This window comes from Lagenorhynchus albirostris, chromosome 5, assembly GCF_949774975.1.
Source record: "Lagenorhynchus albirostris chromosome 5, mLagAlb1.1, whole genome shotgun sequence".
NCBI lineage: Eukaryota > Metazoa > Chordata > Mammalia > Artiodactyla > Delphinidae > Lagenorhynchus > Lagenorhynchus albirostris.
In genome coordinates, this window is record NC_083099.1 from 25,233,269 (window position 1) to 25,377,447 (window position 144,179).

The 144,179-nt window shown below is 49.9% G+C and overlaps 1 protein-coding gene and 1 pseudogene across 1 annotated transcript; one reads left to right on the forward strand and one right to left on the reverse strand.

The window, feature by feature from the left end:
• Positions 1-28,779: 28,779 nt before the first annotated feature.
• SPSB4 (splA/ryanodine receptor domain and SOCS box containing 4) lies at positions 28,780-118,121 on the reverse strand. Its single transcript, XM_060149730.1, has 3 exons — positions 118,029-118,121; positions 97,241-98,087; positions 28,780-30,262 (listed from the first exon to the last, which is right to left on the reverse strand). Exons 2-3 carry the CDS (start codon positions 97,932-97,934, stop codon positions 30,135-30,137), a joined length of 822 nt encoding a protein of 273 aa, XP_060005713.1. The 5' UTR covers positions 97,935-98,087; positions 118,029-118,121; the 3' UTR covers positions 28,780-30,134.
• On the forward strand, positions 108,175-109,143 carry LOC132520897 (PDZ and LIM domain protein 1-like; annotated as a pseudogene).
• Positions 118,122-144,179: the final 26,058 nt, after the last annotated feature.

Consider the following 144,179-nt stretch of genomic DNA (forward strand, 5'->3'; position numbering starts at 1 on the left):
TGGAGCCAAACCCCAGAGATTCGGCTTCAGCTGTTTTAGGCTGGAGCTGGGGAGTCTGTGTTTCCTCAAGGGCACCATGTCTCCCAGGTGATCCTGACACTCAGCAGGCCCAGGACTGGCCCTGCATCAGGTCCCGCTGCCTCTAGGTGATAGAAGCTGCCGCTTCCCCAGTGCAGCAGGGAGGGAAAGCCACTTGGTTGGCCTTGACGAGGCAGCTGCTGCCCTGCACAGGGGTCCGGCCAAGTAGGAAAGAAGTGTACTCAGCAGTAGGCCCAAAAGAGCCTGCTGAAAAGGGCAGGTGCCAGGAGACAGCTGTGTCCCTTTGTTATTCCTCCCCAGTACCGGGCTCAGGGATTGTTGCTTTGAATTCTTTGTGCACTTGACCAAATCTGTCTCTCTTCTTTCTAGCCCCCCTACACGGAGGTGCCAAGTTAAGCTGCTGGGCACAGCACTGCCCGTGTCAGCCCATGTGAACATTTTCATGGGCTCCTCTGCAACCAGAGGGTCCAGGTGAAGCTCCTGGCCCCCGGGTGGTCTGACCTGACCTCCTGCTCCTGCCTTCTCTCTGGCTGGTCTCCTTCAGGAAGATGCTGGACCCTTTGCTCTGCTTCCCCCTTCTCCCCCTCCCTGGCCTGGAATACCCCCCTAGAGCCCTTCTTCACTCCCCAGATCCCCCTCCAGCTTGAATAACCCCTCCTCCAGGGAGCCCTTCATGACTGCCCTGGCCCATATTCCTTCCTGGAAGACTTGCTGTCATTTATGCCTCGGATTCTGCTGTGTCCTGTGATCTCTACATGTTTGTGTCCTAACAACACAAGCAGAGGTCACTTATCCAGGTCACTGGCTGGGTCTTGAATGTCTTCTTGACTCTGCACCTGCACTCCCCAGCTGTGCCCCAAGCCTTGGATTTTCCTAACAATCTCCTTTTCCCTCCTTCCCCTGTCCTCAGAACTGACCTTCCCGGTGGCCCTTTACTCTGTCATAAAATCAATAAGCCAGTTTGTGATAACTCAATCATATATTTAATTTTTTCATTTTATTAGAAGAGCTAAATTTTACAGCACATCTGCCTTTTTCTAGGTTTTTGGCCTCAGTTATTTATTCATCACAAAAACCCTCTGAAGTAGGTGTAGTACCCATTTTATTGATGCCGAAACTAACGTTCGGGAAAGCTAAGCGATGTGCCCAAGGTCTCACAGCGAGTGAGAGATGGAGCCCGGGAGTGAGGTCCAGGCAAGGCCTGTTCAATCATTTCCGTAACAGCACAAACTCCTTTACCGCTCTGCAGCGTTAACAAAAGCCGCTAGGTGGCGTCAGAAGGCAGTCTCGAGTTTGGCTGGCCGGCATGGCACGTTGGTGGCATGCCGAACCTGTGGTGCCCACATTTACCACTAGGGGGAAGGAGGGGGAAAGAAATGGCACATAGGGCCACACAAGGGGCTGCTCAGCCCCTAGACTATAGAACCCCCTTATCAAATGACTAGTGAACCCCATTACCTTAGGACTGGGGAAGGCCACGGAAGCTCATTGATTATTTTAGCTTTTACAAACATTATAAGTTTAAAAATGTGTTAACTGAAATCTTCCTTACATATAATTGAAGCACCATAGCCTAAGCAGAACTGTAATCTTTTTTGTTGACTTAAAGGCATCAGCATGGTTGGTAGAAAGAACAGAATTCCATCTCTGCAACTTCCTGGCTTGGCCAACAAAGAGAACCACCATTAATTGTCTCCTGTGTGCCGGGCGCTTTACATGCTTTATCTCATTTCATCTTTACATCTTTGAGGGGTTCTGAGAGGTGAGGTAACTCGCCCAAGTTTACACAGCAGAGCCAGTGGATCCAAATTCAGAGTTTCTTAACCTCTCTGAGCCTCAGTCACCTCATCTGCTAAAGGGGCATAATTATAATACCTAGCCCAGTGTTGAATAAGGTAAGGTACGTGAAGTGCTTCGGACAGGACAAAGATGTGGAGTGCTAACATGGGTGAAGTAAAAGATGCTGATACCTGAGTGAGGTCTGTCACATAGTGAATTCTAAAACAGGTACCCAAGCACAGTCTCCCTTCTCTAGCACCAATAGCATTAGAAATTCCAGTGGCAGGTGTTTTCATATCTGATTTACATAAGAAACTGAGGCCAAAAGGGGGATGAGATCTGGCTGAACCCTGTGAACTGGCTGGTGTTCATTCATTCTCATTGATTCACGTACTTGACAAACATTTATTGAATATTTAACACGTATCAGGCCTGTGCTAGGCATTAAGATATTGCCCCAAACTTCAGGTATTCACATTCTAGGGAAATCGGGACTGTGCTTTCATCCCCACTGCATTCTGTGAAGTCACCTCACCCATACATTCACTCATAGACCCACCCACCAATTCACCCATTCATTCACTCACCCATCCACCAAACTAGCCATCCATCCATCCACCTATCTGCCCACATATTCATCCACCGATCTATCCACCCACTTATCTATCAATTCATCCACTCACCCATCCACCCATCCACCCATCCAAACATCCAACCATGAATGTACCCATTTATCTGTACATCCATCTAAACAACTGTTTAGATGTTCCTTCCTCTGGGTGAAGGAACACCCACTTTAGTGCTCCTACAGTCATTTGTGTTCCCTTTATCACATCACTGATCACTCTGTTGTAATGGTCTATTCTCTAGCCTGTATTCCCTTCTAAACAGCGAGTTCCCTGAGAACAGGAAACTGGAGAAGGGAAACTGTAAGACATTCAGTAAATGCTTGTTAATAAAACAGTGATGCCCAAAGCGGGAGCTGGGCACTTGAGATTTGTCTAAGATGATCCACTGGAATGCAGAAAGACCATTTTAAAACTTCTGTTTGCATTTTAATTTTTAATTAAATAGCAAGAACATAATTAATCCTCTCCTGATATTTGATATCCAGATTGACAGTGGTGTCACTGATGTACTGGGTAGTCCTGCCTCACTCCTAGTAGGTGAAGCATCCTGAGAGGAGGATGGGAGTTTCCACCTGTGGGTGGACTACTGGGAAGCCCTCTCTCTTGTTCGCTAGTTTTCAGGCAATTGCAAATACAGCCATTCTTCAACTGTGGTGTCACTGATGTTCATCTATATAAGCGAGATCTTCAAGTATCAAAATCTTTGTGTGACTTTGTACAAGATATTGAGTGACTAAAAGTTTTGAATTAGTTGGTGGTTAAATATGTTTAATATCATCCCCTGAATTGGATATCAAATGGCAAAACTGGACTTTATGGTTAGCAAAACAAGGGGGTCAACCAAGAAAGGAGACATGGGATTTGGGACACGGGGGATCCCCCATAGCACAGCAGGGCAGGAGATGTCAGAATAGCTGCTGGGCATCAGGCCCAGAAATCAGCCAGCTCAGATGGAGCTGATGGCTGGAGGACTCTGGGGAAAACGACTTGCTGGCAGGCCTCGTGTTTAGCCAGGATGTGCTCGTTTAAGTACTTCTGAACTGGTTGTTAAATAGTAGCTAACATGAGCCACCCTTCTTCCACCGCCCAGCCTCTTTCCAGCAGCTGGACCTCACCACGATCCAGACCCAGACCCCAGGAGTATGCCTGGCACAACAGGGGACTTCTAGCATCTGCCCCAGGCTTTGGTGGCTAGCGCTTTGTCCACTCTGGTTGCTACCTGCTGTGAACGATCCCCATATACTGAATTAAATTGGCTTCGCTGGTGACTGAATCTTTTCAGCATAATTCTCTGCTCGTTAGAATATCTGATATGAAGGAAAGTTTGGAAACAAAAGTGAGGAGATGATATAGACAAACAGTACAAAGAAAAGAAAGGCAAGTAGAAACTCCAGGACAAACAAAAGGCTTACCAGGAAGATAGTTTGCTCATAGTATATTACAGTAGCTGGCTGAGCCACCGTCAATATTTGCCTTCTCATAATCACGTAAACATTGCTTCCCGATTTTCAGTTTTTAGACTCGGCCTGTAAACAAAGAACAGAAACCTTATTTGTAGTTGTGGAACAGAACAGTAATCGTGAAGAAATAAAGTAAAGCTTACCAGCGCAGGGAGGAAGGAATAGAGAGGGAAATTGATATTTTCATCTCACCAAGGGAAAGTCAAAAGACACTGGGGAAGGATGGTGGTGGGCTTAGCAGTAGAAATACAAAGGTAGTATTTATACTGACAAAGTCATCCAAACAAGGAATGCATATGAGTATCTGAACTCAGATTAATCAGGAAGCTAATAGATAACACCTAAAATTAATAATTCTAGAAAGCATGTTAAAATCACCTTGTCTTGAGACACAGAGTGAACCACCAGCAAAGCAGCTGGAAGAATTCAGGGTGGCCCCACTGGGAGCCCGGGAGGGTGACTGGGGCCTTTCCTTACAAGCTCCTCTATGCTCGTTGACTTTTTAACCAACCACGTGCATGTGCTAAAAACTCCAAAGCAGTAAATGGAGGTTTTTTGTGATTAAAATGTACGAGGTGAGGACTGTTTGACAATACTCCATTCCATGGCAGGTCATGAGATCTAAAATTTATTGACAGACAGCTTTGATGAGACATCTGTTGCCATTCAGCCTCTCCCCAAAGAAACTGGGCTTCTCTCCTCTGTTGGACCTGATTGAAGGAGGCCCGAGAGAGGTAACCAGGTGGGGTCCCAGGGCTGGAAGGCTGCCGATGGGGTCAGAAGGGGACTGAGGGTTCTTCAGGTGGGGCTCCCAGGTGGGGTGTGGCGGGGAAAGAACCAGACCAGATCCCAGACAGCAGGAGATTAGCCATCCAGGGCCCCCATGCCTCCTGCACATCCCTGACTGGGATGGAGGACAAAGGGATGGTGGGGGAGGGGTCATTCCTGCCCGATGAACTGGGTCTCAGGGCCACTCGCCTGCTGGGCCAGCTGCCCCCAGCCCCTGGGCCATTCTGCATTCCTCCCCGAGGACAGATGGAGGCAGTGTTGGCCGCCAGACACGTGCACAGGTGGGAGGGCGGGTCCCAGGAAGGGTGGCCTGTCCTTCTCATTCTCCTCCTCCCCCTCTGCCCCAATCTGAAGAGCTGAGAATACCGGTCGTCAGGGTACCCTCCTGTCCCTCCTACCACTCCGCTTTCTGCCCACCCCAGACCCCGCCTGGACCCCCAGATTCCTCCCACCTTGCACGGGGCCCTTGATTCCATAACAATGCACCACTCCTCTCCATCAGCCCCCGACTCTCAAGGTCCTGCTCCTCACTGACCCGGATCCTTGCTACTCAAAGCGGGGTTCTTGGACCAGCAGCACGGGCATCACCCGGAAGCTTATTGGAAATGCAGAGTCTTGGGGCTCCACTTCAGACCTCCTGCTTCGGGAGGCGCATTTTAAGAAAACTCCCAAGGAATTCACGTGTGCTTTAAAGTCTGAGAGGCAGTGAGTAGATTACACCATCTGACAAATCAATTTATCCAACACTACTAGTTGACAATAAAAAAAAAATCCTTCCTATGATCCAGGCTGTGTGCTAAGACTTTGCATGTCTTGTCTTTCTTTTTTTTTTTGCGGTACGCGGGCCTCTCACTGCTGTGGCCTCTCCCGTTGTGGAGCACAGGCTCCGGACCGGACGCGCAGGCTCAGCGGCCACGCCTCACGGGCCCATTTGAAGCCAGGCAATCTGACTCCAAAAAACTCTGAGGTCTCAAGACAGAGGTCAGCAACTCTGTTATCCATCTTGGGAGGCTTTGTGTTTATTTTAAAAAAGAAAAGCAGGGGAGGGTGTCCAGGAGCGGGGAGGAGCTAGGGACAAAGTGGGAGGGGACTTGGGTTCAAGAACCACTTTTGAAGAGGGTGACTTTGGGCCAGTCACTTAGCCTCCTCTTTGGAGTGAGAATGATAATGACAGTTTCTGCTGCAAGGCGGCTGGCTGGAGGGTGGGGGGGTGAGGGGGCGGTATTTGATTATTCAGTGAGAAGGTATGCAAATCCCTTTATAAACAATCTTCCGGGCCAGTGCCAGATGCGGGGGATGTAGAGATGGGCGATGACACCCTGCCCTCTGAGAGTTCAGAGCCCGGGGATGGGAGGGGTCGGGGGACTGATGGATCCGCCCATATTCAATTTCCAACAACGCGGGGAGTGTTTGTTACTACATAGACGCGCGGGGGACTGTAGGGACCAAGGGAGAGATGTGGGATCTGCTATGAGCAAGAGGAAATGCTGCCCTCCTTGAGGTGCCCCCAGGATTGAGTTCGGAAGCAGTCAGGCTGGTGGAGGGAGGGGCACAGGGCCAGGGCTGGGATTCGCGCAGGGCACTGCCCAGCAGCTAGAGGGCAGGAGGGTCTGGGGAAGGCAGTGCCCGCAGCACAGAGCAGGGCGTGAGAGGGCCGGGGATGGGTCTGAGAGCCAATGGGCAGTTTCCCTGCCCGACCCGGACAGATTGCCCCAAGCCCCTCCCCCACTGCCAGCCTCATCTGACTTCATGTCTCTTGGCTTCCAGGCTCTTTCTGGCTTCTGACGAAGGCTTCTGATCTTTTCACTGGCAGGAAATTGCTCTCCCCTCTCCCTGCTGCTGGGTTTGGAGACTGTGTTTTGGGCTAGCACCTCAGACCCCCACTGTTCTGCTGCCCAGCTTCCTCCTCAGCTCTCACTCAAGTCTTGGGAAAACAGTCCCGTGAGTGTTGCCACTAGCCCACAGTGTGGTTTTGTGCCTCTTCCTCCAGGCAGACACAGCCCTGAGCCAGGGTTCACAGTAAAGCAAAAGGAGTGCTGACTGGACTTCAGTCCCACTCGCCTTTCATTTGGGCCCTTTGTGCAGTGCTCAACCTGCACAACCGTACATGGTGATCCTGATGCTTAAGAAACTGCCCAGCTTTCTGCTCAGACTCGTTTTGGCAGGGGCGGCGGTGGCGCACTGTGGGAACAAAGATACTGTTGTACTCATCTCTGACAGCCCAGTGTCCAGGTACAGGGCCTGGTGGGATGAGTGAGGCCTCACACCCATGTCCTCCAGCTCAACTGTCAAAGTAAGGGCAAGGGAAGCCAGGAGCCGCACTGCACAGCTGCATTGCACAGCCTGCCTGATGGGGCCAGGGCTGCACCTTCTGTCTCTACTTCTCCTCAGCTTGGACTCAGGGCACCCTATTTCTGCCCTCCAGTGGAACTCAGTCTAGGCAAAGTATCTGAGGCTAGAGGTGGGAGTAGTCTCTGAAATTCTCTTACCCAAAGGAAGATCTGCTCCCCAAGGAGGGATAAGGGACAGGCCCTGCCATGAGGGAGTTATAACCAGGGTGGGGAGATATCACATTTATCACGAGAACAAATAATGAATAATTCAAAGCCACGTTTCAGGGCCACACTCTGTGGTTCAGGCTTCCCAGACTCCACTAGTGAGCGGATCCACTGAGCTCCTGCTGGGGCCCCTGGGAGTCTGGGGTGAGGCTGTACTGCCTGCTACAAGCTCGAGGGCTCTTTGAAAATTACCTGTTTCATCTTAAAAATTCATGAGGATTTTGCACTCAACTTCTGGGCTTGTTTTAACGTAACGTTGTGTGCTAAACTGCTTTCCAGGAGTAAAACAGAAACTGCAGAAAGATGCCCGCGTTTCCCTGTGACTTCACATCCTGCCAGCACAGTCTCGGAGTGGAGACAGCTGTTGTTTATCCTGCCCTGTCTCCGTCCCTTTCTGGTACTGATGGCTCAGTTTCCCTTAGGGAGAACCATCCCTCTGCACTCTCTGTCCACAGTCAGACTCTGCCCTCTGTCCCTGGGGTTGGACCCCTAAATCAGGTTACATTCCTCTGAGCCCAGTGTTTGCTCGGGGGTGAACACGTGGCCCAAGTTGAACCAATAAGCATTAGCCTTAGGACTTCAGCTGCTACGCCTGGGATGAGAAGGCTTATTCCTGCTAGGATGGCTAAACTGCTGCGAGATAGCCTGGAAGTTTTGGGGCTGCCTAGTAGAAAAAGCTGCCTGGAAATGAATCAATCCAAAGGATAGCAGAGCTGAAACATGGAAAGAGGCAAAGTCCCAATGGGTCATGTAAATCTCTGGATCTAGCTATACCTGAAGCCACTTAATTTGGGGGTTAAACTGGTTTGCATTAGGTTTCTTTCACTTGTAACCAACAGAGTTCTGACTAATTCAACCAGTGGACACATGGCCCAGTTTAGCGGCCCAGTCTTACTGGAAAGAATTTCAGAGCTTTGGCATGGGAACCAGAAGACTGGATTTGGGTCCCAGCTTTCCCACAAACTTGCTGTGATTTTAAGGGTTGGATTAGGTCATCTCCAGGGTTGCTTCCAACTCTAAGATCTTCTGCCTAAAACTCTTGTACAAATTTAATGAAAGGCAAATTTACCCTGGACTTGGGGTGGGATTCCTGGACTGCAAATCTGGAGATCCTCACTGTGTCTGGGTGGGGCTTAGAAATCTGTATTTGTAACGCAATGTCCAGGTGGTTTTGATATGTAACCAGGTTTGGAAACCACTCAGATTCTTAAATTCTTCTTCCTAAAGCAGCAGTTTAAAGGCGCATCGGATAGGAATTTACTGAGCACCTACTATATGTCAGGGGCACCTTTTTCTGACAATGGCCTTCTTGCTGGGCGGGGAGGGTACCCTCCATCCTCATGCTGGACTTGGTATAAAATCCTAAAGCTGGCTCTGAGAATGAACAATACATCACTGGTGACACACTTCCTCAGTCATTCAATTGCTTCATAAATGGCATTTAAAACTTTTATTGATGAATAAGCTATTCACTCTCCACTTGGTTCATTTATAAACAGCAAGAGGTGAACGCATGTATTTATGTCGCTGTTGCTGTTGACGTCTTGTGTAAAACCTTAACAAGACCCGGCCATGACAACCGTTAACTCCCACACTACTTGAATTCAAATGGCTTATTATCAAGATAAACATTTATTCTATGAAGGTATGCAATATGAATGTCATATTTTATACATGGTTACTTGTAACATAGTTCAGCTTGGGGCCAACACCATATTGAATTATTTAAAACCATTTCTCCATGGGTTATTAAAAAGTTCAGTAAAATATATATTAGTGTATAAAATTTTAATGCATAGTTCTCATTGCAGTATTTGCAAGCTCTTGGTCTTTAGAAGAGGAAAGCCAGGGAAGGCGCACTCCACACAGACTGTGTCTTTGAGAAGTTGCTTGACCAAACACAGCCTGTGCTTTGTCTCAGCAGAGACTTTCAGCCCCGTCAGGCTCTTATACAAGTTACAGGTGAGGAGTCCACAATAAGTGGACAGCCATCAATAGTGGCCCCGACAGGACTTTGGGTCCCCAATTTCAGTGACTTTGACCCTTGCTGACTTGGCTACAGAGAAGTGTCCAGCAATTCTGTTACGTGTGACCCCTATAGCCCCTGGGTCGCTTAGGTGGGCAATGAATCGGGTGTTCCCCGCACTATTGTTGACCTGTTTCGTGAGTGGTCATTTTATCATTTACCTAGAAGGGTTACGTGGGCCTGGAGGACATGATTTTAAAACGTTCTGCCAAGTCAGAGAAGCTGGCCTCAGTCATGTCAAATGTGGGACCTGCTATGGCCAACGTCCCTTCCTTGTGGCCCAGAGCCCCCATATCAGGGCAGTAGACTCTGCTGGCCAATGTCTGGTCACATCAAGGTGGGACAGGGTGACCTTCAGCTTGAGAAAGTCACTGCATTCCTTCACCCCCAATTTCTCTAATAAATACCAGGGGCGGTGAGTGTAACACACAAGGCGCTCCCCAAGTGTTCATTCCCACCCACAAATGTTAATATTCTTCTCCTGATGTCTGCGTCATCCATGCCTTCTCATTTTTCTTCTTTTTTTAAAATTAAAAAAAATTATTAGAGTATAATTGCTTTACAATATTGTGTTAGCTTCTGCTAGACAACAAAATGAATCAACTATATGTACACATATATACCCCTTCCCTCTCATTCTTTTTCTTTATCCCCCCCATGGATGGCCATGGATCAGGCTGGACGTGAACTAGATGTTCAGTAAGTAATTGTTCTATGGCAAGAAAATGTGTTGGTTGTTCATTTCTTATATCCTTTTTGCAGCAGGTGACTCTCCAAAGGTGGAGAAGGTAATTTTCCTCTCTTCTCTTGCCTCTCTGAACAGATAAGGGCAGATTGGGTCTGGACTTGTTTACCTCTGGAGATGTTGATGCTTTGGGGTTTCAGAGCCCAGAACAGAAACTGTCAGGAGTCTTAGGTCAGGGTCCCCAGAAGCAGATCCCAAAACAAGGATTTGGGACAATATGGGAAGCGATCCCTGGAGTCACAGGTAAGGGAGTGAAACGGGAGCAGGAAGGAAACCACTTGCCACCCCTGTTCGTCACTGGCCGCCTGGGGGATCGTGGGAAACACAGCTCTGCTTTGTCCGCCCCAGGGGCCAGGGGCTGGCGGACTTATCCCCCAAGTGCTATTCGTCATTGGTTGAAGTTGCTCCCAGGGCATTGGCATCTGGGCACTTCTGGCCTGCACCCTGGGCCCTGCACACTTCTGCAGCTGGAGAAATCCTCAGGCAGAGTGTCAGGGGCTTTGTAGGAAGATGCCGTCGGCTTCCCCAGAAAGGTGAGTTCTAGGGTGATGAGTAGAGCACCTCCAGTGACCCGGCACCCAGAAGACAGTGCCACGTGGAGGGGGTTAAGCTCGGCTCTCTCTGAGGGGGACAAGTAGAGGCTGGAGCCTGGGGTGTGATGTTAGGGGGTGAAGGGGAAGCTGGTGGCGGTGAGTGCATGCTTCACTTTCATGGCAGGTCCTCTGAGGGAAGGCACAGATGCTGGGGACGGGACCCTAGGGTGTGTGACATTGGGGACCAGCAGTGAACAAATGCTGCCCAAGCTAGGCAGGAGGAGGTGACATCACCCATTTTAAATGGACCACATGCACGATGAGAATCTCAGTGGTGGTTGTAATGACCTGAAGACCAGAGATATTTCCTCAAGTTTTCAGGACTGTGCAAATCCCACTGGCTTCTTGGATGACCCTGGGGAAGAGAGGGTATCCCCAATCATGAGTTATGTTGGGCATCTCACTGTCCTGCTAAGTCGGGGCTGAGAGCCAGATTGAACTTGAATTAAGAGAAAAGAAATCACAGTTGTCCCTCAGTATCTGAGGTGAGTGGAGGGATTATTTCCATGGCCTTCTGCAGATACCAAGATCTGGGGATTCTCAAGTCCCTTATATAAAATGGTGTAGCATTTGCATATACCCTACTGCACATCCTCCTGTGTACTTGAAATCACCTCTAGATTACTTATACTACCTAATACAATGTAAATGCTATGTAAATAGTTGCTAGCATGTGGCAAATTCAAGTGTTGCTTTTTGGAACTTTCTGGATTTTTTTTTTTATCTGAATGTTTGCTATCCGTGGTTGGTTGAATCTTCGGATCCGTGGATACCAAGGGCCGACTGTCACGTGGGCTTTGTTGCCCTTGAGTGTTGTGGACCAATGCAAACCTATTTCAGTGGTTGGAGTGAATAAATTTTTGAAATCAGACAGGAGAGACGCCTGAAAGGTGAGCCCTTGTACTGAAATCCTGTGTGTCCAGCACAAACACAGGGAGAAGCGTCTTTCCTACAGCAAGTGAAAATAGCGTCAAGAATCTGGAACACAGAGCAGAGAATGATTTTTAAGAGACTGAGACCCCCCAAAATGCCTCTTCATCTTTAAAGACTCACAGAGTGTGTTGAGTCACTGAGAAGATGAAGAATAGGACTTGGGTCTTATGACAAAGTCTAGACATTCAGGACTTTAAAACAGACAGGGGACTTCCCTGGTGGCGCAGTGGTTAAGAATCCTCCTGCCAACGCAGGGGACACAGGTTCGAGCCCTGGTCCGGGAAGATCCCACATGCCGCGGAGCAACGAAGCCCATGCGCCACAACTACAGAGCCTGAGCTCTAGAGCCCGCGAGCCACAACTACTGAAGCCCGCGCACCTAGAGCCCATGCTCCGCAACAAGAGAAGCCACCGCAGTGAGAAGCCTGTGCACCGCAACGAAGAGCAGCCCCTGCTCACTGCAACTAGAGAAAGTCTGCGCGCAACAACGAAGACCCAACACAGCCAAAAATAAATAAATAAAATAAATTTATAAAAATAAAAAAAAAGAGCAGGACATCGTGTTCCCCAAAGGCAGCCTGTCACTTTGAGAGATGGCACAGGTGGCAAATGGAGACGGGTTCAAGAAAGGCTTGGAGGGAGTCACACCTGACTCAGGCAGGTGTGTTACTTGGGGAATTCAAAGACTGGGGCAACTGTGCCTGATGAAAGGACTCTTCTGACCTTCCCAAAACCACCATAGCCAGCGAAGCCATAGGGATGGGCAGGCCAGAGTGTGTGGGGTAGCAAACCATTGAGCTATCATTCTACATCCACGACGAAGATCTCAGTGAATACATTGAAAACAAGGTACCAGTAACTCAGACATCCGCACCTGACAGAATGTACTGTTGTCCCACTTCTGTGGAAGCACACGGCACACTGGAGGGGAAATTAAAAACACCCAGAGTGCATCCACCTAATACACATGGAACAAACATTGTTAAACTATCGAAGGGACGCCACATTTATTTATAGCCTGTGTGAGACACTCACATGCCTCAAGCCAGCCCCAAGGTAATAATTCTAGCCTTTGAGTGATGGAGGAAGTGTCTTTATGAAATCAGGGTCTGAAAGGCATCCATGATTCCACCAGAAGCACAGGGGTCTCAGCTGCAGGGTGAGGTGAGAAGCAGTAGAGTCGGCAGGGGAGGCCAGGGAACACAGGCAGTTCTGTGTGGCAGGAGGTGCAAGTCGGAAGTTTCAGGACAGGAGTTGGAGACATAAACAAATATCAGATCATGGTGGTTCCCTATAATTATAATGACCATATATTATTCTTTAAATTGGGACACTTTAAAAAAATTAAACATTTTGTTTTGAGATAATTATAGATTCCCATGCAGTTGTAAGAAATAATACAGAGAGGTCCTGAGTACCCTTTACCCAGTTTCCCCCAATGGTCATGTTTTGCAAAACTATAGTACAATGTCACAGACAGGAGATTGACATTGATACAGTGAAGATACAGAACCTCACCACCAGGATCTCTGCAGCTGCGCCTTTTAGCAACACCCAATTCTCTCCCACCTACTGCCTCTTTAACCCCTGGTAACCATTTTTCTATTTCTATAATTTTGTCATTTCAAGAGTGCTACATAAATGAAATCATACAGTACGTAACCTTTGGAATAGTTTTTTTCACTCAGCATCATCCTCTGGGATTCATCCAGGTTGTCACACCTATCAATAGTTCATCCCTTTTTATTGCTGAGTAGTATTCCATGGTGTGGATGTGACACAGATTGTTTAACCACTCACCTGTTGAAGGACATTTGGATTGTTTCCAGGTTTTAATTTTTTGAGGACCCTCCATACTGTTCTCCACAGTGGCTGTACCAATTTATATTCCACTAATGGTGCACAAGCGTTCCCTTTTCTCCACATCCTTGCCAGGGGCGTTGTCCCTAATTTGTACTATATCCATTCTGATAGGTGTGCAGTGATATTTTATTTTGGTTTCAATTTGTACCTCCCTAATGGCTAATGATGCTGAACACCTTTTCATGTGCTTGTTTGCCATTTGTATATCAGTAAAGCGTCTGTTCATGTCTTATGCCCATTTTCTAACTGCATTGTGGTTTTTTCTTTTAACTTTTGAGTTTGAGTGTTCTTTATATATTCTAAATACTACCAGTCTTGCTGAATATGTGGTTTGCACATATCTCTCTCACCCTGTAGCTTGTCCTTCTATCTTCCTTACCGAGTCTTTCATGGAGCAAAAGTTTTCAATTTTACTTAAATCCAATTTATCATTTTTCCCTTTTATGGATCGTGCTTTTGGTGTCAGGTCTAAGAACGTTTTGCCCAGCCTTAGATCCGAATGAGACACATTGGGAGCAGATAGAAATAACAGGAATAAACCACAACTGCACAGGGCAAATCAGGGTGTCTGGTTACACTGCGTACATGTCGTGATAACTAGCTGTACTTAATCTTGTAGGTAAAGGAAAGTAACAAGATGAGATTTAGGTAGAAATGGATTGGCAGGGCTGAAACTGGAGGAGTGAACCCCTTAAGGAGGGGCTTTTAAAATTCAAAGAACCCAGAAGGTCAGGATGGGAAGAAGCCTCAGAAATCAATCCAGTCTTCTCAATACATGGATGAAGACACTGGGCCACCAGTGACGTGTACCCTCATCAGCAGATTCTTAATCACAAATCATGGAAACCTTCAGTGGAGGAGTTGAGAATTCAGGCCGCTGGGGATCTTGTTAGAATGCACATTTCGATTCAGTAGGTCTGGGGTGGGGCCTGAGAGTCTGCACTTCTAATGCTTTCTCAGGTGATGCCTGTCCTGCTGGTCCACGTAGCAAAGTTTAGAGAACATTAAATAGCTCTCGGAATTACCGGGTGAGCCAGAAAACCAGGGCAAGTGGCTTCAGGTCAGGAATACTGCTCGGATCACACGGGGAAGTAGGAACGGGCGCTGCGGGGCCCTGCTGGCACTGAGACCCACACTACTACCACCCTTGCTGAGCGGATCCCATGGGGACCTGTTTCTTCACATCATGAGCTTCAGAATCACAGGCTGGCATGGGGCATCCGACTGGCAGAGTGGGGTTCAGGCTGGTCTCTTCCTGCAAGGGAAGCTGGGAAAGGGAGCTCCCCTAGTCCAGCTGGCCTAACCCATACAGTGGGGTGTCCTCAAGCTCAGTTCAAAGGGGAGAGACAGCCAGAAAGAATGACAGTTGTCCACTACATCCCTCTCTTGGGGACAAAGTCTACAGTCTCCTAACAACCAATAAGGTTTAAAGTGATGAAATCTGGGAGGGAGAACACATTCACTCAAGTGTGTGAGGGCCAATAATAACTTTTTATTCCTCTACCTATTAAAGAAATGAGTGGGTATTTGTTGTCTGCTATGAGCAAAGCACTGAGGGGAAAACATCCTGTGTTCATATTTCCATCTCGTCAGGAGCTAGGTTCCAGATATCTCTGCAAATTTCTTCAGGCTTATGACTTTACTCTGACCTGCAGAAATCACGGAACGGCCTCTCCTCAGGAAAGAGAAGTTTCCCTGGCATCCATGATGCCTTCGAACCTCCGTTCAGATTTCAATTCATTTGCACTAAATTGTTAAACTCCATTTACTTATTTTACCAGCAGGCTCACGGCACATTCTTCTTCATACAGAGGGGAGAATGGGCTGTCTTTCTGGAACATTCCAAGGCATAGTCGAATGATGACGATCTTATAACAATCAGAGCGAGATATGACACACCACAGATGGCAAAAGCGTCAAGATGTTCAAAGCTCGCAAACTAACAAACAACGGAAAGGAAGGAAGATAGAAGTTGTATTTGCTAACAGATGGTCAGTATGAAAATCTGCAACCCTAATTCAAATATGCAGATATGTACATTTATGAAGAAAACTGGAAATGGTAACTGAAAGGGTAAGCCTGTAAGATTTTTTTTTCTTATTTAAATCTCATTGAAAAGATAATTGTCTAAACAACAAAAACAAACCACAATGGCTTTGGGGGGTTATAATATACATATATATAAATAAAATATATGACAACAAAATCAAGAAGGCTAGGATGGGTGAAATGGAAGCATAGATTGTAAGGTTCTTATACAATATGAATAGTGAATAAAACATCTCTTGAAAGTGTAACATGATAAGTTAAAGAGGTATAAACCTTAAAGCAAACTACTAACATAACAAAACAAAGAGCTATAGCTTATAAGTCAACAAAGGCAATAAAATGAAGCATAAACAATACTCAGTTCATCCAAAAGAAGGCAGAAAAGGAATCAAAAGGGAACACAGAACAGATGGGACATGAACTCCCGTTTTTTAAAAAATGTATTTCTTTTAGGCAGTATAAAGTTAGGTCTTGCTTTTTTATCCATGTAGAAAAATCCAGGCACAGATGACTTCACTGATGAATTCTACGAAAAATTTAAGGAAGAAATAACAGCATTTCTACACAAACTTTTCTAGAAAATTGAAACGGAGGGAATCCTTTCCAACTCATTCTATGAGGTCAGTATTACTCTGACACCAAAACCAGACAAAAGACATTACAAGAAAAGAAAACCACAGACTATATCCACCACTAGATTGATGCAAAAATTCAAAACAAAATGTTAGCTAATCAAATCCAACAATGTGTTAAAAGGGATTATACATCACTGGTGAGTTTATTCCAGGAGCAGGGTTGGTTTAACATGTGTCAGCTGATCAATACAATTTATCATATTAATGAACTAAAAAAGAAAAACCCTACAATCATCTCAAATATGGAGAAAAACACTTGACAAAATCCAACATCCACTCCAGATAAAAACTCACAGCAAATAGCAGCTCTTCTAAGGGAAACTTCTTCAAATTGTTGAACCACATTTATGAAAAACCTAGAGGTAACATCTTAGTTAAAGGAGAAAGACTGACTACTTAAGGTCAGGAGCAAAACAAGAATGTCTGCTCTCACTACTTCTCTTCAACATTGTACTGGTGGGTCTAGCCAATGAAAATAAGGCAAGGAAAAGAAGTAAAAGACATTCAGGGCTTCCCTGGTGGCGCAGTGGTTGAGAGTCCGCCTGCCGATGCAGGGGACGCGGGTTCGTGCCCCGGTCCGGGAAGATCCCACATGCCACGGAGCGGCTGGGCCCGTGAGCCATGGCCACTGAGCCTGCGCGTCCGGAGCCTGTGCTCTGCAACGTGAGAGGCCACAACAGTGAGAGGCCCGTGTACCGCAAAAAAAAAAAAAAAAGAAAGACATTCAGATTGCTAATAAAGAAGAAGAGCCATCCTTATTTGCAGGCAGCATGATCTCTTATGTAAAAAATCTGATGAAATCTACAAAACAGACACTGGAACTAATAAATGAGTGTAGCAATATTGCAGGATACAAGAACACACACACACACAAATCAACTGTATTTCTATATACTAGCAAACAATGGTCCAAAGTAGGAAATATTGTTTAAAATGTACAACTGCAACAACAAATACTACTTAGAGGTGAATCTCACAAAATTTGTGCAAGACTTATCCACCAAAACTGCTAATCACTTTTGAGAGAATTTAAAGAAGACCTAAGTAAATAGAGAAATATATGTTTTTCACGAATTGGAAGACTCAATATTGTTGATATCAATTCTTCCCAAATTGATCTATAGATTCAATGCAATCCCTATTGAAATCCAAGCAGATTTCCTTTTGGAGAGAAATTGACAAGCTGATTCTAAAAGGTATGTGGAAGTACAGAAGACTGAGAATAGCCAAAATGAATTTCACGAAGGACAAAGTTGGATGACTAATGCTAACTGATTTCATGACTTATTATAAAGCTGCAGTAGTCAAGAGTATGTATTATTGGCATCAAGACCGACAAATAGATCAATAGAACAGAGTAAAGAGTCCAGAAAAAGTCCACACATATATAGACAACTGAGTTTTTACAAACATGCAAAAGCAATTAGGTGGAGAAATGCTAGCCTTTTCAATAAACGGTGCTGGGACATTTGGGTATCTCTATGCAATAGCATGACTTTCATCAATGTCTTACAGAAAACACAAAAATTAACTCAAAGTGGATCAAAATCTCAAAGTAAAACCTAAAACTATAAAACTTCTAGAAGAAAACATAGGAGAAAATCTTTGTGAGCTTGGGTAAAGCAAAGATTTCTTGAATAAGACCCCAAAACACGGTCTATAACAGAACAAATGAATGATTTGGACTTCACTGAAATTAAAGATACCTGCTCTTAAAGGACCCTGCTAAGAGAATGAAAAGACAAGCTACACACTGGGAGAAAATAAAGCCTACATCCGAAAAAGGATATCAGATGCAGAATATGTAAAGAAGTCTCAAAATAAAATAAAACAAACATGCCACTTAAAAATGGACAAAAGATTTAACAGATATTTTAGCAAAGAAGATATATCGGTGGTAAATAAGCATATGAAAATATACTTAACAGCATTAGTCATTAGGATCTGGAAATTAAAACCTCAGTGAAATACCACTTCACACCTAAACTTATAAAAAAGCTGATCCTATCAAATGTTGGCAAGGATGTGAAAGAACTAGAACTCTTACATACTGGGAAAGTAAAATGACACAACTTTGGAAACAATATGGAAATTTCTTAAAAAGTTAAACATACACCTACCATATGATCCAGCATTCTACTCCTAGGTATTTACCCAAGAGAAAAGAAAGCACATGGCCACACATGAATATTCATAGCAGCTCTATTTGTAGTAACCCCAATCTAGAAGCGACTCAAATGTCCATCAGTGGTGAATGGATAAACAAATTGTGGTGTATCTATCCCATGGAATGCTACTCAGCAGTCAAAAGGAATGAACTATGGCAGCACATAAAGATATGGATGTTTCGTAAAATAATTATCCTAAATGAAAGAATCTAGATGAAAAAAAAGAGCACATAAAAATCAAATATGTTCATTAGTGATCAAAAAATGAAAATAACAAGCTATTAAACTCCAAGTTTGGACTCCAGTCAGTGAAGAAAACACTGATGATAGGAAATGATTAGTGACCTGGAGATCAAATGAGGGGATTTTATTTTCATTTTCAAATGTTGATGAGAAATGGCAGGTTGATTTCAACAATCAGAATCCTCTGATTATTAACTCATGTGATCAGATGTAAATGTCCATCCTTCCAAATCAGTTCACCTGCAGAGAATCCATTCTTTTTATTATTATGGGCAATTTTAAACAATGAATAGAATGAACAGTATAATAAAGTCTCATGTTCCCATTACTCGGCTTCAAAAATTTTCAACTCATCACCTATCTTGTTTCATCTGTATGTCCCCACCCACTCCCTGTGCCTGCAGCCCCCAACATCATGCTCTTTCATCTGGAAATATTTGTTTGTGTTCCTACAAGAAGAGGATTATTTTCAGTCTCTGTTTCAGATTTCTAGTAATTCAGAACAAGTGCTGGCAACTTCATCTGAAAATCTTGGAGGGGTTGGGGAGGAATAGTAATCACATTGATTAACCTGCCAAGAGATTTTTCTTTTCTTTTTTTAAAAAATAAATTTATTTATGTATTTATTTATTTATGGCTGCGTTGGGTCTTCGTTGTTGCGTGCAGGCTTTCTTTAGTTGCGTCGAGCAGGGGTTACTCTTCGTTGCGGTGTGCGGGCTTCTCATTGCGGTGCACCTCTTGTTGCAGAGCATGGGCTCTAGGCATGTGGGCCCTGAAGTTGTGGCTCGCGGGCTCTAGAGCGCAGGCTCTGTAGTTGTGGCGCACGGGCTTAGTTGCTCCGCGGCATGTGGGATCTTCTCCAACCAGGGCTTGAACCCGTGTCCCCTGCATTGGCAGGCGGATTCTTAACCACTGCGCTTCCAGGGGAGCCCAAGATTTTTCTTACGAAAATTAAAAAATAAAAGATTTATCTTCTCTGTTTACAAAAAAAAGTTGCCTTTTCTGTAGCTAGCAGGCAGTGATGTCCTATTAGACTCTATGTGAAAATCCTAGGAGCTGTTGTGTAATGTGACCATTATCCAGGAAAGGAGTGTGCATTTTTAGATGGAAATGTGAAATTCTAGAATATATTCCCTGTGGTCAATGAGGCTTCTAAGGGCATCCACACTTGCTTTACAGGAGGCTACTTGATATGGGAAATCACCGAACAGATGTTGTGCTCCTGTGAGTTCTTCTGAGACATCAGCTCCCTGGAGATGATTTCAAAAGATAGTGAGATTCTTTGTTCTTCAAAACCTTCAAATCTCTCAGCCCCCTTTTCTTTTTTCTTTTTCTTTTTTTTTTTCTGCTGTGGAACCATCTCCCTTCTCAGATGCAATAGTTCTACAGTTGCTGCCAAGGGAAATACTGCATTGAATCCAAAGTATTTCTAGTGGAAAGGAAATAACTTTGAAAACAGAAATATTAGGGATACAGCTTCTTCCCTTTTTTTTTTTTTTTTTGCATTTAGGTATGTTATTCATAAAAGAAGTGCACGAATCCTTAGCACATAGCTTGACGGGTTTTTACATATGTATGTATTCATGTAACTGTCACCTGGATACAAATGTGGAACTTTTCTAGGACCCCAGCAAGCTTCCTCATGTATATTACCAAGATCAATAACACACCCCCTGCCCCCTCCAAAGTAACACTCTTCTGACTTTTACAATCAGAGCTCGGTTTTGTCTGTTCTTGAACTCACCTAAATGGAGTTATGTATTCTCTTATGTCTAGCTTGTTATGGTCAACATTGTCATGAGATTCATCCATACTGTGTGTAGCAGTAGTTCATTCCTCTTCAAAAAAAATTATTATGTACTATTCCATCGTACGACTATTGCCCCAATGTACTTATCTATTCTCCTGTTGATGGGTATTTGGGTTGTTTCCAGTTTGGGCCTGTTAGGAATAGTAATGCACACCCTGGTCAGTTATGTGTATGGTAACCATCTTCCCCCAGACTATGCCCTTGCCTCTTCACTTTCTAATATGTCTTTTGATGAAGAAGTTATTAATTTTAATGAAGTTCAATATATTTAGCTTTTTCTTTATGGTTACTGCATTGTGTGTGCTGCTAAAGAAGCCTTGCTTACCCCAAGGACATGAAGATTTTTTCCTATGTTTTATTCTAGAAGATTTTTGTTGTTGTTGTTGTTTTACATTTCGTGTTTAGGTCTATAATCACTTTCAATTTAATTTTTGCCTGTAACATGAGATGGGGGAAGATTTGTATTTTTCCACCTGGATATACAATTGACACAGCAATACTCGTTGAAAAGACCATCTTTCTCCCACTGAATTCCAGTAACACAATTCATCGACAATGCAAGGGTGGTCTATTCTATTCTATTAGTCTAGTCTAGTCTAGTCTGTTCATTCATCTATTTGTTTATCCATACGCAAATCAAACTATCTTAATTATTATATCTTTATAGTAAGTCTCAGTATCTGGTAATAATAATTTCTCCTACTTTACTTTTCTTTTTTTAGATTGTTTATAATTATTTTAAGTCCTTTATGTTTCTAAATGAATTTAGAATCAACTTGTCAATTTCCACAACACAGCTCAGAAAAATTTTATTGTTATTGTATTGACTCTATAGATATTTGGGGGAGAAGTGACATCTTAACAATATTGAACCTTTCAATGGACATGGTATATCTCTCCATTTATTTAGACCTTCTTCAGTGTCTCTTGACAATGTTTTGTAGTTTTCAGTGTAGAGGTCCTGCACATCCTTCATTAGATTTTCTTATTTTTGTTACTATACATGGCACTGTTTTATACTTCATTTTCTAATTGTTGCTAGCACGTAGGCATACAATTTTTAAAAATTGACCTTGCAACCAGTGACCTTTCTAAATTCTTTTATTAATTCTCAAATCTTCTGTAGATTCATTTCTATGTATACAATGATGTCATCTGCAAATAATGTTGGTTTCATTTCTTCTCTTCCACTTTCTAATACCTTGTAATTTCTTGTTCTTGTCTTATTGAACTGCCTAGATTTCCAATATAATGTTGCATAGAAATAGTGAGAGTGGGCAATCTTTCTTGTTTGTCAGCTAAGAGGAAAGCATTCAATAATTTATCATTAAATGTGATATTAGCTACAGGTGTTTTGTAGATTTCCTTTACTAGATTAAGAATGTTCCCCTCTTCCTAGTTTTCTGAAAGATTTTTAAAAATCATAAACAAGTGTTGCATTTTAGCAAATGCTTTTACCACATCTGAGATGATAATGTTTTTTCTCTTTTACTTGGTCACTATGATGAATTGCATCACTTTTTGATTTTTAAATCAACTCGTGAAACAAACTGACTTTGATCATGATAAACCTCTTTACATACCCCCTGGATTTGCTTTGCATTTTCTTTAAGATCTTGCGTTTCCACTTTGAGTAGTACCTGGAAACGTTACGTGCATCATGGGTGCTCAGGAGTGGCATAAACTTCTGATTGTGCCTGGGTCAGACCCTGGGTCATTGCTAGGAGGGCTTCATCCAGGAGTGGTTTCCTCACTCCTGTCTACTCTAAACCTCACTCCTGTATACTCAAACCTCATCACTCTGCAAGGGGCACTTCAGGAAAAAGACCATTTTAATCTTAGGCCAGTCAAAATGTGCTCACTTTTGGTGGGTCAGAATGGCACTGGGATAATGCCAATCCCAGCAGTCTGGTGACGTCCTGGAGCTGGCTCACAACAGCTGATGGTTAAAATTTCAGGAATTTTGAAAGCTTGCTATTGATGACAACAATGATTAAAAATAAATTATATAAACTTGCAATTAAGTAAGTCATATTTTGAAAAGGTAAGAAATACCCTAAACTCATCACTTTTAATTATATTGCTATCATCTTTGTCTTATGGGTAATTTACATTTATTGTATACATATGGTGGAAATACTACAAAGGATTGGCCACTGATCATCTTTCCCCAGCTCTGTATTTAGTGCCATCACGTGGGAGCTTGAAATCAGCCGTGGTGCGAGTATCTACACTATGGAGAACAGCAAACACTACAAATCAGGGTTTTTACTTTTTCCCCAGAGAGCTGGTTGTTAAACTTTTGCAAGCCCACCACTGTAGCAACTTCCCCATCTGCTCCCTACGTCTTTTCCCTGTTTGGCAACGTCCAGCGTACTCTATATTTACCAACTTACTTGGTTGTGTACTTTTCCTACTAGAAGATAAATTCCATGAGGGTGGAGAGTTTTGTTTGTTTTCTTCACTATAGTATCCTTAGCACCACCCACAGTGCCCGGCACGTGGCAGGCCTCGATACACAGCTGTTGAATGAATGAACGAATGGATGAGTGAATGAATGGATGGCGAGTGTCCTCCCATCTACCCCCGCCTAACTCCTGCAGGCGCCCAGTCATCAAGCCCCAAGGATGTGGGCCTTCTGTACTGGCTCTCTCTTCCCCAGCCCCTACTCCCAAGGGCCCCTGGGACCCACAGCCTTGCCCTGGATTTCCCCACCTCTACTTTCACCTGCGTGCTAAGTCCCCTTCCACAGACCCTCCAGGAAGGCTGTACAAAGACACAAACTAACCCTCATCATTCCTGCCTCAAGGCTGCTGTGATGCCTGCAACAGCATTTAAGAAGTCTAGTCCAGGCCCTGCACCTGCTGCTTCTTGTTACTCAGAAGGATCTCATTTTGACGGTAGCCTAAGGCTCCTTGGGGATGCTTCAGCTGTTTGTCCTCTGAAGTTCAAGTGGGAGAGGCAGAGGGGTGGGCTTCAAAAGCACCCCCAACGCACACATCTGGAACACATTGGCTTTAATCTATTTCACTAAAGTTTTGGATCTTTGCAACTGTATTTCAAAAAAGAATTTCGCAGATCTCTAGGATAAAGTCTATGGGCTGTTCTCTTGACACCCATAGATCCACATTCTTCCTTCTCTGCCCTGCTCCGTAGGACTTCTAAGGACAACGCCAATCAGGTTCCCTTGCCTGCTGTGCTCCCTGGGGTTTCAACCAATGGGGAGGCATGGATGGAGATGGGAGGAGGGACAAGAGATGGGTCAGAGTATTTATGCCCCGGCTCCCTCCTTGCCAGACTGTGGTTGGCACAGGCTGTGTCCCTCCATCTAAGGCCATAGCTCTCTTACAGCCGCAGGTCCCCTTTTTGCAGTTACTGTTCCCCTCTTTTAGCCCTCTGAACCTAGTGACGTAACAACTTTCCCCTCCCACTGATGCAGGGTGCTGATTCACAATGGTTGGATTCCCCGAGCCCTGCCCACACCTGTGTATGCAGCCCTTTTATTAACTCCCCTCAGCCTCCCTTTTGAGTGTGCTGGCTGTGTCCTGGAACCCCGACCCCTTCCAAGCCCTTATCCCTGAGTGTGCCTTACAAGCCCTCATTCTGCATCACTGCGCCCTGCCTCCACACAGCTCGTCTTCCATCACCTGGGCGTTCCCTACCACACTCTGAGCCCTTTCCCACCTCCACGCATTGCTTCTGCTGGGCCTTCTCTCCTCTGGGCCCCTTGTTCACACCGTCAGCAGGCACTGGGCTTTGCGCCCACCAGTTTGCGTGTCAGTCCCTCTGCTGGGGTGTGGGGTACCCCTGGCGGCAGGAGCAAGACACCCCTTGGGGCCGGCACAAAGCCTGGCACACAGCCAGTTGTTGACTCAAAGTGATGACTGAATGGCAACTTTTTCCTTCAAAGGCCAACCCTGTGCAGCAGATCATTAGCATATTATCTCTGCTGGATGGAAAAATCTCCAGGCACGGGGCCAGTATAACAGGCCTCTGTACCAGTTGGAAGAAACGGCACTCACCCTGATTCTCCCACACAGGCTGGTGGGCTGGGCGCTCAACCAACGCCAGGGCTCCTCAGGAAAAGAGTCTTATTTGTTGCACAGACAAAGCAGGTAAGGACACGGTCGCCACGCCGGAGTTGGCTTGTCACTGGCTTATTTACACCCAAAACCCATCAAGAAAGTGGAGGGGGCATCATTATTATTGGCCAAATGTATCATCTTCAGTCTGTCCCATACCTTTTACTCTACAGTTATTCTGATGGATCATGGCAATGCTCTCTGAGAAATTCTCCACACACCTCCAGCCCCACAGGTCAGGAGCGGGTGGGGCTAGAATCAATCTATCATGAATTGTGCAGCATCAGGGCAGAAGTGGCCGGTCCTTCCTCCCTGGTTCTGGAGAGCAAACAGGTCAACGTCACTAAAGGAAGGAAGAGGATTGGTAAGGACTCCCTGCCTTTGGACTTAATCACGTTGGTGACAAGCACCATTCAAAATCTTCTCCTCTTGGAGAATTCTGGGTGGGCTGGGGCAGCTTCCTCTAGTCTATGATATACAGTTGGCCCTTCGTATTCACTACCTCCGCATCCTCCGATTCAACCAACCAGATCGATCTGCGGTTGGTTGAATCAGCGGATGTGGAACCTGTGGATACCGAGGGAACTTGAGCATCTGAGGATTTTGGTATTCCTGGGGCATCCTGGAACCAATCCCTCGTGAATACCGAGGGGCGGCTGTACATTCTAACATCAAACATGTCTTCACTGAGATGACATAATTCAGCACCTTATCTAGGGGAGCTCAACCCTGGCTGCACATTGGACTGACCTGGAGAGCTTTAAAAACTATCAAAGCAGGGACCCCAACCCCCAGAGGTCTTGATTTAATTGGTCTGGGGAAGGACCTGGGCCCTGGGACGTTTTACGAAGTTCCTCAAAGGGATTCTAATGTGCAGCCGGGCTTGCCTAATCATATCATCCAGCTCATTAATGGGAGGACCCAAGAATTCTTGTCTTCGTGCTCGAGTTCACCGTCTAACCACAGGTCATCTTTGGTGTCTGGGCAGAGATCCTGGGTGTCCGTGAGCTCCTTGGACATCAGTGGCTGAGCATGTGAGATATTTCAAAGTCAAGTCCGGAATTAGCAGACTCCCCTCCTGAAGCCTCCCTTGGTGGGGGTATGCATGTGTGTGTGTGTGTGTGTGTGTGTGTGTGTGTGTGTGTTTACCAGTTGATGTATGTCCTGGTAATAGTCCAGAGAGGCGAATGCAGAAGTCATGATCCAGACCCAGACAGTTAACGCCAGGAGGGAGACAGTTAACGCCCAGAGAGTTAACGCCTGATGTGACTTGAGAGGGGTGGACCCAAGGGTGGGTTACAGAACAGAGGCCCCTTCTCAAGGGGCTGACACTGCTCAGCCTCTGCCGGCATCACCATCAAGGAATGTGTGCTTGGTCTTACTACACCTCCCTAATTTTCAAGAGGAGTCAGAGATCTGGATTTTCTGTTCAGTTACTTGACTTTTCTGAGTTGAGCTCAATTTTATTAAACCACACACACACACACACACACACACACACACACACACATTCTAAGTAGGACAACACAACACATCTGCAGACTGGGATGGGACCCAGGCCCCCAGAACTAGAGGGAACAGCAGACCAACTCCTCGTGTTTTGGATTGAAAGTGGAGCTTTCCACTCCTTGTCGAGGACCTGAAGAGCAATGCCGCGGAGTCTCCTGTCCGTTTGCCGAGGCACACATGTGCCTTCTGTTGCAGCCAGGTCCCGGGGAGCGGGCACAGCGGTCCTGGCACAGACCAGTCGCCACGTAACTGTGCTACTTGCCACCTGCTGCCCTCTTGGCTGCAACATCGTGAGGTGATGCAATCTGTTTCTTGGTGAAAGACAGCCCCCTAAAGTAGCCAGCGGCACGGCGTGAGTGATGGGGAGAAAGCCAGGGAAAGAGGGGCGGCTTTGATCCGGAAAGTGGGAATGTGACATTGGGGTAAAGTGTGAACGGGGGGACTCAGCAGGGCTCAGATCTGTGGGGAACCGAGCTCACCATATGCTCTTCTGCAGACCATTAAAAAGCGATTAGCAGGACTGTTTCAGCTGGTGCCAGTGTCAGCAACCTCAGAGAACATGCCGGGGATGGGAGGGGCTGGGGCTGGGTGACGATGGGCACTGGCCCTGGAGGGTCATGAGGTGTCCAGGATGTCCACCAGGGAAAGGCCATCAGTGTGTGTGTGTGTGTGTGTGTGTGTGTGTGTGTGTGTGTGTGTGTGTGTGTGTGTGTGTGTGTGTGTGTGTGTGTGTGTGTGTCTGTGTCTGTGTACTGATACACAAGGAACCCTGGACATACGTTGCACAGACACAGGCAAACTGAACAGGAGCCTGGGCAGAGTGCAGCGCAGGGCTTCTGACCTCAGCTCAGCTCATCGGGGCACAGAGCTCCCCGATTTGAGCAGGATGGGGCAGCCGGAAGTTCCCCCTACTGAGAGAGCCCCCCCCCCACCACTGCCTCTCACGTGTTTCGCTCCCTCTTGTTTTTTCAGAACTCGGCATCTCCCCAGAGGCCTTCCTTGATCACCCTCAGTAATGGGGTCCCTCTGCTCCCTGCTCTTAGCCCCTGGCCCAGCTCATCTCTTCCCTCTGACGTCATCTCACAGTTGCATTTTTTTTTTTTTTTTTGCGGTACGCGGGCCTCTCACTGTTGTGGCCTCTCCTGTTGCAGAGCACAGGCTCCGGACGCGCAGGCTCAGTGGCCATGGCTCACGGGCCCAGCCGCTCCGCGGCATGTGGGATCTTCCCGGACCGGGGCACGAACCCGCGTCCCCTGCATCGGCAGGCGGACTCTCAACCACTGCGCCACCAGGGAAGCCCCTCACAGTTGCTTTTCTTCTGCGTCATTGTCTCCCCCTCAGAACGTGAGCTCCAGAAGGGCAGGGCCACATCTCCCCTCATCCCCAGGCAGCGCTGGGTGCATGTAAATGCCCAACAATACCCGTGGAATGGCCAGGGAGTCAGAGGCGTGGTGTCCCGGAGGATCCAGCAGGAATTCCTCTCTGCCCCCAGGATTTTCCTTGCAGGTTTCATGGGCACCCCAGCTATAAAGGGGGTATCTTCTCATTCCCCGCCGCCACCAGGCCTTCTCTGAGTCCATGTGTGCGGCCCCAGGGCTGTGCGGGAATAATGGGCACAGGTCCTACTGTCCCAAGGCTCACAGCCTACTGAGCAGACGAGGCCACAGGGCAGAGAGGGGCTCCATTCCAAGTGTTTGGGTGAGGGTCCTGGGTGCCAGGAGAGGTGTCATCAGCCCAGGAGGCAGGGAGCTGGCTCTGAGAGCGGGCAGAGTTTGGTGGGTGGTGAGGGAGGGCTTCCTGGAGGAGGGTGGAGTGAGGACCAGGAGGGCACTGTTGGGGGCAGGCAATGGCATAAGTGAGGCGGATGCAGCCAAGCTGGAAAGCTGGTGCTGAAACTGGGACCCTATGAGTTGGGAGAGGGAGGGTCCCCATCCACTGGCCACCTGGTCCAGCCCCTACACCGTGTGGAGGAGGAGGTGACTTACCCAAGGTCACAGCATATAGAAAGCTGGGACTCAGACCCAGGCCTCCTGACCCCGAAGCCTGAGCCCGTGCCTATGCAGGAAGCTGCCCTTCTACATCCCAAACCCGCCTGAGGCTGAGCCCAGTCAGAGGTCAGAGTGGGGGTGGAGGACACAGCTCCTGGGGGCAGTGCAGCATGTCTGGTTCTTTTGGTCTGTTCTCACCAAGGTTGTCTTCCCTTAAAAAGCGGGTGTGAAGAGTGCTTCTTCCTCCAGGAAACCCTCCCTTCAGGCCCTGTCTTGCCCAACCCCTTCGTGAGCTCCCTCTCACTTTATTAGGCTGTGCTGTAAACGTCTCCGCTGGGGGTGGGATAGATCTGCTTGAGCTCTGGGTCCTCAGAGGTTGGCACAGTGTGTGTCGGTGGCCTGTACTACTGAGTGAGTACTGCACTAGTCCTGACCTAGACCCCAGCCTGAACTGGCTCCTGACCTCACACGCTCACCCTTCAGCAACTTGCACGGCTTCTTGGTGATGCCATGCACTTCCAAAGTCGCATCCAGCCCCACCTCTGGGTCACTTTGTTGGCCCTTAGGGTTTACCCTGCTTGACCCTCTGCCCCTACAGAGCCACCCTGTGGACATTGCGGCCCTGGCATCAATAATTTGGCCTGTTTTTCCACCATGGAAGCTAGCATTATATGGCCCCAGGCCCCAGGCCCCAGGCCCATTCTCTCCGCCGGGGGAAGGCCTTTGAAAAATGACTAGAGTCTGGGATTACATGGGGACAACCGGACAGAAGAGACGGGAAGTGCCTGGGGAAGGATGCACAGTCCTGCCTTCTGAAGGTTTGGCAGCCAGGTTGATAGAAGACACCCTCCCAGTCCCTTCCCAAAGAGCACTGAACAAACTGAAGGACTGAATGACAAACTTTATTAGAAACGCTCTTCATTCGTCGAATTCACATTAAAGTGGCAGGGGGCAGTGCCGTCTGGGGCTCTGGTGTCCCGCTGCTGTGACAATTTCCAGTTAAAAATCAGTCTGGGCAGAGAGTGTTGGAAACGCGAGAGATGCCTGGTGGTGTCAGCGGCGGCAGCAGCATTGTTCCCGGGGGGAGGACAGGCTGGGGCGGGTGGAGAAGATGCCTCACATCCACCCTTCCAGTTACAAAGCTGCCCCCATGGCCCCAAGCTGATAAATAAACAGCACGTCTCACACACACACACAGACACACACACACACACACACACACACACACGTGAAACAGAAACAAACTCGTACAAGTCTCAAGTGAAAAAATAATTCGCTCAAATAAAGCTTTGTGGCAGTCAGGCTGTATCCTGAATGGACGGTTGCCTGGAGACCCTCAGCCCCCCAGGAAGGCTCCCCAGCCCGTGGACATCACCCCCCCCCCGTGGGTGTCACAAGGCCTCCAATTCCCCCATTAGCACCTTTGGACTAAGTACTGCCCTCACCACACTCTTTTAAAAGGCATCGCTACTTAAAACAATAATAATAAAGGATACACTCATTCCCTGGGGTGAATCTGTCAGACGCAGCTTCCCTGAATAGAGGTGCCCTGGGCATCCAGAGACTGGGGGTCCGGGTGGGGAAGGACGGCGAGTGAGAGGGGAAGTGAACAACGTTCAGAGAGGTAAGCTGGGAGATGTCTCAACACTGCTTCGTCCACTTGCCAATTCCGCAGCTGGGCATCCCTAGGTAACAGTCTCTCAAAGGGGCACAAAGTCCTAAAGTGTCATGACAATCCTGCTGCCCTGGGAAGGCTGGGGACCCAGAGGGGCACGGGCATCAAGCTGCTTTCACCATGCATTATTTAGAGGCAATGTTCTCCCGGAGCTGGCCAATTTTCCCCTGGCCCTGTCTGCAGCGGGGCACACAGCAGAAAGTGTCCTGCCCAAATGTTTTATTCATTCTCTTGAATAAGGAAACGGGCTCTCGGATCAATGCCGGTGGCTGCTTGGCTGCTGTGTCCCGCTCAGCGGGCAGGATCTCCACCCAGCGCAGGCCTCGGGCGCTTTCCGGCTTCCAAGGAGGTGTCTGACTTGGGAGGGCTGCTTCAAGGCAGCAGATACTGTTGGCAACAGACATTTCATTTTCAAAGTTGGGAAGATGTCCTGGCCTTTCAAAGAAGTGAATGTCCTGGGGAACCAGGGTGAAGAGGGAGACTTCTTCCTGATGTACAGTGTGACCGTGAAGCGACAGGCCTGGGTCTGTGGGTGCCCTCCGCTGCCCCTCCATCCCCGGCTCACTGGTACTGCAGATAGTTTTTGAGAGATTGAGGCAGGGGCAGGGAGCCGATGTCCTGTAGGCGCTGGCGGCCCAGGGCCAGGCGGATGCATCTCCGGCACAGGTCCATCAACGGCAGGGGCTCGGCTACAACGAGAGGGAAGAGAGTTAAGTCTCACCAGAGCTGTCCCTACACCTCTCACCCTACCCCACCCCCTGCTCACCCCCTGCCCACCTGCTCCTGAGCTGCCCTTCAGGGCCCCAGTTCCTCAGAGAAGCCTTCTCTGGTTATAGTAGCTGAAGGCTTAGAGCAGTGTCTTTCACATTGTGGGATGCAACCAACCCGACTAAAGACACATGGAATCAATTCATTAGGTGGTGACCAGCGATTAAAGAAAAAAAAAGAAAGAAAAGGAAAGAAAAGAAAAGAAAGAAGAAACAGAGAGCAATGCCACAGCAAGGGGTGAATACTGCTCCACGAAAGCTCTGTCTCTGATGTAAGTGTTCAGTGTGTCTCCATGTAAAAAATACTTTTCACTGCAGGTCGTGATAAAATGAGAGACGCTGACCTAGGGTGGGTCTGCAGGGGGCTTCCTCTTAGAAACAGGTGAGGTGGCGGGGGCTGTTTGAAATGCCCTTGAACCCTCAGACTTCTCCTCTAGCCTCTTTTGATGGTGAGTGGAGGAATGCATTTTCTTCAAATGTCCAGTTCTAGAAAAAATTCATGAATTAGAATTCATAAGCCATGGAACCTCTGGACATAGGACCGGGGTTTAGTTAGGTTTATTGCAGACATACTTATGAAGCTCTTATTCTCTTCCAGACTCTCTAATTGGACCCCGGGGATACAGAGAGAACTAAGCCAAGGCCAATGGCAGCCCTGGGTGTGAAGGAAGGCTCGAGGTCTGGAAGTTTAAATATGTGAATAATTGTAGCAGAGTGTAACATAGGCAATAATTCTTAAATGCACAAGGACAGAAACTGAGCAGTTTCTATATGGAAGAGTCGTTTGAAAGCTTCCAAGAGAGGATACTGGAAAGGGGTTTTGAAGGGTGAATAGGAGTTTTATGTGATGTGAGGTTGGGGAGGGTGTTCTAGGCAGAAAGAACAGGTAAAAGCATGGAGGCATAAGACAGGACAGGCTGGGAGGTCTGGAGGGAGAGGAATGGTGCTGATCAGCTGGGTCTGGAATGAAGAGGGTGGTGGTCACATGCTGTTTCATGTGGCTTCTGCAGCCCTAGTTTCCCCCAACCCATAGGAACATGCTAGAGGCCTGATGCTGCATCTTAGCACTTGTTTTTTTGTCAACAGAACAAGTGATGTTTTAAAAGCATTCTATAATGTGCTAAGGTACAATAAAACTGTAAGTGGTAAACACTAACACAAGAGTTGTGAGAGGAATAATATCACAAGGGAATGGAAGGAATGGGAAGGTTGTTGAGAGTGTGTTTTATAGGAATTTTCATTTACTGGAGATGCAGAGTTAATGAGGAGAGTCATTAAAATCAAACCCAGACTTGGCTGGTGCATGGGAAGCCATGCACAAGAGCGTACCCAGCCCTCCTTCACGTGGGGCGAGGCTGCATATCCTCGTGGAGTGTTGGTGGTTTTAAACACTCCCACCTCCGTATCCTCTTTTGATCCTCATACAAACCCTTGAAGTTAGCTAGGGAGGCCTGGGCACCCCCTCTTTCCCAGGCCTAGAAAGCAGATTACTCACCCCGAGTCTTGCGATCACATGGTCACCATGCCTAGGCCAACACCTGACACCCCCCTCGAGGTGTCCCCATCTCTCTGCTAGCAATGCCCCTGCACCCAGCTCTTCTCTCACTGTCTCCCACCGGGTTCTCATCCAAGCTTTGCACAGTCCCCCAGATTATGCCTCTGTGAACCCCTTTCCCTGCCTCCCCACCCGAATCTTCCCATCCTTAACATCTTGACCTGCCCACCGCAAGTTCCCATGATCTCCTTTTAGCTCCTATAGCACCAATGCTTGCCGCCTGTGCCACTGGACGTTGGGGAGAAAAAAACCTTTAAAAGCCTTATTTAATGACCAATTGTTACTTATTTACCAGGCAACATGAGAGATGAAATATAATTGTAGCTACTGTTTATTGAAGGCATATTATGTGGCCAGGTGCTGTGCTAAGCTCTTTATCTGTACCAACTCACGTGAATGTATGTATCAAACTCATATCACAGTTACCTCTTAGGGGCGGATGGACCTAGAGTCTGTCATACAGCGTGAAGTAAGTCAGAAAGAGAAAAACAAGTACCGTATGCTAATGCATATATATGGAATCTAAAAGAATGGTACTGATGAACCTAGTGGCAGGGCAGGAATAAAGATGCAGATGTAGAGAACGGGCTTGAGGACACGGTTGGGGAGGGCAAGGGAAGCTGGGACAAAGTGAGAGATTAATGTTGACATATATATACTACCAAATGTAAAACAGATAGCTAGTGGGAAGCTGCTGCATAGCACAGGGAGATCAGCTCGATGCCTTGTGACCACCTAGAGGGGTGGGATAGGGAGGGTAGGAGGGAGGCTCAAGAGGGAGGGGATATGGGGATATATGTATATATATAGCTGATTCACTTTGTTGTATAGCAGAAACTAACACAACATTGTAAAGCAATTATACTCCAATAAAGATGTAAAAAATATAAAAATAAAAAGGTAATACAGTAAAAAAAAAATTACCTCTTAGGGTAGGAACTATTATTATTATCCCCATTTTAAGGAGGAAGAAACAGAAACACAGAGTGGGTAAGTCACTTGCCCAAGGACACACAGCTGGTAAATGGCAAAGCTGGGAGTTAGACCCAGGCAGCTGGAAACTGGAAACTGTCTTATATTTAACCACATTTATTGAGCATCTGTTCTGTCCCTTTGCTACGTTAGGTTTACAGTTAAGTCCCCTACATATGAACAAGTTCTGTTCTGAGAGTGTGTTCATAAGTCCAATTTGATTGTGAGTCCAACAAAATTAGCCTAGGTACCCAACTAGCACAATCAGCTATATAGTACTGTACTGTGATAGGTTTATAATACTTTTCACACATTTGAAAGTTTGCAACTTGAAGGTTCGTATGTAGGGGACATACTGTATCTCATTTAGAGATGCCTACTTCAGAGAAAAGGAAACTGAGGCTCAGAGGTGAAGGGGCTTGTCCAGAGTCACACAGCCCGAAAGCCTACAGGTGGAGCATCACGGTGCCTCCCTTAAACACCATGCAATAATGGAAGATCGCTTTAAGGTATGAAGCGAAGGAGAGGGTCACCTGTCTCCCAGGCTCACACAGTCCATAGGCTCTACTCTGGCTCCGACCGCTTTCCAGTTCACCGGTGCCCACCTCTCCTGCCGTGAGCTCTGCACGGCCGCCCTGCCACCAAGATGCCTTTTCTGCTCTCCTGCCCACCCATTTCAACGTGGACCCGGTCAGCCACTTTCCCTTTCTTCACGGCCATCAGACCCCTCTCCTCTGGCACATCCCAGGGATCTGCAGAAATCTGGAGCCCCTGACTTCCAGCTCTGCCAACTGCAAGTCTGTGCCTCTGTGAAGGTACTCTGAGCGCTTGTTTCTTCACTCGTAAAATGGACCAACGATCTCCAGCCTGGGCCTGTCACAGGGGGATGGCCCAGAAACCATTTGTTAAATGAACGAATTGACTCGCTTCTTTGGGGGCGTGTCTTCTACAGCTGTTTCAAGCTATTGAAATAAATTGCTCTTACCTGACAAGGTTGCTGTCTTGAGTTCCCACTCTCCTGTAAACCCTCTGAGAACAGGGCAGGTCTTAATTGACAGGAGGCTTGTGGTGAGGGTTAAACGAGTTAGAGAGTAGAAAGCACTTGGCACAGTGACCAGCACGCAGCAGGTGTCCGACATTCAGCACTTCTAGCTATCTTGTCCCCATCCAGGCATTTGTGAGGACGAGCTTGGGTAGGGATGTTAATGAGGTGGGGTCTGCTAGGAGGCCAGCAGTTCCTTCTCTGAATGTCGGGAGATGGGCTCGCATTCTGCATCGGGAAAATTTTGAGCTGTTAACGTTTGAGAATCATTGCCAGGGCTTAAGAACTTCTGTAATCACTTTAAAGCTCTAGGCACATACTAGGTCCTCAATGTCCAAAATGCTAAGCCTGGTCAGCAAACTCAATTCCCTGTGTGTTCCCTGCCCAGTTAGGTGCTGAAGAGAAGGAAAGAGCTCTGTTTCTATTCATTCCTTTGCAGTCACTGAAATCACTCCAGAGCCCAAACTCCAAAGGAAGTGAGGGAGCGGGGAGGGGCCGGAGTTCAGAGCACACCTTTAGCTCTAAATGTGAAATATAAACCATCTATCCTGGGGCTTCCCTGGTGGCACAGTGGTTAAGAATCCGCCTGCCAATGCAGGGGACACGGGTATGATCCCTGGTCTGGGAAGATCCCACATGCCGCGGAGCAACTAAGCCCATGTGCCACAACTACTGAGCCTGTGCTCTAGAGCCCGCGAGACACAACTACTGAGCCCACGTGCCACAACTACTGAAGCCCGCACGCCTAGAGCCAGTGCAACAAGAGAAGCCGCCGCCACGAGAAGCCCACACACTGCAAGGAAGACCCAACGCAGCCAAAAATAAACAAATTAATTAATTAATTAAAAAAAAAAAGATCTTGCAATTGTTTAAAAAAAAAACTCTCCTAATTTCTGAGGGAACTTTAACTGACGACTTCACAGTAACCCCAAAGTGCACAGAGAAAGTAACTTCCAGAGTTCCAAGGATGCCCCATGTGGCCTGGGCCATCCCCCAACTCCTCTTTCTAACTCCCTTTGGCTTTAGAACTGCCAAGTGTCAAGGTTTAGAAATGATCACCCAGGTGGGAAGAGAAACACAGCATCTTTCAGCCTGGAAGCCATTCTTAGAAATATTTTCCGACAAAGATAAACTTAAAAAGGAATCATTGTTGCAAAAGTGAATATCCAAATAACCAATAAATATATGAAAAAGTGCTCAATTTCAAGAACCATCAGAAAAATGCAAATTAACACCATAATGTGACTCTGCTATATGCCAACAAGAATGGCTAAAATAAAAATAAGACAGTAGCAAGTGCTGGTGAGGATGTGGAGCAACTGGAACTCTCATATGGCTTCGGGTGGGCGTGGAAACTGGCACAACCATTTTGGAAAACTGGGAGCATCTACTAAGACTGAACCTAGGGCGCACAGTCTCCCCCTGGTGTACACATGCTCACCAAAATGCACGTACACGGATGCTTAGAGAAGTGCTAAACTGGAAACAAGAATTCTACTCTCCGCCATCAGTGGAATGCACACACAAACTGGGTCTCTTCTGATAGTGGAACACTAATCAGCCGTGAGAATGAAGGAACCACAATTACATGCAAAAAAAAAAAAAAAACATGGATGAATCACTCAAACATAATTTTGAGTGAAAGAAGTACATTTTGTGTAACCTCATCTGTATAGAGTTCAAGAGCAGGGTGGTGAAGTTAGGGTAGTGGTGACATTAGTGGGGAGCAGTGATTGGGGGGTGGGTATCGTTCTGCTCCTTGATTTGAGCTCTGGCAATACCAGTGTGGTCAGTTTGTAAAAATCATCAGGCTTAATCACCTGAGATTTGTACACTTTCAGCATATATGTTATACTTCAAAAACAAGTTTACATTAAAAAACATCAGTCACTGACTGAGTTAGGAGGGCCCTGGCTCCCTGGTGGGTGGGTGTGGATATGACACAAGCCAGGCACCTTCCCACCTGTCCCAACAGGCAAAGTGGGGGGAAGGGACTAGTTTGGAATTCCAGCTTCTGCTCCCAGGGAATTCCCTGGTCGTCCAGTGGTTAAGACTCCAGGCTTCCACTGCAGGGGGGCCGGGTTTGATTCCTGGTTGGGGAACTAAGATCCCACATGCCACGTGGCAAGGCCAAAAGAAAAAGGAATGCAGTAAACATTTATTAAAAGAAAACTATCCAGCTTCTGCTCCCACCACCAGTGGGCCAGACAGCTGGCTCACCTTCACAGAGCCATATTTTTCTCATCTGTAAAATGGGGGCATCAACACCTCCATCCATGCCTTGTGACAACGGTACGACACAACACGCTCCTTGTTCCAAAGGCGTTCTCTCTACAGTATGTCTTATTCCAGGCCATCAGCCCCAGAGGTACCTTTAAAAAATAGTAATACTTTACTTATTGTGGTCCTAAAAATGTCCCAGTACATCATCCTAATTGACAACAGTGCTCTGCTCTTGATGAAGACTTACTGGAGCTAGGGCTGGATGTCTTGTTCTGTGCTAAAAATATCACAAGGCAATCATTTCCAAAGTTCTCCAGATAGCTGAATTTTCCGTAGTTCTCCACCACTCACCCCCTACATGACCCTCAGTAAGCCACAGAACTGCCCAGGGACTCTGTTTTGCTGTCAATAAAATGGGGGTGTTAGCTCATCTGGTTTTGATGGTCTATATCTATGATGAAACAGTGGAGAGCTATGCACTTTGTGCCTTAAGCTTCTTCTCTGGGCCCCTTTAAGTCTCCTCTGCTGATGGTGAGGAGATGCCAAGACACGAGTCATCACCCTACCCCCATTCCTGCATTTATATTTTGAAAAAAAAAAGATCGACATTTTTAAGGTCAAGAGGTGAAATTCTTTTGGAACAGTTTAGACAATGGTCAGCAGATAGGGGAAGCTTTCAGTGACAGCCCTGAAATCTGAACTTAAGTAGACATGGTTTTGGGGGGAAAAAAAGGAGAAGACATGCATGTGGGCAAGCACACACACTCTACGTGTCAGACACTGTGCTAATCACTTTCTGCAGACCATGGTTTTGGTGTCCAAAGACTCAGAGTATTGTCTGCACGCCTCTGGGCCTCCCCTCATGCTATTGCTTCAGCTAGAACATCCTCCCCTGTACTGCCTGTCAGAAGCCTGTCTCCTCTTTCAGGACCCAAATCAAGTGTCACCTCCTCCCCAATGACATGGCTCCCCCACCTTCTGGGTCTGCACCTGTCAAGTGTCAACCCACTTAGCTAACTACACAAATGGGCAAATGTGTCATTACCTGCTCACTTCTAAAATACGCCATACCTCTACCAATTGGCCCTATCATGGCCAACAGAGACCTCAGCTCACATCTAGAAAGCCCCTGGAATCTGGAGGTTTCTCTTAGCAAGCTTTACTGTTTCCACAACAAAAAGGGTATGACTACAGCCGGGACAAAAGCAGCATCTTCAGATGAACTTGGTTCCAGCAAGCATCATGGGCACAGACGGAAGTGCTCAAGGGGCTGGCCTGTCCACCAGCTCCCCGACACAGTACTAGACAGCAAGGTATTCTCACCTAAAGACTCTGCGCTGCTCCCAGGCAAAGGGGAGCTACGTGGCTGTGGAGTGAACAGCAGCTGCATTTTTAGATGTGTTCAGTGGCTCTAAAAGAAGAGCCTCTACCCACCCAGCCTGAAAGTTACTTAAGGAGTTATTCCAGCAAAATGAAAAAGGAATCCAAGAAACAGGATGGCACAAGCTTCCAGGAAAAGGGGGGAGTAAATGGAACACAGAAGCAAAGGAAGGTAGAGTGAGTGATACGAAGGTCCATTAGATGGTGATGCTTGGAAGAGCCTCCTTCCAGTGGCCGTCGTGTCTCTAAAGTGCCACACCCACAAAGCTCTGTGCCTCCTGACCTCTGACCCCAGCCCTTGGCTTCCCCACCCTCAGCGCTCCCACTGTGCCCTCTGGCAGTGCCACTCCACACAGAAAACTGCAACCCAACTTCTTTTCTGAGAGCTCCCTCCACCTCCCGCCTTAACTGAACCCAGCTTCCTCTCCCAGGACACCACTGCCCTTCAGCCTTCCCTGGGCGTTGCTGGTGTCTCAGGGCCAGGAGGTGGGCAGGACCCCTCGCTCCTTTGCCACATACAAAGCTCTGCAGCCTCCATCTGCTATGAGAAGTCCCAGCTCCTCCGTGGCTCACACCACTTGGCCGGGTCCTCTTCTGGTCCTTGTCAGGGCTCTGGCTTGGCCTCCCCGGTCCCTTCTCAACCCACGCCTGCCACCTCCCCGGTGACAGAATCCTCCACAGGCACGACCCTCTCATCACGCAGCCTCCTGGGGCTGGAGGCCACGCCCATTCACCCAGCTACCCACATCCTGGGCCACAGCACGGACTGCAGCATCACTCCTAAATGCCCCTTCTAGGACCCCAGGGATGCTGAATCAGCCACCACCACTCTGACCATTACTTCCTGCTCTCTTTTGCTCAGCCCATCAGCATTGCCTTTCTTCACCTCCCTCCTCACCCAGCTGACCAGTTCGCTGTTCTCAGGGACAAAGCATACGGGGGCAAGGCAGGCAGGACGGTGGGGGGGGGGCTGGTGAGTAGCTGTGGGGATACCAGGTTGGGGGCTGGACAATGAATTGGGGACAAGAAGCCTCTGGCATTCAGATCATCTGTGTTCAGTGCCACTTCAGAGCTTCTTCTCCCCAACCCGGCCTCACCCTAGTACAAGGTCAAGGCCAGTCTGTTTCAGCAGCAGCTGGCAGCCCTGGGCTCTGGCCGGCCTCGGCCACCGTCTGGCAGAGCGGCCTCCCCAACCTCCTTGGGGCCTCAGCCTCTACCAGTGCGGCAAGTGGCTTGGCAAGGAGGCTGGGGGTCCTTTCTACCAGCTGACACTTGACAGAAGTCACGTTTAATCCTGGCAGTGGAAGGACTCTGACTGCACCCAATCAAATCAGGTTTCAACACACAAGAAAAAGTGAATGGCAAGGCCAGGGATGCCTGTGAAATACATGTTAGATCATGAGCCTTGGTAATGCAGGGCCATGGCTCCCAAGGTGCTGGTACAAGCCCGGCAGGCTTCCTGGGGGAGGTGGTGCTGAGCCAGGTCCACGGGGTTAGCTGGTTACAATCTGCTATTATATCAGAAGCAAGGCTGGCTGCTCAAAGGCTGCCCTCAGCTTTACCAGGTGAGGCTCATTTTAGCCACAGCATTGTCAAAAGAACGAGGGATCCGGTGACCTGAATGCCCTGTCCGAGGGCCTTCCATCCACCAGTGCTCTCTGCCCCGCTGGCCGAGATCTCGGCAGGGCTGGAGCTGCCTGTCCGCCCACCTTGCAGCCATGCCTGGCCCTGCTGAAGCCAGGGGGGTGTTACCTGTTGCCCTCTCCCAGCTCTGAGGCTGAATGAATGGCTCCAGGTGGGCACTGGGGACTCCCCTCCTGGGGTGGTTTGTGGCCTTGGCCCCTGTGGGGCCTTCTCAACCTCCAAGCAGATGCAGCCTGGAGGAACCTCTGTGTGCTTGGGTTGGGAAGGAGTGGGGAGAGGGAAGAGGGTCCCATCACCTGCCCAGCCTCTGAGAGCCTGGCTGGGGTGTAGGGAGCTGTGCTGGATAGGACTCCGAGCTCTGCCTCCACCCTAGTACAAGGCCAAGGCCAGTCTGTTTCAGCAGCAAACTTGAACCATGTAAGATGATTGGTGCATTCTGCGGATGGAAAAATCAAGGCACGAAGAACATCACTGTTTTGATTAAAGGCTTCTCAAGAAGGGTTTGGAGGGGTATCAGAGTTCTAATGTCATTCTGGGGACTCTGAGGATAAAGTCTTGTCTAACTTGTGACGCTCATCACATATGCGTGTATTCATCAGACTTCTACTTACAAACGTGCTTTGCAGGTCCTGAGCAGACAGCCTGGCCCACAGAGGCTCACGGGGCTACAGACAGGACAGGGAGACTGAAAAAAGCACAGAGGGGTCTGTGCTTAAGAGAAGGAATTGTAGGGGGAGCTGAGGGAGCCAGGAAGAGGGGCACCTAACCCAGCCAGAGGGTGTCCAGGACGGCTTCCTGGAGGAGACTACAGCTAAGAGAAGTTTTAAAGGATGAATAAGAGTTATCTCTGCTGAGGGCTGAGAAGGATGTCTGTTGGCTCTGAAGGCGTATCTCTAAGATGCATTCAAAGAAATCTCTTTTGTGTAACATTGGGATGAGTTCACAGTTTTCCCAGAAGACACTTTGAGGAAACAATAATCAATTGTTGGAGAAAATCTAGTCTGTCAAAAAAAAAAAAAAGTCAGTGCAGACTGTGGGCTCCCACAGGCATGGACTGGCTCTTGTCCTCGCTGCCCAGCCCCGGGGCTCTGCTTTGGACATCGTGGGTGCTGGGCCAGTGGGAGGGTATCTGGGGGAGGGGAGACAGCTGCAGTGAGCCTTCACCTCTACAAAGCAAACTATGGCCCAGCTCTTCTGGTGCAGGGAATGAATGTTAAAAGTAGTCCTTTCCTACTGCCCTAAGTCAGCTAAAGAACCCTCCAGAAGGCTCCTGCAGGCTGACAGAATTAGCAACACACTATGCCAGCTCCGCGGGTCTGCTGGAGGGATGCTCCTAACTCAGCTGAAAAACTTCCCAGAAAATCTGACTGTTTTCAATTTGGAGCCCGCTCCAGGGAGCTCCACAATGGCTGGACACCCTGGCCCTGGCCGAGGACAGCCTCAGTGGGGGAGGGCCTGGCTGGCGTGTACCCTGCACCACGGACCATCCCAACACCCCTAGAAGTTATCTCTGCTGCTGCAGCCATGGGAACAACCTTGTTGCCCCTACAGACACTGAAAGAAGCATGTCCAAGATAGGGAGACCAGGGAGGGGAGTAGCATCCTTCAGAGACAGTTGGTACTCATCCCATCCAGGGTAAGGTTGGGGCCCTCAGGGATGGGACCCCCATTCCTCATGGTGTGTCCCCTTCTAAAGAAGAAAAATGAGCGTGGGGATAGCCAGCTGGAGAGCAGGACTTACTTAAAGCCATGGGAATGAACACAGTGTGGTATTGGGAAAGGAAGAGGCAAACTCGAAAGTTCGAGAACTAAACTAAGCAAGGCGTTATTTAGACACATACTATAGGTGTCTAAAAAGTCTGCAAGGAACAGGAAACACTGAATTCAGAGGAGTGGTTGCCTTGAGGAAGAGGGGATGGGGGCTGGCAAGGCTAGACCATGGAGGCACAGAAGCGCCCGGTTGTCAATTTTCGAGTCCTTGGGCTAGACGACGGATTCATGGTGGCATTAAATTAGTAAGAAATAAATATAGGAATCAGCAAAGCAGAATAAAAGAGGGCTATGCACGGGACCAATGATGACAGTGTATTACAACCAACGATTCTGTTTAATCCAATTCTGTGTATCAGTTAAAAACAAAAAAAGAGAAAGGGCAAAAGCGAATGAGAAGAGTCATGAATTGGCCTTAATCTGGCTCAAATGAGAGCTTGGCTAGAAGATGAATTACAGTTAAATTCTAGTTAATGGGTAGTAACGCTCTTGTCTGTTGAGAACTTAGCATAGCCGCGGGGAAGGCGTCACTGGGAAGCAGAAGCACAGGCCTGGGGTGAGAAGGCATAGAGCCAGTTCTGGTCTCACAGGGCAGCTGCTTCCTCTGTAGCAGGGGGCCAAGCCCCGTCTCACCGGGAGCTGGGGCAGGACGAGACGGGGGCAGAGGACAGGTACCTGGCGTGGGCCCTGGCACACGTGGGCCATCGTCAAATGACAGCTATTTTGTTTTCAGAGCAGCTAGTCCTTTAGGACAAAGTGCAAAAAAAAAGAGGCAGCTGGTGTGGTGAGCTGAGGACCTGACGCCCTGTGTGGGATGCTGCATGTCGACAACCACAGATAATTCCCACCAGAGGTCTGAGCAGGCCAGGAACTGGGGTCCAACCCCAGCCCTGTGGGACCCTGATCCAGCCCTATCCCTCAGCCTCTTCTACTTTGGGGGATGTTCCTTCCAATCTTTCCCCAGAAGCAGAAGCACGAGGACACTCGTGAGTGCTGGTAGATTTTCAAAGCCCGTCTTGGTGTTCTGGGCTCTTTGGCTGGCTTGCTGGCGATGATGATGATAATGATGTGAACAGTCATGGCAAGGACTTACCTAGCACTTCCTGTGTCGTGAGATGTTCTAAGCAGTTTATGTCTTACTGTACTTATACTTCACTATGACCCGATGAGGTATTACTATCATGAAAGCCCATTTATGGACTGAGGAAACCAAGGCACAGAGTGACTCACCGAAAGCCACAGTTAAGTAGTGAAAAATGGGACTGGAATCCAGGCAGTGTGGTTTGGGGTGTATTCTGTTGCCAAACTCTCCTGGGAAGGTAGGGTGACAGTCCCTGCAAAGGAAATGCAGCCCTACTGATTCTGTCACTCAGTGACAGGTGCCCGCATGCCCCGGACCCCAACTCCACGTGGTAGTGCTAGATCACTGTCTGTGCACTAGAGGCCCCTGAATGGACTGGAGGGGGGCCCCTGACCCAACGAAGCCCAGCCCTGGCTGGCAGGTAAGCCATGAGGTGGCCTCGAGGAAGGACCCTGCCTATGGGGATAGTTACTAACGGGTTGTTCAATCCACCTGGTTCTGTCTGGGATTTGGCCTGAAGACCAAATCTTCAGGAGAGGAGAGGAGAAGGAAGCAGGTGCAGACCACGTGAAGGCGTCTTCTCCTCTGCAGGGCTGGAGACCACCAGAATCACCCATCCCTTCCTGGAGCAGCCCTGGGGCTGTGTTCCTTGCAACCACTAAGGCCAATTGGCACAGTTGACTCTTGTTTTCTAGCAAATCGCCAAGGTCAGGCCAACTTCCACTTGGGAAACGGCATCACTTTAGCCTCTTGCTAAACAGCACCGGCCCCAGGGGTTTAATATGAAGGCCTTCTAATGGATTTATTGTGTTTATTTGACCTTTCCCAGTGTGAGCCCAGAAACAGGCCCAGAGGAGGGTGGCAGAAGCTTGTTTTTCTTAAGCTAAGGAAAACTGATGAGTAAACTGAATTCTTGGTTGGAGTCTGCTGAGTTTTCTCACCCTGGCTCCCCGCCTCCCTTAGTTACAAGATCCAGTTAGACTCAGGAGGAACCCGTGTTTACGGGATAGCTCTGGAAGAGGAAAACTGTGTCTACTAAGAAGTGGTCAATGATGAGATCTGCAGATAAATATTTTCAGTGTGTCAAGAGCCCTGATAAAGGATAATCGTTAGTATATTTAGCAATGACTGCTCTATTTCCACTTGTAGTCTCAAGGCAAATGATTTCTTGTTTTAAAATAACTTTTCAAACAGTTCATGATCAGTGCATGAATGAAACCACTTCTAGTATCACAAGTATGGTTGGGTTTTTGACCAGAGGCTGCAAACTCCAGTGCCTAGGGGCCAGGCAGGTACCCTAAGTGACCAGTGCAGAGCAGACGAAAGCAGCGGGCAGGGGGAGAGTGGTGGGGTCCACGGACGCCGGAGACACACGCCAGGGGTCATCACTCAGCTCTGGCCTCAGCTCCAAGAAGGAATGTGGGCCCCTGTTACCAGATTCCCTGCCCTTTCCACAAAAGCCAAGAATTCAGATTTTTTTATGTGACGTTTCTGAGTTACTTTAATTTGGCATGGCCAAACGAAATATTGACATTTCTAGGCCCAGACACAGCCCTGGGCTGACAGTGTCACCTCTACTCAGAGTGAAGCTTATCTACCACCTTGCTGGGAAGTCAGAACCTGCCCACCCCACACGGGGGGCAGCCCATCCCCCATGAACTGCCAGAAGGTCTGATCCAACCACAGAGGCACAAACTCCAGGGGATCCACGAGTTCGCCCCCCGTCCTTCCACAGCCATAATATCCACAACTGCGTGTGAAAACCAGAGCTTCACGAAAACCCATTTTCTCCCTTTGGTCTCCGCGTGGATCCCGAGAGTCCAGATTGAGCAAATGTCACTCGCCCGGTCACCAGACACACCCACTCCTTCCCCCCACCAGCTCTCCGTGAGTGTGCAGGGGTGAGAACACTGGAGGAGAGGGCACCGCAGAGCTCCCCACGGGGGGATGGTAGTGGCACAACCACCTCTGCGGCAAATGCGGAGTTCGCCCGGGCGGGTGCTGTGTGAGCACTGCCCTTGGGCAGCTGGTCAGTCCTCACAGCGCCTCTGCGCAGGCCCCGTGTGCCCTCACTTTAGAGACAAGCAGGCTCGGGCACAGAGAGGGGCTTCCGAGAAATGGCACCGCCGTGGGCTCCAGAGTCTGTTCCTCACAAGACACCTCTCAACACCCAGAACTTTTCTGTGTTTGGTGTAAGGTGCCTATAACATCTCTCTTCCCATAAAATCAGGTATCTTCTTATTTCTTATTTTACTCTGGACGAGGGGTGGCGGATGGTAGAGGTTTATGGACAAAAACATATTAGCAGAGAAAAATGACAGACAAAATCAACTTTTTTGATTGTGGGAGTTAAGAAAATGCAGAAAAATCCCTTAGTTCAGGATGTGGCAAAACCAGTTTCCTAAAGGAACGCAGCTTGAGAATCCCCTTGACCTTGGATAACAGTAATAATAACCGACTAATACCGTATTATATACTTGCAAGTTGCTGGGAGAGTAGATCTTAAATGTTCCCACCACAAATAAGAAATGGTGATTATGTGAGATGACAGAGGTGTCGGCTGACACTACGGTGGCAGTCATTTTGTGATATGTAAGTGTATCAGATCAACACGTTTTGTCCCTTAAACTGACACAAGGTTGTATGTCAACTGTATCTCAATAAAGCTGCAGAGATAAAAGGCTTACTTCCCAATTGAAATAACAATACTAATAACCTAAGGCAAGTAGCAGCTGCTCTCTGCTGAACCCTGCCTCTGGGCCAAGACTGGCCCGGCCACAGGGGGCTTAGATGCGTCACTCACCGGGCCAGCACAGTGAGTGCAGACACGGCGCCATGCCCCGTGTCATTTCGCAGTGAGGACAGTGAGTGCAGACGCGGCGCCATGCCCCGTGTCATTTCGCAGTGAGGACAGCGAGTGCAGACGCGGCGCCATGCCCCGTGTCATTTCGCAGTGAGGACAGCGAGTGCAGACACGGCGCCATGCCCCGTGTTATTGCGCAGTGAGGACAGTGAGTGCAGACGCGGCGCCATGCCCCGTGTCATTTCGCAGTGAGGACAGTGAGTGCAGACGCGGCGCCATGCCCCGTGTCATTTCGCAGTGAGGACAGTGAGTGCAGACGCGGCGCCATGCCCCGTGTCATTTCGCAGTGAGGACAGTGAGTGCAGACGCGGCGCCATGCCCCGTGTCATTTCGCAGTGAGGACAGTGAGTGCAGACGCGGCGCCATGCCCCGTGTCATTTCGCAGTGAGGACAGTGCGTGCAGACGCGGCGCCATGCCCCGTGTCATTTCGCAGTGAGGACAGTGAGTGCAGACGCGGCGCTATGCCCCGTGTCATTTCGCAGTGAGGACAGTGAGTGCAGACGCGGCGCCATGCCCCGTGTCATTTCGCAGTGAGGACAGTGAGTGCAGACGCGGCGCCATGCCCCGTGTCATTTCGCAGTGAGGACAGTGAGTGCAGACGCGGCGCCATGCCCCGTGTCATTTCGCAGTGAGGACAGTGAGTGCAGACGCGGCGCCATGCCCCGTGTCATTTCGCAGTGAGGACAGTGAGTGCAGACACGGCGCCATGCCCCGTGTCATTTCGCAGTGAGGACAGTGAGTGCAGACGCGGCGCCATGCCCCGTGTCATTTCGCAGTGAGCACAGTGAGTGCAGACGCGGCGCCATGCCCCGTGTTATTTCGCAGTGAGGACAGCGAGTGCAGACGCGGCGCCATGCCCCGTGTTATTTCGCAGTGAGGACAGCGAGTGCAGACGCGGCGCCATGCCCCGTGTTACTTCGCAGTGAGGACAGCGAGTGCAGACGCGGCGCCATGCCCCGTGTTACTTCGCAGTGAGGACAGCGAGTGCAGACGCGGCGCCATGCCCCGTGTTACTTCGCAGTGAGGACAGCGAGTGCAGACGCGGCGCCATGCCCCGTGTTACTTCGCAGTGAGGACAGCGAGTGCAGACGCGGCGCCATGCCCCGTGTCATTTCGCAGTGAGGACAGTGAGTGCAGACGCGGCGCCATGCCCCGTGTCATTTCGCAGTGAGGACAGCGGGTGCAGACGCGGCGCCATGCCCCGTGTTACTTCGCAGTGAGGACAGCGAGTGCAGACGCGGCGCCATGCCCCGTGTTACTTCGCAGTGAGGACAGCGAGTGCAGACGCGGCGCCATGCCCCGTGTTACTTCGCAGTGAGGACAGTGAGTGCAGACGCGGCGCCATGCCCCGTGTTACTTCGCAGTGAGGACAGCGAGTGCAGACGCGGCGCCATGCCCCGTGTTATTTCGCAGTGAGGACAGCGAGTGCAGACGCGGCGCCATGCCCCGTGTTACTTCGCAGTGAGGACAGTGAGTGCAGACGCGGCGCCATGCCCCGTGTTATTTCGCAGTGAGGACAGTGAGTGCAGACGCGGCGCCATGCCCCGTGTTATTTCGCAGTGAGGACAGCGAGTGCAGACGCGGCGCCATGCCCCGTGTTACTTCGCAGTGAGGACAGTGAGTGCAGACGCGGCGCCATGCCCCGTGTTATTTCGCAGTGAGGACAGTGAGTGCAGACGCGGCGCCATGCCCCGTGTTACTTCGCAGTGAGGACAGTGAGTGCAGACGCGGCGCCATGCCCCGTGTTATTTCGCAGTGAGGACAGTGAGTGCAGACGCGGCGCCATGCCCCGTGTTACTTCGCAGTGAACACAGTGAGTGCAGACACGGCGCCATGCCCCGTGTCATTTCGCAGTGAGGACAGTGAGTGCAGACACGGCGCCATGCCCCGTGTTATTTCGCAGTGAGGACAGTGAGTGCAGACGCGGCGCCATGCCCCGTGTTACTTCGCAGTGAACACAGTGAGTGCAGACACGGCGCCATGCCCCGTGTCATTTCGCAGTGAGGACAGTGAGTGCAGACACGGCGCCATGCCCCGTGTTATTTCGCAGTGAGGACAGTGAGTGCAGACGCGGCGCCATGCCCCGTGTTATTTCGCAGTGAGGACAGCGAGTGCAGACGCGGCGCCATGCCCCGTGTAACTTCGCAGTGAGGACAGCGAGTGCAGACGCGGCGCCATGCCCCGTGTTACTTCGCAGTGAGGACAGCGAGTGCAGACGCGGCGCCATGCCCCGTGTTACTTCGCAGTGAGGACAGTGAGTGCAGACGCGGCGCCTTGCCCCGTGTTACTTCGCAGTGAGGACAGCGAGTGCAGACACGGCGCCATGCCCCGTGTTATTTCGCAGTGAGAACAGCGAGTGCAGACGCGGCGCCATGCCCCGTGTTATTTCGCAGTGAGGACAGTGAGTGCAGACGCGGCGCCATGCCCCGTGTAACTTCGCAGTGAGGACAGTGAGTGCAGACGCGGCGCCATGCCCCGTGTTACTTCGCAGTGAGGACAGCGAGTGCAGACGCGGCGCCATGCCCCGTGTTACTTCGCAGTGAGGACAGTGAGTGCAGACGCGGCGCCATGCCCCGTGTTACTTCGCAGTGAGGACAGCGAGTGCAGACACGGCGCCATGCCCCGTGTTATTTCGCAGTGAGGACAGTGAGTGCAGACGCAGCGCCATGCCCCGTGTTATTTCGCAGTGAGGACAGTGAGTGCAGACGCGGCGCCATGCCCCGTGTTACTTCGCAGTGAGGACAGTGAGTGCAGACGCGGCGCCATGCCCCGTGTCACTTCGCAGTGAGGACAGCGAGTGCAGACGCGGCGCCATGCCCCGTGTTACTTCGCAGTGAGGACAGTGAGTGCAGACGCGGCGCCATGCCCCGTGTTACTTCGCAGTGAGGACAGCGAGTGCAGACGCGGCGCCATGCCCCGTGTTATTTCGCAGTGAGGACAGTGAGTGCAGACACGGCGCCATGCCCCGTGTTACTTCGCAGTGAGGACAGCGAGTGCAGACGCGGCGCCATGCCCCGTGTTACTTCGCAGTGAGGACAGTGAGTGCAGACGCGGCGCCATGCCCCGTGTCACTTCGCAGCGAGGACAGCGAGTGCAGACGCGGCGCCATGCCCCGTGTTACTTCGCAGTGAGGACAGTGAGTGCAGACGCGGCGCCATGCCCCGTGTTACTTCGCAGTGAGGACAGCGAGTGCAGACGCGGCGCCATGCCCCGTGTTATTTCGCAGTGAGGACAGTGAGTGCAGACACGGCGCCATGCCCCGTGTTACTTCGCAGTGAGGACAGTGAGTGCAGACGCGGCGCCATGCCCCGTGTTATTTCGCAGTGAGGACAGTGAGTGCAGACACGGCGCCATGCCCCGTGTTATTTCGCAGTGAGGACAGCGAGTGCAGAGGCGGCGCCATGCCCCGTGTTACTTCGCAGTGAGGACAGTGAGTGCAGACGCGGCGCCATGCCCCGTGTTATTTCGCAGTGAGGACAGTGAGTGCAGACGCGGCGCCATGCCCCGTGTTACTTCGCAGTGAGGACAGTGAGTGCAGACGCGGCGCCATGCCCCGTGTTATTTCGCAGTGAGGACAGTGAGTGCAGACGCGGCGCCATGCCCCGTGTTACTTCGCAGTGAACACAGTGAGTGCAGACACGGCGCCATGCCCCGTGTCATTTCGCAGTGAGGACAGTGAGTGCAGACACGGCGCCATGCCCCGTGTTATTTCGCAGTGAGGACAGTGAGTGCAGACGCGGCGCCATGCCCCGTGTTACTTCGCAGTGAACACAGTGAGTGCAGACACGGCGCCATGCCCCGTGTCATTTCGCAGTGAGGACAGTGAGTGCAGACACGGCGCCATGCCCCGTGTTATTTGGCAGTGAGGACAGTGAGTGCAGACGCGGCGCCATGCCCCGTGTTATTTCGCAGTGAGGACAGTGAGTGCAGACGCGGCGCCATGCCCCGTGTAACTTCGCAGTGAGGACAGCGAGTGCAGACGCGGCGCCATGCCCCGTGTTACTTCGCAGTGAGGACAGCGAGTGCAGACGCGGCGCCATGCCCCGTGTTACTTCGCAGTGAGGACAGTGAGTGCAGACGCGGCGCCATGCCCCGTGTTATTTCGCAGTGAGGACAGTGAGTGCAGACGCGGCGCCATGCCCCGTGTAACTTCGCAGTGAGGACAGTGAGTGCAGACGCGGCGCCATGCCCCGTGTTACTTCGCAGTGAGGACAGCGAGTGCAGACGCGGCGCCATGCCCCGTGTTACTTCGCAGTGAGGACAGTGAGTGCAGACGCGGCGCCATGCCCCGTGTTACTTCGCAGTGAGGACAGCGAGTGCAGACGCGGCGCCATGCCCCGTGTTACTTCGCAGTGAGGACAGTGAGTGCAGACGCGGCGCCATGCCCCGTGTTACTTCGCAGTGAGGACAGCGAGTGCAGATACGGCGCCATGCCCCGTGTTATTTCGCAGTGAGGACAGTGAGTGCAGACGCGGCGCCATGCCCCGTGTTATTTCGCAGTGAGGACAGTGAGTGCAGACGCGGCGCCATGCCCCGTGTTACTTCGCAGTGAGGACAGTGAGTGCAGACGCGGCGCCATGCCCCGTGTCACTTCGCAGTGAGGACAGCGAGTGCAGACGCGGCGCCATGCCCCGTGTCACTTCGCAGTGAGGACAGCGAGTGCAGACGCGGCGCCATGCCCCGTGTTACTTCGCAGTGAGGACAGTGAGTGCAGACGCGGCGCCATGCCCCGTGTCATTTCGCAGTGAGGACAGTGAGTGCAGACGCGGCGCCATGCCCCGTGTCACTTCGCAGTGAGGACAGTGAGTGCAGACGCGGCGCCATGCCCCGTGTTACTTCGCAGTGAGGACAGTGAGTGCAGACACGGCGCCATGCCCCGTGTTATTTCGCAGTGAGGACAGTGAGTGCAGACGCGGCGCCATGCCCCGTGTTACTTCGCAGTGAGGACAGCGAGTGCAGACGCGGCGCCATGCCCCGTGTCACTTCGCAGTGAGGACAGCGAGTGCAGACGCGGCGCCATGCCCCGTGTTACTTCGCAGTGAGGACAGTGAGTGCAGACGCGGCGCCATGCCCCGTGTCATTTCGCAGTGAGGACAGTGAGTGCAGACGCGGCGCCATGCCCCGTGTCACTTCGCAGTGAGGACAGTGAGTGCAGACGCGGCGCCATGCCCCGTGTCACTTCGCAGTGAGGACAGTGAGTGCAGACGCGGCGCCATGCCCCGTGTTACTTCGCAGTGAGGACAGTGAGTGCAGACACGGCGCCATGCCCCGTGTTATTTCGCAGTGAGGACAGCGAGTGCAGACGCGGCGCCATGCCCCGTGTTACTTCGCAGTGAGGACAGTGAGTGCAGACGCGGCGCCATGCCCCGTGTTACTTCGCAGTGAGGACAGTGAGTGCAGACACGGCGCCATGCCCCGTGTTATTTCGCAGTGAGGACAGTGAGTGCAGACGCGGCGCCATGCCCCGTGTTACTTCGCAGTGAGGACAGTGAGTGCAGACGCGGCGCCATGCCCCGTGTCACTTCGCAGTGAGGACAGCGAGTGCAGAGGCGGCGCCATGCCCCGTGTCACTTCGCAGTGAGGACAGCGAGTGCAGACGCGGCGCCATGCCCCGTGTTACTTCGCAGTGAGGACAGTGAGTGCAGACGCGGCGCCATGCCCCGTGTCATTTCGCAGTGAGGACAGTGAGTGCAGACGCGGCGCCATGCCCCGTGTTACTTCGCAGTGAGGACAGCGAGTGCAGACGCGGCGCCATGCCCCGTGTTACTTCGCAGTGAGGACAGCGAGTGCAGACGCGGCGCCATGCCCCGTGTTACTTCGCAGTGAGGACAGTGAGTGCAGACGCGGCGCCATGCCCCGTGTTACTTCGCAGTGAGGACAGTGAGTGCAGACGCGGCGCCATGCCCCGTGTTATTTCGCAGTGAGGACAGTGAGTGCAGACGCGGCGCCATGCCCCGTGTTACTTCGCAGTGAGGACAGCGAGTGCAGACGCGGCGCCATGCCCCGTGTCACTTCGCAGTGAGGACAGCGAGTGCAGACGCGGCGCCATGCCCCGTGTTACTTCGCAGTGAGGACAGTGAGTGCAGACGCGGCGCCATGCCCCGTGTCATTTCGCAGTGAGGACAGTGAGTGCAGACGCGGCGCCATGCCCCGTGTCACTTCGCAGTGAGGACAGTGAGTGCAGACGCGGCGCCATGCCCCGTGTTACTTCGCAGTGAGGACAGTGAGTGCAGACACGGCGCCATGCCCCGTGTTATTTCGCAGTGAGGACAGTGAGTGCAGACGCGGCGCCATGCCCCGTGTTACTTCGCAGTGAGGACAGCGAGTGCAGACGCGGCGCCATGCCCCGTGTTACTTCGCAGTGAGGACAGCGAGTGCAGACGCGGCGCCATGCCCCGTGTCACTTCGCAGTGAGGACAGCGAGTGCAGACGCGGCGCCATGCCCCGTGTTACTTCGCAGTGAGGACAGTGAGTGCAGACGCGGCGCCATGCCCCGTGTCATTTCGCAGTGAGGACAGTGAGTGCAGACGCGGCGCCATGCCCCGTGTCACTTCGCAGTGAGGACAGTGAGTGCAGACGCGGCGCCATGCCCCGTGTTACTTCGCAGTGAGGACAGTGAGTGCAGACGCGGCGCCATGCCCCGTGTTATTTCGCAGTGAGGACAGTGAGTGCAGACGCGGCGCCATGCCCCGTGTTACTTCGCAGTGAGGACAGCGAGTGCAGACGCGGCGCCATGCCCCGTGTTACTTCGCAGTGAGGACAGCGAGTGCAGACGCGGCGCCATGCCCCGTGTTACTTCGCAGTGAGGACAGCGAGTGCAGACGCGGCGCCATGCCCCGTGTTACTTCGCAGTGAGGACAGTGAGTGCAGACGCGGCGCCATGCCCCGTGTTACTTCGCAGTGAGGACAGTGAGTGCAGACGCGGCGCCATGCCCCGTGTCATTTCGCAGTGAGGACAGTGAGTGCAGACGCGGCGCCATGCCCCGTGTCACTTCGCAGTGAGGACAGTGAGTGCAGACGCGGCGCCATGCCCCGTGTCACTTCGCAGTGAGGACAGCGAGTGCAGACGCGGCGCCATGCCCCGTGTCACTTCGCAGTGAGGACAGCGAGTGCAGACGCGGCGCCATGCCCCGTGTCACTTCGCAGTGAGGACAGCGAGTGCAGACGCGGCGCCATGCCCCGTGTTATTTCGCAGTGAGGACAGTGAGTGCAGACGCGGCGCCATGCCCCGTGTTACTTCGCAGTGAGGAACTCCAGCATGGAGGCTGGGCTGCTGGCTCAACACTACATGGGGGGTGAGGGGCGGGCAGACCCAGTGTGTGTTCGCTATGTTTTTACCACCAGGAGCCCCATATCTCTTGAGGATCCGCTGTGTGCCAGGCCAGGTGCTGGGGAATCACAAAAGTCAGACACCCGCAATTTGAGAAGCACACAGCTTCCTGAGGGGCCTGGGAGGTGAAGGGTGCCTCCCCCCGTGCCACGCTCAGAGTGACTAAGTTCACCCCTCGGGTATTCCTGCATGCACATAGTTGCCCTGTTGATGGAAGTCTGGTGACAACTTCCTTGCACGGAATTTTATTTTCTAATTGGGGTGAAGTTTGCATAACATAAAAGGGACTGTTTTAAAATGCGTGATTCAGCGGCATCTGGGACATTCACAGTGTTGGGCAACCATCACCTCTGTCAAGCTCCAAACCATTCTCATCACCCACAAAGGAAACCCTGTATCCATTCAGCAGTTCCTCCCCATTCCTTCAGCAACGGCTAATCTGCTTTCCATCTCTAGGAACTGATCTATTCCGGATATGCCATATAAATGGGGTCATACAATACACGACCTTTGCATCTGGCCTTCTTCACTCAGCATGTCTTCGAGGTTCATCTGTGCTGTAGCATGTATCAGAATTTCGTTTCTTTTAATGGCTAAGTAATACTCCATTGTATCGATATACCCCATTTTGTTTATCCTTTCAGCTACCGAGGGACATTTTGGGGTGTATTCCCCTTTTGGCTATTGTGATTAGTGCTTCTATGAATATTAGTGTATAAGTATCTGTTTGAGAACCTGTTTTCATTTCTTTCAGGTACACACTTAGGAGTGGAATTGCTGGGTCATGTCGATTCCATGTTTAATTTTTTGAGGAACCTGCCAGACTGTTTTCCACAGCAGCTGCATCATTGTACATTCCCACCTGCAATCTGTCCATACACTCGCCATTTCTTATTTTCAAATACTTGACTTTAGTTGGATAAGACTCTTGAAGTGAGAGACAGAAGACACAGGTCTGGCTCTGCCACAAATTCATTGTGATAGTAATAACATATATATTGATTAGTAATAATAATGACAGTTAGCATTTCTAGTGAGTTTACTGCACCAGGCACTGTTTTAAGAACTTCCATAAATTAACTTATTTAATCCCCACAACCATCAACATCTTTCTTTACAGATGAGGAAAGTGAGTCACGGGGCGGGGGGGGTCATAATTGGCCAAGGTCACACAGCTAGTGATCTGGGATTCCAACCCAGGCAGTCTTAACCCAGGTCTAAGGGGCACACATGGCAACAGTTCTCAGCCTGTGTGACGAGGAAGGGCGGGTCTCTTTGCCAGAGCAGGAGAACCCCTTTGCCAGATGAAATTTTATGTACAACCCCAGTCTATTTAGCAGATAGAAGGGAAGCTGCTGGAAGGATGGGGTCCCAGTTTCCCACCTTAAGGTGGGGCCTTGGGGACTTCGGAGGAAGAGGGTTTTGGAACCCTCTGGCAAATTCCACGATTCTGAGTGAGATACTGAGAAGTGAGTGAGAAGACAACATCTCGGACTCTTGACCAATGGCAGGCAAGGGCACAGGCTTTTGCTTTTAAATTTAATGTGTGAGAACAATACCTTAGATTTACAAAGCATGTTGTCTTTTCCAAGGACCTGCACGAACATCCTATTTGCTGTCAGAGTGAACCATTCCAAAAACACATTCAAGGATTTATGAGGTCCTAAAGAACCTCTGTTGACTAGGATACAGTACTCAGGAACGAGGGAGATGCGCTGATTTCAACCATGTGCCAACTGGAGCAGCCCCACTGTTTTCCTGCTTTTGTTTCAGCTCTTGTGGGGCCTCTTTCCTGCCTCATCCGTCCAACCTAGGGACCCAGAATCACCACCAATGTCTGTGCACTTACTGTGTGCTGGGCCTGTGCTCAGAACTTCTTTTTTTTTTTTAAATAAATTTATTTATTTTATGATTTTATTTTATTTATTTACTGTTTCTGGCTGCGTTGGGTCTTTGTTGCTGCTTCGTTGCTTTTCTCTAGTCGCAGTGCACGGGCTTCTCACTGCGGTGGCTCCTCTTGTTGTGGAGCACGGGCTCTAGGCGTGCGGGCTTCAGTAGTTGTGGCGCGTGGGCTCAGTAGTTGTGGCTCGAGGGCGCTAGAGTGCAGGCTCAGTAGTTGTGGCGCACGGGCTTAGTTGCTCCGCGGCATGTGGGATCTTCCCAGACCAGGGCTCGAACCCGTGTCCCCTGCATTGGCAGGCGGATTCTTAACCACTGCGCCACCAGGGAAGCCCACGTGCTCAGAACTTCTGACACATCATCTCCCTTCATCCTCACTACAACCCCTTGAGGGAGGTGAGACAGATCTGTGGTCCCTTATCCAAAACCCTGGGGCAGACTGTTTGGGAATTCAGAGTTCCAGAGTTGAGTAATTAGGTTGCATATGCCACGTGTCGCCTAACATCCCAGGGGTCTGGGGCAGCGTCTGCAATCACACACGTTGATATTTCTATAGCGAAACCTATGAATATTCACACTGAGTGAAATAAGAAACGACTCAAAACAGCCTCACACCAGTTCAGGTTGACCTGGCTGTCAAAGGAGTTTGCCCCAAACTTAGGAAAGAAGTTTTGATTTTCAGAACGTAGTCTTGTGCTAACATCTTCATCTGACGGAGAAATGAGGCTCTAAGAGGTGGACTGGCTTGCCTAGTGAGGGTAACGCAACAGGTGGGTCCTGGAGGTAGGATTCAAGCCGGAAGTCTGCCTTGAGAGCCCATGTCTAAACATGGGAAAAGAGCACAGCTATCTGGGAGAAGCAACAGAGGGTTCGAATCCCTGCTCTGCCACCTCGGAGCTGTGGGATCCGGCTTCCCCCTGGGATCCTCGGCTTCTGTAGAGGTTGTTAGGACTATTCTCAAATATTCCAGCTCTCACCCTCCGGGCACGAAATCACCTTGCCCTTTCCTACTCACCGAAGTTAGGTGCCGCCATAAGTCTTGCCTTGGCCAATGAGTGGAAGTGCTGTGTGTCACTTCCGCCTGGAAGCTTTAGCAGCTAGCTGGTCAGGGCATTGCTGCCTTCTCTTTTCCATTAGTGACCATTAGGATCTGCTTCTAGTGACCCCGGACCTGAAGTGAGGACACAAACCTTGCAGAATAAAGCCTCCGGGGGACTAGTGATGAGCGTGCACCAAGGGCAAAGACAAATCTTGGTGGTTTGAAGTCAGTGTGACTCGGGGCTTGTCTATTACTGCAGCAAGACCTGGCCCATCCAGACTGATACAGGCTCCTTCTCTATAGAGTAACTGGGGTGAAGACTGAATTAAGTGGCACATGTAAAGTTCCAGGAGAGTGCCCGACCAATGACATTAGTTGATTCCCTTTCCCATGCTCAGCCTGAATTCCCCAGCTGTAAAGAAGGGTGGGGGAGGGAGAGTGGAGGAAGGCGGTAAGAGTTACCTTGCTCCGTTTAAATAACTGAAACTACTGTTAACCCACGAGGTATTCATGGAAAGGATTTTGTGGATGTTTACCAATGTATTGAGTCATAGGCTTCCCTCATCCCACCCTGGCATTGACGGAGAGGCTGGGGGGAGGTGGAGGGAGGTTGGGGACAGAATGTCAGCCCAGAGACAAACAGCTGCCCAAGGACTTCAGGTTCCTGATGGAAGTGACAGCTGTGGACCAAATATCCCCAAAGGCGGGACTGCAAAGGGCCCGCTTGGGTCAGGAGGAGGTTAGGAGGGCCAGGCAGCCTGCTGACAGCTGCTGAGCACGGGGGAGGCACCACTTCCTCCGAGAGGGGCGCCAGATGCAGGGAGCGAGGCTGCGTGGAGGATATTCGCCGTGATGAGAATGCGCAGTTGCCAGGGGACTTGCATTAAGACCCCATTTAGCAACACCGATTAAGGAGCTATAAATAGCACCTGAGCTCTTCCACAGGCCATAAAACATACTTCCCCGCATCGTTGCCAGCCAGCAGCCTGCCCTGCTTAATTGGGGCTCAGAATAAAATACCTGGGATGCCACTTCTGGATGGAAGGCCCGTGTTGTCTTAGGGACCAGCTGCTGGGCTAGGGATGGGGCAGAGGCTGGACACAGGGCTGCTGCCGCAAAGGCGGGAAGAAGGAGGAGAGAGGAAGGGGAGGGGAGAGCACACGTCTGAAGGTGACTGTGGAAGTCTGCAGCTACACCACAGGAGGCGGTGCTACGTCAGCTGACGGCCTGCAATGACCACCCAAAACGGCAGCCGCACCCCTCACCTCTGCCAACTGCTGGTCTGACAAATGAGGACCACCGAGGCAGGGAAGTGGGCCTGGTTGTCCCTGGTCGATGTGAGGGCAGAAGACTAGCGTTTCGGTCCTATCTCAGTCACTGGACAGCTGGGAGACCTGGGTGGGGGGCTCCCCACTTTCTCTGGGTCTCTGGTCTTTTCCACTGCAACACGAGGGCGGCACGAGAGGTCTCTAAACTCTAGATGGGGCGCTACCTCGGAACTCCCACCAGCGTCAAGAAGAAGGAAGAAGCCCATCGTGTGCTGAGTCACCTCCAAGGTCCATGAAGCGGAGAAAGAAGGGTGTGGGACTTCCTGGTGGTGCAGTGGTTAAGAATCCAGCTGCCAATGCAGGGGACGCAGGTTCGAGCCCTGGTCCGGGAGGATCCCACATGCTGCGGAGCAACTAAGCCTGTGCACCACAACTACTGAGCCCGTGCGCCACAACTACTGAAGCCCACGCGCCTAGAGCCCATGCTCCGCAACGAGAGAAGCCACCGCAATGAGAAGCCCACGCACTGTAATAAAGAGTAGCCCCCGCTCGCCGCAACTAGAGAAAGCCTGTGCGCAGCAACCAAAATTTAATTAATTTTTAAAAACAGAAGAAAGAAGGGTGCGTGTCAGCAGAGAGGGGAATACTGCTGTTTGTGTATTTTCGAAAAGTATCTTAGAAGAAAACAGGAGACTCTGACAGCACTCGTTGCTTCTGGGGAGGGTGGCTGGAAACGGGTAGGCAGGGAACTTATAACTGTTATTTTAAATAAACCTTATGAATGCATTTAGTGTAAATAAAATCTAAATTTAAAAACTACGGGACTTCAGAAGGCCCAGGCTTTAATGAAGGAATAAATGACCTACTAGACCAGTGGGGTCTCTTTCCATGAACTAGTCTCTTCGCTACTACTCTCTGCTTCACGTGCTCCTCAACTTGGCTGTGTGTTTTAAGCCTCTGTGCCTTTGCACATGCTGCGCCCACCCCTGAAATGCCTTTCTCAGCAGGGCCCAGGTCTGATTCTAGGGTGTATTGGGACCTGGCACAGAGTGCCACTCAGCACGACACTCTGGGTCTCTGAGGACTCACGCACACACGCAGAGCATTCATTTCCGATGATCCCCTTGTAGTCTATCTGCAGAAAATCAAGTCTCTGCTCTCACACCACCTCCTCCCTTGGCCTCATCTGAATGTGCTGGGAAAGTTAATTTGTAACATTGGCCCGAGCAAAATACAATTAGGAAGGGATGCCCTGTAGCAATAAGTACTTGCAATAGAGGTACCAGCAATGCCATGGTGAGGGGCCTGACTGGGGAAAACTGATTTTGTGATTATTCATGGCAAAGATGTCGCCTGGGCCTTCACCTCGGCTGCCTTCCTGCCTGCCAGCTCAGGAATCCCATGGTAACGAGGCACCCCTGGAGAAGGGGCTGCCAGGCGGAGTGTCTTGGCTCTGCAATTTAACTGGCTGGAGGAACTCAGCAAGGCCCTGACCCTCACTCGTCCCATCCACTGCCTGGGGGGCTTGGACCAGGGTCCCTCTGACCCTCTCTGGTTCCCATCTATACCTTGGAGGGGGCTTGGACCAGGTCCCTAAAGCCCTCCCTATTTGGAACTCTATCTGGAATTTTAAACCTCTGCCAAGCAGGGCAGAACAGTGAGAGAAGCCCACTCTAGATAAATAAGTAATATCTCGTAGTGAACATCAGAGACAAGAGGAGGGGATGTAAGGAAGCCCCAGTAGTTACAGGAAGATATTCACATGCAAGGCACACGCCCATGTGTAAACCCCGAACCCTAAGAATGGAAGTCATCATTTTGTTTTGTTTTGTTTTGTTTTGTTTGCGGTACGCGGGCGTCTCACTGCCGTGGCCTCTCCCTTTGCGGAGCACAGGCTCCAGACGTGCAGGCTCAGCGGCCATGGCTCACGGGCCCAGCCGCTCCGCGGCATGTGGGATCTTCCCGGACCGGGGCACGAACCCGTGTCCCTTGCATCGGCAGGCGGACGCTTAACCACTGCGCCACCAGGGAAGCCCGGAAGTCACCATTGAAATGTGTCCTCAGCACGACTGTCCTCTGTGGATGGTAGCATGGGAGGACAGGATACGGTTGCTACCAAATGAAACTTCCCAGGGGCAATGAAGTGACGCTATCAGAAGGATGGCCTTATCACCCTGATTTAACTGAAAGATCAATCATTTATAAACTTCCATTCTACTAACCCTTATGTTAGTTACTAATGGATTCCTGATGGTTTTGCCTCCAGCATCCTCTGCTTCCTTTTTTAGTAAAACATCTTTGGATTCCCTTGTGGAGTGTGTTTGTTTCGAGACTTTGCCCCCTCCCACCTTCAGGGGTGGAGCCTGCGACAGGGGCTGAGCCAGTCAGCACATTCCAATCCAGTGGCCACGGTGACTGGTTGGGGGGGGGCGGGGGGCGGGGAATGTGACCCAAATTGGACCAATCAGAATGCATTCCAGGACCTGTGCTAGCAAAGCTAGCGCAAGCATGCTGGCTCCTGCTGGATAAGGAGGGAAGTTCCTGCAGTCATTCTGGGATGCTAGAAAGAAGACCCCAACCATGGGGCCTCCATCCAGAATGTGTGTGTGTTGGAGGCGCTTAGGGATGGTGCTCTGTGGGATGGGAGATCTAGGGATCAGTGTGGAATCACTGTCTTTATTTAGATTGTGTCTTTTCATGTAGGTTGAGAGTATGAGGACCTAAAGCCCCATAAGACACCCTTAAGGCACCACTAGGCTTGAAGGAAGAAGGGCTGAGAAATAGAGAGAAACCAGATCTAGATCCTGGCAACGGTGTCTGAACCCTGGACACAGGTGAAGTTGAACCCAAATTTACCCCAGAACTAAAAAGCACATACATTCCCTTTATCAACGTAAGGCAGTTCGGGTCAGGTTTCCGGTTCCTTACAAGTGAATACAACTAATAACCTCCCCCACTGTGCTAAGTCTTCGCTAGATCCTGAACTTAAATTCTTGGACTACAATCAGAGGTCATTCCTGTTGGAAACACCCTAGTGTGTGGAAGAGGATCTCTGGTCCCCTGAAGAAAGGCAGGGGGCAAGAACTGACCTTAAGCACCTGGAGTCTGAGAGAATCCCAGAGAAAGAGTGAGAACCCACAGTGGGCCAAGCCGCCCACTTGCAGGAGAAGGTGCTACCTTCACACAGTGGCCTGAGGGCTCCGGAAAGCCCTACTTGCCCAACCCCACTTCCCCCTGTGGTGCCTCAAAATCTACCTGCATAATTTCCCCAAGTTCAATGCAACACAAGCGAGACAACGAAGAGTCAGGGAATGTCTGTCAGAAGGGATCTCCAGGAAGAATACCAGTCCATGCCGGAGCTGCACCACCAAGGATCTGCTGTCCAGAGAGCGGAAGCGGCTGACTCAGGGCCAGCAGGGTGGGTCTAGGGCAGGGCACAGACTGGAGCCCCTGGGCTCTCACTTCCAACACAGAGTCCCTCCCACTGGCTGCAGTTGCTGTCTGGTTGTCTTTTTTTTTTTAACATCTCTATTGGAGTATAATTGCGTTACAATGGCGTGTTAGTTTCTGTTGTATAACAAAGTGAATCAGTTATACGTATACATATGTCCCCATATCTCTTCCCTGTTGCATCTCCCTCCCTCCCACACTCCCTATCCCACCCCTCTAGGTGGTCACAAAGCACCGAGCTGATCTCCCTGTGCTATGCGGCTGCTTCCCACTAGCTATCTACCTTACGTTTGGTAGTGTATATATGTCCATGCCACTCTCTCACTTTGTCCCAGCTTACCCTGGTTAAGTCTTTGCTCTTCTCTTTTAAATCTCTCTCCCCTGTTATGTATGCAAAGACTCTGCCACCAGGTGGCAATATGGAGTTACGGCGTTCGGTGTGGAATTCAGTGGGCCTCATAGATTTGCTTTTACATAAAACTGTATCTTTATTCATCTCAAAAGATAATTGGCATAGGAAGCTATGATTAATTTGAATAAAACCTCGAGGACAAACCAGAAGATTATAATAGGGTTACACACATTGTCTCTTCTTTACTAATTACTTGCCTCTTTCTAACACTGCTGAGGGAGGGAGTGGAGAGAAGCTAGGCTTTGAAGTCAGACTGGCCTGGCTGTGAAACCCAGCTCTGCTTAGCTGTGTCTTAGCTGTATGTGTCTTAGCTGTAGGTCTTAGCTGTATGTCTTCGAAAGTCACTCCTCTTTGAGCTCCACACGTCCATCCATCTGTAACAATGGGTTCACTACTACTCTGGACAGGGCTGCCGCGAAGGAGAACTTCCTTGTGGCATCCCCAGGGCTAGCATCCAGCAGGTGCCGATTAGGTCTCAGCTGAAGCAATGAATGCCGCCTCTACTGAAGTGTTTGGCGTAATACAGCAAGTACTCCATAAATGACACTTATCAGAGGCAGAAGGGAAGCAGGTCTACCAGTGAAATGACAGGCCATGGGCAGTTAAAAAAAAAAAAGGGAGGGGGGGTTTGTAGGGGATGTGAGAACTCAGCGGAGGCCAGAAATCACAGTGTGTCCGTGGCTGCCCACGAGCTTACTGCAGAAGGTTGATGCTTTTCAACCTCAGTGCACATCATCCCCCCTCACCATGCACCTCGGCTCTGAAACCCTTCTAGAACCCTCTCTGCCTCGAGAGGAGGGTCTGCAGGACAATTCCCATTCAACTCTCTCCGTGAGCTCCCTGACCTCACCTGTGGGCAGGGGGCTAACGGTCCCCAAAGCATGGTGTTAAAGAAGATTCTCGGGGAGCAGGGTCTCCTCATCTAACACCGGCTCGAGGGCTGGGTTCCCAGGCTCAGGGCCTCATTCTCTCCCTCTGCAAAACCTGCAGCTGGCTTGGCTGGTGCCCACGTCCCCTCCAGAGGGAACACCCCTCGCCCTCGAGCTGACTGGCCTTCCCAGGGGCACAGGATTCACGTGACTTCAAACCTTCTCAACTCTAAAGGAGCAAATGATGTGACACTTTATTTTTCCCAAGTTGAACAGGCAGAGCCAGCACTTCATAAAGTGATCGGGAAAATACTTGGCTGGTTTTGTAAGCCGGGGCCACAAAGGCTCACTTGTGATGGGTGGCCCTGCCCAGGTCTGGGCAGCGAGGTCCGCAGACAACCACTGCCCGCTTGACACCGGCCACCTGCGTGCAGGCCACGAGGCCTGGCAGCCTCTCAGCCCCGCCAGGCCATCTCCTCCCACCTCCCACACCCTTCCAGACCCTGAGCTGCCAAAAACAACACCAGACATCGGCCCTGCAGGGGGGATTCTCGGGGGGGGGGGCAGGGAGGCCCTCAAAGAAGCTTCTGCGGACTGGTCAGTGGCAGCCACCCAGGAGAAGTCACCCAGGGGTCACGGTCTGGCCCCAGGAGGGCTCCCCTTAAGGAATCCACCCTCAGGCCTCCCAGCCTCCCTGCCTTTGCTCCCGCCATCCCCCCTGCCTGGACCACATCTCCCTGTCCTCTCCACCCACCCCTCCCCAGCCCAGCAGAACATCCTCCACCCTCTCTCTCTGGGCCCACAGGGACTGTTCCTCTGCACGAGCTGACAGGACTCACTGCCTGTGCCGCTCATGAGACAATGAATCATACCCTTCTTGGGGTGCCTCTTATTACTTAATGGTGGGATGATTTATTTCACTGACACCTCATTTATTTGAAACTTAGGGAAAGAGCTTTTTCAACATCAGTGAATTTTTCTGACAAGTTATCCTTGTAAGTACCAACTTACTTTTAGCTTGATCTCTTTGGGTGGGAGTTTTTCTAAAATGCATTATGCCTTCATTTTTTTTTAATTTTATTTTTTCCGTTTTACTGAGATATAATTGATACATGACACTGTATAAGTTTAAGGTGTACCACAATAATTTGGTATATGCATATACAGCAAAAGGGTATTATGTCCTCCTCTTAAATGAATTATCCCTGGATGGAATGGAATCCATTTTGCAGGATGCAGAATTACAAAAGAAAATGCCACCTCTGGTGCCGTGACCTTGCTCTGTTCGGCTCCCGAGTTGGGGGCTGTGCGCCCCTTTGCTGACTGGCCCCAGATGGCGATGCTTTGGGAGCTCATGCTTGCTGTTGCTGTTCTGTGTCCCTCCACGTGGGTAGGTGGTCCACGCTGCGGGGGATGAAGTTGGTGTGTTTGCCTCTGGCCTCACCTACCCCCTACGCTCCCATCTGCTGTTTCTATTCTGTGAAGGGAGGGGGACGCAGATAACAAAAAGCGCGTGTCAATGCCAGTAGGCTGTAGATGAACAGCAAACAGTATCTGAGAAGGGTTCCTTTCAAGGCCCCAAGTGAGCCTTCCCGTTCGCTCTCAGGGTTGAGGGTGCCACATAAGGGCACTGTTCCTATGCTGATGCGTCCGTGGGGTGACGAGTGGGATCCCCTGTGCCCATACAGAGCCTGACCCAAGGCAGCTCAGAGACAGGACCCAGCTGACTTGCTCTGGGATGTGTGACCTGGATGGGGCTCATCCCAGAGCTCCATCATCAGCTCTTGCTTTAGAATCAATTGCATCCTAAAAGGGCAGCTGGGCCTGCAGGTGGAGCTGGCTCAGCCTCATCACGGGCTCCCAGGGGCCGTGGCTTCAGGTCGCTGGCGGCTGCCGTCTCCAAAGGGTGTGGCTTTGGGTCGGGTAAAGATTTCTATAGCCTTGTTGCAAACAATCGCTGCATCTGATCAGTGGTTCTTGGGAACACAGAGATGTCCAACAACTTTATGCAGCACACAAGACAGGCATGGCCACTTAGGAACCATCTGGTTTCTTGAAGTTACCACAGCTGGTTCGGGCTGCAGTAACTCCTCTTTTAAGCCCTGGGAACAGAGGGGCTGGACAAGGCGCAAGCTGGGTGCAGTGACTACACTGCACTGTCAGGATCCAGGGACGGGGGAAGAAAGGGCCTAGGAGGGCCCTGGAGACCCCAGGTCGGGTGTGCAGGCAGAGATGTGGCCTCTCTCCTCCAGGTAGGGTGGCCCTGCTGCCCTGAAGTTGATGAGCTCTGCCGGGCAGCGTGCTCCTCCCTGGCGATGATGCTTTCCTCGAGCGGTTACTTTGACCACGAGGCATCTCGAAGGTACCACTTGGCCACCTGGCCTTGGGCACTGTTAGTGAGCTTGTAATCTCGCCCATACCCCAAATTATCCTCACTCAAAATTCTTATATACACAAAGCTTTACTTCCTTTGACCATTTTTTTTTTTTTTTTTTTTTTTTTTTTGGCTGCACTGCCCAGCATGCAGGATCTTAGTTCCCCGACCAGGGATTGAACCCACGCCCCCTGCAGTGGAAGCATGGATTCTTAACCACTGGACTTCCAGGGAAGTCCCAACTTCCTTTAATCTTTGTGAGACCCTGCCTGCCCCCCACTGCCAGCTTTGTTTCCTGCCATGCTCCATGTGTGCCACCTGCCATCTCCATTCCTAAACTGTACCAGGCTCCTTCCTGCCTCAGGGCCTTTGCACACGCTGCTCCCTCTGCCTGGAACACCCTTTTCTTCACTCTCACCCCATAGCAGACACTTTACTAGTTTGTTAATTTTTCCTCTGAGCTTACAGGGTCCCTAGATTGGCCTTCTCTGATGCCCAAGACAGACCAGGGCCCCTCACACACTCTCTCAGCACCCTCTGCTTCCCCAGTGTGACGCCTAACACAATAGGAACCACAGGATAATCTCTGTACTTGGCTGTGACACGTCTCCCTGTGGACTTGTAAGTTCCATGGGACGGGGTCCCCGGCTGCCTGTTCATGGCCTTATCTCCAGCACCTAGCACAGGGCCTGGCATATAGTTCACAGTCAGTAAATACTTGCTATTAATCAATGCCCACACCCTTCACTCCAACTCGAGCCATGCCAGGCTGCCCCCAGAACCCAAGCCCTCTCATAACTCTAATTTCTTGCTCTTTCTGCCCGGATACACCTTTCTTGCCTAAGTAATTCCTGCTCTTTGATGAAGGAATGAATAAATCAATGAAAGCATGAACCAATAAACAAACTGTCAGAATGTCAGAGAACTTATAATTCTCTGAGGCCCTCCCCTGCACGACTGAAAAGGCACCGAATGTGTGGCAAGAGAAGTATTCATAGAGGAAAAGGCCCTTGAGTGGGAGTACTGCCCACAGCAAAGCTCAATGAACGCACAAGCATCCTTCTAAAATGCTTCTGGGAAATCCTAAAGTCTCTGGTGAGCAAGGGCTGGTGAGTGGAAACGAATAGTGCGGAACCTACTCTGATGAATTTGAGATGGGCATGCGTCATCAGTGCATCTTGAACTGAGGGTGCTGTCTGTTGTTCAGCTTAAGGAAGGGGAAAACATTCATAAGGTGGAAAGAGCCTAGGCGTCTGTCATCTGGAGAACATTATGGAGGTAGTGATAAGAGCTACCTGGCAGTGATCACGTCAGCATGCCAGCGCTGTGCTAGGCAGTCTGTATGCCTTATGTTATCGAATCCTCAAGAGAACTGTGAAAGGTGGGAGTTATATCCGTGTTGCAGATGAGAAGATGGAGGTTCGGAGGGGTTGAGTAACTTGGCCGAGGTTACAGAACTCGCTGAGGCAGAGGTGGGCTTGACCCCGAACAGCTGGACTCCCAAGTCTCTGCCCCGGCTACAGAGCGAGGTGCTGACCAGGGGTCTCCGGGCAGGCGTCCCCCAAGCTGAAGGTGAAGTGCTGCCATGGAAACAAGGTTCCCAGCTTCCGGCCCTGCCAGGTCTGTTTCCCAAGTCTTTAACCAGGTCTCCCCCAGCTTCCCAGTCTGGGGGTCTGCAGTGGCCAGGGAGGAGGGGAAGGGCAGCCCTCAGACCACTCGGGCCAGGCCACTAGGGCACATGGGGCCAGCCTGTGGTGGCGTGGTGGTGGCAGTTTCCAAGGGGATAGCAGCTGGGCTCTAAGGTCCCCGTCCTTCTCCACGGGGACCTCGTCCATTGCCGGCCTTGGACAATCTGGGGGGCGTGGTTAAGGGCAGCCCCATTCACCTCCCACCTGTCCTTCCATGACTGCAGAGCTGCAGGTCCCATAAAGCCCGTCCTCGGCCTCCTGGAAGTTACATCCCCGCGTGGTCACCATGTATCTCCACCACCAGAGGAGCAGCTAGTTGGCTTGGGCCCTGGAAACGGGGGGGCTCTGAGCCGTTCACAGGAACTCCTTGTCAGGTTCATGCGAGAAGCATTGCCCAGAGAGCCACTGTGTGGTTAACTGTCTGGGCACCGAGGGCGCCCTTGCCTTCTCTCTCTAGGCTCCAGGCTCAGGCCCAGGGCAACCAAGTCCTGGGAGGCAGGGTGTCCCCTCGACAGGCTCTAGTCCCCTCCATCCCTCTGCACCTGTCCAAGCCATCCTGAGGCACCATTCCTGAGCAAATGGAGACCTGTGTTGAGCAGATGAGGCTTTACCCTCTGTGCTAGTTAGCTAGGACTGCCGCTACAAAGTGCCACGGAGATGTATTGTCTCACAGTTCCGGAGGCAGGAAGTCCACAATCCAGGTGTCAGCAGGGTTGGTTCCTTCGGAGGCTGAGAGACAGAGTCTGTTCCAGGCCTCTCCCCTAGCTTCTGGTGGTGTGCCGGCTATCTCTGGTGGTCCTTGGCTTGTAGACACATCCCACTGATCTCTGCCCTCATGTTCACGTGGCATTCTCCCAGCAGCTGTGTCTCTGTGTCCAAATTTCCCCTTTTTATAAGGACACCGGTCGTATTAGATTAGGGTCCACTTTCATGACGCCATCTTGACTTATTACATCTTATTTCCAAGTGAGGTCACCTTCTGAGGTACTGGGAGTTAGGACTTCAACATATGAATTTTAGGGGCACACAGTTCAACCCATAGCACTCTGTTTACTTTATGCAAGGGGAGGCCAGGGTGATAGGGAAGAATGATGCAGCCCAGCAGCTGACTATAGCGTCGCTGGGCTGACAAGAGCCCCCAGAACACCACTGGAGAGCCACGAAAGAAAGGGAGACGTTTTGCGCAGAAGGTGGCACAGGGTGGGCAGAGCCACGGCAGCCAGGGCAGGGGGCCACGTGGCTGCCGCAGGGCCATGACAACCACTGCAGCAGACCCGTGGCTGCCCAGTCAGGCCAGGGCAAGACGAGTCAAGGCAACGCTGCAGCACATGTCTGAGGGCTGCACAGTCTACGACAGCGCCGAACAGAGGGGATTCTCAGAAGGTGAACGTAAGCCATGTTGGCCTTTAGGTCAGGGGGCCCCAAGGGGCCGGACAACCTCGGCACCAGCCTATTCTGATGCCCCAATCTCTTGTTCTCAACTAAATCTGAGTTCACGATAAAATGCCTTCCCGACGGGACTCACGACAGAGCTCACTTAACATAAATTCCCTCTAAGGAAATGGTGCCCACCCCCAACCCCTGGCCCGGGGCCTGAGACTCTGCGAGGCACTAACCAAAGGTCTGAAGCTTCCAAATATACATGTTAGCTTAATTAATTAGAGAATCCTTTCCTGGAAAATCAGTTGGCACTCAGTATCAGCAATCTCAAAAACGAGCCATTCTTTTTACTCCTAACCATCTACCGTGCTGATAGAAATAAAAAGGACAGCAAGTAGAAGCCTTCACTGAAGCATTATGTGTAAAAGGGAAAAACTGGAAACAACCTAAATGTACAGAAGTGAGGATGGGTAATTACATGACGATATAACCAAATGGTGACGTATTATTTAGTCATTAACAATTAAATGATCCCACCAACACCACCACTGCTTAGCACTCTCCTAGAAGTACGGCCAAATAATTAGTAAGAGAAAGAAAGAAAAATTGTCATTATCTGCAGACAATATGCTTGTCTACCTAGAATACCCAAGGGGATCAGAAGGGAACCTACTAGAGAAATACGAATTCAGTGAAGCAGAAAATCACTCGTAATCAAAAATCAGCAGCTTCCCACTAGACACAGAACCAGCCAGGAAATAGAACGGAAGATAGGATTCCTTCCATAATAACTACAAAAAAGATGAAATACCTAGGGCTAAACATAACACGATACGTGTAAGACTTGTAAGAATAAAAATTTAAGTCAGACTAAAGGACATGAAAGAAAACTTGAATACATGGAAAGGCATTTTATGTTTGCAGAGGAGTACTCAATAACTCAAAAACACCAGTTATCCCCTAAAATAATCTACAAATGCAGTATGATCTCGATTAAAATACCTGCAGGTTTTGGGGGGCCTTACCAAAATGATTAACTAAGGTTTGCCCGGGAAAGTAAACACAAAAGAAGAAACAGAAAAACCCTAAAATAAAGAATAATGAGGGAGGAGCGGTCCTACGGGCTATTAAAAGATTTTTAATCATAGCGCTACAGTAATTAAAACCATGTGGTCCTGGTGAAGGCCTAGACGGATGGATCGATGGAATGCTGCAATTCTCCAAGAATCGGCAAAAAGCTGCTGCTTGTAAGAAAGTGGTCTGGTGGAGAAGGAAAGGCACGGATTTGAGAGCCAGACAGACCTGGGCTGTCCTCCCAGCCTGTGTGGCCTTGGACGTCTGTGGCTTCTGTTCTGAGCCTGTTTTTGTCTCATGTGAGTATCGTGAGAATTTAAGAAGGTTATGTATGTAAAGTGCTCAGAACAGGGTCTCAAATGTCCTCACTGAAAGGTCACTATTACTATCAATAATTTATTATCAATATTATTTTTATTTTAAAATTAATTTAGGACTTCCCTGGTAGTGCAGTGGTTAAGCATCCGCCTGCCAATGCAAGGGACACCGGTTCGAGTCCTGGTCCAGGAAGATCCCACATGCTGCGGAGCAGCTAAGCCCGTGCGCCACAACCACTGAGCCTGTGCTCCAGAGCCCACAAGCCACAAATACTGGGCCTGTGTGCCACAACTACTGAAGCCCGTGCACCCTAGAGCCCACGTGCTGCAACTACTGAGCCTGCGTGCTGCAACTACTGAAGCCCGCGTGCCTAGAGCCTGTGCTCCGCAACAAGAGAAGCCATCGCAGTAAGAAGCCCGTGCACCGCAACGAAGAATAGCCCCTGCTCGCCACAACTAGAGAAAGCCCGCGCGCAGCAACGAAGACCCAATGCAGCCAAAGAAAAAAAGTAAAATTAATTTAACTATGAATATTACCACCCTGCCACCCAATCAGAGGCCCCCTGGACTTATGTTCTGTGGCACCAGCCACACCCCAGCTCCCCATCTGGTCCTCCCTCCCTAATAGAGCTGCCTGCAGATCCCCGACCCATCCCTCCTCGCCTAATAGAGAGAGGCCAGTCCCCGTCCTTCATGGGAGACAAGCAGAAAGTCCAAATAAAGAGACCTTAAGAGACGCTCCCAAGAAAGGATCAAGACTTTGGGAAACGTGAGTCTTCCGAGAGATGGTGGTCAGCCTCGGAAACACAGTCTCTTCTTGTTTAAAAGCCTTGGTCGTGGGCCCAGGACAGTATCATTGAAGCTCTTCCCCTTCTCAGGGTGGGTGAGGGTGGCAGCAGCGGAAGAGATGGAGGAATCGGCATCGTGGGCCCAGGAGTCGACGAAGGCCCTGGCCTGACTTCAAGGAAGGCCTGTGTTAGGGCAGAGGGTCACTGGGTCACACAGGTGCTGGGAGCTAGTGATGGAGAGTCCCCCCTGCAGGCTGAGTGGTCTGGCCTCGTTCTGGCCACCAACACAGACTTTCAAGAGAGAATGGAACAAAGAGAAATGGTATTTCAGGGTGATAATCTGGAAGCCATGTACCAAAGACACCAGGTTGAGGACAGGGGACCCAGAGACAGGAAGGTCAGCCAGGACACTGATGCAGCTGACCAGGAGAGAGGGGAGAAGACAATGGGCCTGGTTCAACCATGGGGCACGTCAGGCACAAGGCTCTGGACCACAAATTTTTCAAGGGCCTTAAAAAATGTTTGAGGACTAGGGTGAATGTCTTGATTCAAAAGCTACTGAAAGAAAATTGCAAAATTAAAATTAATACATGTTAATTAAATATTTACCAAAAAAAAGCATTGTGTCAAGAAGTCAAGTGCAACTCAGCTGACAGTTACACCTTCGTTATATTTAATGTAGGATGTTGTGCATTTTTAACATGTTTGTTATGATGATGTTACCACCTGTGTAAGCAGCACAAGCTGGAAATGATAGATAATACCGAGCAGGGAATTAGAAACCCAAATGCCCTCCACAGTCTAGGAAATCTGGTATAGTGCAATAGGACGGAACCCATCAGGGATTTCTATAAAGTCCTGCTCTTAGGCCTTGGAAGTAAATCTGGCTGGCAGGACATATTATTCTGGGACAATAATATTCTGTGACAATATTATTCTGTGACATAATATTCTGCGGAAGAGAGTCACAAGCTCCCTGAGACTGGAAAATGAGAGCCGCCTGCTCAGTTAGCTAAGACTAACAGAGACCACATCAAAAGAAGTATGAGGTTAGGGCTTCCCTGGTGGCGCGGTGGTTGGGAGTCCGCCTGCCGATGCAGGGGACACGGGTGCGTGCCCCGGTCCGGGAGGATCCCACATGCCGCGGAGCGGCTGGACCCGTGAGCCGTGGCCGCTGAGCCTGCGCGTCCGGAGCCTGTGCTCCGCAACGGGAGAGGCCACAACAGTGAGAGGCCCGCGTACCGCAAAAAAAAAAAAAAAAAAAAAAGAAGTATGAGGTCCAAATGAAAGGAGGCGAGGTCCCAATGTAACTTGGGTTGGAGAGGCCCTGACTATGCATCATACCATCTACCTCCTTTGGTCACTAAACTCACTTGCTGTCTTATTAACCTATTTAGCTGCTTCCACCTCTGGCCCTGGGTGGTCATCACATCCTAGGTTTTCCTCTTCCAGAGGAAAGCACATAAGAAGCTTCTGACTGAGGCAGCAGATGCCTCCAGTTCTTCTGCCTTGGCTGTTATTTCTACCCCGTCGATGCTCTTCTTATAGATTCCTGAATCCAGGCGCAGACGCAGCCCAGACTTGCTTGCAAGGGTCTCCTGGCTGCCCACCAGTTTGAACTCAAGATCTCTAATGATGCTACATCTGCTTCCTGGTCCTTCCTCATCCTGTGAGAGTCCCTCTGCCCACAGTACCGGCCCTGGGTTACGCACCCACCCCCCGGCCCCGCCCAGCCTTCTAAGCCGAACGCACCGGGGCAGATTACCTACAATGTTCCAGGGGGACAGGGCACCGAGGGTTCCATGCCGTTCCAGCATGCCAGGTCCCAGCTGCTTCCCAGGAAGTCTGGGTAGGCACGGGCCCTCCCCAGTCACTCCCCTCACAGAGAAAAGTGAAAATTCCCTCCTTCCTCCTGATGTCTGGGGCCTGGCAGTCAACAGAGCCAGATGACATTAGGATTTATATGAGTTTTGACAACATCAAGTCCCAGCAAAGTCTCAGGGGAGCCGGGAAGGGAGCAGCTGGGGGAGCGAGGAATGAAAAAGTCTGTTCTGAGCCCCAGGACAGCCTCTTCCATTATGCATTTGTATTCATCCTGTAGCCATGGTGCTCCAGGCAGGGGCCCAAATAATACAGAGGACACAGCTGTTGAGGAGCTTACAGTCTCAAACTTTCCGCCTCAGAGTCGCCCGGAAATCCCTTCCTGAACATGCCCTCTGCGGTCTCAGCCGTGGAGCAGGCCCCTCCCGGGGCACTGCAGGGGCTGCAGCCTTGCCCCCACACCTAGCGTCCCTCCGTGCGGCGGTCCCCGCCTGCCCGGGCCTCCCGTCCCCACTGCCACGTCCAGGCGGGCCCAAGACAGGGGCCGGGAGCGCTCTTCAAGTGAGGACAGGCTGGTCACGCCCTGTCGGGGAGCAACTATATATAGTTAGATAGCCAAGGCTTTATCTGACACACTTTCTCATAAAGTGCTTCCCTGGTGCCCTGTGAGGATGCTGCGAGATCCCCCCTGTTCTCTGAGAAGGAAAGCGCAACTGCAGAGAAAAGGTGTCGGGTTGGGGGACAAGAGAGTCACGGGCAGGAGGGTGGGGGCGCGACCAGGAGGGGAGTGTCCTTACTGCAGCGACTGCCGTGGGCTCCGGGGGCATAGCCACACTCAGGGTGACCCCACCTGAGGGGCGAGGGAACTGGGGCGTTCACAACCCCCCTCTAGAGAGTGACTGCAGCTGCTCCAGGGCAGTGGGTGGCCCAGCCGGGGCCCACGGCCAGAGGAAGGTTTCAGAGCTGGGGAGGCACAGAGGTCAGGCCACGGGGTGCGGAGAGTCGGCCGAGAGGGATGGGGCCTCCTCCAGTCTCAGCCCTACCAGGCGAGTGGTTTCCACGTGTTTGTTGCAGGACTTTTGAGGTGGGCTAAACAAAAGGCCAGGGGCAAGCACAAGATCCAACCCGTGTTCTCCTCAGGCCGACTCAAAAATTGCCTCCTCCGAGAAGCCTGCCCTGCTCTGCTCGCCCTTCCCTGGGCTCAGGGCACAGAGTGTGTGCAAGGAGCAGCTGTGCAGCTCCACCGCCTCCGAGGAGGCTCCCCGAATCCGGGCACAGACTCAGCCCACACTTGCTTGCAAGGGTCTCCTGGCTGCCCACCAGTTTGAACTCAAGATCTCTAATGATGCCACATCTGCTCTGGTACTGTGGGCAGAGGGACTCTCACAAGAGGAGGAAGGGCCAGGGAGCAGCTGGGCGGCTCCACTGCCCCACCGGCCACGTTGGCCTGGGGAGGGCCAGCAGAGTCGCTCCTCGGGATGCCCTGTGGGAGCCAGCACAGACCTGCCCAGGGCCAGAGCGCCAATTCCGTGATTCACCAAGTTCCCAAGCACCTACCGTGTGCAGCGCCGCGGTGGAGAGAGGGGTGGACGGCGCCCAGTCAGCGTGGGGACGCCCGGGCGGGACCACAGGGGCTGCCGGTGGGAGGCACGGGAGGAGGGGGAAGATGGGCACGAGCTGTGTCAGCTGCAGAGGGTGCCCACTGGACTCCAACGGGCCCCGGGCAGCCAGGCTGCTGCCCTAGAAACAGCATGAGCACGCCCAGCTACCAGTAACTAGAGGGAACCGGGCCAGGCCGGGTGGCATCTGTTCAACGTCCACGGCATGCCGGACACTTGGCTGCCTTTTTCTATCGACGCCACCACACTAAAGCCCCCAGACAGCCCAGGGGGGAGGTGCCGCTACCCCCCCACTTCCCAGAAGAGGAAACTGAGGCCCAGAACATGGCCAAGACTGCCCAAGGTCTCCCAGGAGGCTTACGTGGTATGAGGGGAAGGGGCTGTTTGGCCCAAGTTCAGCAAGGCGCGGCCCAGGCGCTGGAAGGCCGAGGAAGGAGGCACATGGCTCTTCACACCCAGCTGGTGAGAAGGACCCTCGGCTCCTGTCTGGGCCCTGCTGCAGAGGTTGAGCGGCCTCGTGAACATGTGTAAGTGTGTGATCGATGTGGGGGGGGCACAGCTGGGCCTGGCAGCTGGTACACAGCTCTCCTCCAGCACCGCAGGGCGGCAAGGTGGCTCTGGAGATCCGGAGGCTTCCCCAGCTGTGACTAAGCCCCTGGGGCCTCGAGCGCAGGTTAACCTCTCCGGGTCTCCTCTTTGTCACCTAAGGTGGAACCTTCTGATGAATTAAATTACACCTCAGTTAGTGAAGCAGAATAAGCATGTTTTGGGAATGAGAGAGACTGTGGTTTGGATCCTGGCTCCGCCACTTATTGGCTGGGTGACCTTGGGCGAGTTAAGTGACCTCTCTGAGCCCAATTACCTCATTTACAAAGTAGAAAAGGAAGTAACATCTGCTCGGCAGATTGCTGGGAAGACTTACAATATGAAAAGTGCTTACCACGATATATGGCACGACTACATATTTTATTATTGTTGCTGTTGTCATTATGTCCAGCTGGCATTTTTAGCTTTAAGTTCCAAGAAGCCTTGATTTCTCCCTACAGACTCTGTTACGAAAAGGAAGAGCTTCATCTCCCCGCATGACCTGTGCACATGTTCCCGCATCCGCGGGGCTGCCCAGCCTCCTGACCTCCTCTCCCGCCTCTGAGTGGGGGTCCTGGCACCTTTCATCTCCAGGCAGGTCAGGCTCAGCACCCCACGCCACCCCTCTGCTCAGAGCCACAGTGCGGCCCACAGCCCCTGCTGAGCAGGGCCGAGGGAGGGAGACGGAGTAGCAAGAGGCCAAGCCCGAGCAACAGTCTGTCCTGGAAATAGCTCGGCCAAGTTGCTTTACCTCTCTGAGCCTCTCAGTACAGGGAGAGTAGCCCCTCCCTGCCGTGGAGCAGGGGTGAAGGAGTTGACGAGATAGCCAGTGTACCATGGCACAGGGAGGGGCTCCCTCCGGGTGGAGGGGGCGCTGCCTCCTCTCTCTCCCCGACTTGGGTCAGTGCGGGGCTGGGTCAGCAAGTCAGCAAGCTTGGGAGGCCACCGGAGATGCTGCGAACCCCACGGCAGGGGACTGAGCCCCCTTGCCAGCCCTTCCTCCAGAGGACCAACTCGTGGGCAACGCATGGCAAAGCCAGCAGCTGCCTGGGCCGCTCCGGCAGCGTCTTGCTGCGTCGCAGCCTCAGGCCTCACTCCTGCTGCACAGGGGCCCACAGCGGTGCTAACTGTAATGGTGACGAAGGCCTTCAGTGCAGTGTGTCCTAATCACCCCTCCGTGACGGTCGAGAACGGAAGATGTGGTTAGTGAGGGAGCAGGGCTTGGCTGGGCACAGGTTGATTTCCCCCTAGAAGGCTTCCTTTTGTCTGCCCGTAATGAGATCATCTACTATTTATCCAGTCCCGTTTTGCACCACATACTTTACTTCCAGTTCGTGAACGAGGCTAAGAATCAAGCCCCCCGCCCCACCTTGCAGAAAAAGAAGCTGAAGCTCAAAGCGGTGAGATACCCTGCACCAGGGCTCCCAGCCGGGGACAGAGGAAGCTGAGAGGTGAACCCTGCTCAGCTTGACTCAAAGCCACCCAGGCTCCTCCACCCCGCACTGCTAACTCTGGGTCCACGGCTTCTTGCAAAGTGTGTTTCCTGCTGGGTCGGACGACACACTGACCACTAAGACAAGCAGCAGCTGGGTGGGCCGGCTCCAGCGAAGGCCAGTTTTGCTGAACTAGCCCTACCTCTGCAGCTGCTTTTCCAAAGGAAGTTTTCCAACAAAAGGAGGTTGCCCTGCCCTGTCACTACTGCTGTAGGTTTCAGCCTGTGTCCCCCGGCCTTTCCGCATGAACCTGGGCCCCTGGCACTACCTGCGGTGGGCACTGCCATGGGAGCTTGTCCCAAGCAGAGCTGGCGTCCACGTTCTCAAGGGCAAGCAGCACCTGCTCTGTTTAATTAAGTCGTTTGTCAGCGTTAACAGGCTGTGGCAGAAAGATCAGAGAAGCGGGAGTGTGGGGTCTGCACTGGAGCCCTGGCTCTGTCACTAACATGCACGGGAGAGCTGAGCACCTCCCTTAAAACTCTCTGAACCCGGGCTTCCCCGGTGGCGCAGTGGTTGAGAGTTCGCCTGCCGATGCAGGGGACACGAGTTCGTGCCCCGGTCCGGGAGGATCCCGCATGCCGCGGAGTGGCTGGGCCTGTGAGCCATGGCCGCTGAGCCTGCGCATCCGGAGCCTGTGCTCCACAACGGGAGAGGCCACAGCAGTGAGAGGCCGGCGTACCGCAAAAAAACAAAACAAAACACTTTGACCAAAACTCTCTGAACCCCAGGCTTCTCACTTGCCAGATGGAGCTAAGTATGTCCTGTCTTATCGCTCAGGACATTTTGGAGGGTCAAAAACCATAGAAAGTGGATTTAAAAGTTGAAAAGCCCCTGTAACAGGCATATGCTTTGCTGAGACAATAATTTCTATCATTAATAACAATGCTTGTTTATGGTCCTCTTACTCTATGCCATTTATTATTAGAGACTTTACATGCACCATCTCCCGTAATCTCCACAACAGCCCCTAGGAGGTAGTTATGGTTTTCATCCCTGTTTTACAGAAGGAGAAATTGAGACTTGGTTTCTAAGCATTACGGTGTCCCAGGGCTTGGTCCTGAGACCTCTTCTCTTTAGTAGCTACATCCATTACCCCAGGGATTTCACGCTGTGTCATGGTTACAAAAACCATCTATATGCTGGACCTCTCCCCTGCACTCCATATCCAACTGCCTATACAGCACCTCTTCTTGGATGCCCTGTGGGCATCTCAACCCTTACATGTCCCAGGTCCAGCTCCTGACAACCCCCCCACCAACCTGCAGTCCTGCCCATCTTGGATAAAGGCACCTTCATCCTTCTAGTTGCCTGGGCCCCAAACCTGGGAATCATCCTTGACTCTTTTTTTTTTTTTTTAAAGTGTTTTCAGCCATTCTCTAATGTGGTTTAATTAATTAATTTATTTTTGCTGTGTTGGGTCTTCGTTTCTTTGCAAGGGCTTTCTCCAGCTGTGGCAAGCGGGGGCCACTCTTCATCGCGGTGCGCGGGCCTCTCACTATCGCGGCCTCTCTTGTTGCGGAGCACAGGCTCCAGATACGCAGGCTCAGTAGTTGTGGCTCACGGGCCCAGTTGCTCCGCGGCATGTGGGATCTTCCCAGACCAGGGCTTGAACCCGTGTCCCCTGCATTGGCAGGCAGATTCTCAAACCACTGCGCCACAGGGAAGCCCCCATCCTTGACTCTTTGACTTTTCTCTTGCTCTCAAAAAGAGAAAGTGTTGGTCCCACTTTCAGAATACATCCAGCATCAGCTACCTTTCGTCACCTACACCATTACCATCCTGATCCAAGCCACTAGCATCTCTCATTTGTATTGAAACAGCCTCCTAACTGGCCTCCCTGCTTTTACCCTCCCCCCTCCCCCCAAAAAATTTATTCCCAAGACTGCAATTAACGTGATGGCTGAAACCTAAGGCAAATCAGGTCACTCCTCTTCCCCAAACTCTGTAGTGACTCCCCATCTCGTTCAGAGAGAAAACTGAAGGTCATACTTGGTCTGCCTCCCCCCACCGCCTGGTTCCTCTCTGGCCTCACCTCCTGTGCCTCTTCCCATCACCTTTCAGTTCCAGCACACGTGACCATGTGACTCAGGGCCTTTGCACCTGCTGTTACTTCTGCCTGGAGAGCTCTTCCCAGATACACCCACATGGCTCATTCCCGCTCCTCTTTCAAGTTCTTTGCTCAAATGTCACTTTCTCAACAAGGCCTTCCTCAGCCACCTTATTTAAAAATCGCAAACTCCAACTTCCCCCAGTACACTCTAGCCCCGTCCCTGCTTTATTTTTCTCCATAGCACGTATCACCAGCGAACAGTTTACTATTCACTGATGGGCTGATTGTCTATCTCCACCTACTAAAATATACGCTTCATAAGGACAGGGATTTCTGTCTGTTTTGTCCCTGCAGTTCTGTATCCCCAGTGCATGCGATAGCAGGAGGTGCTCAGTTAATATGAGCAGAATGAGTTTTTAAAAAACTACTTGCCCGGGGTCGCATGGTAGTAGAACTGGGGTCTAAATTCTGGGCTGACCATGTATATTCTCAATCTGGGAGGCAGTGGGGGCGGGGGAGAGAGAGAGGAGAGAGAGAGAGAGAGGTGTTCTGCTTAGTATTCCCCTCAATTTATAAACAGACTAGAAGGGCAGAAGGAGCAGAAAAAAGGGGTGGGTGGCCAGCATCACCCAAGACTGGTGTTCCTGAATGTCCCTGTCCCTCCCACAGTAGATATACCTACATCTCACTTGCTGCTTTGAAGAAACAAAAAGAGCAGTTCCAAGCAGGCTCTAAAGTGACTCCCCAGGTCACCCAGCTGATTAGTGGCAGAGCAATCAACATCCACAAACTCTGAAAAGATTTCTGTGAACTCCCTGAAAACTGGTTTTTTCAAAGATAACTGGCTTTTGACAAATTCCCTACAGAATAAGGTAAGGGCTTCTGTCCAAGTGCGTTCATCATCTCATCTGGTTCCTGACCCTGAGGCCGCTGGTACACAGACCTGCTTGTGAAAGTCTGCATAAAGAATTCATTGCAGTCGGGCCTCCCTGCTGGCGCAGTGGTTGGGAGTCCGCCTGCCGATGCAGGGGACGCGGGTTCGTGCCCCGGTCCGGGAAGATCCCACGTGCCGCGGAGCGGCTGGGCCCGTGAGCCATGGCCGCTGAGCCTGCGCGTCCGGAGCCTGTGCTCCGCAACGGGAGAGGCCGCAACAGTGAGAGAGGCCCGCGTACCGCAAAAAAAAAAAAATTCATTGCAGTCGAAGAAAATGATAGGGTCAGTTGTTAGAAACACCCCATGTGCTCACCGTCCTACTCTGCCTCCCTGCCCCTACCCCGTCTTTCACACTCCACACCTTTGCTCCAGCAGCCCCCATGGCCTACCTTGCTCCTCAGGCTCTACCCAATCTGGCAGAAGTCCCTTCCTCTGCACAGCCCTCCCTGATTGGATATCTGTGTCCCCTGTGTGCCCTCTGTCCCTGTCTGAGGACTGTGGGAACCTGGGGCTCCTACTCGACTGTTCTACTCTTGCTGGACCTACGGACTGGACCATGTCAGCCCCTCTTTGCAGCTGCAAGGCCCCAGCCCAGGTCTGGCCTGCTGGGGGAGGTAGAGAAGGCTCAGCCAGTGTTTGGACAGTGCATACTGACCGGCTGGGCGAAGAGAGGATTGGTCCCACACTCCCTTTCCTTGAGGACCAGTAACCTCTAGCTGGGGTTGGCCCCACTCTTGGGGGATGTGGGTGGCCCCATAAACAGGATCGAGGTCACCAGGAAGGGCTCCTGGGTGCACCGACCGGTGCCTGAAATCCCAGAGTGTCTCATCCAGTCACGAAGGAAGCACGTTGCAGAATAGTCCCATTTGTGGACTTTTTTTTTTCGTTTATTCAGTAAATTTATTGAGTAGATGGAATAAGCATAAAGAGAACAAGATAGGAATCTGGAAATCAGTATTTGGATACGGACACAGATGCACTTGTGTATGCCTAGAACACATCTGAGATGCTCTACAAGAAAGTGGTCAGGGTTTCCCTGGTGGCGCAGTGGTTGAGAGTCCGCCTGCTGATGCAGGGGACACGGGTTCGTGCCCTGGTCCGGGGGGATCCCACATGCCGCGGAGTGGCTGGGCCCGTGAGCCATGGCCGCTGAGCCTGCGCGTCCGGAGCCTGTGCTCCGCAACGGGAGAGGCCACAACAGTGAGAGGCCCGCGTGCCAAAAAAAAAAAAGAAAGTGGTCAGAGTGGGCCTGTCTTAGTTGGGGTTCCCCTGAGATGAGGCTTTGGGTGCCGGTAGTTTTGGGGGGAGGCAATCTCAGGAAATAAAAATGAGGGAGAGGGGAGAGTGAAACAGGAAAGGGAGGAAGACTAGAGAGGGTGTGTTAATGAGTGGACATAGCCGGGGGCTCGTGCTCGGACCCTTGGAGCGGCTGTGTAGAATGCACCTCAGGGCTGTCCCACTGGAGGCTGGGGACACTGAGCCCTGTGCTCCCAATGGTTGAGGGGTGCCCTCAAGGTTGCACCTGTGTCCTGCTGAGTGCACCTGCAGCTCCGGGGAGAGCAGAGGGCATGGACGCTGCCCTTCCGGAAGCACCAGGCCTGGGGCTGCCCGCCACTGTGGGGTGGAGGGGATGGGGGGTGGGCTCCCCAGGAATCAAATGGGAAATGGGGATGGTTAGAAAGCGTTAGACTTTCCACAGTTCTATCCTTCTGTAAGTGTTGATTTGGAAAGGACATTAAGCACAAAGAAGCAGGAAATTCACCTCTTCTCCTGCCACCTAGATACCGTTCGTGGAGCACAGCCTTGCAGCGTTATTTTTTATAGTGTGTCAATGCGGTCCCTGTACTTTGTGCCGTCTTTGTGTGTCCCCATGTAGCACGGGTGACGCCTCCCCTTGGAGCTGGTGCTAACAGCTCAGCTGTCCAGGGGAGGGGGATGGGCGGCCGCCGGCCCACTTCCAAGCCAGGCTTGGGAAGGAGTTTGAGGTCCAGATGGAACTCAGAGGGGAGGGCGGCCCCCCACCCCATGGCACAGAGTGGATTTATCGCTGAGACCGCAGCCTCCGTCCCAGCTATTAAACACGGTGCTGCCCAAGGGGCCAGCAGGGCCTTAAATCTCTGCCCTGGGGTCACTTCCATTTTCCTGCTCACTGAGCACGACCAAACTTTTGCTTCCTAAAGAAAAGTCTATCCTTTAAGGTTGTAAGCGCAGAAGTGTCCCAGCACCCGGATCCCCGCCACAGACAAGGCAGGGACTCCTCAAGGAGGTGGCTGGAGACACTCACCACCCCGCTCCTCCCGCCGCCAGGTGGCAGGTGGGCTTGGCACTCGGCTCTGGGCCCAGGTCCAGCCCTGCTGCCCCCGGCCAGCCCAGGCAAGCCCCTTCGCCTCTGGAGCCTCTGCTTCCTTGCCTGGAAAATGGGTACGTCACACCTGCTCCCCAGGACAATTTGAGGATCAAACAAGGACATGGATGTGAAGCAGCTGCGACGGTGCCTGACATTGTTGGGACACCAAAACTGGGGGCCTCAAGAGCACGCCCTGGACTTTTCGCCTCCTGCTGGGTCCCTCCCCTGGGTCCCTCCCCTGGGCCCACCTCCCTACGTGGCCTACCTCCCTCCACCATCTGCTCGCGTCCTGTCTGCCCCCGCCCCGTCCACAATCCCACCCCCCCCACTCTGCTAACATGGAATCCTCTGGACACCTGGCTTTCACATGCTCTTCCAGCCCCTCCCTCGCCTCCCACTGTCTACCTGCGGATCTCAACTCCGAGGGAGCGAGCTGCACGCCTGCTGCCCCACCACCGTCCACACTGCCTGCCACGGGAGTCCCACGAGGACAGCCCTTCTTCGAGACAGGCCCAGAGAGCTCGTGCTCCGAGCAAGGGTCAGGCGACTTGCAGGCGAATTGGACTACAAGGGCTCAGAAGCCCTGGTCCTCTGTGTCGCATGGCACCTCCGGGGCAGCTGTCCCTGAAGCTCTGGGCAACCTCCACGCCCAGCCCTTCCCCCCTTAAACCCAAGGCTTGCTCCTGTTCAGGACCAACATTCCCATGTAAGGCAGCACGGGCTGTGGGTCAGCTGACCCGGGAGGTCAAAGCTCAGCTTCATTTTTCACCAGCTGTGTGACCCTGGGCAAGTCCCTAGGCCTCACTTTCCCCAGAAGGAACGTCACTAGCAGCCTAGCTGTCTAGTGTTCTTAGGAGGAAAAGATGCTGATAACAGAGCCTGGGACACGGTCTCATTGTTATAATTGTCACCATAGTGCTGGCTTGTTGAGTGTGTCCTGTGTGTCACTTTACAGCTATTCTATTACTAATCCTCACTCTGCAAGGCAGGTCCTATTAGCCTTGTTTTACAAATGAGGAAACTAAGACCCAAAGGAGGAATTTACCCAGAATCCTAGCCCACACCTGCCTGGTCACAAAGACTGTGCTCTTCAGAGCCGTTACCTCTTACATGCACATACCGTGTGCCAGATGTGTAAGCCCTTCACGTGTATATTATGACACGTATGGGCCTTACAACAGCCCTTTAAGGTAGGTACTACTATTATCATCATCGCCATTTCACAGATAAGGAGACAAAGGAACTGAGAGGTTAAGTTATCATACACAAGGTTAAGTAACATATACCAGCAGCAAAGCCAGAATTGGAACCCAGGCAGTTTGAGGCCAGAGCCTGTGCTCCTAACTGCTACCCGCTGTGTCTCTTCCCTGCTTTGCCTTCCTTTGTTACATGTGATCCTTCCAGCAACCCCTGAAGACAGGTAGTATTAACCCCGTTTCACAGCTAAGGAAACTGAGGCTCTGCCACACAGCAGGTGTGAAATTAAACCAGGAGACAATGCATTTCCAGCTGTGAAATAAAATGGCTCAGAACTTTCCTCAAATTCTTTCTCTATTATGACCTTCTGGAAAAGCTCTCACTGGGGCATGAGGCTGCAGTTACCTTAGTGACACTGTATTCCTTTCTTGTCCTCCAAGTCCATGCTCTAATGGCACGGGCCACTCTGCAGACTCTAGGCTTGCTGAAGCGCAACGGATGCCTTAAGGACGCCGTAGATCAGACACAAGATCAGACTGCAAAGCACCAAGAAACCCTTCACCCGGAATTCTGCTCAGCTCCGGGGCTTTGGAGAGCGGCTGGCCGTGTGCCTGGCTCTGTTTGCAGGAATTGCACCAAAAACCTTGGGAATCCCTGGGGAGAGGACCTCCTGGCGGCAGACCAGCAAGACACACACTGGGATGCATCTTGTCGGCTCCATGCCCACAAGGAAGGGAGACATCATTAATCGAGCAGTGTTCTTTCCCACAGAGGCAAGGTAGGGCCTCTGGATCCTTTGCAGAACAATGTTCTAGTCAGCACTTATTGATCAGAACTACATTTCTCAGCTTCCTTGCAGCTAAGAGTGGTATGTGATGTTTTAACCACTGAGCTATAAGCAGAAGCAGAGTAGGGTATTTCTGAGACATCCTTTTTTTTTTTTTTTTTTTTTTGCGGTACGCGGGCCTCTCACTGTTGTGGCCTCTCCCCTTGCGGAGCTCCGGACGCACAGGCCCAGCAGCCATGGCTCACGGGCCCAGCCGCTCCACGGCACGTGGGATCTTCCCGGACTGGGGCACGAACCCGCGTCCCCTGCATCGGCAGGCGGACTCTCAACCACTGCGCCACCAGGGAAGCCCCTGAGACATCCTTTTAAAGAGAGACAGTGTGCCCTCCAGCTCTTTTTCCATCCTACTTCCTGGAATGTAGGTGTCAAGGCTGGAGGTCTGGCAGCCATTTGAGACCATGAGGTACCTTAGAGAACGAAAATCACAAGCCAGGAAGGTAGAGCAGCAGGCAGGTGGAGCCTGAGGCACTGATCGCCTCCTGGAGTTCCACAATATCCTTGGATTGCCTGTTTCCAGAATTCTCTTAAGTGAGAGAGAAATGAACCTCTACTTGATTTTAAGCCTATTATTAGGGATTTGGGGTTGCACACAATCAAACCTAATTCATACTGATATACCTCTAACCCTCAATCATCCTCCAGGTGTACTTCTGGCATGCTCTCCAATTTGCAGGCCCCTGAATCTATCAAGCTGCTTTGCACCCCGAGCCAGTACCTGCTGCATGCCGTTCTTCTGTCTGAAACACACTCCCCCCCTCCTCTAGTTGGCAAACTCCAACTCATCCTTCAAGACAGCTCAAGTGCTCCTCCTGGAGAAGCTGTCCTGGATTCCCAGGTTAGAGTGCATCCACCTTCTGAGTTCTTATGGTGCTCTGGGTCCCCTGCTCACCCTGTCCTGTAATTACCTATAGCTGTCTCAGGGGGCTCCTGGTAGCAAGGCAATGTCCAAGCGTCCCCATGGGCCCAGGCAAGGAAGCACAGTGAAAGGCTGTAGACAGAATGAACAGTGTCTGAATGAGTGCCTGGAGGGTCAGACAGGCTCTGCTACATAAGCTCCAGCAGTGGCTCTAGCCAGGGAAGACTTCCTGGAGGAGGAGGCAGACAGTGGCACAGAGCATACCAGCTCAGGCTATTGGGCCAGGCTACTGCCTGTGGCACAGAAAGCAGACACCACAAACCCTCAAGAGACCTTTATATATGGCTTAATGGAATGTCTCCAAGACAGTCTCTTAAGCGTCTCTGTGAGGTCATGGCCCCCAGCTGCTGCCAGGCCTGGATCACCAATTGGTAGTGATTGACAGGGCAGCTGCCTAAAGAATCTCCAAGGCCCCAGGTCAGGCGGGGGCGGGGTCAGGCATTGTTGGAAGCTGAGCCTACTCTGTGCTGGCGCTGTACAGCCATCTGGTTTGGGTCAGAGGTCTCCAGGGACAGGTTTGATTTATAGGCCGGTGCAGCCGCCCGGGGGGCATGGAGGGAGGGCACAGGGAGGCCAGGACGGGGCGGGGGGTGGGGAGGAGGAGGGAAGGGCCAGGCAGGGTCCCCCTCAGAGGCTGAGCGAGCACCGTGCTTCTGCTCTCAGCCTCGAGGACCTCAGGTTGCTTTTAATAGAGAAACATCGCAAAAGAAAGTACTGGAAGAGCCAAGAAGTCTTTACTGCGTGCCCACTGTCTACTCAGGGCTGTATCTCAGGCTGTTCCTATCTGGGAGAGGAAGGGAATCCACGTGAGCGCCATCCAGGGCAGCCCCCCTCCAGCGCTGAGCTGGGCTTGCCAAGCTGACAGGTTCCCTGACCCCTCTCTGCCACCCTCCAGCACAGCCATTGTTAGCCGCCCTTTGCAGGTGATGACACCAAAGGGAAAGCACAGAGAGGCCGCAGCCCGGAATGGCACAGCTAGGATTCAAACCCGGGCTTTCTGCCTGACGTCCCTCTACTCTGCAGGGCCCCCAGAGGATTCCCGGGTTCAGAGGAGGAGAGGTAAGCGGCGGGCCGGAGTCTAAGGAAGACGAGCCATGGAGAGAGGCGTCGGAGGGCTGGTCACTAAGAATGCGGTCGTGCCTTCAACTTTTCTGAGTTGTAAAGCCCCGCACACCCTCCATCCACCCAAGTGCGCTCCAGCAGCACAGAGCAGAGCTGTCAGTATGGACTGAGTCACTGGCGAGCACTTTACAAACGAAGCTGGCATCTCTCTGAGCCTTGAGAAAGGACAGCTCTGGGCAGATGGAGATGGAGAAGATGGCGTCCAGGCAGGAGGCACAGCACAGGCAAAAGCGGAGGTGAAATCTGCCTGGTGAGATGTGAATGCTGGCCTGAGCACTGGGGGCCCGCTCTTGTGACAGAAGTGCTAAGAAGCCGGCTCTGGCGAGGGAGGCCACATACAAGGTCCATCTCCTTGGGTCTGCCCCGAGAAAGGGGTGCAACTAAGAGCCCTCACTTCCCAGGGCAGAGTCAGCTGTGCTCTCAGAAGGCCGAGAACATGGGGCCCATGCGGGGCTGATGCCTTTCCCATGTCCTCTGCTGGACACGCTCTGGGATCGAGAGAGGCACCACCAGGGTCCTACCGGGGCTGGTGAGGGTGGGTAGCATGGGGAAAGCAGTGACTGTCTCCTCAGAAACCACGGAGCACAGTTCCCCTGGGCCCCTCCATGTACCTGGCACCCCACCACTCCAGTTCCTTGGATATGTGAGGTGCCCCCACTGTCTAGTGAGGGCACCTGGGGCTCAGAGGGGTTCTGTGGCTGGCCCAGGTCACACAGCTCTGCAAAACCTGGCCCTAAGCCCACACCTAGAGAAGTTCAGATCATCACGCTGAGGCTAAACAATGAGAGCAGGGAGCATTTCAGGTGTTGAAAAACCTCACTGTGATCAGATGGAAGATAACAGAGGCAAGAAGGAGACTTTCAGGACATTTGAACCTGAAATGGGAATCAGACAGACTAGGGTCCACATTCCAGTTCTGACCCTGTGACCACTTGGCCTCTCACAGCCTCAGTTTCCCTATCCATGAAATGGGGATGTTAACATGACTCACCAAAAAGGATTGAATGGAACTGCATATATATAAAGCATTTAGTTTGGGGCAGGGAAGTGTTTAGCAAACGGTTACTTTGACTTATCTTCACAGCCACTTCTGCGGGGAAGCCCACCAGGCATATGGCGGGACAGGTGGCTCTGGTGGGCTTCAACTCCCCTTTCCATGTTCTGCGTGTCTTGGTAGGGACTTCATGAAAAGCCAGAGCCAGACCTGAGCCATGAACCCATGCAGGGCTGGGGTGCAGCAGGCAATCCATCATCCACAGTCAGCCAGTCGAGTCACCTCCCAGCGAGGAATGCAGATGAAAGCCCATTTCATCATGAAACTAGACACCAGGCTACTTCCTGCCAAGTGCACCCCTTGCGAGATGCCAGAAAAGCCCCGCTCTGGCCTTTGACCTCTGCCCTTGGTTTGTTTATACACGGCGGGGCTGGGGTCAGAAAATGACAACCAGACCCAGGCAGACACACACATGTGTCAGGGACAAGGAAAGTGTTGGACAACTCCCGGGGCATGAGTACATGCCGGCGAAGGGCCACCAGGTCAGAAGGAAGGAGGAAAGAGCCAGGGGCCCCCTCATGGTGGCCACCAGTGCCGTTCTGTTCAGCTGCAGTGGGACAGAACGGACGGAAGCCGCCTGCGTGCTCAGGGCTGCAGGGACATGGGAAGAACACACCCACCCCTTCTCCAAAGAGCCTACTGCCCAGATGGACAGACAGGACAGACACCCCAGAACCTTAAAATCACCACTGAGGGCAGTTATGATTACAAGTCAAAACGGACACTCAACCGGGCCTCGTGAAGCAGTCTCTACCGCGATCCGGGCCACCATTTACAAAGGGCTCTCAAGGGTCCGGTTCTGTTTCATCTCCGTAACAAGCCTCTTTCTCATTCCTCCCCTTTCACCCACAAGGAGGTGGAGGCTCCGCGGGCTCAGGGATGCTCCCAGGGACACAGACTAGCGAGGGGTTTCCGCTGCTCCCCCAACCTGCGCTGGGTGTACCGGAGCTCTTGCTTCTCTGGTGCAGCTGCCCCTCCCCCCCACCAGGGCTCCTGACCCCTGCTGTCCCCCAGGCCCTCCTCCTCGCATTCCTGGCATACCTCCTGTCCTTGCCCCCTCCTGGCTCTCCCCACCCAGTTCTCCAAGTATTCCTGGTAGTGTTGCTGCCCAACTCTCCCTGGGCAGGCATCTGTGCTGAATCTTCTTCCTGACCCACCATCCTGGAGCTGGGCCCTAGCCCAGCTAACTCTTGGGAGAGCTGAACCTCCTTGCAGCCCCAGATGGAAATAGCCCCATGACGGAAACAGTGGCCAACGCCCTTTCCATGAGGCTCCCCAGTCCTCCCAGTGGCTCTAAAGCAGCACTGTCCACTAGGGTTTGGGGTGATGATGGAAATGTTCCACATCTGCCCTGTCCGATATGGTAGCCACCAGCCACACGTGGCTATGGAGTACTCGAATGTGGCTACTGCAACTGAAAAACTGGATTTTTTTTTTTTTTTTTTTTTTTGCGGTACGCGGGCCTCTCACTGTTGTGGCCTCTCCCGTTGCGGAGCACAGGCTCCGGATGCGCAGGCTCAGCGGCCATGGCTCATGGGCCCAGCCGCTCCTCGGCATGTGGGATCTTCCTGGACCGGGGCATGAACCCGTGTCCCCTGCATCGGCAGGCGGACTCTCAACCACTGCGCCACCAGGGAAGCCCGAAAAGCTGGATTTTTTATTTTATTTTCATTAAACTTAAATGTAAGTAGCCACACGTGGCTAGTGGCTACTGTATTGCACAGCACAGCTGTATAAAGTCTGTCATCCAAAAGATCAAAAGTGCAGACAGCCTCTGGATGTTAGATACCAATGAATAATGGACTCTTCCAGGCTATCTTGTCTAATCCTTTCTTTCCTGTGATGGAGAGACAGAGGCACAGAGAGGGGAGGTGATTCGCCCAAGGTCACACAGCCATTGCCAAGCTGGAGGGGCCCAGCCAGGTTTCCTGGCCCCTAGTGCAGTGCTCCTTCCAGGACCTATCCCCTCCACCTTTTCCAAGCACCTCCCGACAACTAGTACCTGTAAACCTGGGACATCTCTGCTTAGCCACCAGCACCCCCCCTCACTACATGACCCTGCACCCCTACTCACTCCAGCAGCCTCCTTCCAGCCAGGCATCTCAAGGAGCTGACTTCCAGCCAGTGCTGCGTTGATGGCATGATCAACTGGGAAGCTTATAATACACACACACACTTTCCAGGGTCCATGGATTCAGAGACAGCCAGAACCTGTGTTTCTCCCACTGTCCCTGAGGGTCGCTGAGGTCCAGGCAAGTGTGCCAAGTGACCAGCTCCAGGATTCCCCACAACTAAGGGAACCAGCAGGTGGGACCTGACCCAGAGGCACCAATCAGAGGGCTGGTGGGAAACTCTGTCTGCATCTGAGAAGCGCTGGCCCATCAGAGACGCTCAGGACTTTAAACCAAGACCTGGGAAAATAACGTGTCAGCTAACAGGGAGGCGGAAGCGGTCAGGGACCAAGGAGGGGTCAGGGTCCTGGTGAGCTATCCCCAAGAGATACCCAAATTATGAGGGAATAGAGATGACCTAGGAGAGGCGGGGCACAGGTGGACGGGAGGGGGTCTGGGGCAGACGTGCAGTGGAGGCAGCAGTGGGGTGCCTGAGAGCATCCCATTCCTGGACCCGCCCACTACACATGCAACCTTACGCCCACCCCTTCCCTCAGGCAACTTGGATCTCCTGGGGTCTGGATTTCCAAGGGAGCCTCAACTAAACGTCCCTCCCCTTTTCTCGATGCTTGGCCCCTGGGTGAGCTTTGTGAGTGGCCCCGGGCTGTGATTCCAGCCCCTCACCCCAGAGGGAGCCACCCTCAGGGGGAAGACCGGGATCCCACATGGCAGCCCCAGCAGGGCCCAGGCAACGAGCAGAGGGCTACTGTCCACCTCGGCAAGCACTAGGGCAAAACCGCCCTCACCCTGGGACACCATCGTGGATGCATTTTGAGGGAGAGACCTCAACAAATGGGACAAGATCTGGAATGCCGCTGTGGCTCCGAATGGATCGACTCAAATGGATCCAAATGGGTCGACGCTTCTACTTAAATGACTGCAAAGCCAGGACGACCATGTCTCTGCTGGCAGCTCTGGCCCTCAGTGCTCCCTGGTGAGGTCACGGGCCTTGGAGGTGTGAGAGATGGGGACCTCAGGTGCCTCGTCAAGTGGGGCCCCAGGAGGGGGCAGCCTGTACCTGTTGGGGTTCCCAGCAGGCAGGTCACGAAGTGGGGCTCGCAGCTCTATTTATAGAAAGCAGCTGCTGCGGAGGAGGAAGAACTGGGGAGAACCGGCTCGGCAGTGTTTTCCAAGCTCACCCTGCTTTCCAAGCTCACCCTGCTTAATTTCATCCCAAGCAAATAAATCATTAGGGAGGCACCGAGTCCCGGGAGATCCGATGAAGCAGGGCCATTAAACGGCACAGCCTTAACGTGAATTATGGACGGCCTCAGACAAGCAGCCTTATTAGTGTCTGGGTTAGGCCATAACTCATGCTAACCGCCCCCTGGTCTTAACCAAGTGAGGAGACGGGGAGAATCAGCCGGCTCCCTGGCCGCAGGCATAGCCCAGCAGGCTGTCTGCTCTCCCAGCGGTTTGAACACCCTCCTGCAAATGTGCTTTGCTCTGTGCCTTGCCTTCCCGGCAACACCCACTCCCACGGGCAGGGGTGAGGACGGATGATCTGGCTGTGCGGTATTTCAGGGTGCTCACAGGCTGTGGCAGTGGGAGCCGCCGGCACCATCGCGTCGGGGAGCCCTTCTGTGGAGCGCAGGAAAACCGAGGCCTGGGACCACCCACAGAGCCACGGCAGACTCACATGACCCCGAGCGGCACGGAGGTGAGAGGCGTGGGTTCAAGGTTGCCGGATGGCTGCCTGCCAAGCTCCTGCCATGAGCGGGCTCTTCATCCCCCCTCAGCCTCAGTCTCCTCGCGAGTGACGTGGGAGAGCAGTGCCTTGTCATCCGTGGATGGAACGAGATAACACGCACAGAACGCTCACGGGCGTTTGCACGGGGCTGTGGCAGTTTAAATCAGATGGCGCACGTGCCGTGCTGAGCTGCGCCTGGCCTCTTGCTAAGCGCTCACGCAATGACTGTTTAACACAGAGCTGTTTCTATTTGCGGTAATCCCTTCCCAAACGAAGTCGCCCTCGCGGGAAATTCGTGGATAAGAGTATGGATTCACTTGGCGACGAGCCGTCGTGGAGGCCTTGCCCTGTGCCCCTCCCAGCGGCACCCACGCCAGTCCCACCGACGCCCGTCGGCAGGGGTGAGAACGAATGGTCTGGCTGTGCTGTATTTCAGGGTGTTTCCATGCAGTGGCAGCTGCTGACACCGGCTTCGGGAAACCCTTCTGCTGAACAGACTGCCTGATGCCTCAACAGGCTGTATCATCAGCGTCGTTAGGAGCTTGTCAGAAATGCAGTCTGGGGCCCTACCCAGACCTGCTGAGTCAGAACCTGCTTTTAACAAGATCCCCAGCGGACGTGAGTGGCACGTGAAAGTTTGAGGTGCGCAGCCGACTACAAGTCTATGGCGAAGTCCCAGCGTCACACCCACTGTACAGGACGGAGAAGTTAGGAAACCTATGCCCGGGTCATCCAGGTAGTAAATGGAGAGATCAGTTATGTCTGGTCCTGACGGCACTGAAAGCCCCTAGTTCTGTGGTCTGAGCAGGAGGGGGGTATATGACATGCGGGAGGCACTGAGAGGCCACGGAGGGTCTTCCTATGTGTGGATGTGGGAGTGGGGAGCACCTCTTCTAAATTGCACCCAAGCTCCAAAGGCCCTTCCACCCTCACCCATCATTCTCCTCCTGAACTCCTACGTCCTCCTTCACCTATGTCGGGCTTTTCAATATGGACTCATAAACGGCACTGAATGCTTACTCTCTTGTGTCTGGCAAGGTGCACTGTCAAGGAGGGATTGGAGGCCTGGGTTTTAGTCTGGTTCTGCCGCTCATTAGCGGGTGACCTTGGGCCAGTCCTCCCAGCTCTCTCCCACCTGTAAAATGTGGGTCTTGCACAGGCTGCTGAATGGCCCGTTCCAGCCCTAAAGCCTGGGGCCTGTCTTCAAGCCCTGCTAGTCCCAGAAAGGTGGAGACCGGCCGTCTCCTCCTCACTCCCTTTCCTCCATGGTCCAGTAGCGGCCAGCCTGCAGCCAGGCCTAGCAACCATCTGTTCAGAGGCAGATGCTGGTCTTCAGGCCCACCACCTCACAGCCCATCCCCGCTGAACACACGTGCGGGCACAGCTGGCGAGGACACCACTTGTTTGGACATCCGTGCTGAACACATGCTCACCAGGCAAGTCACCCGCGGGAGCTACAGAGCGCTTGAGCCAGACATTTAGCTGGAAGCCTTTAAGGCTGCTCACAGGGAAGGCTGAGCACTCCCAGCTCACCTGTGACAAGCTCCCAGTGGCCTCTGAACCTCAGGTGGCATTTCCGTCATGTATCCTAAAGAGAAAAGAGTCCAAAACCTCCCCAGACCAATGTATTCCCTTGTGTGGAATCCCTCAGAGCTCACAGTGTGGACCCAAATTGAATAACAATAATTATTTCCACATCTAATAACACTAAGTAACTTTAACAGCCTACGAGAGATATAATAGTTACAACCGGCAATTTTTAAACCTACCTTTTTCAGTACCTTCTATGTGCCCGGCACCAGCCTAGTCACTTGCCATATATGACCCACGATCCCGATGGATCGTGGCAAAGTCAATTTCTATTACTATTACAGATGAGGAAACCGGCTCAGGGGTGAAGTGACTCGCTCAAGGTCACAGCTAACGAGCAGCCAAGTCAGGACTGGGCCCGGGGCTGGGAGATCCCTGAGCCGCAGTTCTTCCCATGACACCAGGCTGTGAGCCTCTGAGAAAGACGGCAGCAGCTCTGCGGTGGCCCACGGTGACACCTGTCCCAAACGGGCCTGCGTTTCAAAGCTCCCTTCTGCAGGCAGGACTTCCTGGACTGAACCTACTCATGACTATGTTAATTGTGGGGAAAAAAGCCCTCAAAGCAGGGCCACAGCGTCTGAGTGAAACCTTTTTTCAGCTGAAAGTCTGTTCCTTTTTAGTGGGAAACAAAGGGTAGGGGCCAGTTTCTGAATGCTGAGATCCTGAATTGAATTGCTGGGCCGTCATGCAGCCTCTGCTTGGCCCGGGTGTGGGGACAGATGTGCTGTGCACGGTGCACAAGGAGGGGTGGAAGTGGGTCACTCCGGGGTCAGGCTTCAAGGGGGTGACAGCTCAGAGCCAGCCTCACTTCGTTCCAGGCAACTATGACTCCAGTCGCGCTGCGATGGAGAAAACATGCACTTATTGAGCACCTACTATATACTCTGCTATGAGGGTGGCTGAGGCGGCTAGGATGCAGTCCCGCCTCAGAGAACTGCCACTCTCAGCAGCAGCAGCAATAACAAAAGAGCGAAACACACCTCTTATGAACCTGCTCTGTGCAAGTCAGGGGTCCAGGGGTCTCACTGTGCTGACATACATCCCATGTAAGGACTGACTGAATTATATATCTCAAATGATCGTTGTCCAACAATGAGTCTGAAGCCGTCTTAACTGCAAATTAATGTGATTGTGCCGTATTTTAAATCAGAAACCAAATCTTTCACAAGCATTCATCGGGTGCCCAAGACGAGCGCAGCACTGGACACAGCACAATCAATGATGCAGGCTAAGTGTGTGATATCAACAGCTCCCCTCCACCCTGCACCTAACGTGAGTCACATGCTGGACCACGCTGCGTTTCTGCATCTATCTTAACACTCACCAACCCTGCAAGGTACATATAATTATTCCCACTGCACAGATGGCAAAACAAAGGCTTGAGGATGTCAATTAGCCAGCAGGGGGCAGAAATAAAATTCAAATCAGGACCAAAAGTTTATTCTCAAAGACTGGAAACTGCCTAAAGTTCCAAAAATAAGGGTCTGGATAATCCAATTATGACACAGCCACACCATGGAAACCCATGCAGCTGTTAATAAGGAATGAGACAGCTCTACGTTAATCATATGAAACGATCACCAAGATCTATTAAGGCGGAAAACGAGGTGCAGAGCGGTGTTCACAGTACGATCACATTTGTGTGAAACTTCTCTGTCATAAGATTCTGGAAGGACATAGGAGAAAGTGATCCTGGTGGTCACCAGCAGGAAGAGAGGCTGGGGAGCTTCGGGGTGGAGGTATTTCACCAGGCACGCTTTGGTAGCGTTGAAATTTGTTGCCACATGCATCCTTTACCTTTCAAAAGTATTTTAAAGTCCCCAGTGTGCCCGCTTCCCCACACATGCCTCCTGGCTGACCATCTGTGCCCTGGGGAGCTTCACACCCACCCAAGAAGGCATACACATGTGGAAAAGTGAGTGACTGGGGCAAAGCGGGGATTGGGGAGGGGGTGATGGGAGGAGGACTCAGCCTTGAATTGGGGATGCAGGGGACAGAGCCCTGGGTTGAGGGCTGTGGTGAGCTGGAGTCAGGGCAATGATAGGGTGCGGGGCAAAGGGGAGACCAGGCCTGGACCTGGCTCAGGAGGGGGGAAGAGCAGAGTCCAGAGGATGGTGCCACCCAGGAGACACAGGGGAGCTGGGCGGGAAGGTCTTGAGTGCAGTGCACACAGCTCTGGCAAGGGGACGGTGTCCTTGCAGCCATCCCGGTAGAAAACTCTCTGCCCTTCATCAGTACCAGAAGCCTTGGCTGGACACCAGCCTCCTCTGCTGAGCTGATGTGCCAATAAATGCTTGTTGGCAGATCAATTAAACCATCTAGGAATGACGTCTGGAACGACAGTTTCCCTGGCTCGAAGCAGGTGGACAAGGCTTCCCTGCCCGCTGGGCCTGAGATCCTGGGGTACCTGCTCCCTGTCCCCGCTTAGTCAGCCCTGGGCTCGGACACCTGCTCTTTGGAATCGGCGGGCAGAGTGGAGGCAGCAGGGCCGGCCCAGGTAGCAGGAGGCACGGGAATAGTCACGATGACCTGGGTTTCAGGGCAGCTCTGCCACTGGCTATAAGATGGGTTTAATAACAATGACATGGCCTCAAGGTTCATTGCGTGGGCTGAAAAAAAAAGAAAATGAGTAAAACACTTGGCCCAGGGCACAGAACTTGGGTGGAATCCCCCAAATGTATAATTATTATGACCCTCAAATCAAAGCTGCTCTGTCTGGGGTCCCCTCTCCTCTTCCTGTGTCACTCGCGTACTACCCACTACCACAAGAACTCCAAGACAGGAGACAAAGCCGTTCTGTCAGCCCTCCTGGCCTCCAGCATGTGGAAGGATGTGCCAGGGGCTGGAGGGCAATTCCAGAAACCAGCCCGGAGCAGATTCCAAAGGCCTGGCCCACCCCATGGGCCACCCTCACGGCAGTTGGGACATTTTCAGTGACATTCTCCTGTTAGCGACCGAAGGATGCCTGATTCACAGCCACCGCTGGGGCTGTCTATATGCAACTAGCTTTTCAGAACGCCCCGCGGAGTGCTGTGCTCAGTCAAGAGCTTGGTGGGCTGGAGGTGAAACCGGGGGGAGGGACAGCATCTCAGGGCCTCCTCCAAACTCACCGCTGAAGGAAAGGGTCCAGTCCTTTGCTGAGTGGACACCCAGCCAGGTGGAGCAGCCTCTCCTATTCCTTCTCTTCCTGCCTTGTCTGTAAACATCTCCACAAGGGACCACTAAGCCAGTGTGCCTCAGTTTGATCCAGTTATTAGCTGTGTGACCTTGAGCAAATTACTCAAGCTCTCTGGGCTTCAATTTCTTCATCGGAAAATGAAGATGCTAATAAAGGTATTAGCTCAAAGAGTTGTTACAAGGATTAAACGAATTAAAATTTGTAAAGTGCTTAGAATCTAGCCCAACACAGACTAAGTATCAGAGAAGTGTTGTTAGCATGGCGCTGTGATTGCTGTTATTATTTGACCCTGGACCCCGTCATCCGGAGCCAGCTGGCCTGTCTGCCTGGCCTCGGTTCTGCACTTCCCAGCTCACTCGGATGGCAGAGCCCCTGGGCATCCTGCAGCTCTCTACTGTAAACCCCCCAAGACGCTGAGCTGTTTTGTTCCATGGTGTAGCCGAAGAACACATTTGTAATAGGAAAAATGCACTTCCAGGAGCTCTTGTCCTCCACAAACACATACTTCAGAGTGACAGACAGTTAGCTCTTCCTAAGTCTTGCTTTCATAGTCATAAAAATCAAAAATTGAGAAAATCATGCCCATTAACTTCCTTCCTACACATTAGAAGGGAAGTCTCTTATTGAGGCCACTTTTGTTTTTATCCATAGGTGAAGCCCCGGACCTGGCCCAGCTCACCTAGTTAGTCAAAGCAGCGAGCACCAGTCGCTGGGGCCCTGCTCTGTGCTGGCGAGCTTTATCACGCCTGTTTTACAAAGGAGAACACTGAGGTCCAGAGCGAGGAGGTAATCATCGTCCAGGGCCTCCTGGTGAGTCCTGGGACCAAACTCTAACCCCATCTGTTCTACCCCCCATGGCCTTGTGGGGAAGCAACCCCAGAGAGCGGCCCTGCTTTTCTGCCCTAGAGCCTGTCTCTAACTGTGGTCACCTAACCCCCTTGTTGGGTCTGAATCTGGAGACCCACCTTCGTGTCCACAACCAATTGGCTCATAATTCTTTTCATGCACAGAATTCCACCTTGGGTCACCCTACCTGCCCCAGAGACTCCCTAGGGCCAAAGCCTTCTCGGTGTCCCGGGATCCACTGGACTGCTGCCCAGGTCACTAGCTACAGGCATCACACAGTCCCTTCCCAACCAGCCCGTCAGACTCCCCTCAGCCTGTTCTTTGGTGGCTCACCCTGTAGTCAGGGCTTGTTCAAAAAAGCTGAGCTCCCCCTTTCTGCAATCACACCCTGCCCAAGATAGAGAACATCACTCCTATCTGGAGAAGGGGCCAGCACCATAGCACTCAAGCCTAATCCTGTCACCCAACAGGAGATGCCACAGGCTCGCATCATATGACATCCTGGCCTTGTCTCCCCTCGCCTCCTGGATGGGCTTTCTAGCCTCAGCCAACCTGAAAAAGTCACTGCCAACAGGGAGGATAGAATGCTCCAAGATTTAGTCTCACCAAGCAGCTCCAGCCCCCGGAAGGACCCAAGAGCTCAGAACGCTCTGATCACGACCGTCCTCTCCCACCCAGCCTCCACCCTCAGCAGCACACCAAGCGGAACACCACGGCTTGAAAACCCTTGATCCTATCCTTCGTGGCTGCAACCTTGTTAGCACCTTAGTTTTGTGCCAGTAAACGAATCAGCAGACAATAGTCCCAGTGTGAATCAATCCCCAAGAGGAAGCCCACCTTGGGGGCCCAATGGTTGGCTCAGGTAATTCCTCTGGGTGTCAGTGCCAGCCTTTAATCCCAGCTACCATAGTATTGGTGCCGTCACACAAGATCTCACAGCAGCTTTGAAAGGGACCTGACACTGTCCCATTTTACAGATGAGTAAAACGAGCCCTAAAGCATTAGAGTGACTCACCAAAGACACAAAACCACTGAGCATTGGGGATGCAGTGGGAAATGAGGCATGTCAGATCCCAGAGCCTGGGTACACCAAGGCCATCCTTGTAGTCCAGTGATCAGCTCTGGCAAGTAGATTTTCCAATTCCATTTAAAGAGAGTATTTGTTGTTGCTGTTGGTTTTCTAAGCACTGGGGTTTGCCTGGTCATCATGTCTTTGAGGGTTCTCAACATTCTCCACAAGGCACTGCGGTGACTCAACTAGCCCGATTCAGGACACACTCATCCTCTCTTTACTTAACCAGTTAATCAGAGAAAACAGGCCACTCTGCCATTCAATGGCAACCTGAGTCCAACAACCACGGAAATAAAATATGAGCAAAAGTGTCGCCACTGGTACCACAGAGTGGAGCACACCAGCCACTTTCTGGCGGTCTGTCGCCCTTGAAAATGGTCAACCCACGCTAACCTGAGTCAATGTCAATTTTTACTTGAGTAAAATCTAGTTCTTGACCTCTTTTCTGGAGTGTCACTCTCAGCCCCTCAGCCAAAGGGGGGAGCATGGGAAAAGAGTGGGCTTCGGAGGCTGACACACCTGGGGAGGTTCGGGTTCTGGTTCTCCATAGCTCTGCTCTTGAGTTTCTCTTCTCTGAAGAGGGGCAATTATATCTCTCATTTAAAATGAATAAGCTAGGGGCTTCCCTGGTGGCGCAGTGGTTGAGGGTCCGCCTGCCAATGCAGGGGACACGGGTTTGTGCCCCGGTCCGGGAGGATCCCACATGCCGCGGAGCAGCTGGGCCCGTGAGCCATGGCCGCTGGGCCTGCGCATCCGGAGCCTGTGCTCCGCAGCGGGAGAGGCCACAGCAGTGAGAGGCCCGCGTGCCGCAAAAAAATAAAATAAAATAAAATGAATAAGCTGGAATTCTGGCTTTAAGCGCCCAGCACTGGGAGTTTCGTCAGGGGTGTGGCAGGAAGCCTGTTTGGATGAGGTGTGTACAAGCTCACAGGTGACTGACTCCAGGCCCCACTCGGCTGGGATTCAACACGGGACAGGCGACCACATGCACCTCTGTCCAGAGGCCACCCTGCCTCCCTAAGTGACTCCCTCCTAAAACCAAGAACTATTTTCGTTACTAGGATTTTTAAGCTGCCTCACAGGACGGTTGTGTGTATTAAATGAGAGGAGGCCTTAGAGCTGTCAGCAGTCAAACACAGCAGCCTGCGGGCTTCTGTGCAACCTGCGAGGGTGTTTTGTGTGTCCACACGGTGTCTTAAGCCGCTGCCGACGTTAAAAATTGGAAGAGTTCACACAAAATCTAGATTTCTAGGTCCTCTTGAAAGAAATCAGAAGATTCCACAACTTGCGGCTCTCATTCCCATGAGGCAATAATCAGCCAGATGCCCCCTTTAACAGAGAGCTCAGCAGGAAGACCTAGATTTGAGTGTTCAGCCCCTGCATACAGTAGGTGTTCAATAAATGATAGTTATCACTACTTATTATTTATCAGTAACTCGAGTGCATGGGATTCAAGTGCAGGGACTGTGTCTTCTACTTGTCACTCTCCTCCCACTGTGAACTTGAAGCCAGAAACACGGGAGACATCGTTTTGCACAACCCTTACAGCGACTGAAACGTTCGTAATTTTAGCATCAACACCCAAATCACTTATTAGGCGCCAGTTCTAAGCACTGTCCTAAGCACGTCACATATATTATTATCTTATTTGATTTCTCACAACAACCCGGAGTTAGATTACTATCATTGAGCCACTTTCGCAGAAAGGGAAACTGAGGCACACGCCAAGATCACCCAGCAAGCAGAAAAGAGTCAAGGTCCAAACCCAGGAGCCTGGCCTCGGAGTCCACGTCCTCACCACGAGTTCAGGATTATCCCAAGTGCTGATGGAGGATGGGGCCTCAGGAGGATGCTTTCGCCCGTCTCCCCGCCCCCCCAGTTCTGCCTGGGACAGGCAGCCTCTGGACCCACCGCTGTCCACCCCTTCCCCCCTCAGCAGGCTGCACTTACGGTCAAGGCCATTGATGTAGCGCATGGTGACTTCACAGTGGCCCCACACGGCACTCACCACCGGGTAAAGCTTCTTGCCCTTGAGGCCACGGAAGGCCACGCCCAGGTACTGGCCGTCCACGACGAAGCTGAGTGTGCCCTCGTCCATGTCCAGCACCACGAGCAGCGAGTCGGGCAGCGCGAAGGCCTCATCGGGCCCCAGGAAGGCGGGGTAGGCCACGCCGGGTCGGTTCTTGCCGTCGTGGTAGAGGCGGCTGCGGCCCAGGTCCCAGCCCCAGGACTCGGCGTCGCTGCCCACCAGCGCCGTGTAGCCCACCGAGTGCAGCGGGGCCCGCGCCGTGGCCACGCCCACCACAGCGTGTGTGCCCCGCTGCCGCGCCGGCCAGTGGATCTGCCAGGCGTGCAGGCCGCGGGCGTGGCCCACCTTGCCGCGGATGCCGTCCGTGCTCTGCGCCACCGGGTGCCGGTGGAAGGTGAGCCGGTCGTCATCCTTGACGAAGACGTTGAGCGAGCGGTCCTCGGGGTTCCATGCGTGGCGCAGCTGCACCGCCAGCCCCGCTGCCGGCATGTCCAGCAGCTGGTCCAGCCGCGCCGGCCTCCCCGGCTCCGCTCCCCGCAGCTCGCGCTTGGCCGGCCGCAGCGCCGGCTCTCGCACCTCCACCGACTTGAGGCTCCCCGAGAGCTTCTGGCCCATGGCTCGCTGCCGGGACGGAGCCGCTGCGGGCCACCGCTACCTCGTGGGAGCTTCCGGTCCCCGCAGCCAGGGATGGGCCACGGGGCTGGAAACCAGGCTTCCGGACCGTACACGTCCACAGCCTCTGCGGGGCTGGGGCAGGGGCCCAAGCTCCTGGAAGGAAGCAAAGGACGCGGGTTATTACAGCAGCCTCGACAGCCACTTATGCCCGTGCCTTGGCTGGGCCCTGGGCGTGCATTAATAACAATAACTAATGAATCGAATGATATCTGGCACTTATCTAGAACTTGCCATATGCCGGACACTGTTTCAAGTGATTCATATTTATTAGCTCATTTAATCCTTAAGACCTCCCTATAAGACATTCATTATCATTCCCATTTTATAGATGAGAAAAGAAAAGAGTATAGAGGAGATAAGTAATTAACCAACGTCCTACGGTTAAGAAGGGGTTGAGCCCAGATTCACACAGGCCATCTGGCTTCAGAGTCTGTGTTCGGCTCTTAGAGTAGTCACAGGCAATTTTATTTTAGAAATAAGGACTGAGCCCAGAGAAGTTGTGATTTGCTCAAGGTCACAGAACATAGAGAACCCCAATGCATTTGGTCCCAAGAAACAAGCCCTGTGCCAAGGTTGGGGGGGACAAAGTGCCCAAGACAGGGGGTCAAAGATGTTTAGGGTGTGGCCCATTGGTTCCCATCCCTGGCTGCCCTGGGGAGCTTAAACAGCATTTAAAGTGCAGCCAGGCTGGAGAAGCCAGACACTGAGCAGGGATCCACCAAGGTCACCCAGGGACATGGACACGGACATAAGATAACCATCTGAGGATGGGGTGGGGTCTCCATGGGAAGGTGAGTTGGAGGCAGGGGGATGAGAGAGTTGATGCCCAGACTCTGGAGCCAGCGAGAAGTTTATGCAAATCCCTCTCTCCATCGCTTAGCTGTGTGTCCACAGGAAGGTCTCTTTGCCTCTCTAAGACTCCAGTTTCCTCATTTGTTGAATGGGGGTAAAATGCTCCCTCCAGGTGGTGTGGGAAGCTAAGAGACAATATCAAAAGTCAAGCCTGAGATTCTGCGGGCAGGTTTTCCTCTCTGGCTCTATCTTCTGGGCATCCTGCATATACACCTTCCCTTTGGATGGGCTAGCTCTTTCTTTAGGCATATAAACAGAGTTAACAGCATTGACCCTGGGCAACCTCCGCTGAGACAAGATCCTGGTTTTCAGGACTTGGCCACCATCACTAAGAGACTAGCCAGAATCCAGGGTGCTTGCATTGTTTGGATGGGCTCCGGGTGTGGGAAGAGATGGAGAGCTGAGCCCTGAAACCTGTCCAGAGCAGAGGTGTGTGTCCTCCCCTCTCTGGTCTGAGAGCTCCTAGGCTTTCCTTGTGATAGATCAGGAGGCAGATGTTTTTCATGCCCCGCTCTGCCTGGCCATGACCTCCCACCCAAACAGTGGCACAGTCCCATCCAAAGTGCCATGCGGCACAGGCAGCAATAATATGCATTGCTTTTTTAACCCTCCAATTTTATTCTCGACTCCCATTTTCTTTCCTTTCTGCAGTCAGACCCCAGCTTCAGCTCATGCTGACCCTATCCAGAGAGTTCTGGCTAATGTTTCAGGAAATACCAGAATACATAAAAATGTACAACACTAGACAGTTCTAAGAGAGCAGAATAGTTACTCCTTTTCATATCCAAAATCACCCAAAATAAAGGAGAAAGAGAAAGAGGAATGCAAATTTTGTCTTCAGCAAAACTAGAACACATTTGTAATCCAACCACAACTTACAAAGAGAGGCTGCCAAAAAAATGGTCAAGCGTTGCCAAAACCACTGAAGATGAAGAGGTGTGAGAAAACACCTACAGAAGACACCTGTGGCTGCAGATCTCAGTTGAAGGTGGCAGAGCCAGCCAGTAGCTGGCACTCCCTGAAGGAGAAGACCAATGATTCCTAATCAGGAACAATGGGAACAGGGTATGCGGTCTAGCCGTGGGAGCTGCCTCTGACACTGTGGGGAAAGAGGAGGGCAGGGCTAACAGAGAAAACTTTACAGGTCTGCCATCTTCACAGGAAGCAGTGTGCTGCTGAGGCAGAGCGGGAGAAGGGCCTGAACTGGGGGAAGCCCAGGGCTGCAGATCTCTGCTGACTGGGTAGAAGCTAAAAGAAATCACAGCCACAGTCCTGTGAACAGAGTTACCAGGAACCAGGGAGCAATCCTGCTCTCCTAAAATACCTCCTGGCATCTCCTCTACATGCATCCCTTGCAAAATGCTGATTCAGGAAGGTCCGCCTCTTCTAACTAGGAACCAGCACATGATGTAGTCAAAGATGCTGGAAAAGAAACAGAGGAGGAACAGAACAGGGAAAAATATGGTAAGCCAAGAAAACTCACCATAAGAAAAAGCTGTCACAAAGCAGATAAAAATTGGGAGCAAATTTGTAAACTAATTTTGTGATCACTTATTTGAGAAGGGAGACAACTAGTACAGCCTAAAAAAAAAAAAAGGATTAAATACATTTTTACATAGTTACAAAGGCAACCTCCAGAAGAACTCCAGAAGAATAAAATACAGATCTTCCAAACTGTCAAAAAGAACACAAAATAAAACACCATACTGAAAGATTTTGCTTTAAGAAGCAATAGAGACCAAGAACCAAGATGGCGGAGTAGAAGGACGTGCTCTCACTCCCTCTTGCGAGAGCACCAGAATCACAACTAGCTGCTGGACAATCATCAACAGGAAGACACTGGAACTCACCAAAATAGATACCCCATATCCAAAGACAAAGGAGAAGCCGCAGCGAGATGGTAGGAGGGGTGCAACCACACTAAAATCAAATCCCATAACTGCTGGGTGGGTGACTCACAGAATGGAGAACACTTATACCACATAAGTCCACCCACTGGAGTGAAGGTTCTCAGCCTCACGTCAGGCTTCCCAACCTGGAGGTCCGGCAACGGGAGGAGGAATTCCTAGAGAATCAGACTTTGAAGCCTAGCGGGATTTGATTGCAGGACATTGATAGGACTGAGGGAACAGAGACTCCACTCTTGCAGGGCACACACAAAGTAGTGTGTGCATCAGGAACCAGGGGAAGGAGCAGGGACCCCATAGGAGACTGAACCAGACCTACCTGCTAGTGTTGGAGGGTCTCCTGCAGAGGCGGGGGGTGGCTGTGGCTCACAGTGGGGACAAGGACACTGCCAGCAGAAGTTCCGGAAGTACTCCTTGGCATGAGCCCTCCCAGAGTTTGCCATCAGCCCCACCAAAGAGCCCAGGTAGGCTCCAGTGTTGGGTTCCCTCAGGCCAAACAATCTACAGGGAGGGAACCCAGCCCCACCCATCAGCAGTCAAGCGGATTAAAGTTTTACTGAGCTCTGCTCAAGACAGCAACAGTCAGCTCTACCCACCACCAGTCCCTCCCATCAGGAAAACTGCACAAGCTCTTAGATAGCCTCATCCACCAGAGGGAAGACAGCAGAAGCAAGAAGAACTACAATACTGCAGACTGTGGAACAAAAACCACATTCACAGAAAGATAGACAAGATGAAAAGGCAGAGGGCTATGTACCAGATGAAGGAACAAGATAAAACCCCAGAAAAACAACTAAATGAAGTGGAGATAGGCAACCTTCCAGAAAAAGAATTCAGAATAATGATAGTGAAGATGATCCAGGACCTCAGAAAAAGAATGGAGGCAAAGATCGAGAAGATGCAAGAAATGTTTAACAAAGACCTGGAAGAATTAAAGAACAAACAAACAGAGATGAACAATACAATAACTGAAATGAAAACTACACTAGAAGGAATCAATAGCAGAATAACTGAGGCAGAAGAATGGATAAGTGACCTGGAAGACAGAATGATGGAATTCACGGCTGTGGAACAGAATAAAGAAAAAAGGATGCAAAGAAATGAAGACAGTCTAAGAGACCTCTGGGACAACATTAAATGCAACAACATTTGCATTATAGGGGTCCCAGAAGGAGAAGAGAGAGAGAAAGGATCCGAGAAAATATTTGAAGAGATTATAGTTGAAAACTTCCCTAACATGGGAAAGGAAATAGCCACCCAAGTCCAGGAAGCACAGCGAGTCCCATACAGGATAAACCCAAGGAGAAACACGCCGCGACACATAGTAATCAAATTGGCAAAAATTAAAGACAAAGAAAAATTATTGAAAGCAGCAAGGCAAAAATGACAAATAACATACAAGGGAACTCCCATAGGGTTAACAGCTGATTTCTCAGCAGAAACTCTATAAGCCAGAAGGAAGTGGCATGATATACTTAAAATGATGAAAGGGAAGAACCTACAACCAAGATTACTCTACCCAGCAAGGATCTCATTCAGATTCGATGGAGAAATCAAAAGCTTCACAGACAAGCAAAAGCTAAGAGAATTCAGCACCACCAAACCAGCTCTATAACAAATGCTAAAGGAACTTCTCTAAGTGGGAAACACAAGAAAAGAAAAGGACCTACAAAAACAAACTCAAAACAAATAAGAAAATAGTCATAGGAACATACATATCGATAATTACCTTAAACGTGAATGGACTAAATGCTCCAACCAAAAGACACAAGCTTGCTGAATGGATACAAAAACAAGATCCGGGCTTCCCTGGTGGCGCAGTGGTTGAGAGTCCGCCTGCCGATGCAGGGGACACGGGTTCGTGCCCTGGTCCAGGAAGATCCCACATGCCGCAGAGCGGCTGGGCCCGTGAGCCATGGCCGCTGAGCCTGCGCGTCCAGAGCCTGTGCTCCGCAACGGGAGAAGCCACAGCAGTGAGACGCCCACGTACCGCAAAAACAAAAATAAATAAATAAATAAATAAATAAATAAAACAAAAACAAGACCCATATACATGCTGTCTACAAGGGACCCACTTCAGACGTAGGGACACATACAGACTGAAAGTGAGGGGATGGAAAAATATATTCCATGCAAATGGAAATCAGAAGAAAGCTGGAGTAGCAATACTCATATCAGATAAAATAGACTTTAAAATAAAGAATGTTACAAGAGACAAGGAAGGACACTACATAATGATCAAGGAATCAAACCAAGAAGAAGATATAACAATTATAAATATATATGCACCCAACATAGGAGCACCTCAATACATAAGGCAACTGCTAACAGCTCTAAAAGAGGAAATCGACAGTAACACTATACTAGTGGGGGACTTTAACACCTCACTTACACCAATGGACAGATCATCCAAAATGAAAATCAATAAGGAAACAGAAGCTTTAAATGACACAATAGACCAGATAGATTTAATTGATATTTATAGGACATTCCATCCAAAAACAGCTTACACTTTCTTCTCAAGTGCGAATGGAACATTCTCCAGGATACATCACATCTTGGGTCACAAATAAAGCCTCAGTAAATTTGAGAAAATTGAAATCATACCAAGCATCTTTTCTGACCACAACGCTATGAGATTAAAAATAAATTACAGGAAAAAAAACGTAAAAAACACAAAAACATGGAGGCGAAACAATACGTTACTAAATAATCAAGAGGTCACTGAAGAAATCAAAGAGGAAATCAGGAAATACCTAGAGACAAATGACAATGAAAACACGATGATCCAAACCTATGGGATGCAGCAAAAGCAGTTTTAAGAGGGAAGTTTATAGCTATACAAGCCTACCTCAAGAAACAAGAAAAATCTCAAATAAACAATCTAACCTTACACCTTAAGGAACTAGAGAAAGAAGAACAAACAAAACCCAAAGTTAGCAGAAGGAAAGAAATCATAAAGATCAGAGCAGAAATAAATGAAATAGAAACAAAGAAAACAATAGCATAGATCAATAAAACTAAAAGCTGGTTCTTTGAGAAGATAAACAAAATTGACAAATCATTAGCCAGACCCATCAAGAAAAAGAGGGAGAGGACTCAAATCAATAAAATTAGAAAAGAAACAGGAGAAGTTACAACAGACACCGCAGAAATACAAAGCATCCTAAGAGACTACTACAAGCAACTCTATGCCAATAAAATGGAAGACCTGGAAGAAATGGACAAATTCTTAGAAAGGTATAACCTTCCAAGACTGAACCAGGAAGAAAGAGAAAATATGAACAGACCAATCACAAGTAATGAGATTGAAATTGTGATTAAAAATCTTCCAACAAATAAAATTCCAGGACCAGATGGCTTCACAGGTGAATTCTGTCAAACATTTTGAGAAGATCTAAAACCCATCCTTCGCAAATGCTTCCAAAAAATTGCAGAGGAAGGAACACTCCCAAACTCATTCTATGAGGCCACCATCACCCTGATACCAAAACCAGACAAAGATACTACAAAAAAAGAAAATTACAGACCAATATCACTGATGAATATAGATGCAAAAATCCTTAACAAAATACTAGCAAACAGAATCCAACAATGCTTTAAAAGGATCATACACCATGATCAAGTGGGATTTATCTCAGGGATGCAAGGATTCTTCAATGTATGCAAATCAATCAATGTGATGCACCATATTAACAAACTGAAGAAGAAAAACCAAATGATCATCTCAATAGATGCAGAAAAAGCTTTTGACAAAATTCAACACCCATTTATGATAAAAACTCTCCAGAAAATGGGCAGAGAGGGAACCTACCTCAACATAACAAAGGCCATATACGACAAATCCACAGCAAACCTCAGCCTCAATGGTGAAAACCTGAAAGCATTTCCTCTAAGATCAGGAACAAGACAAAGATGTCCACTCTCACCACTATTATTCAACATAGTTTTGGAAGTTTTAGCCACGGCAATCAGAGAAGCAAAAGAAATAAAAGGAATACAAATTGGAAAAGAAGAAGTAAAACTGTCACTGTTTGCAGATGACATGATGCTATACATTGAGAATCCTAAAAATGCCACCAAAAAACTACTAGAGCTAATCAATGAATTTGGTAAAGTAGCAGGATACAAAATTAATGCACAGAAATCTCTTGCATTCCTATACACTAATGATGAAAAATCTTAAAGAGAAATTAAGGAAACACTCCCATTTACCATTGCAACAAAAAGAATAAAATACCTAGGAATAAACCTACCTAGGAACACAAAAGACCTGTATGCAGAAAACTATAAGACACCGATGAAAGAAATTAAAGATGATACCAACAGATGGAGAGATATACCAGGTTCTTCGATTGGAAAAATCAATATTGTGAAAATGACTCCACTACCCAAAGCAATCTACAGATTCAGTGCAATCCTTATCAAATTACCAATGGCATTTTTTACGGAACTAGAACAACCATCTTAAAATTTGTATGAAGACACAAAAGACCCTGAATAGCCAAAGCAGTCTTGAGGGAAAAAAACGGAGCTGGAGGAATCAGACTCCCTGACTTCAGACTATACTACAAAGCTACAGTAATCAAGACAATATGGTACTGGCACAAAAACAGAAACATAGATCAATGGAACAAGATAGAAAGCCCAGAGATAAACCCATGTACCTATGGTCAATTAATCTATGACAAAGGAGGCAAGGATATACAATGGAGAAAAGACAGTCTCTTCAATAAGTGGTGCTGGGAAAACTGGACAGCTACATGTAAAAGAATGAAATTAGAATACTCCCTAACACCATACACAAAAATAAACTCAAAATGGATTCAAGACCTAAATTTAAGACCAGACACTATAAAACTCTTAGATGAAAACATAGGAAGAACACTCTTTGACATAAATCACAGCAAGATCTTTTTTGATCCACCTCCTAGAGTAATGGAAATAAAAACAAAAATAAACAAATGGGACCTAATGAAACTTAAAAGCTTTTGAACAGCAAAGGAGACCATAAACAAGACGAAAAGACAACCCTCAGAATCGGAGAAAATATTTGCAAACGAGTCAACGGACAAAGGATTAAACTCCAAAATATATAAACAGCTCATGCAGCTCAATATTAAAGAAAAAAACCACCCAATCCAAAAATGGGCAGAAGACCTAAATAGACATTTCTCCAAAGAAGACATACAGATGGCCAAGAAGCTGCTCAACCTCACTAATTATTAGAGAAATGCAAATCAAACCTACAATGAGGTATCACCTCACACCAGCTAGAACAGGCATCATCAGAAAATCTACGAACAACAAATGCTGGAGAGGGTGTGGAGAAAAGGGAACCCTCTTGCACTGTTGGTGGGAATGTAAATTGGTGCAGCCACTATGGAGAACAGTATGGAGGTTCCTTAAAAAACTAAAAATAGAATTACCATATGACCCAGCAATCCCACTACTGGGCATATACCCAGAGAAAACCATAATTCAAAAAGACACATGAGGGGCTTCCCTGGTGGCGCAGTGGTTGAGAGTCCGTCTGCCTATGCAGGGGACACAGGTTTGTGCCCTGGACCGGGAAGATCCCACATGCCACAGAGCGCTGGGCCCATGAGCCATGGCTGCTCAGCCTGCACGTCCGGAGCCTGTGCTCCGCAACGGGAAAGGCCACAACAGTGAGAGGCCCACGTACCACCAAAAAAAAAAAAAAAAAAAGACACATGCATACCAATGTTCATTGCAGTACTATTTACAATAGCCAGGTCATGGAAGCAACCTAAATGCCCATCGACAGACGAATGGATAAAGAAGTTGTGGTACATATATACAATGGAATATTACTCAGCCATAAAAAGGAACGAAATTGGGTCATTTGTTGAGACGTGGATGGATCTAGAGACTGTCATACAGAGTGAAGTAAGTCAGAAAGAGAAAAACAAATATCGTATATTAATGCATGTATGTGGAACCTAGAAAAATGATACAGGTGAACCAGTTTGCAGGGCAGAAATAGAAACACAGATGTAGAGAACAAACGTATGGACACCAAGGGGGGAAAGCGGTGGGGGGGTGGGGGGAGTGTGATGAATTGGGAGATTGGGATTGACATGTATACACTAATGTGTATAAAATTGATGACTAATAAGAACCTGCTGTATAAAAAAATAGATAAAATAAAATTTAAAAATTAATAAAAAAAAGAAGCAATAGGAACAAAAACACAGAGACATAAAATATGATAGTAAAATTATGACCAAAATACTAGCTATGGGGCTTCCCTGGTGGCGCAGTGGTTGGGAGTCTGCCTGCCGATGCAGGGGACACGGGTTCGTGCCCCGGTCCGGGAGGATCCCACATGCCGCGGAGCGGCTGTGCCCATGAGCCATGGCCGCTGAGCCTGCACGTCCGGAGCATGTGCTCCGCAACGGGAGAAGCCACAACAGTGAGAGGCCCGCGTATCGCAAAAAAAAAAAGAAAATACTAGCTATGTTAATGATTGGCCATAGTGAACTACTAAAAAGAAAAGATTGTAAGGTTGGGGAACAAGATAAAACTCCCACCGTATGGCATATTTAAGAGATATTCCCAAAGCAAAGTAATTGAACAATGTTGAAAAATAGGAAAGGTAAATATATATCAAGTAAGGGCTACATCAAACTAAGCAGGTACAGTAACCTTAATATGAGGCAAGTAAGGTTGAATTCAGGGCAAACGATATTAAGTGAGACAAAGAACACTTTATAACAATAAAGAATATAATCCACAATTGAAGATTGAACACACCAAATAACAGCACCAAAATTCAAAGCAAAAGCTACAGGAAATACAAGAAAGGTCAGACAGATACACAGTAGAGGCAGATGATTTTTAATTCACCTCTTTCAGCTCATGACAGATCAATGGACCAAATTAAGTAAAGACACAGAAAAACCAAAATTGCATAAGTAATGACATTTAATTGATGTATACGTATTTCTAAAAATTGCCCATATATTAGGCCACAAATAAAACCTCACCAAAAAAGCAGACATAATACAGAACCTGGTAACACAGAAGAAAAACTAGAAATTAATCACAAAGTTATGGATCACAAAATCCTACCACCTGGATGTTTTTGAAAACTCTCTTTTAAACAACTCGGATCAAAAAAGAGACCTATATAGAAATTGTACAGTATCTAGAAAACAAGAATATCAAAAAACATTCCATATATTGGAACCTGTGGGATCCCATTCAGGTAGAGCCCAGAGGAAGTCATGGCTGGTGTACTTATATTAGTAAATGAAAAAGAGTGAAAATATACAAATTAAGCATAATAAAATAGAAAAATGAAAGATCTAATCAGCACAGCTGTCGGGGAGCCCAACGCGCCACTCCGCGTCCTGCCCCATCTGTCCCCTGGAGTCGCCGCCCGCCGTCACCGCGCCATGACCACCCAGCAACTAGTCCTCCAGGGCCCGGGACCGTGGGGCTTCTGCCTTGTGGGGGGCAAGGACTTCGAGCAGCCTCTCACCATCTCCCGGGTCACTCCCGGAAGCAAGGCTGCTATAGCTAATTTATTATGTGCTGGAGATGTAATCACAGCCATCGACGCACTTGGCAGCTCAGGAGAAAATCAAGGGCTGCACAGACAACTTGACTCTCACAGTAACCAGATCTGAACAGAAAATCTGGTCGCTTCTGGTGACAGAGGAAGGGAAACATTATCCATACAAGATGAACTTAGCCTCTGAACCGCAAGAGGTCCTACACATAGGAAGCACCCACAACCAGAGCGCCCTGCCCCTTACCGCCTCACCTGCCTCCACTTCTGCTCCAGGGTCATCACAAACCAGTACAACAACCCAGCTGGCCTCTACTCCTCTGAAAACATCTCCAACTTCAACAGTGCCTTGGAGTCAAAGACGGCAGCCAGTGGGCAGGAGACGAATGGCAGAGCCTTAGACCATGCTCAGCTTCCAAGCGGACTCGCCATTGATAAAGAATCTGACGTTTACAAGATGCCGCAGGAGAAACAAGAGTTAAATGAGCCTCCAAAACAGTCCACTTCACTCCTGGTTTTGCAGGAAATCCTGGAGTCTGAGGAGAAAGGGGGTCCCCACCATCCCTCAGGATTCAGAAGAGTTAAGGCTCCAGTCACCAAAGTGGCTGCATAGACTGGAAATGCCCAGAAGCTGCCCGTGTGTGACAAATATGGCACCAGCACCGGCGGCATGTTTGTGAAGCGGCGGGGCCGTCACCGCCACCCTGAGTGTTACGTGTGCACCGACTGTGGCAACCACCTGAAACAGAAGGGCCATTTCTTCGTGGAGGATCAGATCTGCTGTGAAAAGCACACCCGGGGGCGGGTCACTCCCCCCGAGGGCTATGATGTGATCACTGTGTTCCCTAAGTGAGCAGGCAGCCCTGCACCCAACACTGTTCTCCAGCGAGCCCCTGCTGCATCTTGTCCTCTGAAAGCTCTGGCCCCTCTTTTCTTGAAAGTTCTCGCTTACTTTGGTTTTATCCCTGCTCGTTAGCTAACTGACTCACGCTGGCTGCGTGATGCCCGCTTTTATAATGAACGGAAGATGGTTTTGTTCAGGGTCCCGTTACCAGCATCACTGTGTCTTCTCTTCTCCTCCATTCATCTCTGCTGCAAATGGACATCAGCCAAATTTGAACCAAACTGAATTTAATATGTCTGACAATGATTTTTTTACTCAATAAATTAATAGACTTCAAAACAAAAAAAAAAGATCTAATCAAAAAACAGAACAGGGCCTCTCACGGTGCCGACTGTAAGCAGCTCTGTGGCCCACACGGGACATTTCTTAGGGAAATTGCTTTATCCTTGTGCACACCATGCCAACCTTGGAGCTGTTGAAAGACACCTTTAACAGATTTGAAAGCAGCGGCCAAGCAGCAGCCCCAGAGGAGACCATGCTGGGTCATGGAGGGCACGGTGCTTTCCTTGCTGGCCTCGAGGCCTCTGCCCCATCAGTGGCAGGCGGGGGCCTCAGAAGCTGCCCACCCTGGCGATGGTGGAGTGGACACACAGCAGCCCTTTGCTACTCCCCCCAAGACAGGACCCAGAGTGAAGTGCTCATGTCCGTTAATGGCCATCCACTAAGGAAAATTAGTGACAGCACAATATAACGAAGGGCAGGGTTTGAATCCCTTCCTGTCCGTTGGGCCCTGGCAAGGGCTTACCCTCTCTGAGACTCATCTGAAAAGTGCTCTATGTGCTAAGCTTGCCTGTCTTTGCAAGGATCAGGGGAGACATCTGTAAAGTCTGAAATGGCACGGGGCACCTGGGAGGCACCCAGTAAATGTTAAGTGCTCCTTTAAACTGCGTATATCCTGCGACATTGCCATTTCACCACCTGAATGCATCCTAAAGAAACACCAGGGCGTGCACTAGGGTTCAGCTACAGAAGCAAAGGGCAGGGTGGTTCATAGAACCAAAATGTGGAGATTAATGTAAATGCTCACAATAGGGGGCTATAACTTTTTCATGGGGTCCCCAGCTTCCAGCCAGATCTACTCTGCCCATACCTCCCCTGCACCCAGCTGGGATGTTGCCCCTTCAGTCCTCGCCCCAGAGAAGGTCCAGCTCCTACGGTCTCCTGCAACTGTGACTGAACTAACAAATGAATAAAAGACGGGCTAAGTAACTCGGTTTTATTCCCCATGGAACCTGTCAAAGGCAGTGGTCAGGATCAGAAGCCAGAGCTGGGACACAGGAAGTTACTAATGCAGATTCCCAACTCCTAATCCGGGGTCACAGGTCTATCTTCATGTCTTTGTCCAGGCAGTTGGGACCCCCAGTCCTTCCTTCCTCACCTCCCCAATCCAGCCTGAGAGCCCCACCTCCTCCAGGAAGCCTGCCCTGATCCCCCCAGGGCCTCTAGGTGCCTGCCCCACACTTCTGTCACCCCTGAGCCAGCCACGACTTTCTGGTCCACTGATCTGCGTTTTTCTACCTTGAGGGGCATTCCTCTGGGGACAGGAAGCTCTCCCCTGGGCTTCTTCACCGACTCCCATCCAACCCCACCTAGCACATATATAAACAAGCACCGTGCTTTGGAAGACAGGGAAGAATACATGTATGGGTGTGAAGAGGAGATTCTGGGCTTCAGCAAGTTCTCATGTTCTGCTCTCTCTAGAGGATTCAGCAGGGAAAGGGTCGGGGCTGGAGTCAGGAGATGAGAGCACGGGGCCTCGTTCTCCATTAACACAGTCACTGCCTCTGAGCCGCTGACCCTGGGCTGTATCCAGTCTGCCCCTTGTTATACACTGCTGTGCAGCCTTCCTGCTCCCAGCCTCATTTATTCTTTCAACAAACACTTGGTGGATGGCTGTCATGTGCCAGGCTCTGTGAGGCTGAGAGCTAGGGACACGCAGCAGTGACCAAGTCAGGCTCAGCCCCTGCCCTCTCTCTCCAGACAGAGGAAGCGGGTACTGGTCACCTTTCTCCTTTTGTCTCCACCATAGCTCGTGGCGCTGGGCCAGGCACAGAGGAGATACCACATAGTCTAAGTTCCTGGTAGGAATAACACTGTCTCTCAACCCAGCAAGCAGACAGCATACTGAACGATGCCTCCATCACATTTCCTCAAACCAAACTTAATTTCTTAGGCCATGCTTGGATGGGGATGCTTAATGACATTATCCGGAAGGATCCGCCCCAGGGCTTCAGTGATGGCTACGCAAGAAAACAAAAACTCAGATTGCCTATTGCCCTTCCCAGGACCCTGGCGGGTATTGCAACCTGACAGGGGAAATGAGGAGACGCGAAGCGTGGGTGTCGCACTTCTTAAGGAGCCTCAACGGTTTGCAAGGTGTGGCGCTCAGTCTTCAGAGGCCCAGGACCCAAAATCCCATTCTCGAAGTTTTGTCTGCTGGATTCAGCCAGGCATGGGGTCTGCCGGGAGACAGGACTGCCACAGGACTGATAATGACCGGGTTAAACGCCCTCCCCTCAATGCGGCCTATGGCTTTGGACTTGCTGGGGTAGGGGTTGGGGGCGGATTTCATGCCTTCATTTAACCAGCAGTAACGATGCCTCCCTGGGGATCTGAGGCTACAGGAAAGTGTAAGACCCCATCACTTCCCTCCTGAGAGAGCTCACGCCAAAGGGGTCAGACCCAGTGACAGGTCTGAATAATGACAAGGACTGTAAAAAGCAGTGCACTTTGATACCACTTGAATTCCTATAACAGACTGCATATTGGTTTCAAATATATACGACACCACTTGTAAAAATGCAAAGCTGATCTAATTCACGCTCCCTGCTTAAAATCCTCCACAGGCTCTCCACAGCTTTCAGGATAAAGTACAAACTCCTTACCCTAACCCTCCCCAAATGCTCCCTGATGCTTCCCTGACCCACCACCCTCTGTGAAGCCCTTCATGGCGTCCCCACTAACCTGCGTGTCCTGACCCTCTGCTGCCTTCACCCCTTCCCCCTCCCTTGCACGCCCCTCCACATACACACACCTGGGCAATTCATTCTACTCAGGTATCAGTACCCCTGGGGAGCTTCCCATCCCGTGCCCTCAGAGCCCCTGCACCTGTCTCCATCACAGACTTATCACGAGGGGCCCTAACGTCTCCTCAGCTGCCTCCCTCCCACCAGACGGGAGACAATGCAAGAGCAGGGGCTGGGTCTCCTCACCGGCGTCCCCAGGACTCTGCAGGGCTCTGGCTCAGAGAAAATGGTGGATGCACAAGCACGAGCAAAGAAATAAAAGCAACCTGCCACTTTAGAAAGAACCTCCACCGAGGCATGACTGGGAGAGCGGAGCTCCCTGGGCTCCGGCAAGCCGTTTACATTTTCAGCCCTCAATTTTCACCTCTGTGCAATGGTGCCAACGGTACCCACTTGGACCTGGTTAGGCTGGGATGTTTCTAAGATTTTCTTAGTACAAATATTAAGTAGAGAGGCTATTCTATTAAAAGATGCTGATTCAGAATGAACCTCCCAATGGTGAATGAGCTAAAGAACCTCCAAGCTTTCATTCACAGGCGTCCATTAACTTTTCTCTCTGTACACGTGCATGGAGCTCATGCGACACTGGGCTGGGCAGGCCCTTTCTTCCCAGGAGAGCCATCTGTGCAGCTCCAGGTGGAACCATCTCACACCCATCTTCCTGGACTGTGAATCAATGAGGTTTCCCCGTGCCTCTCCTTCTTGTGGGGTTTCCATGAGGGGCATCTTCCCACGGGTGACCGAGCCAGGAGCCCCCAGGGCGGAAGCTCAGGCTGTCAGCCAGCAAGGAACGCAGGGGATGGGATGAAGGAGGTTTGCCGGGCGGTGACCAAGCCAGCGTGCCCTGCCAGGTCATTTGAAAGAGACAAACCTCCAAGGCAGGAAGGCCAGATGCCCTATTTCCACGTGCATTCCTGGCGGGTCTGGTCATCGCTCCAGCTGCCCCTGTGCTCTAAGCACACGTGGGTAAAGTTCTGCAGGACAGCTGGCCTCTGTGAGACCCAGCATGGCTCAGGCTGGAGCAGAGCTAGGAGAAAGGGGACAGGGTGGGTGCTGCATAACGGGACGCTCTTGGATCAACTTCTATGACGAAAACACAATGATCTTCATGTCTGGCCCATCATTTATCTCATGAGCCGAACTTTGCCCACTTAGTATAACTAGTTGTCTGAAAACTCGGGATGCCTGAATGAAAAGGGAAACTCAGGCTTGGTCTAGGAGATCATAGTAGGAAGCTGCTGGGATTTCTGAAGGTCCCTCTGTTAAGCTTCAGCTGTCTCTGGGAGCACTTTTGAGATATGGGGGTGGGGAGGCATTGTTGGAGACGAAGAGGGGATGGAGAGGAAGTGGGGAGACAGGGAGACCCTGAGAGAGAGAAGAGAGGGAGGGAGCCCCAGGGAGCAGAGAACCACTCTGGCCCCGGGAATCTGTGTGACCTGCGGCAATCTGTGTGACATGTGCATCTTACAGAATGTGGCTGACAGGTGAGAGGTCTCTGTGGACTCAGCCCCACGAGTTTCTGGAGGAGTCAGAGCTCCAGGCTCACTCATAAGTGACTTTTCACAGCACTGAAAGCCAGGTGGGGTACTTGGGAACTGCTCCGGGCCTCTCCCTCTGCACACACCAGCACATGGAGGTGTAGAGCTCGGGGCAGTCTCCTGCCACCTCTCGGCCCTGAGGTCCACCTGGCTGGCCTCATAAATGGGGCACACCCGCTGCCGCATCTTCAGCGTCTGCTGCGCCCTCTCTGCATGCATCTTCTCTTACGACTGGCAGTTCCAGCCCTCTGTGGATCCTCCCAAACTGAGTCTCCAGCCCCGCTTTCTCTCCTCAGCATCAGACCCACCTACCCCAAGGCCTCTGGCCACACCAGACTAGGGGCTCCTTCAAACGACCTTGTAAAGCCAGCTGGTCTCTTTCCCCTAGGACATGCCCACCCACTCTAGATATCAGACCTGGGGTTTCGGGGGCCACTGGCACCTCAGAATCTACATGCCCAGGACTGAAAGCAGCCTCTTCCCTCTCCGGCAAACCAGGTTCTTCTCTCGTCCCCATTTCTGCCATGGATCCCCCTGTCTCCCGGTCTCCCTCAATGCCTTCAGCTCTCCCTCAATTCAGATCTTGCCTGGATTACTAAACGGTCTCCCAGTGGGGCTCCCGGACTCCAGTCTGTGGCTCCCAAGCCACCCTCCATGCTGCCACAGGGTAAATCTGACCAAGGCACACACACACCTTTTGTTCAACTCTCCAGGTGGCTTCTCCGGGGAGACGCCGCACCCCTTAGCTTGGCATGTAAGAGTCCTTAAGATCTGTTCTTGCTTACTTCTCCCACGCCTAGTCTCCCAGCACGGCCCCCATCAGACCAGTCATAGCAGACTCTCCTGAGAGACCACATCCTGCCCATACCTTGGCCTCCGGGGGCCTTCCCACCTTCCCTTGCCTAGCTGACAGTCATTCATTCTCCTCCCACCCGCAAGCAGGACCGGGCACCCTCTGTGGTGTCCCTCCCTCTCCCTTCAGCCTCGTCCTGCATCCACAGCTGTCTTCTGCACCCCGTGCTACATTTCTTGCTGGCGAGCCCAGCACCCTGCCAGCCTCTGTCTCCTACCAGCACCATACGGGCATCTGCTACCTCGGTCTGCATTAGAAAGCACTTCGCAGACTGAAGAAGAAACTTCCACTCCACACCTCTTGTATAGTCTGCATTTTTAACAACAAACATTTTTCTTTCGTAACTTTTCTTTCATTTTTCTTTCATAGCATTTTAAATGGGGGTTAACTCAATATGTGTAGCAAAAAATCACATGCAATCAACACCGCCCTGGAAAGTTCTTCTGAAGAAGGTTCATGATACCCAATTTGGGAACCTACCATCCTCTTTCCCAAGGGGTTCAGCACAGACAACTGTTTTTCCTCCAGCTTCAGAACCAATACAGCCAGTGAGACTTATTTAGGGACCACGTTTTATTTAAAATATATTATTTAAAATGGGGACTTCCCTGATGGTCCAGTGGTTAAGACTCTGCACTTCCACTGCAGGGGGCATGGGTTCGTTCCCTGGTTGGGGAACTAAGATCCCACATGCCGCGCGGCAAGTATGTTTGGTTATGTTCACATACGTTAAGTGCATGTATTTATGTACTTATTTTTTTTAACTGACTCAGGCAGAGACTTCTGGTAGCTTTGCTCCAGGTACCTTCACACCCCCTGATTTTCTGCACCGAGTGGCCTGTTCTACCTGCCGGGCTGCCTGAGACCCTTCATTCCTGTACCAATAGAGAAGGGGCCTTTCAAGAACCTGGCAATGTTACAACAGGTCAGGCAGCTCGGGGAGAATCAATTAGCCCCCATATGGTGAATGGCACTAGGTCTTTTCCCAGAGGGATGGGGAACGCTGCACTGGCCCAGGTCTTGGCCACTTTCTGGGGTAGAAGCGAAGCCTCCCAAGGACAGGCCTGTCTAAACGAGGAGAAGGAGCCAGTCTTAAAAAAGCCAAGGGAAAGAGTCCTTGGAGTGTTGGAGCAAAACCAAAAAGGCCAGGGGGTGGAGGGTAATGAGAGAGGCAAACAGTGAGAAAGGGGTGAAGGGAGCAGTAACCAGACCCGGAGGGCCCTGGGGGCACCTAGATTTTACACCCTGGCAACCTCGAGGATGTTCTAAGACTGGGAGAGATTTGATCTATTTTATACTTTTAAAAGATGTTTCTGATAAATTATTATTATTTGCTAATCTGATATGTGACAAATTGTATCTTATTGGAGTTTTAACTTACATTTTTCTTACTGAGTGAGGTAGGGCAGCTTGTCTTATGTTTGCTATTTCAATTTTATTTTGTGCATGTGAACTGTTAATGGTCTTTGTCTGTTTTTGCCCTTTTTCTTCTTGACTTGAGAACATTTCTACACATTAAAGAGATGAGCCCTTTGTGACAGGAGTGACGATTCTCTCCCCAGTTTGTCATATGTCTTTTGTCATATGTCTTTTAACTGTTTCTGGTGATGTCCCTGTAGATTTTCTTTTTATATAATTCAGTTTATCAGTCTCTGAAATAAAATAGAAATACAGACTGGAGAGATATTTGAGTGGAATGGCCAGCAAGTTGAATTTTGTTTGCTGTTTGTCAAAAGTGGCTTAAATTCCTTTTATTAGTACTTTTAAAGGAAGTTTAAAAAATGGAATCAATCAGAGGGCATGTATCTCAAGAGGATTATGCCCTTGTGTCAAGCATGTTCATATCATGCTACTGACAGTCTTTCTACAAACTCCATTAATCAGTAGCACTTTTTGAAAAATGAAGGTGTGGGAGATGAGGGATTCCCCCATCAGCCTCAGTGACAGAGGCTTCAGGAGTTTGTTGGAGGATAGAGCCACCAAGGTGGGAAGACAGAGGGAGAGACAGGAGAGGGGAGAGACGTAGTGCACTGATGCTTCTTCCCTCGGTGCAATGACCTCGTGGAAGGGGGGACGGGCAGTTCCTGGATTCTCCTTTTAATAGCGTTTCTCTGAGGCTCAGGCACGCCTTCCTGATTTATGCTCATCGATTGCAGGGGGACAGAAGGTGCATGGAGGAGGGAGGCTCAGATTCCTAGAGAGGAGAGAACTCCTACCTTCACCCCCGAAACTCCCCCAGGAGGAGGATGGGGCAGACGAGGAAACTGAGCTGGGAGAGATGAGAGTACTTGCCCAAGGTCACACCGCTGGTATGGAGGCGGAATTCGAACTCAAGCCTAATTCCAGAGCCCAGAGCTCCCCACCTCCTAGCGCTGGCGGCCCAGAAGTGCCCTCCTCTCCTTTCCAGTCCGCAACAGCCCACGCTCCGCCATCCGGGAGGCAGGAGCAGCCACTCCCCCTCGCTTCTCCCGCCAGGGAGAGGTCCTGGGCTCGCGTCCCCTCCTGGCTCCGAGCCCGTGGCGCGTCTTGCGCTACCCGGGCGGACACATTCACCGCGCTCCAAGCTATGGCCTCCTCCCTCCTTCCCAGACCCCACCCCCACCCCCTGCCCGTGACTCACGAAGCACGCGACCCCCTCCCTTCCTAAGCATCGCCAAGTTTGTCTCCAAGCAAGGCCAGGAACTGGCCCCAAGCAGCGCCCGGACCGGGCGACAAGCCTCACTATCCAGCGTCAAGAGTAAACGATAACAGCCACCAGTTCACGAGCGCCCACTGCGTGCCGGGCGCTTGATTTCCACCGCTCTGAACACGCCCCACCAACAACCCAGATGAACAGACCCCTGGAAATTACTGTCCCCAATACATACACGAGAGAGCTGTTGCAGCTCTGGAAAGTTGGATAACACGCTTGGGCTCACACAGCTAATAATAATGCTGGCTAACATTGGATCGAGTATCTCCTATGTGCCAGGCACAGGTCCACGTACATTACGAGGACCACCCCATAGATCCTACCAATAGCCCTATTAAAAGGGCACCATTATCATCCCCATCCTATGGATGAGGAAATAGAGGTTTGGCGCCTTGCCCAAGGTCACCCAGCCAGTGAATGACAGATCATGGACCCAACCCAGGCAGGGTGACTGGGGGGAAGGGGGTAGTTTTTTGTGGTGTCTCCATTACGCAGAAAAGCAGCGGGCTTCGAACCTATGGCACCAGGGGCCGGCCCTCAACGCCCCATGGCTGCGCGCAAAACAACCAGGTCGGACTGCCACAGCCCGCAGAGAGGAATTCCCGAGGACCTGGACGGGACCCACGCCAGGAGCGTCGGCTGTGGCGAGTGCCGGCCCGCACGAGGTCCGCGCGGCCAGATTTCGGCTCCCGCGTGCCCCTCACCAGAAGATGGAGAATACTCACCATAAAAGAGAGGGCAAGCGCCTGCCCTGGAGGAATCGCCAGCGCTGGCAGGTCCTGGACTGCCGGGAGAGGCGTCTGCCGCCGCTGCCGCCCACTCAGGGGCGCCCGAGCGACCCCGAAGATGCCGGCTGGCTCCCCGGGGCCAGGGGCGCGTCCTCACGGCCCGTGCCCAGGAGCAGCGCCCCCTCTGCCCAGCAGGGTGGCCTGGAGTTGGAGCGTTCTTGGGAAGTTGGCGCTCCGGCGCGGCGGGAGGGCGCAGGAGGCCGGGTGGGAGTGGGGAAGCGCCTTTCTGCGCGGATCCCGGGGGCGCGCCAAGGCCCGCGCTCCAGCGGTTCCTAAGCTCCGCGCCAGACCCGGAGGGCGGCGAGTCCCGAGCTCGGGGCGCACGGGCCGCGCCTCGGCCTCCGGCCCCTGGCGCGCCCAGCGACTTCCCCCGCGCCCTGGGCGCACGCACTGGTGGTTGGAGCTGGGGCCCGGGCCCGGGCTACGGTGCGCTCATCGCCCTCCCCAGGGGCTGGGCGCCTTTGTGCGCGGGGCGCGTCGGCCGCCGCGGCCAGCTCTGGATGCTGCAGCCGCCGCCGCCTCCCCCTCTTCCTCCGCCGCCGCCCGCTCCCCGCCTTCCCGGCCGGCCCGGAGGCTGCAGCTGAAAGCCGATCCGGCTGAGCTCATCCCTGAAGGCCACTAATCCAATAGCCGCGGAAGGCGCGGCCGCCGGGAACGCCCCTTCCCCCACCATCCCGCGCCCCGGCCCGTCCCAGCTCGGGCCGCTGCCGGCGCCGCCACCTTCCCGAGGCCACCAGCTGGCGGGAGAGGGAAGTGGAGCCCGCGCCCGCGTCCCCGTGCCGAGTCGGCGCGGTCGCCATTCACCAGCCCGCTAGCCCGCGCACTCCCTCACTCACGCACTCATTCATGCGCGCCCCTCCCTATTCATTCAAGAGCTCCGGGAGCGCCGGGGTGGGTACCCCTGAGCTGGAGGGGACACACACAGTCACTCGGCAGCTTTGCTGTCTTTACCTAATGCATGTGGGAAATACCAGCCGGGGAAAGGGCATGGTTTAATAACCTCTTCCTCAGACACGTGTCTACACTTAATTTTTTTAAGATCAGGATCCAACTCATCTTCTAAAGTCCAATTTCATACCGCACCTGCTTCACGGAGCCTTCCCCGCCCACCCAAGGCGCAAGTAGGTGGGTCTCTCTACTCTGCCTGCTACCAGCGCTGAAGGTGGGCAGCCTCTTTGCCAGCAGGCGCAGAGAGATAAGGAAGAGGGCGTGGCCAGAGCGGAGGCCAAGCGAGTGCTTGTAGCATCAGTGCTTCCTTGGGGATATTGAAAGTTACTGGTCCGGGTGCCTTCGTCTCTGCTCCCAGAGTTGACCTCAGTTCATTCCACAGTCATTTGGTCTGACCCCAGCCCTCTCTGTGCCAGGTACCAAAGAGCCTCGATGCAGAGCGCCCATTCATCTGGGACACAGGCAAGCAAAGGCAATCCAACCTAGTGCGAGAAATGTTTTGATGGCGGCTCTGGGGCTCCTTTCCCAGACTGGGAAGGGCAGTCTGGAATTAGCTCCTGGAGGCAGAGGGATGGGATGGTCACCTGGCTAGGTTCCTATCACAGCACAGAGCCTATGGTATGACTGGAATGTAAACAATAAGGTAAGATGTAGCTGGAGGGATGGACAGTGGCTGGGGTCTTGGGAGCCATCCAAAGAGTCTGACCGTTCCCCCAAGGTTAGTTGAGGCCTTTAAGCAGGGTAATATTTTGTCAGATTTGCATTCTATAAAGATCTCTCAGTAGCAGAGTGGGTGGATGGAATCAATCAGCTTGGAAGCTACTGAAATAGTCCAAGCAAAAGATGATGCCTCATAAACCAGGGTAGCCGTGGTGGGATGGCCAAAGGGTGTATTGATCAAGTATTTGTTGCACTTATCCTACTGTTTTGTTGTTGCCTGTTTGTATGTCTGTCTCCCTCCTAAGGCTGTGAACCCCCTCAAAGGGCAAGAATACATTTTCTACATCTCTGGATTCCCTGTACCCAGCACAGAACAGACATTGAGTAAATGTGATTTGAACTGACCCGAGTGGCAGTTCTGATGTACATTCACACTTACTGTATTTTGGGGGTCTCCACAGCAGGCCTTTCTATCCCCCCCATTAGGAAACTCTTGGAGCACCTACTCTGCAAGTTACTGAGGGGGCTATGGACACAGGTGGGGGGCAAGAAAAGAAAATCTGGGGAAAAAAGATACAGAAGCAAAGGGGAATTGAAAGAAGACTTTCAGCGGCTTCTCCACCTGAACCTAATCTGGCTGACGGGGTGGAGGAAGAGGATGCCATCACTTGCCCTCTTTGCTGGAAACATGACAACAGTTTCAAGGACAAGATGAGGAAGGAGAAATAGCCACAATTTGAGAAACTAACTTCCCTCTCCCTTGGGGGCTCCAGATAGGTTCACCATACTGACCCTTCCAAATATGCCTTAGGCCCAAAGGAGTGGCCACAAGAGCCCCCAAGTGTCCCTGCAGGCCCTAAAATACTCCAGCCCCTGGATACCAGGTGAAGCAATTTGTCATTTTGGTAGAAACCAGAATAACCTGGCTATTAAAACTCTTCACATTGAGATAAGCAGCCTCTAAGATGTCTCCAGCAGTCTCTGCCTCTTGGTTTCACACCCTTGTGTAACCCCTCTGCTTAGGTGTGGGCTGGCCTCATGGACTTGCTTCTCACCAAGAGAATAATGTGGAAGGGATGAACTGATTCACTTTGTTATAAAGCAGAAACTAACACACCATTGTAAAGCAATTATACTCCAATAAAGATGTTAAAAAATTAATAATAGTAATGTGGAAGTGATGGATGACCCATCCAAGATTAGGTTATAAAAAGACTGTGGCTTCTACTTTGAGCATTCTCTCTCTCTCTCTCTCTCTCTCTAACTTTCTTTTGAATTAGCTCTCTGAGAGAAGCCAGCTGCTATATGTGGAAGCAGCCTTGTGGAGAGGCCCATGTGGTGGGGACAGAGGCCTGCCAACAACTCACTTCAACTTCTAAGTGAGCGAACTTAGGAGCAGATCTCACCCCCAGTCCCAGCTGAGCCTTCATATGAGACTGCAGCCCTTGTCTGACACCTTGACTGCAAGTTCATGACAAACGTTGAATCAGAGACATTCAGCTACACTGTGTCCAGATTCCTGACCACAGAAACTGTAAGAGAATAAATGTTTATTGTATTAAGCTGCTCATTTGGGGGGTAATTTCTGGTGCAGCAATAGATAACTCATGCAAGACGTTCTTAACTGTCCAAGGTTGATTCAAAAAATAAACCCTCAAAGAACTAGCCAGTCTCACTCCAAAGAAAACACAATATTTCATGGGTACGGCCAGGCAGCCTTTGGATTTAATTTCAATTCAGACTCTTTGGGTCTTAGCTTTCTCATTGTAAAATGGGGACAGAAGGATTTCCTGAGTATGGTTATGTGTTGTAGCACGTTACATACATAGTAGCTGCTCAGTAAGTCTTTTTCTTCTACTTCTGAGCAGTAGGTGAAGACCTGCAGCATTCTTGGGATTTCTTGGGCTAAGGCAAAGTCATGCCTAGAGCAGAAGGTCCACCGGGGGGCTGCTACAGTCAGGGGTCCAGAACCTCTGTTTGTAATGCAAAGCTGTGAACCCCACCATTTGCTTGCCTCTTCTCCCAAGCGGCTTAGAATCTACTTACCAGGTTTCAGCAACCTTGGTCTCCTTCTCAGTCTTCCAAAAGTATCAACTGGAGTTTAATAGAAGGTGAGGAAAAACCGTCAGTACTGAGAAATTCTGGCGCTTGAGGCTTGCTCCGAGGAGATGCATGCCAGGGAGGAGAAGGGTGGTGTGTGCTGTCGGCACATCTTCTGCCCTCCCTCAGAGGAAACCCCATTTGAGCCCAGCCTGCAGTGTGGGGTTGCCCATAAGGGGCCCTCCTCTCTGGTCCTCTCTACAGCTCACTCACCCCCATCTCTATCCCCAACTGCTGCAGCGCCTCCTTACTTCTGCTCCACAGCTAGAGCTGGCTTCTCAAAGTGAAAGTCAGCCCTGCCGCCCCCTTCAGAGGATGGCCTACAGGGTGGTTTTCCCACTTCTTAGCTGAATCTGGCTCCTGCGTGCTAGCCTCACTTTCCTGCACCCTTGCTCTGGGCCAGGCCACCTCTGAGCAACTCCAGGGAACCAAGCTTCCTCCCTGACACCAGCCTTCACACACACTGACCTTTCTCCCTGGCACAGACTTTGCCCAGGTAACTCCAATTCTCTGCCTGTATGCATGCCCTCTCCTCCAGGAAGCCTTCCTGAAAGCCTAGTCTCAGTGTACCCCCTCCTGTGTGTGCCCTCTGGCCTGTGCCCTCTCTCAGGGCCCCAATTCCACTGTTGCTGCTGCCTCTTTTCTTGCCATCCTCCCCTCCCACAAGATGTGAGCACTTCCAGGGCTGAGCTGTCTTTTTCTTCTTTACAGCTTTTGCACTCCCACCTCCATTTCCAACTCACTGATTTCTCTAAGCCCTACAGCCCTCCCCAGCAGCCACAGGTGGGTTAGGGAGCCCAACAGCAGCTTGTTGTCTTACCTCTGTCACAGCACATCGCAAACCCTTCGGGAACTGTCAGACTCTGGCAGCAGACAGCGGCTCTCTTAAGGGCACGACTGTGTCTGCTTCACCTCAGTGCTCCTGGCACCCAACCTAGGGCCAGGTACGCAGTAGACAGCCAATAAAAGGTCATGGAATAAATGACTGAAGTCATGGCAGAAGGAAGGAAAGACAAAGGTTGGGAGGAAGAAAATCTATCTCCATTACCCCCTCCCTCCCTCCCTTCCTTCTGACATCAGTGCTGAGAATTGGATTAATCATATTCCTTGGTTCATGACACACTGTCATCATTAACCTATGCATGGCCCTTACATAGTTATGTATTTATTCATAATATAGTAAGCACCTATGAGTCCACCATCCAACCCAAGGCACCTATGTCTCCCATGTGCTCCTTTTCTAGCCCATCATTTTGCCTCCCCATCACGTAAAACCACTCTCCTGATTGTTAAGATTTATCATTTCCTTAGATTATTTTTTTCAAATATCTATACAGTTGACCCTTGAACAACCCCAGGAAATGGGGGTGCCAATCCCCACGCAGTTTAAAATCCTTATATAACTTTAGAGTTGGCCCTCTGACCCTCTGTATCCGAGGTTCTACATCCAGGGATTCAACCAACCACAAATTGTGTAGAACCATAGGACATATTTCTTGAAAGCCATCCGTGTGTAAGTAGACTCGTGTGGTTCAAACCCAAGGGTCAACTGTGTGTGTGTTTTTGCATGTGTGTATATATACACACACACACATATATATACACTATATATATATATATATATGCTTAAACATTATTTTATTTAGTTTTACTTGTTTTTTAAACTTTATTAAAAGATGTTATACTGTATGTAGTTTTCTAGGACTTGCTCTTTGGACTCAACAAGATTCATCCATATTGCTGCATGCAACTGTAGCTCATTCATTTTCATGGCTATAATAGCTTATTGGGTGAACAAACACAATGTTAAAAAATTATTCCTGACATTTGTTAAACATGGTAAGGAGGGCTTCCCTGGTGGCGCAGCGGTTGAGAGTCCGCCTGCCAATGCAGGGGACGCGGGTTCGTGCCCCGGTCCGGGAGGATCCCACGTGCCGCGGAGCGGCTGGGCCCGTGGGCCATGGCCGCTGAGCCTGCGCGTCCGGAGCCTGTGTTCCGCAACAGGAGAGGCCACAACAGTGAGAGGCCCGCGTACCGGAAAAAAAAAAGATGGTAAGGAAAACTCTTCCATGGGGGCGGGGTGGGGAGGTACAGGGGAGAGCGATCAGGTTCAACTCTGAATACAACAGAGACAAGTGGGGATTTATAGCCAAGGAGCAAGGTTGGGGGTCAGGGGATGGAAAATTACTAAGAGCAAACACAGGGGTAAGGAGGATTCTTGCTAGACTGACTTAACAGGGTCCTTGCTGAAGGCAGGCCAGCATGAGGGATGAGAGATTTGATCAGATGTTGAGGGTGGTCAGATACCAAAGGGTGGGAGAGTTTTGCTAAACTGACTTAGCAGGATTCCTACTCAAACTGGATTCTAGGGGAACAGAGAGGGAAGCCCAAGGTCAGGCCTGGATGAGCAGAGGAAACATTAAAGTTTGGTCAAAGGAAAGAGTCTTTGCCAGCAGTTTATTTTTCCATGGTCCTTTCAAGGAGTGTTGGGATTGATTCTAGTTTGGGGCTATTATGAACAGTGCTGCTATGAACATTCTTGAACAGGTTCCCTACTGTATCTGTGCTAATGTTTTCTTGGGCCTATTCGTAGGAGTGGACTTGTTGATTCACTGTCTAGCCTGGGTCAGCCTATCCAAAGCTATACTAAAAACTGTTTCAATCCTCCACATCAAATGTCATCGGGGGATGCAAATCAAAACAAGATACCACTACGCACCTGTTAGAATGGGCAAAATCCAGAATACTGACAGCATCAAACACTGATGAGGATGTGGAGCAACAGGAACTCTCATCCATTGCTGGTGGGAATGCAAAATTGTCCAGCCACTTTGGAAGACAGTTTGGCAGACTCCTAGAGGAGTTGAAAACCTGTGTTTACATAAAAACCTGCACATGGATGTTTATAGCAGCTTTATTCGTAAGTGCCCAAATTTGGAAGCAACCAAGATGTCCTTTGTAGGTGAACGGATAAATAAACTGTGTACATCCATACAATATTATTCAGGACTAAAAAGAAATGAACTCTCGGGCTTCCCTGGTGGCGCAGTGGTTGAGAGTCCGCCTGCCGATGCAGGGGACGCGGGTTCGTGCTCCGGTCCAGGAAGATCCCACATGCTGCGGAGCGGCTGGGCCCGTGAGCCATGGCTGCTGAGCCTGCGCATCCGGAGCCTGTGCTCCGCAACGGGAGAGGCCGCAACAGTGAGAGGCCCATGCACCACAAAAAAAAAAAAAAAAAAAAGAAATGAACTCTCAAGCCTTGAAAAGACATGGAGGAAACTTAAATGTATGTTTCTTACTAAGTGAAAGAAGCCAATCTAAAAAGGCTACATATAGTATGATTCCAACTATATGACACTCTGGAAAAGGCAAAGAAGTATGGAGACAGTAGGAAGATCGTTGGTTGCCAAGGGTTAGGAGGGAGGAAGGGATGAATAGCTGGAGCACAGATTTTTACAGCAGTGAAACTACTCTGTGTGATGCTATAATGGTGGATACAGGTTGTTAGACATTTGTTGAAACCCACAGCATGTACACCAAGAGCGACCCTAAGACAAACTATGGACTTTGACTGCTAATGATGTGTCAGTGCAGGTTCATCAATTGTAACAAATGTATCACTCTGGTGGGGGATGCCGATTATGGGGGAGGCTGTGCATGTGTCAGAGCAGAGGGTGTATGGGAACTCTCTGTACCTTCCACTCAGTTGTGCTGTGTCCCTAAAACTACTCTAAAAATGAAGTCTATTTAAAAAAAAAAAAAAAAAACTGTTTCAGTACAGCTACGAAACATGGAGGGTTAAAGGCACCAAAAATAATTTTCATCATTCACAGGACACAAAACTGATTGACCCAGGGATCCCCAACACTATTTCCTTGGAATCATTTGCATACAAATGATTTGCATACCAACATAGCTGCAGATCCCAGGTTGTTCCATTCCCCTTCCTGTTGCCCTTTACTTCCTAGATGAGCAGAGCTACTGGGGCCCTGAGGTCTGAGCACCCCAGGAGGACTCTGGAATACACCCGAGTTAGCCTGTAGTAAGAAAGAAGACAGGTGAGACTCAGTGACAGAGACCCCAAATTCATCCAGTGAACACTGAACTTGATGCAGGACAAGATATTAAGGATACACACACACACACCTACACCAGAGTCCTGGAGAGTTCTGTGGTCATAAAACACCTTGGTACAGTGGGATGGGGTGGCGGGACGGAGGGCAGAACACGGCAGGGTCACACCACAGAACTTTTAGCCTTTAATGGATTTCTATAAGCCTCATTTTTCTCATATAAAATGGGAGAGATACTATCTAGCACATAGAGTTGTACGGATTAAAGGAGGTGATGTCTATAAGGGCTTGGCCAATGTTTGTTCTTCAAATTGTGATCTTGCACAAGTTACCAAATGTCTGGGAAGCTCAGTTTCCAATCTGTGAACTAATAAATGTACCTTTCTCTAGTGGCATTTGTCACATTGGGACCCTGAGCGGCTGAACCACCTTTCTAAGCCTGAGGAGTTCCCCTCTGCGTTCATCCAGGCAGGAAGCAGAGTCGCTTCCTGCTGATGGACAAGAAGCCCAGCGCCCAGTCATGGCTCTCAAATCTCTTGCAAACCCTCTTTGCATTTTATTTTTGGTAAAATCAAACAAATAAAACCCCTTCATGGGACTTCCCTGGCGGTGCAGTGGTTAAGAATCCGCCTGCCAATGCACGAGACACGGGTTCGAGCCCTGGTCCGGGAAGATCCCACATGCCGCGGAGCAGCTAAGCCTGTGCGCCACAGCTACTGAGCCTGTGCTCTAGAGCCTGCAAGACATAACTAATGAGCCCACGTGCCACAACTACTGAAGCCCATGTGCCTAGAGCCCATGCATCACAACTAAGAGTAGCCCCCGCTCGCTGCAACTAGAGAAAGCACGCACACAGCAGCAAAGACCCAAGGCAGCCAAAAATAAATAAATAAATTTATAAAAACAAAAACAAAAGCCCCTTCATGTCCTAGCCTCCCTTTCCCTGGATGGGGGTGTGATCTGGATTCTACCAGACAAATACACCAGTCAGATTCAGAAGTTCGCTACTGCAGGAAATTCTCTAGGACTACGGCATTAGTTCTGGCTGGTACTTCTGGGGAAGTAGAGGCAACTCTTTTCTGGGATCAGGGTAAGAGTGGCAGCGTCCTCATCTCAGCTGTGGCAGAAGCTCCCTTACCAGGCCTGTTCTGCAGTGTAGACAGAAGTATTTTCCAGAAAGCTCGGTCCAGAGCCTAATTTTCAACAATATGAATGATTCCACAAGCTATTTAATCTGTTTTACTAAGTCCCACCTGCATGAAGTAGGTGGAGTGGATTCTATTGTTGACAACTAAGAATCCCTTCTGTTGCCCTCCCTTTTCCAGTCTTCCTGACGGCTTGGCCAATCAGAACCTCCCTCCTGGGTTTTCAAAGCTGGAATCAGCTATTCCAAAAAAGCAAAGATGGTGGAGAATTCATTCTTTGTTTTTGTTTGTTTTTGTTCTTGTTTTTTGCGGTACGCGGGCCTCTCACTGTTGTGGCCTCTCCCGTTGCGGAGCACAGGCTCCGGATGCGCAGGCTCAGCGGCCATGGCTCACGGGCCCAGCTGCTCCTCGGCATGTGGGATCTTCCTGGACCGGGGCACAAACCCGCGTCCCCTGCATCGGCAGGCGGACTCTCAACCACCGCGCCACCAGGGAAGCCCGAGAATTCACTCTGATGGAGGCATTGGCAGCAGCAACATCCAGATCCCAGGGATGCCATTAGCACTGGTACCCACTCCCGTGTCCAGTGATCAGTGCTGGGAATGGCAGCTCAGTAGTTTGGGTTTGGGGTGTGATTCCAGCTGTATTCCTGCTGCCCGGCATTTGTTGTTGATTTTATTGTTGTTGCCTGTTCTTTTTCTGGATCTTGCTCTCCAGCCTTCCCAGGCATTCTGTGATTTCCCAATTTCCCTTCTTTTTAAATCTAGTCATACAGTGAATTACAGTGATTGAGTTTTGAATGTGGAACTAACTTTGCATTCCTGGAATAAATCCCACTTGGCCACGACATATTATCCTTTTAATACATTGTTGGATTCCATTAGCATATATGTTCATGAGGAATACAGTCTGTGCTTTTCTTTTCTTGTAATGTCTTTTGCCTGGCTTTGGCACCAAACTAATGCTGGCTTTCAAGAATGAGTTAACAATGTTCCTTTTTCTTCTAAGAAAAAAGAAGAGTTTATATAGAATTGGTATTATTTCCTCCTTAAATGTTTCATAGAATTCACCAGTGAAGTGATCTGGCCCTGGAGTTTTCCTTTTTTTATTTTTTATTTTATTATTATTATTTTTTTTGCCTGCGTTCAGTCTTTGTTATGGCGCCCAGGCTTCTCTCTAGCTGTGGTGTGCAGGTTCTCTCTCTAGTTGTGGCACGTGGGCTCCAGGGTGCATGGGCTCAGTAGTTGTGGCACACAGGCTTAGTTGCCCCGCAGCCTGTGGGATCTTAGTTCCCTGACCAGGGATCGAACCCGTGTCCCTGGCATTGGAAGGCGGATTCTCTACCACTGGACCACCAGGGAAATTCCTGGAGCTTTCTTTATGGGGAGAGTTTTAAATAGAAATTCAATGACTTTAAAATAGATATAGAGCCATTATGTTTATCTGTTTCTTTTTGAATGAACTATAGTAGTTTATATCTTTCAAGACATTTGTCATTTCATCTAATTATTGTATATATTGACATTAAGTTGTTCATAATTTTTCCTTACCGTCCTTTTATTACATGAAAAATCTGTAGTGATATCACCTCTCTTGTTTCTGATACTGGTAACTTGGGTCTTCTCTCTCTTATTTTGCCTGTTCAGTCTGGCTAGCAGTTTATCAATTTTATTGATGGTCTCAAATAATCAGCTTTTGGTTTCATTCATTTTCTCTATTTTTTTGTTTCTTTTTGTCTGTTTAATTTTTGGCTCTATTTCCTTTCTTCTGCTTACTTTTGGCATCCATTTGCTCTTTCACTAGTTTCTTAAGGTGGAAGCTGAGATCATTGATTTTAGACCATTTTTCTTGGCTAATATAGGCCTTTAGTGCCATAAATTGTTTTTTAAGTACCGCATCTCACAAATTTTGCAACGTAGCATTTTCATTTACATTCAGTTCAAAACACTTTGTAATGTAATTTTTTTTTCTTTTTGATGCATAGCTTACTTAGAATTGTGTTATTTTGTTTCCAAATATTTGAAGATTTTCCAGACATCATTCCAGTATTGATTTCTAATTTATTTCTATTGTGGTCAGAGAACATTCTTTGTATAACTTAAATAGTTTTAAATTTACTGAAACATTTCATGGTTCAGAATATAGTTGAACTTTCTAAATGTTTTGGGTCCACTTCAAAAGAACATGTATTCTGCTGTTGTTGGGTGGAGTGTTCTGGAAATACCAATGAGGTCAGGCTGGTTGTGTTATTCAAGTCTTCTCTATTCCTACTGATTTTCTATCTATCTGTTCTGTCAGTCGTTAAGAGAAGGATGTATGACTATACCTGTGGATCTATCCGCTTCTTGCAATTCTATCACTTTTTGTTTCATGTGTTTTGAAGCTTTGTTTTAGGTGCATATACCTTTGGGTTGTTACATCCCTTTATGAAATGACTCTCCTTGTGCCTGCTAATAATACTCACTGCCCTGAAATCTGTTTTGTTTCATATTGCTATATCTGCTCTCACTTTTTAAAATTAGTGTTAGCACAATGCATCTTTTCCATCCTTTTACTTTTAAACTATGTGGGTCTTATAAAGCAGGTCTGATGGTAATGAGTTCTTGAGGCTTTTGTATATCTGAAAAAGCCTTGTTGGTTCTCACTTTTGAAAGCTTTTCCTCTCGGTAAAGAATTCTAGGTTGATGGATTGTTTTTCTTTCATTGCTTTAAAGATGTTGCTTCATGGTCTTTTAGCTTGAATTGTTTCTGACAAAAAATTTGCTGTCATCCTCTTTGTTCCTCTGTATGTAATGTGTTTCCTCCTTTCCTCTAGCTACTTCGAACATTTTTTCTTTATGAGTGGTTTTAATCAATTCAATTATGATGTGCCTCAGTGTCATTTTCTTTACGTGTCTTGTGTTTGAGTTTCTTTAAGATTTTTAGATCTGTGGGTTTAGAGTTTTATTCATATTGGGAAATTTGGGTGCTATTATTTCTTCAAATATTTTTCTGCTCCTCCATTTCCTTCAAGGACCCCTACTCCACGTGCCCAGGCTGCCTGAAGTTGTCACACAACTTGCTGTTATCCTGTTCATGTTTTTCATCTGTTTCCTCTCTGTGCTTCATTTTCAACAGTTTCTATATTTTTATGTCCTCAATTTCACTAACTCTTCCTTCTACCATGTCTAATCTGTGAATAATCCCACCCAGTGGGATTTCATCTCAAACACTGTAGATTTGTTTCTAGAAATTTAACTTGGGCCTTTATTTTTCTATATCTCCCATGTATTTATTTAACATATTTGGTATCTCAAATAGTATCTCAAACGTATGGGATACAGTCATAGTACTTTTTAAAATGTCCTTGTCCACTAATTCTATTATCTAGGTCATTTCTGGGTTAGTTTCAATGGATTGATTTTTCTCCTCACATTGGGTTGCATGTACCTGCTTTTTTGCATGCCTGGTAATTTTTTCCCACTGTGGAGCAAGAGCCTTTTCTTATTTTGCCTGATGACCACTCTGGCTGGTAGGGAAAGAAGCTATTTCTAGTCCTAGGTGAGCTCCAGAGATTGTTCCCTCTAGTTTTTTTTTTTTTTTTTGCAGTACGCGGGCCTCTCACTGTTGTGGCCTCTCCCGTTGCGGAGCACAAGTTCCGTACGCGCAGGCTCAGCGGCCGTGGCTCACGGGTCCAGCCGCTCCGCGGCATGTGGGATCCTCCCGGACCGGGGCACGAACCCATGTCCCCTGCATCGGCAGGTGGACTCCCAACCACTGTGCCACCAGGGAAGCCCATGTTCCCTCTAGTTTTATTGGTAGTTACTTTCCATGCCTTAGATAGTTTCCTCTTGTGTACACCCTGATCTGTGCTCAGCTGAATCTTCTAGGGGGACCCTTTGCAAATCTCCATGGTCCTCTCTCTGTGTAGCTTTCTCCTTTCCAGTACTCTGCCCTGCAAATTTTAGTTGCCTTGGCTTCCACGCTCTCAGCTCCATATTCCCAAACCAAGGAGAATACCACACTCTGCCAGTCTTCCCCTTTTTTTGTAAACTCCCATATCTCAGAGCTTGCTGTCCTTCACTGCCCATTATACAATATCTTAAAAACCATTGTCTAAAAAAAAAAAACCATTGTTTTATATATTTCACTGACTTTTTAGTTCTTTCAGGTGGGAGGGCACATCCAGCCTGTGTTTTTCTATCTTGGCTGGAAGCAGAAGCCTTCCTTCTGTACTTCCCTTTGTACACAGGCAGAGTAATTTTCTGATGTTTACAATGGAGAACACTGGGTGAAACTCTACCTTGTAAGATTAATGTGAAGATTAAATGAGAGAACACATATAATTGCTCAGGACAACGCCAGCACTGAACAAGTGTTCAGTTAATGTTGATGTACTTGTCAGCCTTTGCTGTGGCAACAAACAACCTCCACACCTCAGTGACTTACAGTAACAAACACCTCTAGCTCATGGGTGTTCTGGTTTATTGGTCTTTATCTGTCATGACTCAGCTGTGCTTAGCTCACCTTGAGCACCAGTCTTTCTCATTCTGGGACCCAGATTGACAGTAGGATCATCTGAGAAGACAAGAGCATGAGGCCAAGTAAATCACTGAAATGCATTTAATGTTTTTGCTTTGATGTGCCTGTTGCATGCTCTCACATTCCATTGGCCATCCTGAAAATCAATGGGAGACCACTATACTCCATCCTCAGAGAGTGCTGGCAAAGAAAGGATGTATGATTCTCTTACAGAAGAGGGAGCTGATAACTGGGGACAAAACGTAATTTACAACAGCTGGTGACTGTTATTCACATCTTCTGCAAGTAAGTTTCCCTGTATGTTTTTGTTCAAAGCTATACTTTGTAAAGAGTATTGGGGTGAACGCATCTCTGTCCATTAGCATTTCCTTTATCTTGGGTATATATCTGTCCTCCACTTGGTTTGTTATTGCCCAGAGGACTCTGATGACTGCAGGAGTTGGAACGATTCATTCACAGTGGGCCCAAAGGCCATTGAGACAGATGGATGTTGAGAACTGGCAACTCAAGGACAAACAGTATCAGTGGTCTGGGCATTGGGTGGATAACTTAATGACTTTCTTCAGTCTTCAGTGTGCCACTCCTATCTTAGGCATCCAAGTCTTTATTCATTATCGTTGGTGCAGGAAACAAGGCTCCCATGATGCATCTGAGAAAATCAGCCCATCCGTGGAGGATGCCAGTCACTTCCCTTCTTCATGTAAGAATCTACTCCACCCACCTCTGCCTGAATGGTTCTCTCCTCCACCGAACTCCAAGAGCCTTTATTTCAGGGCATCTCACTTGCCAATTACTTACAGGCAATTTTGTAACAGGTCTCCTGTTACATTATTTAACTACCACATGGTTTGAAGACAAAGGAACTCGGATTGTCTCAGGGCCAACTTTGTGCCAAGTCCCTTACACGTAGCAGCTTTTCTAAACCTCGTGATGACCTGACCAGGTGGGTATATTGGTGGCTCTGTTTCACAGGTGAGGAAATAGAGGTACAGAGAGGTTAAGTGACTGTTCAAGGTCACACAGCTAGTAAGTGGCAGAGCTGGGATTGGAACCCAAGTTTGTGTGCTTTTCATTGTAAGTATTTTGGGTCTTTAGTGGGATTTTATGTTCCTGGAAAACAAGGACTACTTCTTATACTTCTTCGTATCATCCGCAAAAATCCAATACAGGGACTGAGCAATGGTTAGGTATTTAAAAACGTTACTAAATGTCTTTATAAAGAGAGAAGCAGGTGACTTAATGCTGCTTGAGTCCTGGAAGAAATACCAGGTGTGGTGTAGGAGGCAGTATCGCTCCCCTCTGCTCTCATTCCTTGGTGGTCTAATCCTCAGAGCTGGCCGAGGCCATTGTGTGGCTGAGAGGATGTATAGATAAGAGGGCTCTGTCAGCGCACAGAAGTAAATCCATGAAGTTGCAGAGCTACAAGAAGAGAACTCACCCTTACAATGTGTCTCTCTACTGGGCTTTCATCATTTGTTATCTCAGCAAAGGCACATAATATCTTATAGGGTCATGTTTCTTAACCCCATTTAACACCCCAGTATCAAACAGCAATAAATAACAGAGCTGGAATCTGAATACAGGTCTGGCTGACTCCAAATCCCCGACTGCTGCCTCTACACCCCACTACTGACACGGATAGCGCACCCTCTGTTGAGAGGAAGCCTGGTCAAGCCATCACTGAGGATGGCCGGCCTTGAGCAAATGGGGAATTAATAACTCAGAATATATTCCACCCACACAACTGAAAGTTACCCGCTCCATGCTACCTGATCTATTGTCACTGGAGACTTTTTTTTTATCAGCTGTTACCTGTGTGGTAGTCAAGCATTTCATTATTTTCACTGAATTATCTCATTATGTTCTAGACATAGTCTCTCATTCCCTCTGAAAATAAAGTGGTTTAAGATGAAAACTGCAATTACAGCGCCATCTACTAAAAGGACCTGGGGGGCTTCCATGGTGGCGCAGTGTTTGAGAGTCCGCCTGCCAATGCAGGGGACACGTGTTTGAGCCGTGGTCCGGGAATATCCCACAGGCCACAGAGCAACTAAGCCCGTGTGCCACAGCTACTGAGCCTGTGCTCTAGAGCCCTCAAGCCATAACTACTGAGCCCTCGAGCCACAACTACTGAACCCACGAGCCACAACTACTGAAGCCTGCACACCTAGAGCCCATGCTCTGCAACAAGAGAAGCCACCTTAATGAGAGGCCTGAGCACCATAACGCAGAGTAGCCCCTGCTCGCCACAACCAAAAAACAAAAGAAAGCCCACACACAGCAACAAAGACCCAACGCAGCCAAAAATAAATATATTTATAAAATTTTTTAAAAGTCAATACCACCAATAATGGGACAAATCAACATCACTGCCTCCTGATATGTTGCACTGAGAAGAACACTACATCACTTCTGTGGTGTTCTGGCCCAAAGTGTAATACATAACCTAAAACTAATAACAAGGAAATATCAGACAAACCTAAATTAAGGGACATTCTACAAAACAATTGGCATGCCTCTTAAAAATGTCTAAGTTATAAAAGAAAAAGAAAGGATGAGGAATCCTTCCAGATTAAAGAAGGCTAAAGAGACCTTAACTAAAGGTAATATATGACCCTGGATTGGATCCTGGGCCAGAAAAAAAAAATTTGCTATAAATTATATTATTTAGACTATTACAATATGGACTATAGATTAGATAATAGTGATTTTCAACGTTAAAATCACTACTGTACTGTGGATATGTCAAAGAATTCTTTGTTTTTAGGAAATATATAGGGAAATATTTAGGGGTAAAGGAGCATGATGTATGCAACTTATTCTCAACTAGTTCAGAGAGAAGAATGATGACACAAATATGGCAAGATAACAACTGGTGAGTTGTGGTACAGTAGAGATGGTCACAAACTTATTGTTACTCTTCTGATTGGGAGACAGACTAATTCCTGTCTTTAAATCTGAGCTGGTCTTAGTGACTTGTTAGACCACTAGATTGTGGGGGGAATTGATGCTCTGGGACTTCCTTGATTACGTCATGAGAAGCTTTGAACTTTCGACCTGGGCTACTTCGAAAGCTTTCTCCAGGGGCCTTGAGCTGCTATAAGACATCCAACTCTGGCTTCCCTGGTGGCGCAGTAGTTGAGAGTCCGCCTGCCGATGCAGGGGACACAGGTTCATGCCCCGGTCCGGGAAGATCCCACATGCTGCAGAGCGACTGGGCCCGTGAGCCATGGCCGCTGAGCCTACGCGTCCAGAGCCTGTGCTCTGCAACAGGAGAGGCCACAACAGTGAGAGACCCACGTACCGCAAAAAAAAAAAAAAAAAGACATCCAACTCCCTGAGACCACCATACTGAAGAGGCCCTGCATAGGTGCTCCTGTCGACACTTCCAGCTCAACTCAGCATTGCAGCCATCTTCACCAAGGTGCCGGACTTGCAAGTGAAGCTCTCCTGGATTCTCCAGATCACTCTATCCACTAGCTGAAGAGCATTCCATGACCTCTGTCAACACCACATGGAACAGAGATCACTCACCTGAGCTCTGCCCAAATTCTGGACTCAGAAAATCATGATACATCCTATAATGGTTGTTGTTTCGGGGCAGTTTTTTTTTATACAAAAATAGATAACTAGCTCTAGGTAGATTGATTTTTTACAAGGGCATTCCTTGCGCTGTTCTTGCAACTTTTCTGTATGTTTGATATTAATTTTAAATGTAAAAAAAAATTAGGGCTATCAATTCACGGTTAACATGGGTGTGTATTTTTGCTTAAACCAAAAGCTCTTTTTTTTCAGCAGGAAAAACATTTAGCAATTCCTTAAATCTATGCCAACCTCTAGACTCAAGTTGAACTTTTTGAGTGAAACCTGGTGAGTCAATACCACAAAGGGGGGACTTCCCTGGTGGTGCAATGGTTGAGAATCCGCCTGCTAATTCAGAGGACACGGGTTCGAGCCCTGATCCGGGAAGATCCCACATGCCGCGGAGCAACTAACCCTATGCGTCACACCTACTGAGCCTGTGCTCTAGAGCCCGTGAGCCACAACTACTGAGCCCACGTGCCACAACTACTGAAGCCCGCGCACCTAGAGCCCGTGCTCCACAACAAGAGAAGCCACTGCAATGAGAAGCCCGCGCACCGCAATGAAGAGTAGCCCCCGCTCGCCGCAACTAGAGAAAGCCCGTGCACAGCAATGAAGACCCAACGCAGCCAAAAATAAATAAATTAAATTAAAATTTAAAAACCCACAAAGGTGTTTGTTGAACTTTGATGCTCAATGTGGAAACCAAGACTCATAAATTGGAAACACACCTGCTAAATATCTCACCTCTACACTCCATCGCCATTGGATCCAACTGCTTCTTCTACTTCCCCCCTGGATATCTCAGTGGTACTTCAGCTCAACATGTCCTAATCCTAACTCACGTTCTCACCAACCTGAGCCTCAGCCCCCCCACCGAAATAAACAAACAATAAATATATCTATTATCCCTAACCCCCCTTTAGTGCTTGCTATATTGGAGAGTGGCTGCCCTGTTGCATCATTTCAGTATCAGAACAAGAAATCTGGGAAATTCTCCATCATAATTCGCATTGGTTTTGCCTCCTGATCGCTCTCCCATTTGTCCCCTTCAAGCCAAGCCACCATCACCTCTCACCTTCTAACCACTCTCTTTGAATTTCATCTCTCCCTCCTGAGACTTTGTCTCCAGTTCCTTGGGCAGCAGCCACGTTTAGAACACAAATAAGATCGTATCAACTTTCCCGCTGAAAAACAATTCGAGGCTTCCTTTTGTTCTTGGACTTCCTGCAGGAAGCCATAAAGGAAAACTTTAAATTTAACTAGGAAAAATGTATCAAACTCTCTGAGGCAAAAAAGAATACATATAAATTATCATAAAGCAGGCTAAAAGCAAATAACAAATTGGAAGGAAATATTTGCAACAAATTTTTGAGTAACAAAGAGCTATATTCCTCCTTTATATAAAAGACCTCACGAGGGCTTCCCTGGTGGCGCAGTGGTTGGGGGTCCGCCTGCCGATGCTGGGGGCACGGGTTTGTGTCCCGGTCCAGGAGGATCCCACATGCCGCGGAGCGGCTGCGCCCATGAGCCGTGGTGGCTGGGCCTGCGCATCCGGAGCCTGTGCTCCGCGGCGGGAGAGGCCACAACGGTGAGAGGCCCGCGTACCGCAAAAAAAAAAAAGACCTCACGAATCAACAAGAAAAGGATCAACCTCTAATAGCAAAATGGATCTACAACACAACAATTTAGTTCACGATAAAGAGAAAAATGACATAGAAATACACAAAAAATGTGCCCACATAGAAGTACACAAAAAATGTGCCCAACTGCCCTCATAGTTAAATAAAAATGAAACTAAGAAACAAACAAAAAAGTTGCCTATCAGCTTGGCATAGATTGAAAGTTTTGAAAATACAAAATGTTAATGAAGGTATAAGGGTTCAGGCAATTCCCTACATGGTTTGTATAATCAAGGCCATTTTAAGACCTTTACAGATTTCAGGCACTCTTACTGTCAGAAGCCATGCCCTACATCATACACTACAATACATGTATATCCGATATTAAGTACAATTTTTGCTGATATTGAAATGTTGAAAGGGTTCTAATAATTTTGCTTTTGAAGTTACTTGACTGTAAGTAATTCTTAGAATGAGCTGTTCAATTTATGATAGGCTATTTAATTTATAACAGCCTATTTCTCAACAGTCGCTATACGTACTTGTGAAGTCTTGCAAAATAAGCAAAATATATAACCTACAAATTGTTTTCAGATATAATGAACTTTGTATGAATAACAGCTTTACAAGTAATACGTTGTAGAGATATTTAATTAAATATTTATTGATCTCGAATTTGCAGTTTCCCTTTGTGTCAGGAAACTAATCCATACTATTCAGTGCCCAGACGTTTCCCTAGGCCCCTGATGCTGAACTATGCCTATAGAACATTTTAATGGTAAAAGGGCCCTGGACAAACATCTTCAGAGGACAATTAGGTAATGCCTCTCAAAATTATACAGGTGCATACTTTTCACCAAGAAATTCCACTGAAGTGAATTTATCCTACACATATATTCACACATGTGCCCAAAAATGTCTTTATAAGAGTGTTCCTGGCCACATTGTTTGTAACAATTAAAAATAGTAAGAACTTACAATATCCATCAATCAGAGATTGAGTAAATACGTAATGGCACATCCGTGCATTGGGGTACCATGCAGCCCTTGGAAAAAAACTGATGTATATCCAACGGCGCTAATGTGGAAAAGTCTCTGCATGTGTTGTCAAGAGGAAAAAATGAAGGTATGAAACACTGCAAGTAGAACTCCATCCCCCTCCCCCTCACACACCAGCTGTTTCTTAGAAAAAGCTATATATTACGTGTGTGTGTGTGTGTGAAATCACTCTGGAAGCACATATGAGAAACCTTGACAATGGTTATCTCTATAGCATGGGGCACGGATCGGGGAGGGCACTGAGTTTTCTTTGACTATAACCCATGAGTCATTTTCATAACAATTTAACAAAGGGATAAGAGCAGAGGGAGGATGGGGAAGGGGAGGAGAAGGAAAAACAAGCTCCTAAACTGGACCACAGAGTTCGAGTGATCAGGCACTTTCGTGATGCTGAAAGGCTTCATCTTGTGCTCCGGGCCCTCCCGGGCCTCCACGCTCTGGCTCGCTTGTGTCTCTCCCTTCTGCGCATTTCCAATCCCCCCTCCCATCTCTGAGTCTTTACACATGCTTTTCCTTCTGCCTGGAATTACCCCTACTAGCACACACACTTAATTAACTTTTACTCCTCTTTCCCATGATCTCTCACTCCTAAGGAGGCCACCCCTGACCTCTCAGGCTGGACCAAGCTCCCCATTATTCCCTCTTATCTATGCTTTTAAGGCAGGGCATGAGTCACAGTTTCAAATCCTACACCTGTGGGTCGTTTCGTGCCTGGCTCCCTTAGTAAATCACTGATAGTCATATTCCTGTCATCCGGCACCTTATCTGACACATAGTAGGTGCTCTGTAAATATTTAATGAGTAAATGAATCACTCACAGAGCTGGGGGGTATCTCCCCTTGTGGAAGTGCGGCATTGTTTATCCAGCACGGCCCCTCTCCTGCCCTTCCTACCCCCATAATGTGAGCTAAGGACTTTACCTTCATCAGAGAAAAGCATTCCTCAAAGGGCCTCCCCCAGTGCTGTTAGAACACACAAGAATGAACACTTTCTTGTGGACAGCTTGAAGGGGTGTCAACAGGCTTCCTGTTAATAATCTTACGTTTTTGTTGATGTCACGGCTGTTAGAATTTGGCAAAATGAAAGTCCATTTTATATTGGACAATATTTTGTCAGACATATGTTTGAAAAGCTTAAAATAAGTGTAAAAGGAACATGATATAGACAAAACAAAGGTAAAGGATATTTCCACTGCCAATATGGCCAAAGGACCTGATCCTCCCTGAGGAAACAATGAAAACTTTGGATAAATGTACTTAAAAAAAAAAAAAGACCTGAAGACACTGAAGAAAGAACCAAAGCAGGCAGAGCGTGGGGACGAGCCTATACTTGGAAAACAATGAATGGCACAGGGTGAGTTACTCATATTCATGGGTTTTAGACTTAAATAAGCCTAAGTTAGCTCCACACAAGGTCGGTAAACCTCTGCTAGAAAACCTGCACTTTCTGGCCTGAAAAAGAAGAAGACAGAGTTCAGGGCAACTGTAGCCACTTGAAAAGTGAAGGTGGATCCTGTAAAGGAGAGAGCCAGAGAGAGTCCCAAATTCAGGGCAAAAGCTCCACTCACATCTCCGGAACCACTGACCCGTGCATGCCCAGGGCAGACTGTGAACAGCCTCATTAAGAGAAAAGAAATAAAGTGAGATTTGAGCTGCTACTAGAGAGAATTTGCAGTCGGAATCCAACAAAGGTAATCGCCTACTAAGAAACAAATGAATAAATATACAAACCAGAATCTTGAGTTTCTACAAAATAAGATGCACGATGTTGGGGATACAATTCAAATTTATTTGAAATACGAAGATCAGGAGAATTTAGCCCATCAGGAAGAAAAAAAGAAAATTAAAAAAGACCACCTTGAGATAACTCAGATGTTCAAATGAGCATGTAAGGATTTTAAAGCAGCTATTATAACTCTATACTATAATTCTACACGAATTCTTCCAGGAAATAGAAGAGAACACTTCCCAACTTATTCTATGAGGCCAGCATCACCCTGATACCAAAGCTCAAGACATGGCAAGAAAAGAAAACCACAGACCAATAGGAACATAGATATAAACATTCCTTTAAAATTTTAGCAAATTTAATCCAACAGTCTCTTAAAGAAGAGACTACATCATGACCAAATGCGGTTTATCCCAGGAATGCAAGATTGGCTGAACATTCAAAAGTCAATCAATATAATTCACAGTGTCAACAGGCTAAAAAGAAAACTATGTGATCATCTTAATAGATGCAAAAAAAGCATTTGAAAATTTGCCTTTCATTTAGGATAAAAACTCTCAGCAAATTAAGAATTAGAAGGGGACAAAGGGAAATTTCTCAACCTGAAAAAGAGTATTTATTAAAAGCCTACAGCTAAACTCATACCCCTTGGTAAAGACTGAAGGCTTTCCCCCAAGAATGGGAACAAGAATGTTCACTCTCAATAAAAAATAAAGAATAAATTTGTTACTTTGGGTTGGAAAAAAAAAAAAAAGAATGTTCACTCTCATCACTCCTACCAACATCATACTGGAAATCCTAGTAAGAGCAATGAGGCAAGAAACAAAAGCGAAAGCCATTTAAATAGGAAAGAAAGAAACAAAACTGTCTTTATTTGCCAACGACATGATCATCTAGGTAAAAAAAATTCCAAAGAATCAACAAAAAATCTGTTAAGACTATTAACTGAGATAAGTGAAATCAGAAAACACAGTCATAATATAAAAATCAATTGTATTTTTACATACTATTAATGATTAATTGTACATTGAAAATTTTAAAACGGTGCTATTTATAAGAGCATAAAAATCATTAAATACATAGGGATAAAGTGTTTAAAGTATGTGCAACTTTGTATGAGAGAGATTAAAGAGGACTTAAATAAACAGAAAGATATGCCATGTTCATAAATTAGAAGACTCATTACTAAGATTCAATTCCCTCAAATTGATGTATAGACTTAGTACAATCCCAATCAATAATCCAGGAGACTTTTTTAAATTGACAAGCTGATTCTAAAATGCATATGAAAAAACAATGAATCTGTCATAGCTAACCCATCTGAAAAGGAAGAATAAGTAAACGGACTCACATTACCTGGTTTCATAACTTTCTATAAAGCTATAATGATCCAGACAGTGTGGAACTGGCGCACATATAGATCACACAGACATACAGATCAATGCAACAAAACAGAGCTGAGAAATAGACTAATTCATATATAGTCAATTATTCTTCACAAAATTGCTAAGGTAATTCAATGGTTTCTATATCATCTTTTTTTTTTCTTTTTCTTTTTTGCAGTATGCGGGCCTCTCGCTGTTGTGGCCTCTCCCATTGCGGAGCACAGGCTCTGGACGCACAGGCTCAGCGGCCATGGCTCACGGGCCCAGCCACTTCGCAGCACGTGGGATCCTCCCGGACCGGGGCACGAACCCGTGTCCCCTGCGTCAGCCGGCGGACTCCCAACCACTGCGCCACCAGGGAAGCCCTACTCTTTTTTATACTTAAGGGAAAATAAAATGGTATCTTGGAGGTCTTCATTATTTAGGGGTGTGGGCTGGGAAAAGCACTAGGCCATAGGGTGAATAGGAGTACCCAGTGGGGTGTGTGTGTATGTGTGCGTGTGGGTGTGTGTTGTGGGCATCCAAGGTCGCTGGCAGGTCAAGATGCGAAGATGGCTTCTTTCCTGTGGCTTCCTTTCTTTCATTTGTGTGTGTATTTTCCCCTCCTGCTGTCAGGCCTCCTCCCTGGCTTTGCCTCTAGGATGTTTATCATCCCTCCTGCCCCGGCCGGGGCTGCCCCTTCCTCCTCATCTTCATCGCTTCCTTCTCGAGGCCATCACAATCAGCTGCCTGCTCTCTAGCCGGAGCTGCTGCATTTCTCCCCTTGTCTGTCGGGGGAGATGCCTGAGCCACTGTGGAGCATGCCTGGACTGTGAATGCCACAAATTAAAAGAAGTAACAGGGCTCCCGGGATAAAAAGCAGCACCTGTACAGACAACAACTGCTCTTAATACTTTTAAGAATTCCTCCATATCTATTATCTCACTTAAGCCTTAGGACTGCCCTGAGCAGTGGGATGAGAAATCCTCCCTTTAGAGGGAAGGAGACTCTGGCCCAGAGGGCCCTCCTCACTGCCATCAAAATGAGCAAGCACCTTGCTCACAGGATGTCCAATGTCTCATGGGAGACCAGGAGTGCTGAAACCAGTGCAGACTTTGGAACCTGTGAGAAACTCAGGTCTGAGTTGGCTTCCACTTGCCAGCTGTGTGACTTTAGGCAAGTCATTTACTTTCTCTGAGCTTTCATTTCCTGTGCTCTGTTGTAGTAATACTACTTGCCTCCCAGGATTATTAATGATGATCAAATGCACAACGAAGATAAAATTCTTCTACAAGGAACTCACATACAGATGGCCAAGAAGCATGTGAAAAGCTTCTCAACATCACTAATCATTAGAGAAGTGCAAATCAAAACTACAATGAGGTATCACCTCACACCAGTTAGAATGGGCATCATCAGAAAATCTACAAACAACAAATGCTGGAGAGAGTGTAGAGAAAAGGCAACCCTCTTGCACTGTTGGTGGGAATGTAAATTGATACAGCCACTATGGAGAACAGTATGGAGGTTCCTTAAAAAACTAAAAATAGAACTACCATATGACCCAGCAATCCCACTACTGGGCATATACCCAGAGAAAACCATAATTCAAAAAGACACATGCACCCCAATGTTCATTGCAGCACTATTTACAATAGCCAGGTCATAGAAGCAACCTAAATGCCCATCGACAGACGAATGGATAAAGAAGTTGTGGTACATATATACAATGGAATATTACTCAGCCATAAAAGGAATGAAATTGGGTCATTTGTAGAGACGTGGATGGATCTAGAGACTGTCATACAGAGTGAAGTAAGTCAGAAAGAGAAAAACAAATATCGTATATTAACGCATATATGTGGAACCTAGAAAAATGGTACAGATGAACCGGTTTGCAGGGCAGAAATAGAGACACAGATGTAGAGAACAAACGTATGGACACCAAGGGGGGAAAGTGGTGGGGAGGGGTGGTGGTGGCATGAATTGGGAGATTGGGATTGACATATATACACTAATATGTATTAAATAGATAACTAATAAGAACCTGCTGTATAAAAATAAATAAAATAAAATTCAAAAAGAAAAAATGAAAAAAAAAAACCTTCTACAAGGAACTCATTTGATTTCTTTCTCTGTGAAGACAAATCTGCTTATTCGTGATTTTTTTCCTTTGGGAGTGTCTTTACTCACTCATTTTATTTTGAAATATTAAAACCTAAACATTCTGGACTTCCCTGGTGGCACAGTGGTTGAGAATCCGCCTGCCAATGCAGGGGACATGGGTTCAATCCCTGGTCTGGGAAGATCCCACATGCCGCAGACCAATTAAGTCCGTGTGTCACAACTACTGAGCCTGTGCTCTAGAGCCCACGAGCCACAACTACTGAGCCTGCATGCTACAACTACTGAAGCCCGCGTGCCTAGAGCCCATGCTCTGCAACAAGAGAAGCCACTGCAGTGAGAAGCCTGTGTGCAGCAATGAAGACCCAATGCAGCCAAAAAAAAAAAAAAACCCTAAACATTCGAAGCCTCATGTTATGTATATAATTTAAAATGGAACTGTCTCCCCGCCCCACTGATTATTGGAGACTATTCTTTTCCTTCTCTGTTTGACCTTCCTCTATTCCCTCCCCCTGGTCTTCTGTACATCATCAGACACCCTCAGTCCATGAGTTCTCCCTGTGCTTGAGTCTAACTCAGAAAAAATCCACCAAAGTAAAGGGAACCCTTGTGCACTGTTGGTTGGGAATGTAAACTGGGGCAGCCACTATGGAAAACAGTTTGGACGTTCCTTAAAAAATTAAAAATAGAATTACTATATGATCCAGCAGTTCCACTGCTGGGTATACCTCCAAATGAAAACAGATCACTATCCTGAAGAGATAGCTGCAACCCAGTGTTCGTTGCAGCGTAATTAATCATAGCTGAGATATAGGAACAAGATAAGTGTTCATCGACAGGTGAATGGATAAAGAAGATGGAATACTATTTAGCCATAAAAAGGTGGAAATCCTGCCATTTGCAACAAATGGATGGATCTTGAGGACATTGTGTAAGTGAAATAAGTCAGACAGAGAAAGACAAAACTGTATGTTCTCACTTATATGTAGAATCTAAAAAAGCTGAACTCACAGAAATAAAAAGCAGAATGGTGGTTACCAGGGCCTGGAAGGTGGCGATAATGGGGAGATGTTGGTCAAAGGCTACAAACTTCCAGCTATAAGATGAATAAGTTCTGGGAATCTAGTGTACAGCATGGTGACTATAGTTACCAATACTGTAT

What these genes read in the sequence shown, in the direction of transcription:
- SPSB4 (XM_060149730.1), bottom strand. Translation starts at nt 97,934, where the DNA reads ATGGGCCAGAAGCTCTCGGGGAGCCTCAAGTCGGTGGAGGTGCGAGAG. An exon ending in CTACATCAATGGCCTTGACC is followed by an intron (nt 30,263 to 97,240) that starts GTAAGTGCAGCC and finishes CTCTCGTTGTAG; the next exon opens with CCGAGCCCCTGCCGTTGATG.